This window comes from Oncorhynchus masou, chromosome 11, assembly GCF_036934945.1.
Source record: "Oncorhynchus masou masou isolate Uvic2021 chromosome 11, UVic_Omas_1.1, whole genome shotgun sequence".
Taxonomy (NCBI): Eukaryota; Metazoa; Chordata; class Actinopteri; order Salmoniformes; family Salmonidae; genus Oncorhynchus; species Oncorhynchus masou.
In genome coordinates this window covers 52,551,864-52,696,042 of record NC_088222.1, presented here as the reverse complement: position 1 = coordinate 52,696,042, position 144,179 = coordinate 52,551,864, and the positions used below count along the sequence as shown (strand labels likewise).

The window sequence follows — 144,179 nt, the reverse complement described above, 5'->3', positions numbered from 1 at the left end:
TTTTGAAGGAGTTCCCACATATGCTGAGCACTTGTTGGCTGCTTTTCCTTCACTCTGCGGTCCATCTCAACCCAAACCATCTCATATGCAGCACTCTACCATTTAGGCCTTTATAGTTGAGTTGCCACTCCTCAGTAAAAGACACATGAATGCCTCCTTGGAGTTTGCCAAAAGGCACCTAAAGGACTCTCAGACCATGAGAAAACAAGATTCTCTGGTCTGATGAAACCAAGATTGAACTCTTCGGCCTGAATGCCAAACGTCACATCTGGAGGAAACTTGGCACCATCCAGTGAAGCATGGTGATGGCAGCATCATGCTGTGGGGATATTTTTCAGTGGCAGGGACTAGGAGACAAGTTAGTATCGAGGGAAAGATGAACGGAGCAAAGTACAGAGAGATCCTTGACGAAAACCTGCTCCAAAGCGCTTAGGACCTCAGACTAGGGCGACGGTTCACCTTCCAACAAGACAACAACCCTACGCACATAGCCAAAACAACACAGGAGTGGCTTAGGGACAAGTCTCTGAATGTCCTTGAGTGGCCCAGCCAGAGCCCAGAACCTGATTGAACATCTCTGGAGAGACCTGAATGTACTGAGTAAAGTGTCTAAATACTTATGTAAATGTATATATATATAGATTTGAGGGAAAACACAAATCAATTTCAGAATAAGGCTGTAACTTAACAAAATGTGGAAAAAGTCAAGGGGTCTGAATACTTTCTGAATGCCCTGCACTACTAGAGTCTTCCTCATGCACCATTTAGTGGCCTACCTTCCCACTTGCCTCATCTCACCTGTGAGTCAGAGATACACATTTTATCTGTGATTATCAACAAATACCACCAATTTAACAGAACTGGAGTATTGTAGTACTTACAAAATCAAATGTCTGTGCTAAGATCTGAATAGCAGTTTGGAGGTTGTGTGGGTATGTGGAAGGTATGGAACATATTATCCATTGCAATTACGTTGTGAAATGAATGCAATCAAGCATTTAGTGTATGCGAGCAGCAGGACAGACTACATATTCCTTTGTTACGGTATCAATCTAGCTACTTGTACTCGGAAATGCTACTAACTTAATACTTTACTCATTGTTATTTTTTTAATTTCGTGGCATTACTACTATGCAGACAATAAAATATAAACCCTGAGATAAAAAAAGACTGATATATTTTGTGAAAATTGACCAAACCATATCCAAATGTTTGTTTCCTATATCGACACATAATATAAAAATGTAAATATTTGGCCATACATAATACATTTGTCTTGGATGTAGTGTTTTTATCATTTATCGAGGCTAAATTCCCATAGAATGCTTTAGAAATTATGTGCATTTATTTTTGTGTCATAAATTAAAGTAATCATCTTTAATAACATGCCATCATGGTTTCCGAGTATATATTTGATATATATATTTATTTGTATTCACACTACCTTTCAAAAGTTTGGGGTCACTTAGAAATGTCCTTGTTTTTGAAAGAAAAGCAATTTTATGTCTGTTAAAATAGCATCAAATTGATCAGAAATACAGTGTTGTCACGCCCTGGTCTTAGTATTTTGTGTTTTCTTTATCTATTTGGTCAGGCCAGGGTGTGAAATGGGGTTTTTGTATGTGGTGTGTTTTGTCTTGGGTTTTTTTCATAGATATTGGGATTGTAGCTTAGTGGGGTGTTCTAGCTTAGTCTATGGCTGTCTGAAGTGGTTCTCAATCAGAGGCAGGTGTTTATCGTTGTCTCTGATTGGGAACCATATTTAGGCAGCCATATTCTTTGAGTGTTTTGTGGGTGATTGTCCTTATTTCTGTCGTGTGTTAGTTTGCACCAGTATAGGCTGTTTCGGTTTTCGTGTTACGTTTGTTGTTTTTGTATTGATTGGTGTTTTTCCTTGTTTCATTAAAATATGAATCACAATAGCGACACCGCATTTTGGTCCGACTCTCTTTCACCTATAGAAAACCGTGACAAGTGTAGACATTGCTCATGCTGTAAATGACTATTGTAGCTGGAAAAGGCTGATTTTTAATGGACTATCTACATAGCTGTACAGAGGTCAATTATCAACAACCATCACTCCTGTGTTCCAATGGCACGTTGTGTTAGCTAATCCAAGTTTATCATTTTAAAAGGCTAAGTGATCATTAGAAAACCCTTTTGCAATTATGTTAGCACAGCTGATAACTGTCATCCTGATTAAAGAAGCAATAGAACTGGCCTTCTTTAGACTAGTTGAGTATCTGGAGCATCAGCATTTGTGGGTTTGATTACAGGCTCAAAATGTCCAGAAACAAATCACTTTCTTCTGAAACTCGTCAGGTTATTCTTGTTTTGAGAAATGAAGGCTATTCCATGCTAGATTGGACCTTCCACAGTCCAATATCATTAACAATGTTTCACTTCCCTCTGTTCCAGTCCGGGTTTTGCCAGTGGACTGTTGTATGTGCTGCCAAAACTGCCCCTTTTTCCAAGCTCTGCTGCCAGTTCTCCCGGTCACTTTTCATAGAGTCCCGAACCGATTTGGCACACTTTGCTTTCATGGTCTTTAAATACACACCTCAATCTTGTCAAGCATCAAATGGAATGTACGAATATAGAATTACTGATACTTGCATTTATCACAGAGGAGATGACATTCTCATGAGAGGTTGAGAATTCTGGGAAGCGATGTTCCTGTTCGTACCCTTACAAAAAAGTCCCACAGGAATCTTGCAGGATTGACAAAATCCTGCAGGAAAAGTCTCTGATGCTCCTGCAGGACTCCTGCATTAGTATGACTTGTCCTGCAGAATTTTTGAAAATCTTGTACAACCATGACAATCCCTGCTTGAATCATGCAGGACCAAAACCTGCAGGATTTTGATATTTCCTGCATGATATGCCAATTCCTGCAGGGTATGAGAATTCCTGCAGGACCTGACAATTGCTGCACAACCAAGTAAATTCCAGCACAAATCCTGCAGCATTTTGATATTACTCGGGACATATCAAGTAGTCAAACTACTGAAGGAGGAGATAAAGGTGGGTGCACATAATTTTATATATAGCTAGCTAGTTTTTTTTATGAAAAAATGTGTATTGAACTCTCCTTTGCAATTTATAACAAGAAGATGAATGATCATGTGACATATTGTTCACCATAGCAACAGTCAGCCTGGCTCAAAGCCATACAAAACATAGCATGTATGTATTTCTGAGCACCTCCAAGACGTATTATACCTACTAATAGGCTAGTCGTAAGGCCCCTCAATTTTTTTTGACACCCCTACCGGAGTCAGAACATAAAACACAATCATGACTCCTATTTATTAAATTAATGATTGTGTAAAAAATATTTTTGGGGAAAAGTGGTTAAATTGATAGACATTGTGACACACCCCATCAACTTAAAAAGTGAAGAATAATGCCTGAATGCCTGAATGTCTATGCTTCTGTTTTTCAACACCAAACCCACCAGTGGTGTGCATGGCCAAAGAGCTCTATTTTCATGTCATCTGACCATAGCTTCCAGTTCCAATCCAAGTGCTAATGCCAATTATCAAACTCCAGGTGGTGCTATGGTCAGATGACATGAAAATAGAGCTCTTGGCCACGCACACCAGTGGTAGATTTGGCGTTGATAAACAGAAGTATAAGCAGAATAGTACCTCATACTGTACCTATGGTAAAAGATGGGGGTGCATTGGCTATTTTGATTCCAATGGTCTTGTGGTCCTTGTTAAGGTCAACGGCAACATGAACTTTATCAAGTACTAGGACACTTTAGCCACAAACCTGGTTGCCTCTGCTAGGAGGCTGACACTTGGCTGCAAGTGGCTCTTCCAGCAAGGATATAACCCCAAGCACACATCAAAATCGTTAAAGAAATGGTTAATAACTGAAAAAGTCTTGCATGGAGGAATGGTCTAAGATCCCTTCCAATGTGTTCTCCAATCTCATAAACCATTTTTGTGCTCAGTGTCATTATCCTCGCAAGGGGAGGGTGCTGGAGTCCTGAAAAAAAGGGTGGCAATAATTTTGACCCCTATCTTTTATAGATTTGTTAAATAAAACATCTTTCTCTGAGCAATTTCTTTGACCATGCAATACTGTATAGCTCAGTATTTTTATAGCTCAGTGTTTATTTTATATGGTATTTTTGCTTGTGTTTGTCAAAGGTGCCAATAATTATTTGGCTATTGTAATTGGCTCTAAGGAAAACAAGTGGGCTCCGATATTATATATATAAATTACATTTTTGGGGGTCCATGGTTATGGTTGAAGGATTTTGTATCTTTAACCCCTACTCTTGCAATTAAGTCAGGGGGACAACACAGTTTGTTTTTGGGGCCACCCTAGATTTTGCCCCATATCCAATATAGAGTCCAAAATCCAATATGGTTGCCATAATACCATTTGATGGAGGTTAATTCAAGTGTAAATAGGAATTTTGTAGATGAGGCATTTTTTCAGAATTGTGTACATTGCCCTACCATAAAGACTGCTTTGGTGTAAATAAAAAAATTTCTGAATCTGATTTGACCAACATGAATACACTCAAACACCTTCGCCTAGTGAAAGTTTACACACCCCTTGCAGAATTTTCCCAGTTTGCTGCCAAAAATTTCAACATTTTTTTCCCTAATCCTCAATACAATCTACTCCACATTTTCAAAGTAAAATAAAATGTATAGAAAATATCCTAAATGAATAAAAATTAAGAAACATGATTGCATAGGTCTTCACACCCCAGAGTATATACTTGGTGGAAGCACCATTGGCATCAATTACAGCTGTGAGTGATTTTTATAAGATTCCACCAACCTTTTGGGCCACATACACTATATATACAAACATATGTGAACACCCCTTCAAATTAGTAGATTCGGCTATTTCATCCACACCCGTTGCTGACAGGTGTATAAAATCCACCACACAGTCATGCAATCTGCATAGACAAATATTGGCAGTAGAATGGCTCACTGAAAAGCTCATTGACTTTCAACGTGACTCTGTCATGGGATGCCACCAGTCCTACAAGTCAGTGTATCCAATTTCTGCCCTGCTAAAGCTGCCCTTGTCAACTGTAAGTGCTGTTATTATGAAGTGGAAACGTCTTGGAGCAACAACGGCTCAGCCGCGAAGTGATAGGCCACACAAGCTCACAGAACGGGACCGCCAAGTGCTGAAGCATGTAGTGCATAAAAATCGTCTGTCCTCAGTTGCAACACTCACTACCGAGTTCCAAACTGCCTCTGGAAGCAACGTTTGCACAAGAACTGTTCGTCGGGATCTGCATGAAATGGGTTTCCATTGCTGAGCAGCCGCACACAAGCCCAAGATCACCATGCGTAATGTCAAGCGTCGGCTGGAGTGGTGTAAAGCTAGCTGCCATTGGACTCTGGAACAGTGGAAATGCGTTCTCTGGAGTGATGAATCACACTTCACCATTTGGCAGTCCAATGGACGAATCTGGGATTGGGGGATGCCAGGAGTACGCTACCTGCTCCAATGCATAGTGCCAACTGTAAAGTTCGGTGGTGGAGGAGGAATATTGGTCTAGGGCTGTTTTTCATGGTTCATGGCTAGGCCCCTTAGTTCAAGTGAAGGGAAATATTAATGCTACAGCATACAATGACATTCTAGACAATTCTGTGCTTCCAACTTTTGGGGAAGGCCCTTTTCTGTTTCAGCCTGACAATAACCCTGTGCACAAAGTGAGATCCATACTGAAATGGTTTTTCGAGTTTGGTGTGGAAGAACTTGACTGGCCTACACAAAACCCTGAACTCAACCCCATCTAATACCTTTGGGATGAATTGGGCCAGGCCTAATTGCCCAACATCAGTGCCCAACCTCACTAATGCTCTTGTTGCTGAATGGAAGCAAGGCCCCGCAGCAATGTTCCAACATCTAGTGGAAAACCTTTCCAGAAGAGTGCAGCAAAGGGGCTGTAACTGGTCATTCTGGGCAAACTATAGAGACAAGTGCAGTATCCTTCCTGTTTGACTGAATTTTTGGGCCGTGGGGTGATCCGTTTCCAACAGCTACAGTAGGGGTTTCCAAACTTGTCCTTGGGGCCCATCCTGGGTGCACCAGGACCAAGTTTTTTTACCTTTATTTTGGGAAGTTTGGGAAGCCCAGAGCTACACTATGGGTGGTAGCGTCATGGGTATGTACATGTATGAGGGTAATGTAGGCCAGCTCTTTCCAGATGGCATTTTGGCTGTTGAATGGCCTCCTGACAAGTGGCAGTCCAGTTCCATGGTGTCTCTGTCTCTAGTAACTGCAAGAGTGGAGAACTAATGGTGGAGTGGTCCTATCGATGTCCTGGGAGATTAAGGACGGCATTAAAAGCAGAGAGGTGAAATTCCTATGACGTGAAGGTCTACTAAGGTCAAATCCACGGCAACGGAAAGCTTTACACAGAAATCTATGAGTACGGATATGAATGTCATTCGCTTCATGGTGATGTATCCTAAATAGGTACACAAAGGTAGAAATATGCAATATCCTCCTTTGGACCGGATCAAATCTGAACCAATCAAATACATATAATTTTAAGTACAGGACAGTACAGAGAGTACAGTACAATACACCACAGAAGAGTACAGGACAGTAGAGTATAGTCAAGTGGAGTTTAATTTAGGACAGTACAGTAGAGTTTAGTACAGTACAGTAAAGCATAGTGTGCCGTAATGTGTACTGAACTCTACTCCACTCCACTCTATTCTGTACTGTATAGTACAGTACAGGACACTGAGTATAGAAAACATTAAGAAGCCGGGGACTTTAATGCAGGGAAACTTAAATCGGTCTCACCAAATTTCTATCAGCATGTTCAATGTGCAACTAGAGTGAAAAAATATATATAAACCACCTTTACTCCACACACAGAGACGCAGACAAAGCTCTCCCTCGCCCTCCCTTTGGAAGTCTGACCATAATTCTATCCTCCTGAGTCCTGCTTACAAGCAAAAACTAAAGCAGGAAGCATCAGTGACTCGGTCAATAATAAAGTGGTCAGATGAAGCACATGCTAAGCTACAGGACTGTTTTGCTAGCACAGACTGGAATATGTTCCGGGATTCTTCCGATGGCATTGAGGAGTACACCACATCAGTCACTGGCTTCAATAAGTCCCCACAGTGACTGTACGTACACACACCAACCAAAAGCCATGGATTACAGGCAACACCCTCCCTGAGCTAAAGAGTAGAGCTGCTGCTTTCAAGGAGTGGGACTCTAACCCGGAAGCTCATAAGAAATTCCGCTATGCCCTGCAACGAACCATCAAACAGGCAAAGCGTTAATACAGGACTAAGATCAAATTGCACTACACCAGCTCCGATGCTCGTCGGATGTGGCAGGGCTTGCAAACTATTACAGACTACAAAGAGAAGCACAGCCACAAGCTGCCCAGTGATGCGAGCCTACCAGACAAGCTAAATAACTTCTATGCTTGCTTCAAGGCAAGTAAATCTGAAACATGCATGAGAGCATCAGCTGTTCTGGATGACTGTGTGATCATGCTCTCCGTAGCCTATGTGAGTAAGACCTTTAAACATGTCAACATTCACAAGGCTGCAGGGCCAGACGGATTACCAGGACGTGTACTCTGAGCATGCGCTGACCAACTGGCAAGTGTCTTAACTGACATGTTCATCCTCTCCTTTTCTGAGTCTGTAATACCAACATGTCTAAATGACTACCGACCCATACCCCTCACATCTGGAGCAATGAAGGGCTGGTCATGGCTCACTTCAACACCATTATCCCAGAAACCATAGACCCACTCCAATTTGCATACCGCCCCAACAAATCCACAGATGTTTAAATCTCCATTGCACTTCACAACTGCCCTTTCACACCTGGATAAAATGAACACCTGTGAGAATGCTATTCATTAACTATAGCTCAGTGTTCAACATCATAGTGCCCTCAAAGCTCACCACTAAGCTAAGAACCCTGGGACTAAACACCTCCCTCTCCAACTGGATGCTAGACTTCCTGACGGGCCACCCCAAGGTGGTAAGGGTACATAACACCACATCTGCCACGCTGATCCTCAACACTGGGCCCCCTCAGGGGTGCATGCTCAGTCCCCTCCTGTACTCCCGGTTCACTCATGACTACATGGCCAGGCACCACTTCAACACCATCATTGAGTTTGCCAATGACACAACAGCGTTAGGCCTGATCACCGACAACGACGAGACAGCCTATAGGGAGGAGGTCAGAGACCTGGCTGTGGTGCCAGGACAACAACCTCTCCCTCAACATGGTCAAGACAAAGGAGATGATTGTGGACTACGGGAAAAGGAGGACCGAGCAAGCCCCCATTCTCATCGATGGAGCTGTAGTAGAGCAGGTTGAGACCAAAGATTAGCAGTTAATGAAGATAATGACCAAGTTGGATGACAAAACAGAGGAACTCATTGAAGTCGCTGTTCAAATGAATGATGAGAGCACCCAGGTGAGGAAGGTGGAAAAATGATCTCTAAGCAAGCGGAGGAAATTTCATCACTGTATCTCTTGCTCTGCACTCAATACCTTACCATGCAAACCATGACAGATAATTATGAAGCCGAACGGAGCAAGTGCAAGGAACTCCAGAACAGTCACGCGCTACAGCGTGATTACCCAACCAAGCAACCGGTGCTCGGTACACAAAGGAGTGAAGACTACAGAATGTTTCAGACTTTACCTCTCTCAGGTGTCCCTTAGTCTTTTCCTCTTGGCCATTCGACAGAGTAATATGACGCCTCCTCACCAAAACAACCTAAGCTTGGCTTCTCCTCTTGGCCTTTCGGCCCAAAATTCCCCATAGGATGAAGCCAACCCTCTCCACGCTCTTTGCGCAGAACGCCTTGACAAAATCATTGAAAACCTCTGCACCTGTGGCCCCATTCCAGGGAAGCTAAATGACACTGAGACGTTCTTAGCAGATATAGAGGATGCCTTTGATGGCTACCCGAAAGCTACGGATACTGACATGCTTTACCTGTTGAAGCAAACGCCAAATAAATATGTGACAAGGTTCATCCGTCTACAACAGCAACACATGCAAAACATGCATCCCAACTTGGGCCCTACAGCCCATATAGGTTTGCCAATCTCAGAACTTAGAGAGCTCGGGAGCACAGCTTTTGAGGCATCAAAAGTGAGCCACGCTCAGCCCTGACATCTTGATTTTCAATGTTGAGCAGGAGCACTCACTGCAGTTAGAGGGTGCGGAATCAAGAATAGGCAGCGGTGAGTGATGACTGTCAAAAACGGTATCTACAATGAAACCACAACACCAATAACCACAGCAGTAAAATAACTATAAACGTCACCAACCAAACAGGTACCGCAACAATCGACTAGGCTGCTACGTTCTTGCACCCAACCCACACTTGTAGGTCAGGGCACAAGGGTAACAAGGGTGCCAAAGGGTTCAATGACGACCAAATCATAGACCGATGCTCTCTAGAATTTCTGCTAAGAGAAGTACAGAAGCTAAAAAAAAATTGAGAAAGAGGAAAAAGATAAGTCACCATGACTAGTCGTGGAATTGCCAGAGAGGTCCTGCAAAATTAACACCATTTGCGAGGACGTAAATTATGAAATTACCCCTGTTCTCACTCGAAAACCCTATCCAGGGCCTGGTAAATCAAGAAACAAGCCCATGTGGGCTTTAATTATAGACCCAGATACAAATATGGCGACACACAAGGTAAACAACATCGCAATAGCAGATTCCACTCAAACTCCGATAGAGGACCCACTTGGACACGAAGTATGCCAGTCTGTCTTGACAATTGACACAGATAACACACCACAACGTTGTGCACACCCACTCCACTTAGTTCATGATATTACAAGAAAAAACAACTCAAACAGGCAATACCTCAAAACAGTCTTGGAGGACGGCTTAACCTGTGATCCGCTGATTGATTCAGGCTCGACAATTTCACTCATATCTCAAATTTTGTGGATAAACTCAAAAGGATGGTGGACCCAGCAAAACATTGGTTAAAAACAGAACGATGCGACACTAAACTTTGAGGTTTCACTCAGGCGACCTCGCCTCTTACAAGGCATCTCCTACTAAAACTGAACTTCTAGAGCGTGTCACTTATCCACCCTGTGTACCAAGCAGATGCTGATTGGGGTAGATTTAATAGACCGTTTTTTACCACTAATTGATTGGAAAAACAACCAAGTATGGTCACAAATACCCATGCCACCTCCACTGACACCACCACCTTCATCGAAGGCTACCTGCAATACATTACGCAACAATGAAGGAACTGCGACAGACAAACCCCTGGTGAACTTGGTCATGAGTCTGCCGTTAGTGACAGATGACAAGTTTAACTCGAAAGTTGACCGATCATGAGGTTTTCCGATGTGACTTGGGTGAATCTCCAGCCGACCTCTACTGATAGGTGGTGTGTGCCTTAACAGCACAATGGTTGAGGATGTCATACTGGCAACCTGGTCGGAGAATTCAGCAATCAATTTGGAGATGTTCAACAACATTTCAAAAGTGGCTAACTGCCACCCCCTTCTTCCGTAAATGTTCAGATTCCCACTGGGAACACTCCCCAGATGGCACTCACTGCTTTAGGGGTGAGTGCTCTATTCAAACCGCATTGGCCCTAAGGAAGTATCTCACTACCTACTGGTTGTCGCAAACCTCCCACATACGGGAACACACGTGGGAACAGACATTGGTTGAGATTGGGTATTAAACTCGATACCATAAACCAAGTTCTGTGGCCTTTGGCGCAGCCAGCTCAACACACCTTTTCTTTCGTCCCTTTGCGGTTAGCGTCCGGGTAGACTATTCCCGAAGCTTGCAAAGTGGTATCTGAGTCTGTGGTGATACCGGCAGGAACTACAGAGGTTTCTGTAAGACTGAAGCTTGCGCCCGGCCACCCAATGGAAGGCACTGCTCCGTTCTTCCAACCGTTTCAGCAACTATTCGACATGGGGCTAACTATCAATGGTGACCTGCTGTTGGAGCTAAACGCTAGATCCACTTACCCCTTGGTGCCGAATCTGACTGTAGCTCATTTAGGAATACTGATCAATTAGTCCTTCCATGATTCCGAGCTGGTGATTCCTGTGATTGGGCTACTTCCTTCCTCCCTAGACTCATGTGGTGAGGGAGAGGCACTTTTTACTTTTCCGTCAAAGGCAATCACAATAACTACTGTATTACCAGTGGACAACACATCTACGTTCAACGACATGTTGAAATACTCCATTTTCAGGGAGGAAGATACGGCATCTTCTTCAGCATTTGAAGTACACACTGATGAGGCAACAGCTGGTGATTTCCCCACCACTGACAAGCCTTCACTAACTGATGAAGACCTGCATGATATAACTGACCTACATCCTGGTTTCCATTTACAGGTATGGCAGCTAATGATAGGAGGCAGACGCACTTGTCAATGACACTGAACGACAACAGTTGCAGTACTTGTTTAACTAACACAGGGATTTCTAGTCGACAGACTCGCTGGATAGTTGGGATATGGATATTCTTGAGGTGCATATTCCTACGCTGGCAGCTCCTATGTTTGTGAGACAATACAAAATTCCGTTTGCAGTGTATGCAGCGGTACAGAATATTATAGATTCCCTACTAGCGACACAGATAATCAGGGAATGTAACAGTACACACAGCGTTCCCGTGTAGCCTGTTTTGAAACCAACAGGAAAATGCTGACTTACTATACGCAACTCAACAACCTGGTTACACTGTCATGTTGGCCAATACCTCAGCTCGACCAAGAGTTTCCAAAGGTGGCAAATGCTAAGTACTTCTCCACCGTAGATGTGGCGAATGGTTTCTGGACTATGAAGGTCAACGCGGGTGGATGCATCCCCCTGGTGGATGACAATCTATGTTGACGATGTGCTCATGAGGAATGAGACATGGTCATACCACCTCAAGGAGATGGATCACATTCCTACCCAACTCGGTGCAGCCAGAGCTAAATTGTTAGTCATGAAAGGACAGTCGTGCAGGACCAAAGTAAACTATGTTGGACTTCTGGTGGGTGTTGAGGGCGTCCTGCCACAATCTAGCAGAACCAAGGCAGTCCGCAATATCAAAACACCAACAAACCTTCAGGTGCGCCTTGACCCGTCTTCTTCAGAAAGATACCCCGTTAGTTTGGGATGCCACTCACGACGAAGTTGTGTCTTCCTTGAAAATCTTGCATTTTGAGGCACCCTGCCTGGTTGAACACTGCCTTAATGCTGGGTTGTACCAAGAATACGACCAAGACTTACACGAGAAAAACACTAAACCCTGCTGAACATAAATGCCCACACTGTTAAAAAGCACTGTTGTCGATAGTCTGGGCAGTCAAGCACTTCACCAGTTAAGTCGGCGGACACAAATTGATCATAGAAACATGTCACCACCCGGTGAAATTTCTGACGAGCCAACAACTTCAGGAGGGAGCGGTACACAACAGCAGGATAGCGGATTTGGCTAATGACACTGCAGAAACATGATGTGATAGTAAACTACGCAAAAGAGAAAAACCTGCATTTGGGTGGGGCATTGGCGGTGTGTCAAAGCTGTGGTGACGATGACACCGACTTCAAACGGTCCACAGTTGACGTAGCTCCGGCGTTGCCTTCGAACCATCACTCCTTCGAAGAGAACGTACAGTACCAGTCAAAAGTTTGGACAACCTACTCATTCAAGGGATTTTCTTTACTTTTACTATTTTCTACATTGTAGAATAATAGTGGACATCAAAACTATGAAATAACACATATGTAATCATGCAGTAACCAAAAAAGTGTTAAACTAATCAAAGTATATTTTATATTTGAGGCTTTTTTATTTGAGATTCTTCAAAGTAGCCTTTGCTTTGATGACAGCTTTGCACACTCTTGGCATTCTCTCAACCAGCTTCATGAGGTAGTCACCTGGAATGCATTTTAATTAACAGGTGTGCCTTGTTAAAAGCTAACTAGCCAATGAACACTGGAGTGATAGATGAGCAGATGATGATGTGCAAGTAGAAATACTGGTGTGCAGGAGAGCAGAAAAGTAAATGGAGATGAGGTAGGTAGATTGGGTGGGCTCACAGTTCAAGTTACAGACACATCTCAACATCAACTGTTCAGAGGAGACTGCATGAATCAGGCATTCAAGGTTGAATTGCTGCAAAGAAACCACTTCTAAAGACACCAATAATAAGAAGAGACTGGCTTGGGAGACTTGCTCCATGCAAACCATTTCAATTTCAGCTAGGCAAAAAGACCAGCCAATATGCAGAAGTTACTGGTGTACTTATCACCCTGCAAACAGCTGTGGAACACGACTTGTCAGAACTTGCAATCTGCACTGACTCGAACTATGCCAGACACCTTATTATGCCACTTGCTGTTTTGGAAACAAAAGCACATGACTACTTGAAGTGTCAAAGGAGTAAAGAACATAGAGCTCATTCTAGCTTGTGACGACCTAATAACCAAACACGACCTACAGGTGCATTAGAAGAAAGTCAATGGAAACTCCAAATCACCTGGTTGTGACAAACTTGGCAACGACCATACCGAAATCTGGTGCAATTCACGGGACTCCTTGGGTGTTTGATGCTCAGGACACATTGATCACTGGTGCCCCCATGGTGTCAAGCGTAGCTATATACTGTAGCACTGCGGGAAACATCTTCAAACAACGCGTTGCTAAGTCATTCATTCCAGAATGGTGACCTGCTTCCCCAATGCAACCCCAAGATGAGACCCTTGCCACTTTGATGGCTTTCTTGTCTGATCCTGTCAATCACCCAGTGACCGAGCTTGCTTTGGCAGGCTCACACAACTTGCTTTGGCTGTACACCACTTAACAGCACCTCACACTTGTAGATTACCTACTGGTATATGTTTCGGGAAACCAATGCCACACAAAGGTGGGAGGTTCCCAAAACACACAGGTGGATAATGAAAGCTCATGCCCACGACAAGTCATTCAGAGGCCATAGGGAGGTCAAGGCTAAATGTGAAGCATTGCGAAAGGTGGCCCACTGGCCTCACATGGCGCAAGACATGGTTCAATGTGTGAGGGTGTCCAGTTTGCTGACAGTTTCAACCTTCCAGGCCACTTCACAGAGCACCCTTGCAGTGCAAGGGTGTGTCTTACCCTTGGAGCTTGATCCAGATCGACTGGTTCGGCCCAGTTGCCAGGTTGGCAGGAGGCAACAAGTATCTCTTCACTGGGACTTACGCATTCACAAAGTGGGAGGAGTCCCTGCCAGCAACCAATGACACAGCGTAAACCATGGCCATTCTCTTGCTGAACCACGTTTTCAGTTGTTTCATCCTGCCAGGAGAAACCGTGGACAGCGACTGAGGAAGCCATTTTTTCGGCTGCTGCAATGACTGAACTGTGGAAGCCTTCTGTCTCACCTGGTCAAATGTCTCACCTGGTCAATTGCCAGGAAATATGCAGAGCACCACATTTAAAAAAAATGTCTAACTTTCATTAAATCACACATGTACAATAGCAAATTAAAGCTACACTCGTTGTGGATCCAGCCAACATGTCAGATTTCAAAAAGGATTTTCGGCAAAAGCACAACAGTAAACAAAGAGACAATAGCATATTTCAACCCTGCAGGCACCACACAAAACGCAGAAATAAAATATAAATTACCTTTGACGAGCTTCTTTTGTTGGCACTCCAATATGTCCCATAAACATCACAAATGGTCCTTTTGTTCGATTAAGTCCGTCGATATATATCCAAAATGTCCATTTATTTGGCGCATTTGATCCAGAAAAAACAGCTTCCAATTTGCGCAACGTCACCACAAAATATCTCAAAAGTTACCTGTAAACTTTGCCAAAACATTTCAAACTACTTTTGTAATACAACTTTAGGTATTTTTAAACATTAATAATCGATCAAATTGAAGACGGGTCTATCTGTTTTCAATACAGGAGTATCACAAACCAACGCTACTTTTCAAGTCTTGCGCAACTCTCAACAGTACACATAACGTTACCCAATTCCAAGATGGCCGTACTTCTTCATTGCTCAAAGGAATAACCTCAACCAAATTCCAAAGACTGACATCCAGTGGAAGCGGTATGAACTGCAAACAAGTGCCTAAGAAATATCGTTTCCCAATGAGAATTCACTGAACAGACAGAGACCTAAACATTTTTTTTATTCTGAATGGTTAGTCCTTGGGGTTTTGCCTGCTACATAAGTTCTGTTATACTCACAGACATGATTCAAACAGTTTTACTTCAGAGTGTTTTCTATCCAAATCTACTAATACATGCTATTTATCCAAAACTGCTGCCCCCTATCCCAAAGAGGTTTTAATGTGTACTCCAACCAAAGACGTCCACTACCTTTGCCCTAGCAAACCATTCATCAGGGATAACACTGAGTGCCTTTGTGGCCTTAAGCCTATCACTAGCGAAAAAAACGCTGTAGAGCCAAACTAACAGCAAGAGATGGGGTCACCACCACACAAGTGGAGGTGGTAGGGAATCAACGGCTGGTTAATTTAGCCCCTTTAAAAAAATGTTTTGCCTAAAATGACATACCCAAATCTAACTGCCTGTAGCTCAGGCTGTGAAGCAAGGATATGCATATTATTGGTAACATTTGAAAGGAAACACTTCGAAATTTGTGGAACTGTGAAAGGAATGTAGGAGAATATAGCACAATAGATCTGGTAAAAGATAATACAAAGAAAAAACCAACCTTTCTTTTGTATTTTTTTTAACCATCATCTTTGAAATGCATGAGAAAGGTCATAATGTATTAGTCCTGCCTTGGTGCATTTCGATTTTGGCCACTAGATTGCAGCAGTGTATGTAAAAGTTTTAGACTGATCCAATGAACCATAGCATTTCTGCAAAAAATTGTTTATCAAGACTGCCCAAATGTGCCTCATTTGTTTACTAATAACTTTTCATGTTCAAAATTGTGCTCTCTCAAACAATAGCATGGTATTATTTCACTGTGAAAGCTACTGTAAATTGGACAGTGCAGTTAGATTAACAACAATTTAAGCTTTCTGCCAATATCAGAAACAGTTGAAGTCGGATGTTCAAATACACCTTAGCCAAATACATTTAAACTCAGTTTTTCACAATTCTGTCTTAGGTCAGTTAGGATCACCACTTTATTTAAAGAATGTGAAATGTGAGAATAATAGTAGAGAGCGATTTATTTCAGCTTTTATTTCTTTCATCACATTCCCAGTGGGTCAGAAGTTTACATACACTCAATTAGTATTTGCTAGCATTGCCTTTAAATTGTTTAACTTGGGTCAAACGTTTCAGGTAGCCTTCCACAAGCTTCCCACAATAAGTAGGGTGAATTTTGGCCCATTCCTTCTGACAGAGCTGATGTAACTGAGTCAGGTTCGTAGGCTGCCTTGCTCGCACACATTTTATCAGTTCTGCCCACACATTTTCCGGGCTTTGTGATGGCCACTCCAATAACTTGACTTTGTTGTCCTTAAGTCATTTTGCCACAACTTTGGAAGTATTCTTGGGGTCATTGTCCATTTGGAAGACCCATTTGTGACCAAGCTTTAACTTCCTGACTGATGTTTTGAGATGTTGCTTCAATATATCCACATAATTGTCTTGCCTCATGATGCCATCTGTTTTGTGAAGTGCACCAGTCCCTCTTGCATCAGACTAGAGGACATTTCTCCAAAAAGTACGCTCTTTGTCTCCATCTGCAGTTGCAAACCATAGTCTGGCTTTTTTATGGCAGATTTGGAGCAGTGTCTTCTTCCTTGATGAGCGGCCTTTCAGGTTATGTCGATATAGGACTCATTTTACTGTGGATATAGATATTTTTGTACCTGTTTCCTCCAGCATCTTCACAAGGTCCTTTGCTGTTCTTCTGGGATTGATTTGCACTTTTTGCACCAAAGTACGTCCATCTCTAGCAGACAGAACACGTCTCCTTCCTGAGTGGTATGACGGCTGCGTGGTTCCATAGTGTTTATATTTGCGTACTATTGTTTGTACAGAGGAACATGGTGTCTTCAGGCATTTGGAAATTACTCCCATGGATGAACCAGACTTGTGGAGATCTACAATTTTATTTCTGAGGTCTTGGCTGATTTCTTTTGATTTTCCCATGATGTCAAGCAAAAAGACACTGAGTGTGAAGGTAGGCCTTGAAATACATTCACATCAGAAGCTTCTAAAGCCATGACATCCTTTCCTGGAATTTCCAAGCTGTTTAAAGGCACAGTCAATTTAGTGTATATACACTTCTGACCGACTGGAATTGTGATACAGTGAATTATAAGTGAAATAATCTGTCCGTAAACAATTGTTGGAAGAATTACATGTGTCATGCACGAAGTAGATGTCCTAACTGACTTGCCAAGACTATAGTTTGTGAACAAGACATTTATGGAGTGGTTGAAAAATGAGTTTTAATGACTCCAACCTAAGTGTATGTAAACTTCCGACTTCAACTGTGTGTATGCGGATGACTCAACACTATACATGTCAACTACTACAGCGACTGAAATGACTGCAACACTTAACACTTAATATATTTCAACCCTTAACCTCAACTAAATCTTGTAATGAATAATGTGGATATTGAGCAAGTTGAGGTGACTAAACTGCTTGGAGTAACCCTGCATTGTGAAACTGTCATGGTCAAAACATTGGGAGGAGTCTGTCCATAGTAAAGCGCTACTCTGCCTTCTTAATTAACAACACTACCAACTGTCGCACCTGGACTTCTGTTCAATTGGCTCAGAACAGGGCAGGACGGCTGGCCCTTAAAAGTAAACGGGGAGCGAACAATAATAATATGCATGTCAATCTCCCATGGCTCAAAGTGGAGGAGGGATTGTCTTCATCACAATCTGTTTTTGTAAGAAGTGTTGACAAGCTGAATGCACCAAGCTGTCTGTTTAAACTACTCAGACACCCATGCATACCCCTCAAGACATGCCACCAGACATCTCTTCATTATTTGTCACCAAGATGGCATAGCAGTCAGACGTCTTTTGTCCTCGTCTTGTCGTGTCCCGTATATATATATATATATATTTACAACTTTCCTCGCATACCTTTTTACATATAGATTTTTTTTATTTTCCATAAACTCAACTTCAAAACACTCTCCTGCAACCTGCCTCACCAATTTATAAAAAATAAAGTATTATTTACCTCAAATCTGTAATCCTCCATAGAAGCTAACCAGAAGCTAGCCAGAAGCTAACCAGAAGCTAGCCAGAAGCTAGCCAGAAGCTAGCCTGAAGCTAACCAAAAGCTAATCAGAAGCTAGCCAGAAGCTAGTTAGCTTCTTTACTGGCTAATCGTTAGTATTCAGCTAATCACGGTTTGTGGTCATCAGCTATCCTTTAGCTGTTTTGTACGGCGCGGCTCAGACCGGAACAAACCGGACCTATTTTTCTCTCCATGTCCCCGGATTTCAACCGCAAGCTCTGGACATTTATACCTTGATCTCGCAGCTAGCTAACTGCTATCCGTGTGACTATCGGCTTACGTCGATCCCATCAGCCACTCCTGGGCTACAATCACCTATCTGGAACCGTTTTACTGTCAACGCGGAGCCCCACCGGGCCTTCACAACTGGACTACCGACGTTATCTGCCCGAGGGAGTTATCCAGCTGGCTCCTCCGTCGCGACATTACCTGAATGCCCATCTGCGGCCCGCTAATCGTTAGCTGTCTTATCAGCTGCTATCTGAATAGATCTATCGGACAATTATTATTATTCTTTTTTTTTCTTGGGCCTCTAACTATATCTATTTGTTTTGCGAATTGGATTGATCCCCTCTACCACACGGAACCCAAATAATCCTACAGACGGTAACGCACGAGGTGGCTAAAAACAGACCTCCATCCTATGCTAGCTTGCTACCGATGGCCCGGCTAGCCGTCTGAATCGCCGTGACCCCAACCAACCTCAGTACTCACTGGACCCTTTTGATCACTCGACTAAGCCTCTCCTTAATGTCAATATGCCTTGTCCATTGCTGTTCTGGTTAGTGTTTATTGGCGTATTTAACCGTAGAGCCTCTAGTCCTGCTCACTATACCTTATCCAACCTATTATTTCCACCACCCACACATGCGATGACATCTCCTGGTTTCAATGATGTTTCTAGAGACAATATCTCTCTAATCATCACTCAATACCTAGGTTTACCTCCACTGTATTCACATCCTACCATACCTTTGTCTGTACATTATACCTTGAAGCTATTTTATCGCACCCAGAAAACTTCTTTTACAATCTGTTCCAGACGTTCTAGACGACCAATTCTCATTGCTTTAAGCCATACCCTTATCCTACTCCTCCTCTTTTCCTCTGGTGATGTAGAGGTGAATCCAGGCCCTGCAGTGGCTAGCTCCACTCCTATTCCCCAGGCGCTCTCTTTTGATGACTTCTGTAGCCATAATAGCCTTGGTTTCATGCATGTTAACATTAGAAGCCTCCTCCCTAAGTTTGTTCTATTCACTGCTTTAGCACACTCTGCCAACCCGGATGTTCTAGCTGTGTCTGAATCGGTGTTGGCGGTGTTGCAATCTACTGCAAAGATAGCCTGCAGAGTTTCTGTCCTACTATCCAGGTCTGTACCCAAACAATTTGAACTTCTACTTTTAAAAATCCACCTCTCTAAAAACAAGTCTCTCACCGTTGTCGCCTGCTATAGACCACCCTCTGCCCCGTTGTGCTCTGGACACCATATGTGAACTGATTGCCACCTTCTATCTTCAGAGCTCGTGCTGCTAGGCAACCTAAACTGGAACATGCTTAACACCCCAGCCATCCTACAATCTAAACTTGATGTCCTCAATCTCACACAATTTATCAATGAACCTACCAGGTACCTCCCCAAAGCCTTAAACACGGGCACCCTCATAGATATCATCCTAACCAACTTGCCCTCAAAATACACCTCTGCTGTCTTCAACCAAGATCTCAGCGATCACTACCTCATTGCCTGCATCCGTAATGGGTCAGCGGTCAAACGACCTCCACTCATCACTGTAAAACGCTCCCTGAAACACTTCAGCGAGCAGGCCTTTCTAATCGACCTGGCCGGGGTATCCTGGAAGGATATTGATCTCATCCCATCAGTAGAGGATGCCTGGATATTTTTTTTAAATGCCTTCCTAACCATCTTAAAAAAACAAGCCCCATTCAAGAAATTTTGAACCAGGAACAGATATAGCCCTTGGTTCTCCCCAGACCTGACTACCCTTAACCAACACAAAAATATCCTATGGCATTCTGCATTAGCATCGAACAGCCCCCGTGATATGCAGCTGTTCAGGGAAGCTAGAAACCATTATACACAGGCAGTTAGAAAAGCCAAGGCTAGCTTTTTCAAGCAGAAATTTGCTTCCTGCAACACTAACTCAAAAAAGTTCTGGGACACTGTAAAGTCCATGGAGAATAAGAACACCTCCTCCCAGCTGCCCACTGCACTGAAGATAGGAAACACTGTCACCACTGATAAATCCACCATAATTGAGAATTTCAATAAGCATTTTTCTACGGCTGGCCATGCTTTCCACCAGGCTACTCCTACCCCGGTCAACAGCACTGCACCCCCCACAGCAACTCGCCCAAGCATTCCCCATTTCTCCTTCTCCCAAATCCGTTCAGCTGATGTTCTGAAAGAGCTGCAAAATCTGGACCCCTACAAATCAGCCGGGCTAGACAATCTGGACCCTTTCTTTCTAAAATTATCTGCCGAAATTGTTGCCACCCCTATTTCTAGCCCATCAACCTCTCTTTCGTGTCGTCTGAGATTCCCAAAGATTGGAAAGCAGCTGCGGTCATCCCCCTCTTCAAAGGGGGGGACACTCTTGACCCAAACTGCTACAGACCTATATCTATCCTACCATGCCTTTCTAAGGTCTTCGAAAGCCAAGTCAACAAACAGATTACCGACCATTTCAAATCTCACCATACCTTCTCTGCTATGCAATCTGGTTTCAGAGCTGGTCATGGGTGCACCTCAGCCACGCTCAAGGTCCTAAACGATATCTTAACCGCCATCGATCAGAAACATTACTGTGCAGCTGTGTTCATTGATCTGGCCAAGGCTTTCGACTCTGTCAATCACCACATCCTCATCGGCAGACTCGACAGCCTTGGTTTCTCAAATGATTGCCTCGCCTGGGTCACCAACTACTTCTCTGATAGAGTTCAGTGTGTCAAATCGGAGGGTCTGCTGTCCGGACCTCTGGCAGTCTCTATGGGGGTGCCACAGGGTTCAATTCTTGGACCGACTCTCTTCTCTGTATACATCAATGAGGTCGCTCTTGCTGCTGGTGAGTCTCTGATCCACCTCTACGCAGACAACACCATTCTGTATACTTCTGGCCCTTCTTTGGACACTGTGTTAACAACCCTCCAGGCAAGCTTCAATGCCATACAACTCTCCTTCCGTGGCCTCCAATTGCTCTTAAATACAAGTAAAACTAAATGCATGCTCTTCAACCGATCGCTACCCGCACCTGCCCGCCTGTCCAACATCACCACTCTGGACAGCTCTGACTTAGAATACTTGGACAACTACAAATACTTAGGTGTCTGGTTAGACTGTAAACTCTCCTTCCAGACCCACATCAAACATCTCCAATCCAAAAGTTAAATCTAGAATTGGCTTCCTATTTCGCAACAAAGCATCCTTCACTCATGCTGCCAAACATACCCTTGTAAAACTGACCATCCTACCAATCCTCGACTTTGGCGATGCCATTTACAAAATAACCTCCAATACCCTACTCAACAAATTGGATGCAGTCTATCACAGTGCAATCCATTTTGTCACCAAAGCCCCATATACTACCCACCATTGCGACCTGTACGCTCTCATTGGCTGGCCCTCGCTTCATACTCGTCGCCAAACCCACTGGCTCCATGTCATCTACAAGACCCTGCTAGGTAAAGTCCCCCCTTATCTCAGCTCGCTGGTCACCATAGCATCCCCCACCTGTAGCACACGCTCCAGCAGGTATATCTCTCTAGTCACCCCCAAAACCAATTCTTTCTTTGGCCACCTCTCCTTCCAGTTCTCTGCTGCCAATGACTGGAACGAACTACAAAAATCTATGAAACTGGAAACACTTATCTCCCTCACTAGCTTTAAGCACCAGCTGTCAGAGCAGCTCACAGATTACTGCAACTGTACCACCTATAATTTAGCCAAACAAACCTCTTTCCCTACTGTATTTATTTTATTTATTTTGCTCCTTTGCACCTCATTATTTTTATTTCTACTTTGCACATTATTCCACTGCAAATCTACCATTCCAGTGTTTTACTTGCTATATTGTATTTACTTTGCCACCATGGCCTTTTTTTGCCTTTACCTCCCTTATCTCACCTCATTTGCTCACATCGTATATAGACTTGTTTCTACTGTATTATTGACTGTATGTTTGTTTTAGTCCATGTGTAACTCTGTCGTTGTATGTGTCGAACTGCTTTGCTTTATCTTGGCCAGGTCGCAATTGTAAATGAAAACGTTCTCAACTTGCCTACCTGGTTAAATAAAGAAATAAAAAAAATAATCACAAAGCACAGAACAGACTATGGGAGGTGCACAGTACTACATTGATCCATTATTTTTTACCTTTACTTAGCTAGGAAAGTCAGTTAAGAAAAACATCTTATTTACAATGACAGCCTAGGAGCAGTGGGTTGACTGCCTTGTTCAGGGGCAAAATTACAGATTTTTACCTTGTCAGCTCAGGGATTCGATCTTGCAACCTTTCGGTTTCTCGTCAAATGATCCAACCACTAGGCTACCTGCCACCCCGCAACTGCCTGGACCTCTATTCCACATCATGTAACTGATAACAACCAGTAGAATCCGATTTAAAATGCAGATAAAGATATACCTTATGGAACAGCGGGGGCTGTGAAGAGACACGCACTAAGGTACAGACACACGCATACAAGCCCTGGCTGTTATGCACTTGAGTGAGGACCCAAAAGCGGTTTAACCAAAAACAGAGTTCTTTAATGAGCACACAGGAAAGACATAGATCCTCTTCAGATGTAGATCATGGGAAAAATAGACAACCCGCAGAGAGGGCGACAAATGAAACACAAAGTCCCTCTGATAATTTACAAGAGAGTCCCCTTCTTAGTAGCAGAGGAGAATAGCTGGGTTAGCGGCGACAGGCTGCAGGTCGCTCTGGGTAGGCACGGGTCGTAGAGGAACAGTGGTACCTGATCTCACGTAGCATCAGATGAACTGGACACAGTGCAGACGAAAGACAGTTAGCTGAGTACAGGATGCACCTGCCAGGCAGATTCCGACAGGATAGGACAAGGATGAAGCAAACGAGACGATAGCTTGTTTCTGGCATGAGAAACTCAAACGAGAATCTGACACCGAAAGAAGCAGGAACAGAGAGAGAAATAGAGACCTCATCAGAGGGAAAAAGGGAACAGGTGGGGAAAGGGTGAACGAGGTAGTTAGAGGAGATGAGGAACAGCTGGAGAAGGAGAGAAAGAGAAGGTAACCTAATAAGACCAGCAGAGAGAGACAGAGTGAAGAGAAAGAACAGGAACAAGACAAAATAAGACATGACACTGGCACAAAAACTCCACACTCATACGTTCTAATATTGTTGTATGGTGGTATTATACATTTTCGATTGTCGATATGTAGTGGTGTAATAATATTATATGATGTACTGTTTTGTCTTGTGTTTTATATATGTAATGTAAGTGCCTTAATGTGTTTGGACCCCTGGAAGAGTACCTGCTGCCTTGGCAAATGCTGTACATATTTTTTCTTCTTCTCGCAACTTCAAAGCACACAGTATCTCCATATGGTTATTCACGTCCACTATTCATCTGGAATGTTTGAAAGGGAACAGTTCAACTTGTAGGCCTGCATATAAATCTTGGATCCTGTTTCCACCAACACACCTGTGCCCAGGGTGAATTCATGGCCAAGCGAAAACTCCACAATGTCTCTAATCGCCAAGTGATTCTAGAGAGAAAATCAGTGCATGGTGACATGATATCCTTGTTGGTATGTTTTACAGCTGAACCACAACCATAGATAACAAGACGATGCTTCTTAGAGATGCTGGTGAGTCAGGTGACATTTGTAACAGCACACACTCTCCACTAGATGGCGATCGTGATCCAGAAGTGAGTTGGGAGGGGAGTAGTAGTCAATAGCACAAGAGCATGATGAGACAATGAGCAATGATGACAATCACAATGTAATGTAAGAATGGAATCAGATCCAACGCCTGCACACTTCTTATGTCATCCTCTGGTAACTGTTTATTTTTCTTTTGAGATCACATTTGGAATGACTTGCCAAATTACAAATAAAGATATCATTGCACCCTTACTGTGAAACGAAGCGATGTTATCTCATCAATACATCACAACGTCCTACTGGGAAAGTACTAGTTAAGCATTTAGAATGAACCAGGATGGACAAATATACTGAGTTATCAGAGGCCTTCTTAAAACCCTACAGCAGGGCTATTCATTTCAGTTCCTGGAGTGCGGAAACGTTTCTGGTTTTGGATTTTTGTATGGTTCTTCAAAGAATCTATACTAGGGCCTCCCGGGTGGCGCAGTGGTTAAGGGCGCTGTACTACAGCGCCAGCTGTGCCATCAGAAAATCTGGGTTCTCGCCCAGGCTCTGTCGTAACCGGCCACGCCCGGGAAGTCCGTGGGGCGACGCACAATTGGCCTAGCGTCGTCCGGCTAGGCCAGTAGGGATGTCCTTTTCTCATCGCCCAAGGTTGCCAGGTGCACAGTGTTTCCTCCGACACATTGGTGCGGCTGGCTTCCGGGTTGGATGCGCTGTGTTACGAAGCAGTGCGGCTTGATTGGGTTGTGTATCGGAGGTGGCATGACTTTCAACCTTCGTCTCTCCCAAGCCCGTACGGGAGTTGTAGCGATGAGACAAGATAGTAGCTACTAAAAACAGTTGGATACCACGAAATTGGGGAGAAAAAGGGGTAAAAAAAGAAAGAATCTATACTGAGACGAGAATTGTATTGGATTCACAGTTTGTCTGCTATGTCTCCTAAAGGTCTAAACCAAAGGTTTAATATCAGAGCATTTGTTACATGAATATGTAGATTTGTTCTGCAATCCTAGTATCCACTGGGTCAGTTTGTATATATTAGACTTTCTGTAAATAAATGTTAGTTGTTTTTGAAACTATAATTATATACGTGTTCTGTGCATAATGGTTATATGCGTTGGTATTCCAACAGTTTCTGAAGCATTATATTGTTTTACTGTTGCCTAGGTCTTAACTTGGACCAAATTGTATGTACAATTTGGCCAAAAGTATGTGGACGTCTGCTCGTCGAACATCTCATTCCAGAATCATGGGCATTAATATGGATTTGGTCCCCCCTTTGCTGCTGGGAAGGCTTTCCACGAGATGTTGGAGCATTGCTGTGGGGACTTAATTCCATTCAGCCACAAGTGCATTAGTGAGTGACCCCAAAGGTGTTTGATTGGGTTGAGGTCAGGTCTCTGTGCAGGCCAATCAAGTTATTCCACACCCATCTCGACAAACCCTGTATGGACCTCGCTTTGTGAACAGGGGTATTGTCATGCAGAAACAGGAAAGGGCCTTCCCCGAACTGTTGCCATAAAGTTGGAAGCACAGAATCGTCTATGCTGTAGCGTTAAGATTTCCATTCACTGGAACTAAGAGGCCTAGCCTGAACCATGAAAAACAGCCCAGACCATTATTTCTCCTCCACCAAATTTGAGTTTGCATTCTGCAAGCAGCGTTCTCCTGGCATCAGCCAAACCTTGACTTGACAAATAAAGCAGTGAATTGGGAGCATAAACAGTGTGCTGACCTTCCTGTTCTTCACAAGTCTTCAAAGAACCCATTTAGGGTTCTTCAGAGGCACTAAAATGGTTCCCATATGACACTGGTGTCAAACTCATTCCATGGGAGGGCTGAGTGTCTGCGGGTTTTTGCTCCTCCCTTGTACTTGATTGATGAATTAAGGTCACTAATTAGGTAGGAACTCCCCACACCTGGTTGTCTAGGGCTTAATTGAAAGGAAAAACCAAAAACCTGCAGACGCTAAGCCCTCCATGGGAATGAGTTTGACACCCGTGCCTTTGACATTGCAATCGAGAACCTTGTTTGGTTCCAACTTGCACCTTTATTTTGCACCTTTATTTTAAAATATATTTGGTGTAACGTTACAACATTCACATGTGTGTAGAACATGAATGTCTTATATTCCCGAGAACATGGCAACCATGTTCTGTGTATATTTGGTGTGACGTTCATGGCGAATCTCCTAACCCTCAGTAAACTGGACACATCCCATGATACATGTCTAGAACAAAAATATCTTATATTCTGAGAACATGGCAATCATGTACTGTGTATGTTTGGTGCAACGGTGATGGAATATTCTCCTAACCCTCAGAAAACTAAATGTTCAAATACATGTTCTTGCAACGTCCCCTGAAAAGTGTCTGCAACATTGATATTGTATATTCTGAGAACATGATTCCAATACCAAACATGCTAAATAGGTTCTTTGGAGGTTTTTGCTAACATAAATAGAATGTTCCCGTAACAAACGGAAAACTGGACACTCAAACATCTGGGGAACATTACTGGTAACATTACAAAAATATTCTCTCTCCCTAGAATAGTTTGCTGGGATTATGTAGGGAATAGGGTGCCATTTGGGACACAGCCTAAGACTTTGTAGGAAAGGCCTCTGACTGAATCAATGTCCAAATGGTCTTGTGGTACAATGGATATGGGGCAATAGCCAATCGGCAGAGAGCAGGAGCAACTTCGTTGATTTGCCTCTCTCCTCTGAAACCATGGAGCTGACTAGAAAACAAATCGTGCCCACATTCGCAGGCTTCTTCTCTCTGACATCAGCCTCTAAGATCTGCTGCTGTGTCAGTGTTCATGATGAAAACACCGCAGTAACTTTAAACTGTTCGTTAGAGCAAAACATTCAGATGACCAAGGACAAGTCAGGCATTAGACATGGATGGATTCCTTTTTGGCCCACAGATGGTTATGTTGAATCAGGGAACTTCAATCAACTTTGGTTCAAGTGGGCATGGAAGGGGGTGTAGATAGGGTGTGAATGTTGGTTATACACACGTTTAACAAGCAACACGAAGAAACAGTTTACACACACACAAACACACACGCTTGTTTTACAATCCTTGTTGTGACCAAACACTTAATTTCCATTCAAAATCCTATTTTCCCTAACCCTTCATCTAACCCTAACCTTAACCCTAACCCTACCCTACCGTTAACCTTAAAACCAAAACCTTAATCCTAACCCTAAATCCAACCCCTAATTCTAATTCTAACCCAGAACCTAAACCCTAAGCTTAAAATAGCCTTTTTCCTTGTGGGGACAGGTGAAATGTCAGCACTTGTCCAGATTTTCCTTAATTTACTATCCTTGTGAGGACTTCTGGTCTCGACAAGGATAGTAAAACCAAAGACACACACACACATCGCAACTGTGTTGGTGTGTGAGGACCATGGTAGATCCTTAGTGAAGTGGAAACAGAGGAACTTAAATCTCTCAAGCCGCTCCAATACAGCCCAGTCGATGTGAATGGGGACGTGCACGGCCCTCCATTTCCTGTAATCCACGATCAGCTCCTTTGTCTTGCTGACATTAATGGAGCGTTTGTTGTTCTGGCACCACACTGCCACGTCTCTGACCGTCTTCCTATAGGCTGTCTCATCTCCGTCGGTGATCAGGCCTACCACAATTGTGTCGACAGCAAACTTAATGATGGTGTTGGAGTTGTGTGTGGCCAGATGAGTAGAGAGTACAGGTGGGGACTAAGCACGCACCCCTGAGGGGCCCCCGTGTTAAAGACTAGCGTGGCGGATGTGTTGTTGCCTACCCTCAACACCTGGGGATGGTCCGTCAGGAAGTCCAGGATCCAGTTGCAGAGGGAGGTGTTCAGAGATACCTGACTTAGCACAGTGGAAGTGGGGGCTTTTCATGTGGTCCATAAAAGAACAGATAAATGTATTCTGAATTCATCTAAATTCTTGTGTATAGAGCAGGGGTGGGCAACTCCAGTTCTCGAGGGCCTGATTCGTGTCACACCTTTTCTCCATCCCTAGCAAACACAGCTGATTAATCAAATTGCATTCTAAACTGAAGATCATGATTAGGTGATTATTGGAGTCAGGTATGTTAGCTGGGGCTGGGGAAAAACTGACAGCAATCAGGCCCTTGAGGTCTGGAATTGCCCACCCCTGGTACAGAGCAAAAAATAGACCCGCCCTGTTTTTTTAATTTAGGTGAATAAGTTAAATGGTAAAATAATGTCGGCCAACACAAAAATACATTCTGTCCCCTTCTGGGAAAGAAAGCCATGGACCAAGTATTCATTTGACTCATTTGACTTTAAATAGTAGCATAGCGGAATGTCTTTACCATTGTAAGCAGCAAGGCTACACAAGCAGCACTGGGGGGATGGAGTTCGAGGGGGTAATGGTATAAGTTACATGTCTCTCCGCGATGCCCTTCCTGGGCAGGATGTTGATTCGTAGCAGATATGAACAGTGTGGCACCAGGAAATGTCGACATATTAAAGAAGTAGATCCAGGGAAATTTGAACCAGTGTGTGGAACACCTGCAGTAACAGGTGGAGCCTGGCTGGGTGCTCCTCAGGGCTCAGTACAGGGTCCCATGCCAGGAGTTTGGAGCGGTAAGTGAAAGCACCTCAAGGACATCAATCAGCAGAGCTCCTCTGAGCCCTAGCAGCATGTCTGGATCCCTGCCTTCATGCTCTGTTTCTGGTTCTATTAATCCAGCCACCTCATAATTACCCTGCAGGGTATTGCAGCATCCTCTCTACTGGCATGCCATGATTTGTGCATTCTCACAATAACGGCTCATTGTTTCAGCAAACTCTCCCTCTTCCTCTTGCTCAATGTTCACATTTTCAGCCTCCCAGGGCTGCGATTCTCATTTTGCCATTGGCTGGTAATGACTTCATGCTTTCTAACAACATAATATACTGACTCGGTTTTACTCAGGCTGTCTTTAGGAAACACATCTGCGGAGGGCTCGGCCATTACGTCATATTAACTCGTCTATAATTACACCACTCATGTCATTTCGAAGAATACCACTCTGGATGAGAAGTGTTGGGGATTTTTGTGTTATGGATGTACGTCCAAGAGTTATTCTTTTCTTTTCATTAACGTCATATCGTGGTCAGTGTTTCAGTTGCTGCAAAAGCAGGAAGAGAGTAAATAACGTAGTAGTTATACCAAGAACGAATAATGAAGCTTGCAAAATCTTATGGAAGCTGCATTACATTCCACGTAAAAAGACTATGCTCATTCTTATCAGTGGTGTGCAGCTTGGAAATCTCATGAATAAAAAGCAAGGCTAAATTAGACTAAGGCCTAGATTCAATACCTAGTGCCGAAGATCCACAGGACAGAGGGATTGAAATGTAAAGACAATGTTTCCGTATTCGCGGAGACTGCATTCATAGCAAACGCTGCAAATGTCGGCTCAATCAGAAATGACCTTCAACTGTAAATTGCCCTACTGACTGAATCGAGCCCTTACACTTCAAATACACGAAATCGGAACTTGTCCAATTGTGTCAACAGTGTCAACAGGGGCTAAATGACAAAGGCATTACATATCATTCTTTCTCTTTCTTCTGTCTTTAAGATCAAAGACACTCCCTGCTGTACTTTTATTTCTTTATTTACCTAGGCAAGTCAGTTAAGAACAAATAATTAATTACAATGACGGCCGACTCTGGCCAAACCTGGATGACGCTGGGCCAATTGTGCGCCGCCCTATGGGACTCCTATTCACAGCCGGATGTGATACAGCCTGGATTCAAACCAGGGACTGTAGTGACGCCTCTTGCACTGAGATGCAGTGCCTTAGACTGCTACGCCACTCAAAAACCCAGACATACTTAATCCAGACATGACCGCTCAGGCAATTGTATCACAGCTATCTTCTTTCATGAAGTTGATGCCAAGTTGTTGATGGAAAGGGAAGCCTTGTCTCTTTTCTCACAGTGGCAGAGAGGCCAAGGTGGCAGTCCCACGGTTGGCCTGTTAATCTCAGTGCCCGCTTGTCTTGCTCTTTTCATGGAGTTGCTATGGACACCACTAAAACACTTCACCCGCTGCTCTGAGAGAGAGAGAATGGGAGAGGAGGAGAGAGTGGAGGGGTAGCGTCAGAGTGTATGAGCGTGAAAGAAAAAACAGAAAGAGGGGGGTGCAAGCAAAGAGAGAGAGAGAGAGAGCTTGTACAAGAGATAGTCAGAGAGAGAGAGATTGAAAGAGAGGGCGAGCTGGTACAGGAAAGAGTCAGAGAGAGAAAGACATACAGAGAGAGAGAATTATAGAGAGGAGAAGCTCCTGCCAGTATTGTTCCTGAGAGGCGACCTCCGGCCGGACAGTCTTTTCTGGCCTAATGTTTGGGACAGCTAAGCTGGTCTTTCCTGTTTCCTGTCTCCATCAATCCATCCCTGACTGGCCACCCCCTCAGACAATCTGTAGGAATTTGAGGAAAATACTGACTCATACACTAACAATAATGACCAAAAAAGACAGAAGGAAAGTCTGCCCTGGTAGTTGTTTCAAAGGTTAATGAAAGTATCTATGCTCTCTAATGTGTATGTTTGACCAGGAATCAGACTGCACATTGTCACTGATAAATGTACAACTTCGATACCAAAATATTAAATTATTCTCTAATTACAGTGAATTTAAAATGAATTTTTGGGATATATTGTACTTGTTTGATAGCACTTGGATGATTGTTTACTCTATCTAAGCAGTGTTGTCATAGATTGGAAAAGGAGAAACAACAAGCGGGATGATCTATGAGGATGGGAAGTTTTGGTGAAAGGTACTCCACAGGAGAGGATGTGTTCGGTGTCATCCCATTTGACAAATTTCCTCGTATTTTAGCCAAGTTTGGTGGAGCTGACAAGTTTCTCAAACCTAAAGCCATCTGTCCAGTTTTATATACATAACCATAAGAAGGTGGATATGTACTGTATTGCATGTGTTTATAAACACATAGCTCATCTCATAGATGGATCTCAGCCACTCTCAGATCTTGGCTGCTCGCGCTGGACGTAAACAAACTCCCAAGGACAGATTCCCTCTGTGTCATATTAACTACGGGGCAACGGATGATCAACATGTCCTTAACAATGCCAAAATACTGTATGCATTCCATGCTTGTTCCACTGATGGACAGCCTTCCATTCTTTTCTTCTTCTCTGGTAATGTAGATACTTTTCCAAGCGTTAAGGGAGGTCAATATCCCCCGGCCTGTGAACGTTTTCAAACCCAGGACATTCTTTATTCTCAATCCCATTTTGATGAGTCTAAGAGCACAGCTCCCCGCCAATAAGAACTAGCCAAACATTTGGAGGTTCAAGGTTGTCCTTTATAAATCCTCATAAAGCAGTGGGTGGAATAAACATGGTTACAAATACCAAGCCAAATGCAGAAGATGGGGAATGATGCTCCTCCAGCCTTGTTATTATTGCGTTCTTGCATTGCACAATAATGCAATCTAAACCGAAGTGTTATTTGCAAGGCGTGTGTAAGTATCAAATAAGCAAGCGCTCTCTTATGTTGTGTGACAGGCGTCTTGGAATGGAATTTGGTTGCATCTCAGAAATGTCCTCTGATACTGAGAGAGAGAGAGAGAAATAGTTCATATCTACAACCTCTCTCTTCGTCAACCAAACTATGTTTCCACACCATTACATTACTGTACGTATTCACTTCAAACGTTTTGGAAATTGAACTATTTCAAAGAATGATCACAGATTAAGATGATTCCACCTCATTAGAAACTATTTCATCTTTCAAGCTGCATTGTTCTGATGGTGGATTGGGAATAACAAACATACCACTCTTTAATACCCTAGTATCTAGAGTGCTTAACCCCAGGTTTCACAGCAATGTGACCTCAGGGCAATTCGTATTATTATGTATGTAAATCTGTGACAAATATAATAGTTTACGTTAGGTTACCTTATGAAGGGAATAGCGGTCATACAAAATCATACAAATTAGAGGACGTATAGTATCATACGTCTGACCCGGTCGTAGAATATCATACGAATTGGATGATGTAATTTATCATACCTCTTGGAGGATGTATAGTAATGCATGTCTTTATCTGAGACCAGGTTGCTTGTTGCTCTTTAGCTACAAAGGATAATTACTAATGGACACATAGACACGTAACGATACGATACACAACAAAAGTTAGGTGAATTTACGCAACAGGTTAGTTGAATTGGGTTACATTTAGAATAAGGGTTCGGGGAAGGGTTAGATAAAATGCTACAGTTGAGCCAATTGCAACTCGAACATGCAACCTTTGGATTGCTCTACTGTCACAGATTACGCCCACCCATCCTCTTGAAACCAACCTCCTTATTTTTGTTTCTGTCTCAAGTGACTACACCATTCGTAGGTACAGTATCATACGTCAGAAATAGGTCAAGTATATTTTGTATGGCTCTGAGGCCAGGCTGTTCACAGGCACCCATCCAATAACTCACTACAAATCACAACTGTTAGAAAAAAACAGGTTGGTACCCAGTAGCGTGCCGTGGTTCTGGGGCCTGGGCCTTCAGTGAAGTCCTACACAGTCCCACCCGAATTAATCCACCTCTTATTACCATCATTATGATGCCATGGCTCTAGACACTATACATTTAGACAGAAATGCAGTATAACCAGGCGTTGCGTCACCTTGAAATTGAAATTTTTATTCTGAGAATTGCAGGGGAAGAGTACAAAACCTTTTCATTGTGAAGCTTCGTTGCCCTGCGTGCTTGTTCGTTGAGCTGTAGATCCACTCGGGTGTCCCCAAAAGTTTTCAAAAGCACCATTGTTTGTAAGTGCCCAGCTGTACTTTGGTGTCTCGTTGCTGCCTTGGTTAGACAACTCAGGTTTGCAAAGCCAGTGTGGCTCCAAACACCAAATCGATCACTTGCAAATAATAGGCATTCCCAGCAGTACAGTTTGCAGTGCTTCTCGGAGCCTGTCTTTGTAGCGTCGGCTTTGTAGCGTCGGCGTCTACCTCTCCTGACAATGTCTAACTTTTTGGAGTTTGTCTTGAGAATGGCGTTATAATTATATCCTCGACCAAATCGATATCTTCTCCTTCCGCCATTGTGGGTTGAAAAAACAGCTTAGTAGTACGCAAATTAATTTGTTTATCAATTTCAGTTTCCTAGTTCTGAGACCTGCCCATATAGGACCTGCCTCTCAATATTGGTAATCCAATCAAAAGACGTGCAGGCACTACGCCTGCTAGCTGGCTCCTGTGTAACACTGGAGCCAGCCAGCAGGCGTACAATAGCCAACTCTAAAGCTGATTGGTTGTCACTAAATTTTAATTTCCATTCACTTTAAGCTACAAGCGCTCGCACTGTTGATTCTGAAGGCCTGAGGGTAGATTTTAGACCCCTGGCAACACATGATGGCTGAATATGATTGGATAAAATATCTAACATAAAGACCAGCCCTCCAAAGACCAGCCCTTCAACCTGGGGCTGGAAGCAGTGCACCCAAGAGGAACGCTATGAAATGAAGAGTGTAACTCTTACTCTGGGGAAGAATTTAATACATATTTGTGGGAAAATATATGTAAAAAAAAATATATTCTGATGATGTTTAGGCCAGCAGAGAAGGCCTTGCTGGCCCTGACGGCCCACCACTGTTGGTACCATATGGAAGGGGAGGAGAGGAATGGACTGAAGACAAAGGGGAGATGCAGTGACTGAGTGAATGATTGAGGCCTGGTTTCAGTCACTAAATGGAACAAAGCCCAACAGTGGGGCTCCATAAGCACAATGGACTGAAAGGAATCCTGCACATCAAATGAAGGAGCTGCGTTCCCATTTGATCCTGTTCATCAGTTACACCAGGGGAATGTGGAGGGAGAGGACAGGGAACCACACACCTAATGCTTTCCAGATACAGCACTTTAATCTCCCTCTGAGCCTTGGAAGAATATATTTATTTGTTTAGGTGTTAGAAGTTAGAACCCTCCAGCTGAATCAATCTAAGACAATATCACTTGATTCAATGGAAGATAATTAGCTTAGATGTTGTATATGCATCAAATCAAAATGTTATTGGTCACATACACGTGTTTAGCAGATGTTATTGTGGGTGTAGTGAAATGTTTGTGTTTCCAGATCCAGCAGTGCAATAATATCTAACAAGTGATATCCAACAATACACACATCTAAAGTAAAGGAATGGAATTTAGAATATATAAATATTTGGACGAGCAATGTTGGAGCAGCAAAGACTAAGACACAGTAGAATATAATAGAATACAGTATATACAGTATATCACAAAAGTGAGTACACCCCTCAAATTTTTGTAAATATTTGAGTATATCTTTTCATGTGACAACACTGAAGAAATGACACTTTGCTACAATGTAAAGTAGTGAGTGTACAGCTTGTTTGACAGTGTAAATTTGCTGTCCCCTCAAAATAACTCAACAACACAGCCATTAAAGTCTAAACTGCTGGCAACAAAAGTGAGTACACTAAGTGAAAATGTCCAAATTGGGCCCAAAGTGTCAATATTTTGTGTGGCCACCATCATTTTCCAGCACTGCCTTAACACTCTTGGGCATGGAGTTCACCAGAGCTTCACAGGTTGCCACTGGAGTCCTCTTCCCCTCCTCCATGATGACATCACAGAGCTGGTGGATGTTAGAGACCTTGCACTCCTCCACCTTCCGTTTGAGGATGCCCTACAGATGCTCAATAGGGTTTAGGTCTGGAGACATGCTTGGCCAGTCCTTCACCATTACCCTCAACTTCTTTAGCAAGGCAGTGGTCGTCTTGGAGGTGTGTTTGGGGTTGTTATCATGTTGGAATACTGCCCTGCGGCCCAGTCTCCGAAGGGAGGGGGAACATGCTCTGCTTCAGTATGTCACAGTACATGTTGGCATTCATGGTTCCTTCAATGAACTGTAGCTCCCCAGTGCCGGCAGCACCCATGCAGCCCCAGACCATGAAACTCCCACCACCATGCTTGACTGTAGGCAAGACACACTTGTCTTTGTACTCCTCACCTGGTTGCCGCCACACACGCTTGACACCATCTGAACCAAATATGTTTATCTTGGTCTCATCAGACCACAGGACATGGTTCCAGTAATCCATGTACTTAGTCTGCTTGTCTTCAGCAAACTGTTTGCGGGCTTTCATGTGTATCATCTTTAGAAGAGGCTTCCTTCTGGGACGACAGCCATGCAGACCAATTTGATGCAGTGTACGGCGTATGGTCTGAGCACTGACAGGCTGACCCCCCACCCCTTCAACCTCTGCAGCAATGCTGGTAGCACTCATACATCTATTTCCCAAAGACAACCTCTGGATATGACGCTGAGCACGTGCACTCAACTTCTTTGGTCGACCATGGCGAGGCTTGTTCTGAGTGGAACCTGTCCAGTTAAACCGCTGTATGGTCTTGGCCACCGTGCTGCAGCTCAGTTTCAGGGTCTTGGCAATCTACTTATAGCCCAGGCCATCTTTATGTAGAGCAACAATTCTTTTTTTCAGATCCTCAGAGAGTTCTTTGCCATAAGGTGCAATGTTGAACTTCCAATGACCAGTCAGTATGAGGGAGTGTGAGAGCGATGACACCAAATTTAACACACCTGCTCCCCATTCACACCTGAGACCTTGTAACACTAACGAGTCACATGACACAGGGGAGGGAAAATGGCTAATTGGGCCCAATTTGGACATTTGGGGTGTACTCACTTTTTTTGCCAGCGGTTTAGACATGAATGCCTGTGTTTTGAGTTATTATGAGGGGACAGCAAATTTACAGTGTTATACAAGCTGTACACTCACTACTTTACATTGTAGCAAAGTGTCATTTCTTCAGTGTTGTCACATGAAAATATATACTCAAATATTTACAAAACTGTGAGGAGTGTACTCACTTTTGTGATATACTGTACATATGAGATGAGTAATGCAAAATATGTAAAACATTTTAAAGTGACTAGTGTTCCATTATTAAAGTTGCCAGTGATTTCAAGTCTATGTACGTAGGCAGCAGTGTCTAAGGTACTACCAGTGGTGGGCCGTCAGGGCCAGCAAGGCCTTCTCTGCTGGCCTAAACATCATCAGAATATATATTTTTTAAATATATTTTCCCACAAATATGTATTAAATTATTTCCCAGAGTAAGAGTTACACTCTTCATTTCATAGCGTTCCTCTTGGTTGCACTGCTTCCAGCCCCAGGTTGAGATTTGGAGGGCTGGTCTTTATGCTAGATATTTTATCCAATCATATTCAGCCATCATGTGTTGCTAGGGGTCTAAAATCTGCCCTCAGGCCTTCAGAATCAACAGTGCGGGCGCTTGTAGCTGAAAGTGAATGGCAATTAAAATTTAGTGTCAACCAATCAGCTTTAGAGTTGGCTATTGTACGCCTGCTGGCTGGCTCCAGTGTTGCACAGGAGCCAGCTAGCAGGCGTAGTGCCTGCACGTCTTTTGATTGGATTACCAACTAGGAAACGAGGAAACTGAAATTGATCAACGATTGATCAACGAATTAATTCGCGTACTACTAAGCTGTTTTTTCAACCCACAATGGTGGAAGGAGAAGATATCGATTTGGTCGATGATATAATTATAACGCCATTCTCAAGACAAACTTTTCAAGAAAAGTTAGACATTGTCAGGAGTGGTAGACGCCGATGCTACAAAGCCGACGCTATAAAGACAGGCTCCGAGAAGCACTGCAAACTGTACTGCTGGGAATGCCTATTATTTGCAAGTGATCGATTTGGTGTTTGGAGCCACTCTGGCTTTGCAAACCTGAGTTGTCTAACCAAGGCAGCAACGAGACACCAAAGTACGGCTGGGCACTTACAAACAATGGTGCTTTTGAAAACTTTTGGGGACACCCGAGTGGATCTACAGCTCAACGAACAAGCGCGCAGGGCAACGAAGCTGCACAATGAAAAGGTATTGTACTCTTCCCCTGCAATTCTCTGAACAAAAATGTCAATTTCAAGGTGACGCAATGCCTGGTTATACTGCGTTTTTGTCTAAATGTATAGTGTCTAGAGCCATGGCATCATAATGATGGTAATAAGAGGTGGATTAATTCGGGTGGGACTGTGTAGGACTTCACTGAAGGCCCAGGCCCCAGAACCACGGCACGCTACTGGGTACTACTGATGGCTATTTAACAGTCTGATGGCCTTGAGATAAAAGCTGTTTTTCAGTCTCTCGGTCCCAGCTTTGATGCACCTGTACTGACCTTCTGGATGATAGCGGGGTGAACAGGCAGTGGCTCGGGTGGTTGTTGTCCTTGATGTTCTTTTTGGCGTTCCTGTGACATCGGGTTCAGTAGGAGTCTGGAGGGCTTGCCCCCGGTGAAGTGTGGATTCTGATTGGTCAGACCAGCATTGAACCGTCCTTGTTTGAGTTTCTGCCTATAGGAAGGGAGGAGCAAAATGGAGTTGTGATCAGATTTGCAGAAGGGAGTGCAGGGGAGGACCTTGAAGGCATCCTGAAAGTTGGAGTAGCAGTGGTCGAGTGTTTTAGCAGCGCGAGTACTACAGTCAATGTGTTAGAACTTCTGTAGCATTTTATACAAACTTGCTTTGTGTAAATGACCAGCTACAATAAATGCGACCACAGGATATGTGGTTTCCAGTTTGCATAAAGTCCATTGAAGTTCTTTGAGGGCTGTCATGGTAACGGCTTGAGGGGCAATATACACGGCTGTGACTATAACGGGAGAGAATTCTCTTGGGAGATAATACGTTTGATTGTGAGGTATTCTAGGTCGGGTGAACAAAAGGACTTGAGTTCCTGTGTGTTATCACAATCACACCATGAGTAGTTAATCATGAAACACACACCCTCGCCTTTCTTCTTACCAGAGAGATATTTATTCATGCTTGTGCGATGAACTGAGAACCCACCTGGCTGTACAGATTCAGACGGTATATCCCAAAAGAGCCATGTTTCCGTGAAACAGAGTATGTTACAATCCCTGATGTCTCTCTGGAAGGAAATCGTTGCCCTGAGCTCGTCAACTTTATTATCCAAAGACTGAACATTAGCTTTCTTCTCGGCTGTATGTAATAACACAAGATTTTTGGGACAATAATGTAAGAAATAACACATAAAAAACAAAACACTGCAATGTTGCCTCGGAGCTAGACGCACGGCTGCCCTGTCTGTTGGTGCCATTTTCAGGCGTTTTGTTGGCGCCATGCGCCAAGCCGGACATTTTGTCGTTAAGTTTGAAGCTCTCAGAACACACTCCTCACATCAAGTTTATTCTGATGGACAGTCAGCTAGCTGATGCTGAAGTAGTGAAGTAGTGTATTTTGGCCACAATACACAACACAGACGGTTACTGAGAGACATGAAGTGTTTATTTTCAGCTCAGGCTCAGTGTTTAAAGTAGAACTGAGAGAGTTGAGAGTTGAGACACTGGAGCTCAGAATTATTTCCATGGAGTAAAGGTCTCTCACTCTATGTCTGTCCCTCTCTCTCTGTCATGTAAAGTAACTTCATTACTACATACAGTGCCTTCGGAAAGTATTCAGACCCCTCAACTTTTTCCACATTTTGTTACTTTACAGCCTCATTCTTAAATGGATTAAAATCCTTAGCAATCTACACACAGAACACCACAATAATAAAGCAAAAATAGGTTTAGACATTTTTGCAAATGTATTAAAAATAAAAAAACTATAAATATAAATACCTTATTTACTTAAGTATTCAGACCCTTTGCTATGAGACTCGAAATTGAGCTCAGGTGCATCCTGTTTCCATTTATCATCCTTGACATGTTTCTACAACTAGATACCTGTGGTAAATTCAATTGATTCTACATGATTTGGAAATGCACACACCTGTCCATTTCCAAGATGGCGTAGCAGTTCAGACGTCTTGTCGTGTCTCGTGTTTATATATTTTTTCCTCTGTGTATATTTCGTATATATATATTTTATATTTTTAACCCCAGTTTCAACATACTCTCCTGCAACCTGCTTCACCCAATGTGGTATGGATGTGCTACTTTCTATACTTTAGAACCGGAGCCCACAACAGCAGCTAGCCAGCTAACTAGCTACTAGCTAGTAGTCAGTTAGCCACTGCTAGCAGTCATCAGCTAACCTTAGCCAGGTCAAGTCCTGCCAGTCTGCACAGCGCGAATCAACCTAGAATCATACCGGACTGCTTTTTCTCCACATCTCCGGTTTCCTACCGCAAGCTCTGAACCTTTTCACCTGGATTATTCCATCTAGCTAGCTGCTGTCTGAGTAGCTACCCCATGGCTAACATCTCTGTCCCGAAACAAGCACCAGTGAGCCTGGAACTAGCCTTGTGCTAGATCAGCCGGGAGGCTAGCTGAAGAGGTCCATCAGCCACTCCTTGGGCTACAGTACATATTCTGCCAATTGGCCTGGACCCTTTTTACTGCCGACACGGAGCCCTGCTGATCCATCATGACTGGTCTACCGAAGTAATCCGCCTGAGAGGTTTCAACAGGCTCCTCCGTCGAGACGTCCCCTACTAAAGTCCCATCTGCTAGCCTGTTAGTCACGGCCCGCTAGAAGTCTAGATCATATCGGACAGTTAGCTGAAGAGGACCATCAGCCAATTTCTTGAGCTAAAATAACTATTTTGTCAATTGGCCTGGACCCTTGAACTACCTACACGGAGCCCTGCCGATCCAACACGACTGGTCTGCTGACGTAACCGTCCGAAGGGGCTACAACAGACTTCTTCCGTCGTGACGTCCCCCCGAGGCCCTTCTGTTAGCCTGTTAGCCCCGGCACTCTAGCTGTCTGAATCGCCGTGTCTTCAGCTCGCCTAACTACCCACTGGTCCCTATGATCACTCAGCTATGCATGCCTCTCCCTAATGTCAATATGCCTTTGTAGGGATTATTATTTTATTTCACTGTAGAGCCTCCAGCCCTGCTCAAATGCCTTAGCTAACCCTTTTGTTTCACCTCCCACACATGAGGTGACCTCAGCTGGTCTAAATGATGTCTCTAGAGACAAAACCTCTCCCATCATCACCCAATGCCTAGGTTTATCTCAACATTATTCACATCCTACCATACCCTTGTCTGTACATTGTGCCTTGAATCTATTCTTCCATGCCCAGAAACCTGCTCCTTTTACTCTCTGTTCCGAACATACTAGACGACCAGTTCTTATAGTCTTTAGCCGTACACTTATCCTACTCCTCCTTTGTTCCTCTGGTGATGTAGAGGTTAATCCAGGCCCTGCAGCGTCAAGCGTCACTCCAATTCCCCAGGCACTCTCATTTGTTGACTTCTGTAACCGTAAAAGCCTTGGTTTCATGCATGTTAACATCAGAAGCCTCCTCCCTAAGTTTGTTTTATTCACTGCTTTAGTACACTCTGCCAACCCGGATGTCATAGCCTTGTCTGAATCCTGGCTTAGGAAGGCCACCAAAAATCCTGAAATTTCCATCCCTAACAATAACACTTTACGACAAGATAGAACTGCCAAGGGGAGCAGAGTTGCAATCTACTGCAGAGAGAGAGCCTGCAGAGTACTGTCATACTATCAAGGTCTGTGCCCAAACAATGAGCTTCTACTTCTAAAAATCCACCTTTCCAAAACTAGTCTCTCACCGTTGCCGCTTGTTATAAACCATGTTCTGCCCCCAGCTGTGCCCTGGACACCATATGTGAATTGACTGCCCCCAATCTATCTTCAGAGCTCGTACTATTAGCTGACCTAAGCTGGGACATGCTTAACACCCCGGCTGTCCTACAATCTAAGCGTGATGCCCTCAATCTCACAGATATCATGGAACCTACCAGGTACAACGCCAAATCCGTAAACACGGACACCCTCATAGATATCATCCTGACCAACTTGCCCTATAAATAGACCTATGCTGTCTTCAACCAAGATCTCAGCGATCACTGCCTCATTGCCCGCATCTGTAATGGATCTGCGGTCAAACGACCACCCCTCATCACTGTCAAACGCTCCCTAAAACACTTCAGCCATCAGGCCTTTCTAATCGACCTGGCCTGGTTATCTGGAAGGATATTGACCTCATTCCGTCATTAGAGGATGCCTGGTTATTCTTTAAAAGTGCTTTCCTCACCATCTTAAATAAGCATGCCCCATTCAAAAAAAATAGAACCAGGAACAGATAAAGCTCTTGATTCACTCCGGACCTGACTGCCCTTGACCAGCACAAAAAATTCTGTGGCATACTGCATTAGCATCGAATAGCCACCGCGATATGCACATTTTCAGGGACGTTAGGAACCAATTATCACAGGCAGTTAGGAAAGCAAAGGCTGCCTTTTTCAAACAGAAATTTGTGTCTTGTAGCACAAACTCCAAAGATTTCTGGGACACTGTAAAGTCCATGGAGAATAAGAGCACCTACTCCCAGCTGCCCACTGCACTGAGGCTAGGAAACACGGTCACCACCGATAAATCCACGATAATTGAGCATTTTAATAAGCATTTCTCTACGGCTTGCCATGCTTTCCACCTGGCTACCCCTAACCTGGTTAACAGCCCTGCACCCCCCCCCCACAGCAACTCGCCCAAACCGCCCCAATTTCCTCTTCACCCAAATCCAAATAGCTGATTTTCTGAAAGAGCTGCAAAATCTCGACTCCTACAAATCAGCTGGGCAAGACAATCTGGACCCTCTCATTCTAAAATGATCCACTGCAATTGTTGCAACCTCTAATTACTAGCCTGTTCAACCTCTTTTTCATTTCGTCTGAGATCCCCAAAGATTGGAAAGCTGCCGCGGTCATCCATCTCTTCAAATGGGGAGACACTCTAGACCCAAACTGTTACAGACCTATTTCTATCCTACCCTGCCTTTCTAAGGTCTTCGAAAGCCAAGTTAACAAACAGATTTCTGACCATTTCGAATCCAACCGTACCTTCTCAACTATGCAATCTGGTTTCCAAGCTGGTCATGGGTGCACCTCAGCCACGCTCAAGGTCATAAACGATATCATAACCGCCATCAATAAAAGACAGTACTGTGCAGCCGTATTCATCGACCTGAACAAGGCTTTCGACTCTGTCAATCATCACATTCTTATCGGCAGACTCAATAGCCTTGGTTTCTCAAATGACTTCCTTGCCTGGTTCACTAACGCCTGGTTCACTGTGTCAAATAGGATAGCCTGTTGTCCGGACCTCTGGCAGTCTCTATGGGGGTGCCACAGCGTTCATTTCTCGGACCGACTCTTTTCTCTGTATATATCAATGATGTTGCTTGCTGCGGGCGATTCCCTGATCCACCTCTACGCAGACGACACCTGTCTGTATACTTCCGGCCCGTCCTTGGACATTGTGCTATCTAACCTTCAAACGAGCTTCAATGCCATACAACACTCCTTCCGTGGCCTCCAACTGCTCTTAAATGCTAGTAAAACCAAATGCATGCTTTTCAACCGTTCGCTGCCTGCACCCGCACGCCCGACTAGCATCACCACCCTGGATGGTTCCGACCTAGAATATGTGGACATCTATAAGTACCTAGGTGTCTCCTTCCAGACTCATATCAAACATCTCCAATCTAAAATCAAATCTAGAGTCGGCTTTCTATTCCGCAACAAAGCCTCCTTCACTCACGTCACCAAACTTACCCTAGTAAAACTGACTATCCTACCGATCCTCGACTTCGGCGATGTCATCTACAAAATAGCTTCCAATACTCTACTCAGCAAACTGGATGCAGTTTATCACAGTGCCATCCTTTTTGTTACTAAAGCACCTTATACCACCCACCACTGCGACCTGTATGCTCCAGTCGACTGGCCCTCGCTACATATTCGTCGCCAGACCCACTGGCTCCAGGTCATCTACAAGTCCATGCTAGGTAAAGCTCCGCCTTATCTCAGTTCACTGGTCACGATGGCAAAACCCACCCGTAGCACGCGCTCCAGCAGGTGTATCTCACTGATCATCCCAAAGCCAACACCTCACTTGACCGCCTTTCCATCCAGTTCTCTGCTGCCAATGACTGGAACTAATTGCAAAAATCACTGAAGCTGGAGAATCATATCTCCCTCACTAATATATATAAGGTTCCACAGTTGACAGTGCATGTCAGAGCAAAAACCAAGTCATGAGGTCGAAGGAATTGTCCGTTGCACTCCGAGACAGGATTATGTGGAAGCACAGTTCTGGGAAGGGTACCAAAACATTTCTGCAGATTTGAAAGTCCCCAAGAACACAGTGGCCTCCATAATTTTTAAACGGAAGAAGTTTGGAACCACCAAGACTCTTCCTAGAGCTGGCCGCCCATCCAAACTGAGCAATCGGGGTAGAAGGGCCTTGGTCGGGGAGGTGATCAAGAACCCGATGGTCACTCTGGCAGAGATCTAGAGTTCAACTATGGAGATGGGAGAAGCTTCCAAAAGGACAACCATCTCTGCGGCACTTCACCAATCAGGCCTTTATGGTATAGTGGTCAGACGGAAGCCACTCCTCAGTAAAAGGCACAATAGCCCACTTGGAGTTTGCCAAAAGGCACCTAAAGACTCTTAGACCATGAGAAACAATGGACTGAATAAACCAAGATTGAACTCTTTTGCCTGAATGCCAAGCGTCACGTCTGCAGGAAACCTGGAATCATCCCTTTGTTGAAGCATGATGGTGGCAGCATCATGTCGTGGGGATGTTTTTCAGTGGCAGAGACTGGGATACTAGTCAGGATCGAGGCAAAGATGAATGGAGCAAAGTACAAAGAGGTCCTTGATGAAAACCTGCTCCAGAGCACTCAGGACCTCAGACTGGGGCTACGGTTCACCTTCCAACAGGACAACAACCCTAAGCACATAGCCAAGACAACCCAGGAGTGGCTTTGGGAGATGTGCAGCAACAATCCCCATCCACACTGACAGAGCTTGAGAGGATCCGCAGAGAATAATGTGCGAAACTCCCCAAATACAGGTGTGCCAAGCTTGTAGCATTATACCCAAGAAGACTCAAGGCTGTAATCGCTGCCAAAGGTGCTTTAACAAAGTACTGAGTAAAGGGTCTGAATACTTATGTAAATGTGTTATGAGTTTTTTTATTTGAATATATTATTAAACATTTCTAAAAACCTGTTTTTGCTTTGTCATTATGGGGTATTGTGTGTAGTGTATATTGATGAGGGGGAAAACTATTTAATGCATTTTAGAATAATTCTGTACCTTAACAAATTGTGTAAAAAGTCAAGGGGTCTGAATAGTTTCGAAGTTAGGGTTTATGTGCCTATGGTAATTTTTAATATATGTTTTATTTAACCTGTATTTCACTAGGCAAGTCAGTTAAGAACACATTTTTATTTACAATGACCCTCTACAAAAAGACAAAAGGCCTCCTTTGGGGACATGGGCTGGGACTAAAAATAAAATATAGGACAAAACACACATCACGACAAGAGAGACACCACTACCTATTTGTACAAATGACCTTGACTAACCTGCACCCCCGCACACTGACTCTGACACTGTATACAGCCTCGTTATTGTTATTCATTTTATTGTGTTTATTTGTATTTATTTTTTTACCCTAGTTTATTTAGTAAATATTTTCTTAACTCTATTTCTTGAACTGCATTGTTGGTTAAAGGCTTGTAAGTAAGCATTTCACGGTAAGGTCTACCTGTTGTATTCGGCGCATGAAAGAAATCAAATTTGAGTTGAAAACTACATCAAGAGAGACCTAAGACAACAACATCAAATGGCGGAAACACATGACAACAAAGCATGGTAGCAACACAACATGGAGGCAGCACAACATGGCAGCAGCACAAACGATGGTACAAAGGTTATTGGGCACAAACAACAGCACAAAGGCAAGAATGTAGAGACAATAATACATCATGGGAAGCAGCCACAACTGTCAGAAAGAGTGTCCATGATTGAGTCTTTGAATGAAGAGATTGCGATTAAAACTGTCCAGTTTGAGTGATTTTTGCAGCTTGTTCCAGTTGCTAGCTGCAGTGAACTGAAAGAGGAGCGACCCAGGGATGTGTGTGCTTTAGAGGCTTTGAACAGAATGTGACTGGGAGAACGGGTGTTGTATGTGGAGGATGAGGGCTGCAGTTTGTTTCTCAGCGAGGGGGGAGGGTTTTATAAATAAGTATCAACCAGTGTGTCTTGTGATGGGTATACAGAGATGACCAGTATCTCTATCATTAAAATAGATTCCACTTCATTGTACATGCTACTGTGCATTGCAAATATATGAATGTAAAGAGTAATGCATTTGAACTGTAATGGTGAAAAATGTTAAGCTTCTGTGAAAGCTTTCTTTTATACAAAGTTGTAAGTCTTTATCATGTTCTCCATGCTTGATTGAAGTATGAGACAACTTCCGAAACGCCATGTTCCTTGCTGCAGCTGTTTGGGGATTGACTTGTGACCAGCAGCATAACATATGTGTCACCAATGTGGAAAATGTCACCCTATGCCTGTTGAGATGAGTGTTCAAAGCCTTGGATTAGTCACTCACTGTTGGCCACGTTGCTAAACCACATCACTCTCATATTTACTGAATCATTTAAATTAATGACTGGGACTCCAAAACAGACCAATTTCTCTTCCTTCTCTCTCCCTCCCCCTGTATCTCTCTTCCCCTATTTTGCTCTCTCTCCTTCTCTCCCCTCATTTTTCGCTCTCTCCTTCTCTCCCCTTTTGCTCTCTCTCCTTCTCTCCCCCTTTGCTCTCTCTCTCTCTTGCGCTCTCTCGCTCTCGCCTTTTGCTCTCTCCCCTTTTCTCCCCTTTTGCACTCCCCCCCCCCTTTTGCTCTCTCTCTCTCAAGGTGTTAAGACATACTTAATGGGGTATGAAGGGCTCCTGCCTTCTGTTTCTGATTATAGTTAACCATTGAATCTCAGCCATATATCACAACTGTATGGTAAACTTGACATTCGATCTTAAACAAACCACAAACTTCTCATATTACATCAAGTGCCACACAATATTCTCAAAAAACATTTTGTGGGGGTAAAATGGGAAGAAAATCATTATGTGTAGGTTTTGGATGACACAGTTTGAGCATAATCCAAAAAGGCAGTTTTGTGTTCAATGTCTGCTTGTAACAAATTGAAACATGGAGTACTTGTTGTCACAGGCCCTAGGAAGTGGATGTCTCTGGGTTTGGATCAGCCAATTTGTGTTCATCCAAAATGGCACCAACCCACTGGGCACACACTGTTTGAATCAACGTTGTTTTCACGTCATGTCAATGAAATTACGTTGCACCAACGTGAAAGAGAAGTTTATTCGACGTCGGTGACCAGTGGGAAAGCAGTGCACTATGTAAGAAATAGTGTGCCATTTGGAACGCAGGGCATTGACTCTGAGCTGTAGGTCTGAGTACATACTGTGGATAGAGTGCCTTGTCATAGCCAGGATATACAAATCCACTAAATGGAACCCTATATCTATGTAGTGTGTCCACAGACAAGCTAAAGTACTACTCTCCAAATATTTCACAACAAATACAGCATGCCTGTAAAAGAAATGTTCAATCATGGGTATGATTTTAATAACTTTTTTCACTTTATTATATCCTAAAAAAGAAATAGAAGAAACCAGAACAAAATGTGTCAACAAAACAATAAGTTAAAAATGAGAGGATTCTGTGACTAAACACGGTAAGCAGTTAAATGACACAGACGTGTGAAGGCAGAGTGACAAGTCATGTTTGTTAAACAGCCAAGACGAAACAAATATGTACAATTAGAACTAAAACACCAACATCATGACAACATAATTTCACATCATTTACAAAGAACTACTGTCCTAGTTGGCATTGCAGTAGCTAAACATTAGGGTCACGGTGGATATCAAAATAACAAGCACTTTGAGATTGAGTTTTTCATTCAAATTAAAAAAAGCACTTTTCATGCAACTATTTCAGTTCACTGTTTGCTGTCCCTAAGGCTGCATGACAAATGTAAGTGATCATAATTCATCCAACACTTTCAGGGGTAGAGACTTTTTGCTCCTAACACAGATATGTTTGTCACTTCCAAAAACACATACAGTACCAGTCAAAAGTTTGGACATACCTTCTTATTCAAGGGTTTTTCTTTCTTTTTTTTTTTCACATTTTTTTTTAACATTATAGAATAACTTTGTCTTGATGACAGTATTGCACACTTTTGGCATTCTCTCAACCAGCTTTACCTGGAATGCTTTTCCAACAGTCTTGAAGGAGCTCCCACATATGCTGAGCACTTGTTGATTGCTTTTCCTTCACTCTGCGGTCCAACTCATCCCAAACCATCTCAATTGGGTTGAAGTCGGGTGTTTGTAGAGGCCAGGTCATCTGATGCAGCACTCCATCACTCTCCTTGGTCAAATAGCCCTTACACAGCCTGGAGGTGTGTTTTGGGTCATTGTCCTGTTGAAAAACAAATGATAGTCCCACTACGTGCAAACCAGATGGGATGGCGTATCGCTGCAAAATGCTGTGGTAGCCACGCTGGTTAAGTGTGCCTTGAATTACAAATAGATCACAGACAGTGTTACCAGCAAAGCACCCCCACACCATCACACCTCCTCCTGCGTGTTTCACGGTGGGAACCACACAGTCCACCAGTCTAATGCCCATTGCTCGTGTTTCTTGGCCCAAGCAAGTCTCTTCTGCTCATTGGTGTCCTTTAGTAAGGGTTTCTTTGCAGCAATTCGACCATGAAGGCCTGATTCACACAGTCTCCTCTGAACAGTTGATGTTGAGATTTGTCTGTTACTTGAACTCTGTGAAGCATTTAATTTCTGAGGCAGGTCACTCTAATGAACTTGTCCTCTGCAGCATAGGTAACTCCTTTCCTGTGGCAGTCCTCATGAGAGCCAGTTTCATCATAGCGCTTGATGGTTTTTGTCACTGCACTTGAAGAAACTTTAAAAGTTCTTAAAATTAACCTCTTAAATTAATGATGGACTATTATTTCTCTTTGCTTATTGGAGCTGTTCTTGCCACAATATGGACTTGGTCTTTTACCAAATAGGGCTATCTTCTGTATACCACCCCTACCTTGTCACTACATAACTGATTGGCTCAAACACATTAAAAAGGAAAGGAATTCGACAAATTAACTTTTAACAAGGCACACCTGTTAATTGAAATGCATTCCAGGTGACTGCCTCATGAAGCTGGTTGAGAGAATGCCAAGAGTGTGCAAAGCTGTCATCAAGGCAAAGGGTGGCTACTTTGAAGAATCTATGATATAAAATATATTTTGATTTGTTTAACACTTTTTGGTTACAACATTTATTTAATCATTATTTTACCAGGTAAGTTGACTGAGAACACATTCTCATTTACAGCAACGACCTGGGGGAATAGTCACAGGGGAGAGGAGATGAATGAGCCAATTGTAAGCTGGGGATGATTAGGTGGCCATGATGGTATGAAGGCCAGATTGGGAATTTACCCAGGACACCAGAGTTAACACCCTTAATCTTACGATAAGTGCCATGGGATCTTTAGTGACCACAGAGTGTCAAGACACCTGTTTAACATCCCATCCGAAAGACGGCACCCTAGAGTACATAGAACAATGTCTCCAATCACTGCTCTGGGGCATTGGGATATTTTAGATCAAAATAATGTGTTATTTCATAGTTTTGATGTCTTCACTATTATTCTACAATGTAGAAAATAGTACAAATAAAGAAAACCCTGGAATTAGTAGGTGTGTCCAAACGTTTTACTGGTACTGTAAATCCCTCCCTCCCTCCCTCCCTCCCTCCCTCCCTCCCTCCCTCCCTCCCTCCCTCCCTCCCTCCCCTCCCTCCCTCGAAATGTGGAAGTGTGATTCATTCAGTGGACCTGGCTGTGACTAGATATATGTTAAAATCAAACAAGAAAAAAAAGAGACAAACTCTTTCAAATACGTTCCCTTAGCCAACAACAACTGTCTATTTCAACCAAATGTGTCAAAAAAACCACACTAAACAAATTAGATTCACCGGCTGGATTTCGATATTTTCCATGGCCTTGTCCTGCGTCTTTGCTCCCCACAGCTTTTTAAAAGCTGCTACAGTGGAGGGACAAAAGGCTTTCTCGCGTGGCACTGGATTGCACTTCAACAGATGTAATAAATCTGGGGTTCTTTAATTGTAGCAGTAACAGTATGAGAAGCAGGGAAAGATGAATTCCATTCTCAGTCAGGTGCTTGACCCTATTCCATTCCGCTAACTGTATTGGAGTTGGCAGAGTAAAAAAAAAAAAAATAGAAAACCATCCCAAGATGTGAGAGGTCATTCGGTTGAATATTGCTTATGTTTCAACATAATCTAAAAGTGCTGTTGACACAAAGAAAAGCCCCCAATTTTAGTTAATTGGTTGATTAAAACATTGTTTTTTTTTTACTCAGCAGGTGTAAAAATGTTAATCCGTCCGAAATAGGAAGAGTATGCTGTAAGTGTGAAATAATTAAAGAGAGACTTAAAACCTCTGGAAACTACATTTTCCCACTCTCTAGTATCCAACTCTAAACTGATACTTCCTGGCAACAGCTTGGACATGTAGTGCATTGGAAATGGAACACAACTATACGGGCTGGGAGCTGTGGATAAGACTGCAGGCACATGTCTGAGTGGGGGCTGTGTGAGAGTCAAGACAACTTCAGACCAGTTCAACCTTGGAGTTGGGGTAGACGGCGACCACGTCATATCCCTCAGGAGGCTGTACGCGGGCCATGGCGTGGGTCTCACAATACAAGTTCTCCTCGATGAAGAAGTAGCCCCTCTGCTTGAGGTTCATGCCGCAGTCATCACACATGAAGCACTCTGTGTGGTACAGTTTGTCTCTGGCCTTCACGATGGTTCCCCTATACGGACAGAACATAACCAGGTTGTTAGTGTCATGTCAAAGATAAGTGGTTTTCAAGGTTATGTAAATAAAGAGCTATTGGATTAGCAATCATTTTCTTATTTAACTATGTCACTGTGCATTCAAGTGACCAGTATTCTATTCATGGATGTGGTTATTTGCATTACCAATAAGGATTACATAGCGTCACAACAGCCAGAACTCATTGGTTGGATTTGAATATCCCCTGTATCCGGGCCTTTATCCTAACCACTACTGCCTATAACAGTAGGTAAATGCTTTAGTGCCCTGCCTAAAAAAAACCTGTGTAAACAGTCTATATAACAGATCCATGGTACTAAGCCTCCACAACGGTCTCTTGTCCAAATGACATCGCTGTTTACCCATGGTGCTTTAACGGTGTGGGGATTACCGGCATCTCTGGGTTCCTGAGGAGGAGGGCGTGGCACAGAGGTTTATTCATTCAAAGTGATATATGGAGATCATTTTCCCTCTCTGTTATTAGCTTGGGCCTGTTGGAGCAGGACTAGATAGCATCCCAAATGGCACCTGTATCACCTGTAGTCTATGGTCAAAAGTAGTGCATTATATAGGGACTGCGGTGCCATTTGTGACACACTCCTAGTGTGCAGCGTCATCTCTGTTTTTTATGACTTACACTATGCCGTTGCCACAGCGCGTGCACTGGGGGAGTTTCTGTAGGCTGGGCATGGGGCCCATGTGGCCGGGGATGGGGCTGCCCAGTTTAGGGACTGGGGATCGGTCCGGGGACCTAAGGCCTCTCACTCCAGACATGTCAGTAGGGGACACACCTGTGGACACAGACACACAAAATAACACCTCAGTTTTAAAAAAACAACACATTTTTATAATTAGCATTATTATTTATTCAACATATATAGCACAGTTAAGACACGTTTAGATACTGTAAATCAACTTAGTTCCATCGGGGAGATGTTTCCTCTGGGTACAGATCTAGGATCAGCTTCCTGTCCCCCAATCCGAATCTACGATATCAGTTGGATAAAATGCAAAACTGACCCAAGATATAGGGGCAACTTCACCCTATACCAGAATATGAAAGCTGGAAAGGCAGCAGTCAGCCATGGGTGAAAGCATGAAGAATGAATGGTGTTCACACTTGGCTCAGGGCGGCACCAAGGTCAGCTACTGTCCACAACAGAGACATCACTCCTCAGTAAGCACTCCCTTCACTGGTGTGTGTTAACCTCAGAGGGCGTGGCAGGGGTACAGGCAGTGGGCCAGGGTGGTGCTCACACGCTGTCAGCCTCTCTACCTCTTTCTCTCACTACCATACCCTCCCTTCTCTCTCTCTGTACTGTATTACCTACAGTATCGCTCCCCCTCCCCGTACCTCTATCTTCCTTTCCCTATCTCTACCTCTCACTCCCTATCTATCTCCCTCCATTCACATTTTATGCCAGGGCTGATGTGAGATCCTGGCACACAGCAGGAACACATCAATTAGGGGAGGAGGGAGAGGCAGCTGCCTGGCAGAGCAAATATTTCACATTAAAGAGCAGATCATCATCACACCAGAGTGCCACAATCACACTCTCCCTGAACCACGGAGTGATGAGGTGCCAGCAGGCTCCATTGACCCAGCACGCCACTGCCTCTGGCATGGCCTACCCGTCACACTGGTGAACTATCTGGCACAAAGTTTACATCTCTCCAACACTTAAACACTAATGCTGTGACCGTATTAACGGGGTCTATTTTTACTGTAATAATCGCTGTATTCAGCCTGGTCTCATAGCCTAAACGTAACATAGTAAATGTAAATCCGGGACACTCAAATTAGTATATGTTATATTTGGTATGGTTACATAAGACAGATGCTTACTTAAGGCAAAAATGGAAGTAGGGTGGTTGGTCAGGGGGGATGGGTAGATGTATAACGCAAATGTCTAGCAACCCAAAGGTTGCATGTTTGAATCTCATCTTTAGCATTAGCAACTTTACAACTACTTAGTACTTTTAGTAACTTTGCAACTACATTTCGTTAATAAAATAATGATAAAAAATAATTTTTCAAAATGTAGATGTTGATTTAGTTATGGATCCATAACGAATTACTATGAAAATAGAATAAAATAAATAAATATCACTTATTTACAGAAATATTGGAACAAAGTTGTCTAATGAAGGCAAACAATTTACAATCCTGTAGCCTACTCCCAACTGTCACGTTGTACAGTGCCATATTTTCTATTCCATTTTGTTTTTCCTCTGAAGAGAAATACCGTAATATTAATCAAATGAATTAAGCCATTTAAAAAAAATCAATCCCGTCTACTATGTTATTACAAAAAAAGTTTTACATTCTCTGGTAATGCCAATACGGAATACTATCAAATGCTTCTGAAAGATGCCCTCTGGTGGTCAAACTAGGATTAACTTGCAGTAACAGAAAAAAATGTCTGACAATTAAATGACGTGCCACAGAATGAGTGTGCTGCAGTGTGAAGCAACTTTTTAAAGGAGGAACCACTGTAGCCTGTTAACTAACTGATAAGAGAATTTTGTTCTCAAGGTACATAAACCCAATTTAATTGTATTACTCAGTCCGAAAACCAGAATTTGTAAGATCCTGGTCGAATGAAACAGACGGAGGCCCAGCTAAAATAGTCAAACAGGTTTATTCACGGGAACGTTCTAAAGTCAAGAATACAAAACAATTAATTTTATACTGACTTCTCACGCCCACACATTCACACAACCATACACACACATACACACAAACATACGCACACACATACACACAAACAGACGCACACAATGTCCTGCTACGCACACACTGCCTCACTACCCAGCCGACAGAGATTAGTGACCTTGTCCTTGAGACGTACTCCCCGTTCTCTCCCAAACCTCTAGTCTGGTCGGCACCAAGCTCAGACAGTCTATGTATACAATACCATAAAGACATATTGTTTTACCCTAATTCTGACTATGACTACACATTTATTGATTATGATTTTATACATTCTAATCAATTCCATACAATTGTTTCAGTATGTTTCAATATGTTTCAGGGCGGAATATTCTAATCATTCAATTAACAGATAATTCTCAACTAGCACTAACCCTTCCCCTAACCTTTTAACTCCTAGCCCTAAATTTAACCCTAACCTTAACCATTAACCCTAACCCCTAGCCTAGCTAATGTTAGCCACCTAGTAAATGTTAGCGACAAAAAAATGGAATTCATAACATATCATACTTTTTGCAAATTCGTAAACATATTGTATGATTTGAAATTCATAAAATATTGTAATAATTGCAATTCGTAACATATCATAGGTAATGGTTGATGGACAGCCACAAATGAATACATACCATACGAAACTTAGCGGATCATACTAACTGGAGTGGCCCGGATTTACATTTACTACGTTCAGGTTGAGTCCAGATTACTGTATTACTAAGTATCTAGTAATCATTGCAGTCTCTTTCAAGTTCTAGTCAGGAGTTCTCATGAGATTCTCACAAACACTGTACAAGGGAGGTTTAGTCATAAGACTTGTACAGTCTATACCAGTGGAGGGAGGACATTTAAAAAATAAATTATGAGCATCGCCTTATTTTGATTAAAGCATATTGGATGACTGTAATTAATATTCCTTTCACCCAAATCAATGTAACATCGATAGCTTTAGGCTAGCACATGATACTTTAATTTTCTCTCGATCCATGAGCTCTGTTCAAGACTATCCTACCAACTGGACATTCAAAACGGTAATATCTTACGTTTCACCGAGTCGTGGCTGAATGATGACATGGATAATATACAGTTGGCTGGGTTTTCCGTGCATCGGCAAGACATAACAGCTACATTACCTTCGGTAAGATGAGGGGAGGTGGTCTATTTGTCAATAATAACTGGTGCGCAATCTCTAATATTAAGGAAGTCTTGAGGCTTTCCTCGCCTGAGGTAAATTACTTCATGAGAAGCTGTAGACCACACTATCTACCAAGAGAGTTTTCATCTATATTTTTCGTAGCTGCCTATTTACCACCACAATCAATGCTGGCACTAATACTGTACTCATCAAGCTGTATAAGGCCATAAGCAAACAAAAAAATGCTCATCCAGAAGCGGCACTCCTAGTAGCGGGGACTTTAATGCAAGAAAACTTAAATCAGTTTTACCTCATTTCAACCAGCATGTCACATGTGCAACCAGAGTGGGAAAAAAACCTCCAGACACCTTTGCTCCGCACACAGAGATGAAGAAAGCTCTCCTTTCTCTCCATTTGGAAAATCTGATAATAATTATATCCTCTTGATTCCTGCTTACAATTAAAAACTAAAACTAAAGTACCAGTGACTCGCTCAATATGGAAGTGGTCAGATGATGTGGACGCTAAGATACAGGACGGTTTTTCTAGCACAGACTGGAATATGTTCCGGGATTCATCCCATGGCATTGAGGAGTATACCACCTAAGTCACAGGCTTCATCAATAACTGCATCGATGAAGTAATCCTCACAGTGACTGTACGTACATATCCCAACCAGAAGCCTGGATTACAGGCAACATTCGCAACATGCAGGCTAGAGCTACGCATATAAGAAATTCTTCAATGTCCTCAGACAAACAATCAAATAGGCAAAGCATCTACAGTTGAAGTGGAAGTTTACATACACCTCAGCCAAATATATTTAAACTCAGTTTTTCACAATTTCTGACATTTAATCCAAGTAAAAATTCCCTGTCTTAGTTAGGTCAGTTAGAATCACCACTATATTTAAAGAATGTGAAATGTCAGAATAATAGTAGAGAGAATGATTTATTTCAGCTTTTATTTCTTTCATCACATTCCCAGTGGGTCAGAAGTTTACATAATCACTTAGTATTTGGTAGCATTACCTTCAAATTGTTTAACTTGGGTCAAACGTTTCGGGTAGCCTTCCACAAGCTTCCCACAATAAATTGGGTGAATTTTGGCCCATTCCTCCTGACAGTGCTGGTGTAAGTGAGTCAAGTTTGTAGGCCTACTTACTCGCACACACTTTTTCAGTTCTGCCCACAAATTTTTTTATAGGATTGAGGTCAGGGCTTTGTGATGGCCACTCCAAAACCTTGACTTTGTTGTCTTTAAGCCATTTTTCTTTGGAAGTAACTTTGGAAGTATGCTTGGGGTCATTGTCCATTTGTAAGACCCATATGTGACCAAGCTTCCTGAAGACCCATTTGTGATGTCTTGAGATGTTGCTTCAATATATCCACATAATTTTCCACTCTCATGATGCCATCTATTTTGTGAAGTGCACCAGTCTCTCCTGCAGCAAAGCACCCCCAGAACATGCTGCTGCCAACCCCCGTGCTTCATGGTTGGGAAGGTGTTCTTCGGCTTGCAAGCTTTCCCCTTTTTCCTCCAAACATAACGATGGTCATTATGGCCAAACAGTTCTATTTTTGTTTCACCAGACCAGAGGACATTTCTACAAAAAGTACAATCTTTGTACCCATGTGCAGTTGCAAACCGTAGTCTGGCTTTTTTATGGTGGTTATGGAGTAGTGGCTTCTTCCTTGCTGAGAGGCCTTTCAGGTTATGTCGATATAGGACTCGTTTTACTGTGGATATAGATACTTTTGTACCCGTTTCCTCCAGCATCTTCACAAGGTCCTTTGCTGTTGTTCTGGGATTGATTTGCACTTTTCGCACCAAAGTATGTTCATCTCTAGGAGACAGAACGCATCTCCTTCCTGAGCGGTATGACGGCTGCGTGGTCCCATGGTGTTTATACTTGCGTACTATTGTTTGTACAGAGGAATGTGGTACCTTCAGGCATTTGTAAATTGCTCCCAAGGATGAACCAGACTTGTGGAGGTCTACAATTGTATTTCTGAGGTGTTGGCTGATTTCTTTTGATGTTTCTATAATGTCAAGCAAAGAGGCACTGAGTTTGAAAGTAGGCCTTGAAATACATCCACAGGTATACCTCAAATAGGCTAATTAAAATCATTTGAGTCAATCAGAAGCTTCTAAAGCCATGACATCATTTTCTGGAATTTTCCAAGCTGTTTAAAGACACAGTCAACTTAGTGTATGTAAACTTCTGACCCACTGGAATTGTGAAACAGTGAATTATAAGTGACTTAATCTGTCTGTAAACAATTGTTGGAAAAATTACTTTAAATGTCCTAACTGACTTGCCAAAACTATAGTGTGTTAACAAGAAATTTGTGGAGTGGTTGAAAAACAAATGTTAATGACTCCAACCTAAGTGTATGTAAACTTCCAACTTCAACTGTATACAAAACTAAGATTGAATCCTACTAAACTGTCTCTGACCCTCATCGGGTGTGGCAGGGCTTGCAAACTATTACAGCCTACAAAGGGAATCCCAGCTGCGAGCTGCCCAGTGACGCTAGCCTACCAGACGGGTTAATTGCTTTTTATGCTCGCTTTGAGGCAAGCAACACTGATGCATGCATGAGAGCACCATCTGTTCCAGATGACTGTGTGATCATGCTGTCCGTAGCAGATTTGAGTACGACCTTTAAACAGGTCAACATTCACAAGGCCGCGGGGCAAGACAGATTACCAGGACGCATACTCAGAGCATCCGTGGACCAACAGGCAAGTGTCTTCACTGACATTTTCAACCTCTCCCTGACTGACAATGTAATAGCTACATGTTTCAAGCAGACCACTAAGTGCCTGTGCCGAAGAACGCCAAGGTGACTTGCCTAAATGACTACCGCCACATAGTACTCACGTCTATAGCCATGAAGTGCTTTGAAAGGCTGGTCATGGCTCACATCAACACCATTATCCTGGAAACACTAGATCCAATTCACATACCGCCCCAATAGATTCACAGATGATGCCATCTCTATTGCACTCCACACTGCCCTTTCCCACCTGGACAAAAGGAATACCTATGAGAGAATGCTGTTCAGTAACTACAGGCCAGCGTTCAACACCATAGTACCTACAAAGCTCATCACTGAGCTAAAGACCCTGGTACTAAACACCTCACTCAGCAACTGTATCCTGGACTTCCTGACTGGCTGCCCCCAGGTGGTAAGGGTAGGCAACAACACATCTGCCATGCTGTTCCTCAACACGTGGGCCCCTCAGGGGTGCGTGCTTATTTCCCCCCTGTACTCCCTGTTCACCCACGACTGCGTGGCCGAGCACAACTCTAGCACCTTCCTTAAGTTTGCTGAAGACACAACAGTGGTAGGCCTGATCAACGACAACGATGAGACAGCGTATAGGGAGGAGATCACAGTGTGGTGCCAGGACAACAACCTTTCCATAAATGTGAGCAAGACAAAAGAGACGATAATGGACTACAGGAAGAGGACGGCCACCAAACACACCCCCATTCACATCAATGACGCTGTAGTGGAGTGGTCGTAACACACCAAGACAGTCATGAAGAGGGCACAACAAGGCCTATTCCCCCTCAGGAGACTGAAAAGATCTGAGGTCCCCAGATCCTCAAAAGGTTCTACAGCTGCACCATCGAGAGCATCCTAACTGGTTGCTTCACCGCCTGTTATGGCAACTGCTCAGCATCAAACTATAAGGCACTACAGAGGGTAGTGCATATGGCCCAGTACATCACTGGGGCCAAGCTTCCTGCCTTCCAGGACCTCTATACTAGGCGGTGTCAGGGGAAGGCCTAAAAGAGTGTCAATGACTCCCGCCACCCAAGTCAAAGACGGTTCTCTCTGCTACCATACGGCAAGTTGTACCGGAACACCAAGTCTTGGTCCAAAAGGCTCCTTAACAGCTTCTACTCCCAAGACGTAAGACCGGTGAACAATTAATCAAATGGCTAACCGGAATATTTGTATTGACGCCCCCCCTTTTATTTTTTACACTGCTGCTACTCACTGTTTATTATGGACGCATAGTCAGTTTACCTCTACCTACTTATACATATAACTTCAATTACCTTGACCTTCCCTATATCCCCACACACTGACTTGGTACCGGTACCCACAGTATATAGCCTTGTCATTGTTATTTTTATTGTGTACGTTTATTTAGTTTAGTTCATTTACTAAATATTTCCTTATCTCTTATTTTGTTGTTGGTTAAGGGCTTGTAAGTATGCATTTCACGCTATGATTTACACCTGTTGTATTCGGCACGTGTGACAAATACAAATTGATTTGTGCACAACACATCAGCTGTCTGTGACCAGGTGAGAAAACCTTTCCAAGCCAAACCTTCATATCGTAATTGGTAACCACTACACACAGCTTACATCGTTGTCAACATACCTATTAGAACTAATGCGTTAGTAAACACGCTGCAATCATGCTGTACAGTGTACAGTTAGCAGCAAACAATTTAGCAGTTACACCGGAGGGGCCTGGTGGCAATAAATTAATAAAACCAAAAGCTTACCTTAACGTGGAAGAGTTCCCGTGTTGGATAGCCATAGCCAGCTAGCTAAACATAGCATCCTTCTCTTTTTGAGCCGGGTATTTGAGTAGGCTAAACTAGGTTCATTCACAAAGACTACTGACAAGTCTATATGAATAAAGTTCATAGCATGCGATCCCCCTAATCTGTACTAAAAAAGGGAGTTTCCACCCATTTATCTTAGTTATTAGAGCAGCTTTTTATAAAACAGATAGCTACCCGCAATGGCTAATGGGGGTCACATTTCTGGATAAACAGACAAACAAAATAAACATGCTGTAACCTTGTCTTTATTTCTTATTTTCTTACAGGGGGTTCAACTACAGGCAGTACAATGTGCTCATCACATCTGCTCATCCTCAAAAGTAAAGCACGTTGTAAATACATGACCACTTCCCTCCGATTTCTGTCTTCGACAGTATCTTTTGACCACTATAAGTGGTGGATTCTTCAGTGATTGGTGGGGAGTTCCGTGTAGTAAAAAGCTGGGAATCTCGTCATGCAAACGTCTCCTCTCCTCTTGTTTTCACCCTCGCACTGTCTGACACCACAGATGGTCAAAGCAGTGCCTGTGGGGCTCCATCATAACAGCGCCTCATGTTTGCGCTCCAATGAAATCACAGGGATGCCGACATTTTCAAAACAAGAGCGTCTTCCTTTTCAAGGATGAGGATTGACAATATCACATGCAGTCAAATGCCTCTCTCCGTCTAAATGTCAAAGCTGAGCTGAGAAAGAGAAAAAAAACTCCTTCAGCAGAACATAATGCAAGCATTCCCACAGACGGAGAGCAACAACCAGAAACAGGCAGACAGAGCTTTAGGGCGAGTCTTGTATAAGCCCCAAGGTGTGTAAGCATCGCACTAGAAGCTTAAACCCAGTGTCCATGACGCCTTTTGCGGTCGCGAAAAAAATAACAACTGTGCAGGAGGCGAATCGGTGCCGATGAATTTAATTCTGTTAAAACCGTTATTAACTTTTTGCTCTTCCTTAATCCCTTTTCACACCTGCAAGTGACTAGCACCAAATTCAAAGAATAACAGGGTACTGGTGTTGATACAAAACCATCTCAATGATCCCCAACAGACAGCATGACTTGTTCCTGGGGAAGAGCATGTCTGTTTGGGTTCTCCTTGAAGAGGTGAGATCTGGCCACGACCCTGACGAAAACACAACGCATTACTTCTAAGGAAAACGGTGAAAAACGTTTGAAAGAAACACCAGGAAGTCATATTTCTCTGTTTTATTGTCTTTCATAAGGCTGTGTTGCGGTAAACTTTCTTCCCCCGCTTTATCATTTGACTTTCACCTCTCTCGGCCTGTAAAAGGAAAACTATGCCAACGCTCCCTGTCCTCTCAGGGACAACATGTGCAACAGCGCACACACAGTCATGTGGTTGGAAAACATCACACGCTCCACTTGCAGAAGAAAACTATTTAGCTCAAATATACAAACATATATTTAACATACATAAACAAGCATGTTGTTTAGGTAAACTGTTGGGTGAATGGAGACTCGTATAGAGCAACAAATAAGGGTACCTCCATCCTCTGCCTCCAATATGCCTTGTAGGTATTTGAAGGAGCCGGATTGTTTGGGTGCGGAGACTGGTTCCTCTGTGTCTTGTAGCATCTTGTACACATCTGACTCTGTGGTGACTTCAAAACTATGACCGTTTCCATGACGGCCCATAGGAGAACGCATCGGAGGCTCAGGGCTGAAAGAGACGAAGACAAACAAATAAAGTTGTTTTCAGTGTGACCAACAACTGCGCTGTTCATTGATTTAATTTGTGAATGCTGTGACTTGATTTGGGGGTAAAACAAATGCAGTTTAAAGAAGGGCAAGGGAAAAGGGGATGCCTCGTCAGTAGTACTGAGATCTAGAGTACAACACTTATTTCCAATGTGGTCCTCACACTGACATATTCACATTGACATGGTACATCTACCAGAATATCTTGAAATGACTGTAGTCTCAGGTCCTTTTTTTCCATTGAAGTAAACTATGCTGCAGGTTCATCCATTCCACCTTGTTATTCCTCGTCCAAACAGGAGATAGACCCCATTTGCTGTTCACAGTCTTTCCACAAAACCCACCAGAAAGAATCCCCAAGCTCCATTATGCCAATAGTGCATAACATTAAGCACTGCTCTGTGAATATCAGCACGGCTGATCTATATTTTCTGATCCTGGTCTTCCTCCACTCCGGAGGGACCCTTCAAAGTAAACTTCACTGTGAGGCCCTGTGAGGCCTTAGGAGGGGGAAACATGTGCAGTCAGCACAAACAGCAGGGCCCAGAGGACATCTCTGGGCGCTGTAGGTTGTAGCCTAGGAGAACACACACATTTATCACACATCCGAGAGACCACGCGATAACAAATGGATTTTCCACTCCACATGCCTTACCTGTGAGGAGACCCAAGGCTCAGGCCGCTCATTTGTTTTGGCAAGACCCTGTCTCTGTCTCCGTTGCTGCCGTTGTTGTGTGCGTACAGGCTGGCTGGGTTGTTGTACTGCGCATGGTTGGACTGCTTGGAGGTGCCGTTGTTGAGGTGCGGCAGCTCGGGAGTGTAGGAGGGTTTTCGGCTGTAACCGCTGCTGTTGTTCCCCCTGCTGTAGCTGCTGCTGTAACCACTGCTCATTGGTCCAGTGCTAATTGGTCGGAAATTCTAGAGAAGGACAGAGCAGAGGAGTCATTAAGAAAAGTATGGTTATTCCCAATGCACTTCTATGTCGTTGTCATAGTCTATTCATGGCAACATTAAGGTGACTGTTTGCACAGAGGCAAAAACATCTTGCATGGACCTGCGTCAGCTATCCAATGAAGTAACCAAATATTAACTGCAGATTTCCATGAACTACACTGATAATCGACCGTATATTGCGTGTGACATGCGTGGTCATCTCTCCAGCCAAGCCACAGATAAGGATGGGTTGCAACATTTTGTTTACGTCATCACTTTTCTAATGGCTGGTTTTAGTGGTATGACTGTCATCCAAAATATAGTGACTTATAGGCTGTTGTGGGCTGCACACAATCTTAGCTCCTCTGTAAATATGTAATCTAAACTGGAGTGACTTGTTTAACGGTTGTGCAATGAGAGTACTGGAGACAAAGTTGTCATCCCTCACAGCTAGCCTGTTGATTAACCTGTGTGTGCACATTGAGTGGTGGGTTAGTTTGAGTGGTTGGCCCCAGGAAGCGGAGGTTCACAGACTCTCCAGGCAGGCAGGCAGCAGATGGCCTGGTCTTTGTTCCCTGGCCCAGACCACCCATGCCTGGGCCATCGCTAATGACCACTCTGCTGAGCCCTTGATCCCACACCCCACAGCCCTACCCCAAGCTGCTTCGCCAACCCTGGGCTTGGTCCATAACTCCAAGCCGTGTCCCCTCTCGGCAACAACAGTAAAAGAGAGGCAGAGCAAACATTTGAGTGTATTGTATTACCAAGTGTTCCTGCAGCGACAGTAAACTTGGCCTTTTTACGACGTGTGGATGGATTCCAGCGCCTCCTTCAAACAGTTACAATAGAAGCCACAGAGCCCTGAGATCACCAAGGGGAAGAGTGACAGGACTACTGAAAGGCTTGGCAAACACCTTGGCTATACCCGAATGAGAGTGAGTGCAGATAACATCAGTGATGATTTGCTGTGTCAAGCACGGCAAATGAACACAAACGTTTTGATGTTGCCTATTTACAGTAGAGTGGTCGTTTTCACATAAACAGATGGAGCTAGGGAGAGGTAGAGAGAAAAGCCTGCTTCCAATCCTTGGCACAAGGGCCGGCGCCAGAACGAATCAGTTGGACGGCTATTTGATTTCCATAGGGGGCATGTTTTCTTCACTGGACTTCCCATGTGTGCATGCGCTTGCTTGTGCACACATTTTTTAAATACCATAGGCAGAGTTTCAAGTTGGGGAAAGCTTACAACTTTTACTACAATTTCTACCAATCTGCGTGCCAATTATGGTTTTCACATGTGCATTTTCGTTTCAATAACAACCTTTTCATTTTTCAAAGTCATTGTCAAGTGGTTAATTGTAAAAATTGGAATTAAAATGATACAAATCTAAAAGTAAAACTTAAACTAACGTGAGAGCACCAACCTCTGCCATATAGACACATTGATAAACCGTGATCCATTGGTGGCTAAGGAAATGGAACTGTATTCTGGGCCCTGTATTCTAGTTCTCTCAGCAGTGAGCTCTGGACAGACAGCTGTTTTTGTGCAAGGGAAACATGTTGAGGTATTTAATGACTTTTCTGCAAATGGCTGCATTTCAATCCTCCGCATCCGCCAATATTGCCTGTCCGCATCCGCGATGAAAGGTGGCAGAGCTAGAATAGTGTTTGTCAGACCATGAGACTTCCTGAAAATCTATCTTCTCACAAAAACACCCGTAGCGTTCAAACAGTCTACAAAGTTTTATGGACACTATTGAAATATGAGACTCTTATGAACACGATGGCGTTCTCCGTTTTGTTCTAGCATGCCTACAAGCCTCACAAGACTTGTAGGCTAAGGTCGGTACAGCCTCTTCTGCTAACTTCTGCCTGTCGTGTCCGAATGGTTTGGGCTACAAAGTATTATGACCATTCTATTGATAGTTGAGACTCTTACGGACACGATGTCATTCTCTGTTTTGCTCTAGGGCGCCCACAAGCCTCAGAAGCCCCCAAAATGACTGTTGTTGCACGTGTTTCTGTTGGAATGACGAAGCATGTTATAGAGCTTACTGTCTCACGTGGGGAAAGGTCACACCTCCGCATTATCATGCTGCTGTGCTGTTTGTTGTGACTTGGCTACCTGCCAAACTTAGTTTGTTACTGTTTACGGTCCAATCAAAACTCTTCATTTAACACATTTACCAACGTCTTAGTTTTTTCCATTCAACTTTTTCATCCCGGACGCTTTCGTACCTGGATACCAACAACCGAGCCAGGCTACCAAGAGCTCAACTCATACAACGGTCTCTATAGAACTACTATAGAACTAAGTCCTTACTTCCACCATGTGAGTGTGACTCCAACCGTTGGCCAGTACATACTGTAACTGTATCTTTTGTACCCCCCTAGACTACATAGACTCCCGACACAGCTCTGAGAGGCTACACCAAATGCTAACACGCAGCCGGCCGGTGTGTAGCAAGGAACAGCAAGCGACCTGTTGTCACGGGGAAAGGTCTGATGGATACCTTCATTTGTGAAAAATGTATTGATCTTGATGCAGCTAAAGAAATAATTATTACTCTTCGTGAAGAAAAAAGAAACATTTGACCAAGCACCTGGAAGGGAATAAGGATTCCATGAGAATATCGGCATCTTGTCCGCTACTGCACTCCTCCATTAGCTTGAACCAGAAAATGGCCGCTCATTGTTGGACTCCAGGTGAGCGTAAATTGATGCGTGTTGGAACCAGACAGAAGAAGAAGAATCATTCTTGGCGCGCCTGCCTTCTTCCCCCGTGTCCGGACTTAAGACTTTCAAATCGCTTTGAGCCCCTGTACCAGCTGTCTTCTGCCAGGGACTTGGGTGTTCCCTCCATGGCTGTGGATGTCCCTCCAGCTACCTCCGTGGCCACCCTCCGCTGGGCCGTGCTCTCTGGTTCAGAGCTCTGTCCCTTTGGCATCTCAGCAGCCTTCTTCTCAGGAGAGTTCTGTGGCTCTGGCCTCGTAATCAGCTTCGAGACACGGGAGAGGCCAGATCATTCTGGCTATTGTGATAGGGAGTTCGATAGTGAGGCATATACCTGTACCTTTGTGTTTTCCTGGGACAAAAGTTGATATCAACAGGTTGCTTCCCGAGGCTATGCTTCAGTCACTGGGGGCTGATACTGTCATGGTTCATGTGGGGTCGAATTACATTATGAGGAGCAGCTCATAATCATATGCCTATGAACCAGAGTTATATTGTTAGCATGGAGGTGGTGTGCCATAGCAGGAAGTCCACTGTGTGCAGCTCCCCCTGCACTAAACATAAATAACCTGTGCATGTCTACCTCTGCTAAGTCTCCCAGTAAAGCAAGAAAAGTGATTAAGAAACCCAGAAAAGTATTACAAATTGCCCATGTTAACATAAGTAGCTTAAGAAACAAGTTCATGAAATCAATCATTTGCTAGTAACAGATGACATTCATATTCTGACAATATCTGAAACTCACTTAGATAATACCTTTGATGATACAGTGGTATAACCAATACATGGTTATAACATCTACAGAAAATACAGAAATGCCAAAGGTGGAGGTGTTGCTGTTTATATTCAGAACCACATTCCTGTAAAGCTTAGAGAGGATCTAATGTTAAATACTGTTGAAGGAAAATGGCTACAGGTTCACCTGCCTCACCTAAAGCCCATTCTGGTGGGATGCTGCTATAGACCCCCAAGTGCTGACACTCAGTATCTGGATAGCATGTGTGAAAGGCTTGTATGTGATATCAATAGAGAGGTATATTTTCTGGGTGTTTTAAATATTGACTGGCTTTCATCAGGCTGCCCACTCAAGAGAAAGCTTCAAACTTTAACTAGTGCCTGCAACCTGTTTCAGGTTTTCAATCAAACTACCAGGGTAGTTACAAACAGCACCGCAAGGAAATCATCAACATGTATTGATCACATCTTTACTAATTCTGCAGAAATTTGTTTGAAAGCAGTATCCTAAATCCATTTTATATATTGATCACAATATAGTAGCTTAGGAAAACCAAAGATCCAAAGGTTGGTTATACAAGGTTATACAATAAGTTTTGTAGCAATTCCTATGTTGTTGATGTAAATACTTTTTTTTAACCTTTATTTAACTAGACAAGTCAGTTAAGAACAATCTCTTATTTACAATTGTACGTTTCCTCTGACACATTGGTGCAGCTGGCTTTCGGGTGAAGCAAGCATTGTTTCAAGAAGCAGTGCAGCTTGGGATGGTCGTGTTTTGGAGGACACACGGCTCTCGACCTTAGCCTTTCCCGAGTCCGTACGGGAGTTTCAGCGATGGGACAAGACTAACTACCAACTGGGGAGAAAAAGGGTTATAAAGTACAAAATAATAACATATATTTTTTAATACACCTCATGGAACAGCGGGGACTGTGAAGCAAGACAAAACATAGGCACAGACACACGCATACACATGGATTTTGTGTTGTGGATATGTGGTAGTAGAGTAGGGGCCTGAGGGCACACACTTAACATGTTGTGAATTTATGGTAATGTTTTAAAAATGTACAACTGCCTTAATTTTGCTGGAATCCATGAAGAGTAGCTGCTGACGTCCCCAAATGGGCACCTTCCTACATTTGTGCGCAGGGCAGGTTGGCTACTTCTATGTGTGCTCAGGCGGGCGCTCCATCAATATTATCAGGACAGAGAAACCAGAGACATGCTCATTGCTCACATGGAGCACTCCAAACAAAACACAATGAAAAAAAATGGACAAAACTCGTAAATAATGTTTATGAAATAAACCAAAACGTGTTTCTCACAAGTGTAGCAGGTTGTGAACTCTGCAAACAACGTTTCCACTCCAAGAATGAGAACGGTAATTGACTGTAGCCCTAATTAACAGAATTGGAAGCCAACAAATGACGGGATTAAGTACACTTCATAGGCCTACTAAACACTCCAAGGGCAAACCGTTCACACAACAAAACAATGAATGGGCAAGAATTGGTGGGAGACAACTGAGCGCATTCTGGAGAGCTGAGTGCATGAAATCTGGAGAGCTGCGGCATTTCTTCGCCAAAATTATACTCAAAACACATTATCTTCACACATATTTTAGATGCTGTTCACTGACAGTCGCAAATAATCAGCGAAGTCTATTGCCACGCGGGCTTCATGGGCCTATGCGTTTGTGAAACTATCCACAGCTATTTGTTTTAAAGAAGCTAATGATTCTCTGTGGCTATGTCATGCTGTCTGGTCAAGTATTTTTGATGATTTTATTTCGACAGGAGTAATTATATCATTTTGTCAAAACGTGAATTCACTGTAGGGTAAGCCATGATCTGAACAGTGCTGGGTGCACATGTCAACTTTCCTTTCCAATTCGCAAGTGGCTGCCCTGAAACCAGAGATCTATATATAATGACCAGTTTCTCATGTCTCTGCCCTAACAATGGGAGTCGTTGTCCCAAAGGCGGGAAGGCAGGCATATAAAGCCCATAGAAATGCATTGGGCTTATTCTGGATAGATTTTGGTGAGAGCGAGCCCTCCCGCTTCCTCTACTATACATGTAGCCCATGTATCTGATGCTGTCTGGCTAAAAATGACCACATGCCATACTGTTTTAGTCCAAACATCATCACATACATGGTCTGCACATACTGAGATGGGGGGGCTGTTCAATTTGCTAGGATGCTTGATCTGAGATTGATGTGTCCTTCTGTCCATATTTCTGATCCATATTTCAACATTTTATTTGGAAGGATGGGCCCCCTAAGGTTCCCCCATAAAGCCAGCCCTGCTTGGCACGCATTTGTTGCATGTTTCTGTCTCAGTTGAGTGCCAAGACTACTTAAGATGGCACACCTCTCCATAATGTACACTGTTGGCCTTGTGTCTGCAGCAAATAGATACAGTATTTGCTTTCAGTGAATGGCAGATTTACAAGGCAGTACATCTGGTGAATAGCTTTTAAAAGTGCCAGTTTGGTAACATTCAGGACCTGTAAGTGCTTTCAAGTTGCTCTTAGGTATGTATGGAGGCTACCATTATTTTCATTAAATAAATCACAGTAAAGCAGACTGTCCCATTAAACTGATTTATCGTACCTATGCCGGTCTGAAGTGGTGTTTTTAAAACAGCACACATAAAATATATTTAATAGAAACTGTAGCGACTGGTGACACTCCTTCCACAAAGAGTTCCTTCCACATAGAGTGTGTGCTTTGTTAAATCATATCTAATCACCAGATAAATCACTTAGTAACCTTATCTTGTTTTTCAAACTAACGCAATCAAACCTAATGTTGCTATATTATGACCAGTCACTCGTTGAGTCTCTCACATAGAGTTCCAAAATGGGAAAGACTGCTGAAGAAAACAACATTTGTCAGAAGATAATCTATGAAATACTCTCACATTCTTTGAGCCTTGACTACGACAAAAAAAATAAAAAATAAAGACTTGGAGAAAGCAGTATTTATGAGAAGCAGTTCTGTCTGCTCGTAAATTTAGACCGTCATTAGATTTCACTGACCTGTTTTACAATGGTGGCCAAGCATGGCCCTTGGTTCTGGGTGACTGGATGCTGAGCCTGTGTGCCTAGCCAGGGGGGAGGAGCTGTGTTGGAGTTGTGCCTTTAGACTGGGGCCCGTTTAGACAGAACCACAGGACTCCTGGGGAAATCAGCCTGACTTAAAGCTACTCGTAATAATAAGCGCTGAGAAAGGAGGGGGGAAGGAGATTTACTGCTGCTACCTCAGTCGACAGACTGCAGAATTTGGTCAGGGAGAGGTAGAGGAGAGCAGGAGGAGGAGAAGGAGGAGGGGGAGAGGTGGAGGAGAGCAGGAGCAGGAGGAGGAAAAGCAGGAGGAGGAGGAGGAAGAGGAGCCTAATTGAAACCATATGCTTGCTTCTGACTGGGCCCTAAAGCTCTCCTCTCTCTCTCCGATTCAACTTCCCCTCCCCCTCTCACAGTAATCCCCAGACCTGGGCAATTAAACTTTTCACATGGCGCTCTGCACCGCTAACCAAACAAACCAGCTCGTTATTGTCCCTGTTCCTATCCCAGAGTGCAGGGCTAAGAGAAGCCTGGGGATGGTGGGTCCAGGGCTGGCTGGAAGCAAGCAGACAGCCAAGGGGCTGCTCTCCATGGCCCCATCCCCTCCACAGCGTGCTGACAGAGGGAGAGAGAGACCTCTCTGGGCCAACCCAAATATAGATGGACATTTCTGGGGATTACCGTCTGATTAGTACTACTTCACCCAGGACTGGAAACAAACAACAAAATAAGTTGGGTCACAAGCTTATGATCCAAAGTCCTGGATGAATGTGGTGCAGTGAATGTGAACTCTCAATGGCACTGTGTTGATTGGGTATATATATATTTGTTTACAGAGAACAATGTTTTAATTGAACCGCTAAACATATTTGACAGAGGGTAGAGTATGACCTCTATGGAACGGAGCAAACAATCACTATAGAAAAATAACCTATAAGCACGTCACAATTAGACTCTATTGTCAGGGTTCTGTAATGTTATTTATTAGGCAGACGATCTTAATCTGACAGGTATACTGGAAAACCAGTGGACTTGTTCCATTCATAAAACAGATTCTGTATCAAACGGATTCTATGAAGTAAAACTAATTCCAAGAAAAAAAATGACAGTCTTAAGCCATGTGTGGACCCTCGCTGTCAGCTCTCATAAATTCCAGGAAGGATAATCCTCTCCCTCTTGCCAGCTTGGCAGTGCGGCTTGAGCATGGAACCTTAGTGACGTGAGTTCCAGCGTTTCCAGCATTAGAAAGCGCTATTACTTTCCAAGGCCCCTGCTAAAAACACAATGGTGATTTTATTTAGCCTGAGGAAATATGCAGAATAGCATACAGTGGATAGCTGTAGCCATCTGTAGACCTACTTTAACATACTATAGACCACAGGCCTATTTTCCCTTATTTATTCTAATAATAATTTCAAAATTAGTCATTATCCTCTCTGCTAATCTTACAATATTCTGGTCTGTTGATGAGTAAGATAAGTTCATGGAAACAATCAATATTTTCCTCCTGTTTTTCACCTCTTTCCAGTACGAGGACGCCACAAATAGCTTTAGTTTTGTAACTGTTCAGGTTTAGATCCAAAAATGTATCATTCAACTGTATGAGAATCTCCCACGTTCCCCTTGTTCAAGGAAACATCTCACCACTTCCTTGTGTCACTTTCTGCGAGCTAGAACTCCCATATGCTGGTCGGGAGTTCACATGTTGTGTCTAATGTGTCTGGAGCACCATCAGCATTGTTAGATGCCGGTAATCTCTTTCAAGGTAAATTACAGTAAACAAGCCTGGAGGAGGAAACAACCATGGTCATTTATTTCAAAATCAAAGTTTATTGGTTGGGTACACAGTTTAGCAAATGTTATAGTAGGTGCAGTGAAATGCTTATGTTACTAGCTCCTAAATGCGGTGAAATGTGAAACAAGTACACAAATAATCCAAATAAATAAATAGTGTCGTAACGACCCCAATTAAAACCCCAAATAGCACTGTAACAGTAATCTACGTATATACACCAGATTAATTTACACAAGAATGATATGTACAGAAGTAGATATTTAGAGCCATTTAGAGAATACAGTATATAAACACAGTGTGTGAAACAGGAAGTGTCCAGTGGTTTAATGTCTCTACAATACGGGACAGCAGCGTTGACTGTGTGAGTGATGTGTGTGAGTGTATGTGCATGTGTTTGTGAGTATGAGGTGTGTGTGCTAGTTTGTGTGTGTGTGTTTTTTGTGAATGAGTGTGCATCACCAAGTGATGTCTGTTCAACAGTTTGATGGCCTGGAGATAGAAGCTGTTTCTTAGTCTCCCTGTCTTAGCTCTGATGCACCTGTATTGTCTCCGTCTGCCAGACGGTAGCTGAGTTAACAGTTCGTGGCAGAGGTCCTTAATGATCTTCTTGCCCTTCCTTTGACACGAGTGCTGGAGGGCAGGCAGTGAGCCCCCGGAGCTGCGATGGCCGCACCATTCTCTGGATAGCCATGCAGTTGAGGTTGGTGCAGTTGCCGTACCAGGTGGTGATGCAGCCCAACTGTATGCTCTCAATTGTGCATCTGTAGAAATTTGCAAGGCTCTTTAGGGGCAATGCCGAATTTCTTCCGCCGCCTGAGGTTGTATAGGCTCTGTTGCGCCTTCGTCGTGTGATGAGACCATTTCAGGTCCTCATTTAGCCTAACTCAAGGGACCGACCAACCAACTGTTTCCCGTTCATGTTAACACGCCTCCACCAAAAGCAAATTAAGCAAATGCAGCTAATGATACTTACTCACTCTGCCGTTTCTCAACTTTAAGTCTATTAAAAAGTAGCCAGTCTTTCAGTAGAGAGCAGAGAGTGGATACAAGGTTTCCAAACCTCCCTCTGTAACTTATCCAGGAGGTAGAGCAGCATTCTCCGATTATACGCACACAGGAGGCACTGCTAGCATGCCTGTCTCCGTTTATATACAGAGTTTGAGTTGATAGTTCCCCCTTCGCTCAGACTTCAGCTTGTGTCGAGACGGTGAAATACAACGTTCCCAATCCCCAGGACCGCTCTCAGGGAATCTGCCTGTCTCACTGGATTGCCTGAAGGCTGTAATGGGTTGGTCTTTCACCTCCTTTATCACTAGGAAGATGTATATGCTATGACTACCACGCTTACAAGAGCAGTATATCAACCATGTAACCCAAGAACATTAGGAATATTTAGGATAAGGATCAGTGGCTTTGACTTAGACGTCACGCGTGTTAAAGCAATAAAATGTCTATGCGGCTTTCTGAAGACAAAAAAGACGATGTAAACTTAGGCGCAGCTACATGGAAAAACACAATCACCGTATTCACATCAGGGATAGAGTTAACTTGTTCTGTATTGAACCTTCCACCATTTGTAGAGCTCTTTCATTCAACATGTCCACCAGCCTGCCTACTGAAGCGGAACTCAATACATCTGTCTGCTGTGTATCGCGTCAACATTCAATTGATGAAGTGATGGAATAATTTCAGGCCTCTGTGTGACCAGTCAGCCCAGTTTACAGGGATCGCTACACTGAAGAGACTGGGACATGGGAAAGCGCCCCAACATGACAACCAACGGCAACAATAAGAGATGAATGGTCACTTCTCAGAAGTCCCAGCCACAATACACTCATTGTAACCAAAACAAGCAGACACTTTGCATCACCCTCTATTCAGTATCGGAAAATGCTGCAAAGTTCACCGGGCACGCCTCTGCTTCTGGATAATTTATTTTGGGAACCATCGAGGCAGCAGTATATCAGAAGATAGTCTACACTGAACAAAAATATAAACACAACATGTAAAGTGTTGGTCACATGTTTTATGAGCTGAAATATAAATTCCAGAAATGTTGCATGCGCAAAAAAACAAGTTTCATGCAAAAATGTGTTTACATACCTGTTAATGAGCATTTGTCCTTTCCCAAGATAATCCATCCACCTTAGAGGTGTGGCATATCAAGAAGCTGATTAAACAGCATCATTACACAGGTGCACCTTGTGCTAGGAAAAAGAAAAGGCCACTCTAAAATGTGCAGTTTTGTCACACACCACGCTGCCATAGATGTCTTAAGTTTTGAGGGAGCGTGCAATTGGCATGCCGACTGCAGGAATGTCCACCAGAGCTGTTGCCAGAAAATGTAATGTTCATTTATCTACCATAAGCCGTCTACATGATCATTTTAGAGAATTTAGCAGCAGGTCCAACCGGCCTCACACCGCAGACCACGTGTAACCACGCTAGCTCAGGAACTCCACATCTGGCTTCCTCACCTGCGTTGTCTGAGATCAGCCTCCCAGACAGATGATAAAACTATGGGTTAGCACAACTAAAGAATTTCTGCACAAACTGTCAGAAACCGTCTCATGGAAGCTCATCTGCGTGCTCATTGGGGTCTTGACCTGACTGCAGTACGGTGTCGTAAACAACTAAACAGGCATTCTGTGGGCAAGCGGTTTGCTGATGTCAAAGTTGTGAACAGAGTACCCCATGGTGGAGGTGGGGTTATGGTATGGACAGGCATAAATTACAGACAACGAACACAATTGCATTTTATCGATCACAATTTGAATGCAAAGATACTGTGGTGAGATCCTGAGGCCCATTGTCGTGCCATTCATCCATGCCATACCCTAATGTCTTAACCCCATGTTGCCAGGATCTGTACATAATTCCATACTCACCAGACATGTCACCCATTGAGCATGTTTGGGATGCTCTGGATCGACGTGTACGACAGCGTGTTCCAGTTTCCGCCAATATCCAGCAACTTTGCACAGCCATTGAAGAGGAGTGGGACAACATTCCACAATCAACCACTTGATCAACTCTATGCGAAGGAGATGTGTCGCGCTACATGAGGCAAATAGTGGTAACACCAGATACTGACTTGTGATCCATCCATCTACCTTTTCTTAAGGTATCTATGACCAACAGATCAATATCTGTATTCCCAGTCATGTGAAATCCATAGATTAGGGCCTAATGAATTCCCTATGTGAACTGTACTCGGTAAAATCTTTGAAATTTTTACAATTATATACACTGAACCAAAATATAAAATGTATCTATGGCTCTTATTTGCATGTAAACCAGTGCAGCTCATACCTGTGGTGACTCAGACTCCAATGTGGCCATGTATGGACTTGTCTTGCCATCTTCAATAACATTTGGAGACCAGACTTTGTCTCCTGACCTGAAAGACAATACCCAGGAAAGAGAGGCTAGGGTTAGATAAACAAGGACTCTGTATCTATAAAATACTAAGGGAATTTTAAAGCCGTCATATCTGCTCCTATCAACTTGTGTTCACAGGTTATTTGCTCACAGCAGTCACTAAGAAGATGCTATTATATTCTGTTATTACTGGATATGATTATGCTAGAGTGGAATGAAAATGGACTAAACTCATGACACATACACCATAATACAGTTAAGTAAGCGAAAAAAGATGATGACTTGAACTTTCGTATTAAATATCACTAACCACTGCTAAATATTACCGGGATATGATCTGGGGATGAAATATTTGACTGTGCTCCAAAATAAGCTTCACTTCATTTTACACAGTATCAAGGGTCAGGTTTCTTCTCAGCATGTGTTTTTGTTTAGCAGGCGTAACACTGGCAGCTGAGTGTGACCACATTCCAATACACTTTAGTGATAAAGTCATCTCTACTGCACATCAACAGGAAAACTATGGCATGAACTCACGACCCTTGGCAAAAATTTCTCATGATTCCTTTTTTATTCACTTCAGTACCACTCAATATAACAGTCTGTGATTACATCAGGGAAGATAGGAACCAATATACACAGGCAGTTAGGAAAGCAAAGGCTACCTTTTCAAACAGAAATGTGCATCCTGTAGCACGAACTCCAAAAAGTTCTGGGACACTAAAGTCCATGGAGAATAAGAACACCTCCTCCCAGCTGCCCACTGCACTGAGGCTAGGAAACACTCACCACCGATAAATCTGCGATAATTGAGATTTCGATAATTTTTCTACGTCTGGCCATGCTTTCCACCTGGCTACCCCTACCCCGGGCAACCGCCCTGCACCCCTCACTGCAACTTGGCCAAGCCTCCCCATTGCTCCTTCACCCAAATCCAGATAGCGGATGTTCTGAAAGTGCTGAAAAATCTGGACCCCTACAAAATCAGCCGGGCTAGACAATCTGGACCCTCTCTTTCTAAAATGAACCGCAGAAATTGTTGCAACCCCTATTACTAGCATGCTCAACCTCTTTAGTATTGTCTGAGATCCCCAAAGATTGGAAAGCTGCCGCGGTCATCCCCCTCTTCAAAGGGGGAGACACTCTAGACCCAAACTGCTACAGACCTATATCTATCCTACCCTGCCATTCTAAGGTCTTCGAATGCCAAGTTAACAAACAGATCACCGACCATTTCGAATCTCACCATACCTTCTCTGCTATGCAATCTGGTTTCAGAGCTGGTCATGGGTGCACCTCAGCCACGCTCAAGGTCCTAAACAACATCTTAACCACCATCGATAAGAAACATTACTGTGCAGCCGTGTTCATTGATCTGGCCAAGGCTTTCGACTCTGTCAATCACCACATCCTCATCGGCAGACTCGACAGCCTTGGTTTCTCAAATGATTGCCTCACCTGGTTCACCAACTACCTCTCTGATAGAGTTCAGTGTGTCAAATCGGAGGGTCTGCTGTCCGGACCTCTGGCAGTCTCTATGGGGGTGCCACGGGGTTCAATTCTTGGACCGACTCTCTTCTCTGTATACATCAATGAGGTCGCTCTTGCTGCTGGTGAGTCTCTGATCCACCTCTACGCAGACGACACCAGGCAAGCTTCAATGCGATACAACTCTCCTTCCGTGGCCTCCAATTGCTCTTAAATACAAGTAAAACTAAATGCATGCTCTTCAACCGATCGCTACCTGCTCCTACCCGCCTGTCCAACATCACTACTCTGGACGGCTCTGATTTAGAATACGTGGACAACTACAAATACTTAGGTGTCTGGTTAGACTGGAAACTCTCCTTCCAGACCCATATCAAATATCTCCAATCCAAAGTTAAATCTAGAATTGGCTTCCTATTTCGCAACAAAGCATCCTTCACTCGTCGCCAAACCCACTGGCTCCATGTCATCTACAAGACCCTGCTAGGTAAAGTCCCCCCTTATCTCAGCTCGCTGGTCACCATAGCATCTCCCACCTGTAGCACACTCTCCAGCAGGTATATCTCTCTAGTCACCCACAAAACCAATTCTTTCTTTGGCCGCCTCTCCTTCCAGTTCTCTGCTGCCAATGACTGGAACGAACTTCAAAAAGCACTGAAACTGGAAACACTTATCTCCCTCACTAGCTTTAAGCACCAACTGTCAGAGCAGCTCACAGATTACTGCACCTGTACATAGCCCACCTATATTTTAGCCCAAACAACTACCTCTTTCCTTACTGTATTTAATTTATTTATTTTGCTCCTTTGCACCCCATTATTTTTATTTCTACTTTGCACATTCTTCCATTGCAAATCTACCATTCCAGTGTTTTACTTGCTATATTGTATTTACTTTGCCGCCATGGCCTTTTTTTGCCTTTACCTGCCTTATCTCACCTCATTTGCTCACATCGTATATAGACTTGTTTCTACTGTATTATTGACTGTATGTTTGTTTTGCTCCATGTGTAACTCTGTGTCGTTGTGTGTCAAACTGCTTTGCTTTATCTTGGCCAGGTCGCAATTGTAAATGAGAACTTGTTCTCAACTTGCCTACCTGGTTAAATAAAGGTGAAATAAAAAATTAAAATTCATAGACGGTGATGGATGTATGCCGGTCTTTCGTCAAGCATGAAACTTGCGAGAGCTTGGGACTATAAGGTTCTATCTTGAGATAATTGTCTTTAAAGTTCCAAAACCCTCATTGGTTTGAATGGTGTCAGCTATTTCTTTTTATCTTGCATTCTTTTTAACATAAATTGGGGGATTTAGAGTACTACAGTGCCTTCAGAAAGTATTCAACATTATTCCAAATGTTGTGTTACAGCCTGATTTCAAAAGTGATTAAATATATGTTTCACATCCATCTACACACAATACCCCATAATGACAAAGTTAAAATATATTTGACATTTTTGCTAATTTATTGAAAATGAAGAATTTCATTGACATAATTATTCACACCCGAGTCATCTGTGGCAGCGATTACAGCAGTGAGTCTTTCTGGTTAAGTTTCAGAGAGTTCCACACCAGGATTGTACAATATTTATAAAAAAATTCAAGCTTTGTCAAGTTAGTTGATTATTGCTAGACAGCCATTCAAGTCTTGCCATAGATTAAGCTGATTTAAGTCAAAACTGTAAATAGGTCACTCAGGAACATTTAATGTCATCTTGGTAACCAACGCCAGTGTATATTTGGCCTTGTGTTTTAGGTTATTGTCCAGCTGAAAAGTGAATTCATCTCCCAGTGTCTGCTGGAAAACAGACAACCAGGTTTTCATCTATGATTTTGCCTGTGCTTAGCTCTATTATATTTATCCTACAAATCTCCATAGTCCTTGCTGATGGCAAGCATACCCATAACATGAAAATGTGAAGAGTGGTACTCCGTGATGTGCTGGCCCCAAATTTAACGCTTTGTATTCAGGACAGTGAATTTGCTACATTTTTTGTAGTTTTACCTCAGTGCATCGGAGGAACCAGACACATTTTTGAAAAACTGTCTACTATGACAAGGATGGTGCTGTTACCAGAGGATTCAGAAGGTCTGTGATGAAGTCAACAGCTATGTGGGACCAGGGTCTGTGAGGGATTGGCAAAGATTGAAGCTTACCGGAAGGGAGATGACGAGGGATGGTTTGAGAGCAGACTGGACAGGAGTACGTAATCCCTTACTTCAAAATGCCACTGAGGACCACCAGAAGTTACTAGCTAGAAGTTCGGTGGTTCGTGTAATGCCTGGAATTAATGACCCCAAGGACGTGTGCCACCATTGCATCAGTTGGGGGTCTAACAGCTGCTGGTACGTAGGTCTTCCTAGCTGATGTCTCAGGAGAAGCCAGGTCTGAGGTTAGGGCTTCTTGTATGGTAGAGTGAATCTCCCACTGTCCCGGTCCCATAATGCAAGAGGAAGGAAGAATGGATGTAGGGTCTGAGTTACTGGTCGGAAGGTCAAACTGGCGGGAGAGCACATCAGCTTTTACGTTTCTCTTTCCAGGGATGTCAGTAACATGAAAATGGAAGCGTGTGAAGAGTCCAGCGAGCTTGTCTGGAGTTTAAACTCTTAGCCCCTGTGATATATTCTAGAGTACAAACTGTTAGGATGAGGAAGGGATGTTGTGTGCCCTCCAGTGATGCCACTCCACAGCTTGATGGCGAGGAGTTCTGTTCCCCACATCGTAATTCCTCTCAGCAGAGGATAACTTCCTGGAGAAGAAGGCACAGGGATGTGATTTGAGGTGTTCCCACCCGCTGAGAGATTATGGCTCCTACTCCAGAGGCATCCACCTTCAGTGTGAAAGGAAGGGTTGGACCAGGTTGGCGAAGATCAAGAGCTGAGGTAAAGAGGCGTTTCAAGTTGTTGAAAGCAGTCAGGGTGGTATCAGTCCATTGAAGGGTCCGGGGTCTGCTTAGGTCAGTGAGGGGAGTGGCAGTAGAACTGCAGTTCCGAATGAACCGGCGATAGTAGTTGGATAACCCAATGAAACATTGGAGTTCCTTAATTAACCTCTCTAGGGTAGGGGGCAGCATTTGGAATTTTTGGATGAAAAACATGCCCAAATTAAATGGCCTGCTACTCAGGCCCAGAAGATATGATATGCATATAACTGGTAGATTTGGATAGAAAACACTAAAGTTTCCAAAACTGTTAAAATAGTGTCTGTGAGTATAACATAACTGATTTAGCAGGCGAAAACCTGAGAAAAATCCATTCAGGAAGTAGTTTTGTTTTTGTAGTTTTCTATTCAATGCCATTACAGTAGCCATAGACTTAGGACTCCATTTGCAGTTCCTATGCCTTCCACTAGATGTCAACAGTCTTTATAAATTGTTTCAGGCTTGTATTCTTATAAATGAGGGAGTCAGACCAGTCTGAACGAGTGGAACATAACATGACGCAGAATTGTTTTTCAGGCGCATGTGCATTTCTTGTTTACCTTTTATATTGACGACGTTATTGTCCGGTTGAAATATTACTAGGCTAAAAACACAGGATTCTTTTTTTTACCTGTGTTTAACTAGGCAAATCAGTTAAGAACAAATTCTTATTTTCAATGACGGCCTAGGAACAGTGTGTTAACTGCCTGTTCAGGGGCAGAATGACAGATTTGTACCTTGTCAGGGGGTTTGAACGCTCTAACCACTAGGCTACCCTGCCGCCCCAATTGACTATAAACATTGTTTGACATGTTTCTATGAACTTTACGGATACAATTTGGATTTGTTTTCTGATTGTTTTGACTGAGTTTGAGCCTGTGGATTACTGAAGAAAACTAGCTAACAAAACTGAGGTTTTGGATATACAGAGACTTCATCGAACAAAAGGAATATTTATTGAGTAAATTAATGTCTTTGGATTGCCACCATATGAAGATCATCAAAGGTAAGGAATTTATTTTATCTCCATTTCTGAGTTTTGTAACGCTTCTGCTTGGCTGGTTACGGTTTGTAATAATTTGTCAACTGGGCTAGGTATGCGTCGCCAAAAAGCATTTTAGAAATATGACACTGTGGTTGGTTTAACAAGAAGTTCATCTTTAAACCTATGTAAAATATGTTTTGTTTTCTGAATTTTTATAATGAGCATTTCAGTAATTGAATTTGGCGCTCTGCAACTTCACTAGGTGTTGGCCAGATGGGACGCTAGCGTCCCACATACCCTAGAGAGGTTAACGGTGGAGGGTGTCGGCCAGTTACTGATGGAGGTGACTTTTGCTCATCCATGCTGACCCCTCCAGGTGTCAGTACGAAACCGAGGAAGTTTACCGAGGTTACATGGAAGGTGCGCTTTTCAGTATTCAAAGGTTATGGTCAAGGAGCCGTTGAAGAACCTTTTGCACATGCCGTAAGTGTTCCTACAAGGAGTGGCTGATCATATCCTGGAAAACCTTGTTCATAAAGGATTGGAAGACAGTGGGGGCATTAGTAAGGCCGTAGGGCATGACCAGGTATTCGTAGTGCCCTTGTGCGGTGATGAAGGCCGTCTTCCATTTGTCGCCTTCACGTATACGGACAAGGTTATATGCCCTTCGCAGGTTGAGTTGTGTATAGATGTTGGCGCGGCCCACTTGTTCAAGGGTCGCTGGGATCAGAGGAATAGGGAATCGGTTCTTGATCATGAAGTCATTCAGGGAAAGGTAATCAATACATGGACGGAGTCCACTGACCTTTTTTCCAACGAAGAGAAGCTGGACGCAGCCGGGGAAGGAGGACGAATGAAACCGTTTGTGTGTGTCAATGTAGTTCTCCTTTGCCTCCTTTTCCAGGACAGGGGGTAAACACGGCCCTTCGGTGGGGACACTCCAGGAAGTAAGTCAATAGCACAGTCCCCCTGGGTGATGTGGTGGCAGAGTGGAGGCCTTCATTTTGCTGTACTGGGTGGATTCAGATGGTATGGAGGGTGACACACTGTCAGGTGTATAATGAAGCCCGTGCCCAATGGCTGCCTGTCCAGGGTGTTAATCCTTAAAGGAGGGGTGACAGTGTTAGATCAATGTCAAGCTCTTGTACTAGCTGGTAATCGATAAAATTACCTGCTGCTCCCGAATCTATCAAGCCATCTATGTACTTAGTAACCCCCTTCAAGGTTATCAATACTGGGGTGGAGAATTGCTTCTGGGAGATATTTGGAAGTAAGGACACGCCTACCTGCATGGCAGCAGAGGGACCCTTCTCATCTCTCTGTGGGGGGGGGGGGGGAAGAGAACAGAGCAACGGCTGAGTAGATGATCTTTCCCTCCACAGTATAGGCAGAGCCCTTCTTGGATCCGCCTTTGACATTCGATACACGGGAGAGGAGCATGGCCCAACTGCATGGGCTCTGGTAGACTCGGACAGGAGAAATCATGGAAAGAGAAGGTTTCGGGTTCCTGGGTGGCAGAGTTCGTTGGCGATGAAGTGGTCGATGGAGATGGACATAGGAATGTATTGATTTAAATCCTGAAGAACGACTCCACAGGCCAGCTCCATCTGAAGTTCCCTGTTGAGCTCTCGTCTGTAGACAGTAAGTAAAGCAGCCTCACCCCATCTACTCCCTGCAGCCATGGTGCGGAACTCGAGGGCATACTCGGCAGCTGAATTGCATCCTTGTTGAAGTTCTATGAGGAGGTCTCCTATAGGACGACCTGAGGGAGAGTGAGCGAATACTTCTTTGACGAGAGTGTGGAAATGGGTCTCGGATCCGAGTTCTGTGCTGTTGGCAGTCCGTATGGTGGTGGCCCAATCCAGGGCTTTGCCTGTGATTAGAGACAACAAAATTCAACCTGCTCTTGTCAGTGGCGAAGTTAGTGGGGTTGTGCTCAATATATTTGCTGCATTGTATCAGAAATCACTGACATTTCCCAGGTTAACAGTCATATTTTCCAGGCATTTTCCAGGCTGGGTTATGATACCTGGCATATAGGGATAGGCTGGAGAAGAAGGCAGATTTCCACCATACGCTCCTCTTGCTGGGTTATGATACCTGGCATCGGAGGAATAGGGATAGGCTGGCGGAGAAGAAGGCAGATTTCCTCCATACGCTCCTCTTGCTGGGTTATGATACCTGGCATCGGAGGAATAGGGATAGGCTGGCGGAGAAGAAGGCAGATTTCCTCCATACGCTCCTCTTGCTGGGTTATGATACCTGGCATCGGAGGAGTAGGGATAGGCTGGCGGAGAAGAAGGCAGATTTCCACCATACGCTCCTCTTGCTGGGTTATGATACCTGGCATCGGAGGAGTAGGGATAGGCTGGCGGAGAAGAAGGCAGATTTCCACCATACGCTCCTCTTGCTGGGTTATGATACCTGGCATCGGAGCAGACGCTCCTCTTGCTGGGTTATGATACCTGGCATCGGAGGATAGGGGCTGGCGGAGAAGAAGGCAGATTTCCTCCATACGCTCCTCTTGCTGGGTTATGATACCTGGCATCGGAGGAGTAGGGATAGGCTGGCGGAGAAGAAGGCAGATTTCCACCATACGCTCCTCTTGCTGGGTTAGGCGCCACTGTAGCTCCGCTGAATCCATTCCATTTTTAGGTGAGGTATTCTGTAATGAATACTCAGGGAGAAAAAATTGTAGATTCACGCACAGAGCGCGGCAGGTGCTGCCTTCGCAGGAGGCAGGAATCGTGGTCACAAGCAGGCAATGGTCATACACAGGTAGGCAAACAGGCAGGAAATCAAAACTAGGACTGAAGGCTATAACTGGTTCTCACAAAAAAAGCTAAGAAAATGCTTAGTAGAGTCAAAACAAACAATACCTCAAAGGCACAAACAGAATGAATTGAACTAAATAGCAGCTGATGAGACCAGGTGAGTAACTAACACAGGTGAAATCAATGAACACAAAGTAACAGGCTATGTTCAAGAACACAAAGAAACAGGCTATGTTCAAGAACACAAAGAAACAGGCTATGTTCAAGAACACAAAGAAACAGGCTATGTTCAAGAACACAAAGAAACAGGCTATGTTCAAGAACACAAAGAAACAGGCTATGTTCAAGAACACAAAGAAACAGGCTATGTTCAAGAACACAAAGAAACAGGCTACGTTCAAGAACACAAAGAAACAGGCTACGTTCAAGAACACAAAGTAACAGGCTACGTTCAAGAACACAAAGTAACAGGCTACGTTCAAGAACACAAAGAAACAGAACACAAGGTTGACTAAGAAAATAAATACAGAACCTTACAATAATGTGAATTGTTAAGCACATTTTTACTAGTGAACTTATTTAGACTCGCAATAACAAAGTGGTTGAACACTTACTGACTCAAGACATTTCAATTTTCATTTTTAAATAATTTTTGAACATTTCTAAAAACATAATTCCACATTCACTTTATGGGGTATTGTGTGTAGGCCAGTGACAACATCTGGAATAAGGCAAGGGGTGTGAATACTTTCTGAAGGCACTGAAGGTAGATAACATTGAACAGAACAAGACTATGACAATAACTCACTGTTGACAAAAATGCAGAGAGAATCTTAGTCCCAATCTCCTGTACTGTGTCTAACACGAATACAGGCACAGATATTTGTAGCGTAATCCCACAGTATTCCTTGTTATTAGTTTAGTTCACCATGCTGAGACAGCCATCCGAGTGAATAACAGGATGGTAAAGGGGTCAAAAATGATTGTGTGCTCTGTGTCAGGTGACTTTGTAGAATAAACCGAATTGTCTTTCATTTATCACAAAGTATTTTGCCTATCATGGCTGGGCAAATCCATGTACTGTAAATACAAAATATTTTGCTATTCTTATACTGTATTGTACGTTTTTCATGTGTTAATACAATAGACTAGTCTTAATTTATGGCCTGTGCTCCACACCCCAGACAAGGAGAGAAAATTGCTTCAGCAAGATTTAGAACTTCCCATGAAACCATAGGGGAGTAAAAACGTGCAATACAAATGAAATGGCATTTATATAGCTTGCTTAATGGCACACCGTTGGGAAGGGGGAAGTAAATGACTATCGCCTCCACATAGAAAAACAGACTTCTAAGGGAGTAGTTTGTAATGCTTTTTGGAATTCCTGAATCATGTCAGGGGGGGGGGGGGGTCTCGTTGCTAGACCATTTGCTGTTACAGTATATGGGCCAACCGCTCAGCTTTCAAAAGGGCAATGCCATGACGTCACAATGGCCCCAGCGAGGCAGCAGAGTGCAATGTGCGTGTGTAGAGGAACAAAGACGTGTTTCCCTCCAATCCTTCACCTGGTCAGTCGGTCAGTAGTCTCACCTACGTACGTGAACGCAGGCAGGCCTCTGGAGCAGGAGGCAACAATGAGGCCTCAGTTCTCCACTAGTGGAAATTTCACAACTGAAGGATGAGGTCACTCCGGATTCAGCTGGCATGGCTGTGGCGGGTGAGGCAATGCCTCAGAAATGATCACAGAGGTGTTCGTATCAAGGCCGCTTTATGGGTAAGTGTTTGATGGATGAGCTGCAGACAGAGTGGGACGATCTATGCCTAGGACATCCATCCAACCCTCCCTCTTTTCCAAGGATACAACACTTTATATCCCAGGATGTTTGTTTCCTTGGATACATAATATGAATTCATATTATAAATAATAATTATTATATTATATTATTATTATTATTAATTCATATTATAAATGCTCTATTGAGCAAGTCAATTGGTGGCACATTACATTTGCTTTAATACAAGGAACCATAGAACATGTCAAGGAGGACATACACTATATATACAAAAGTATGTGGACACCCCTTCAAATAAGTAGACCCGGCTATTTCAGCCACACCCGTTGCTGACAGGTGTATATAATTGAGCACACAGCCATGCAATCTCCATAGACAAGTACTGTTATTGTGAAGTGGAAACATCTAGGAGAAACAACGGCTCAGCTACGGAGTGGTAAGTAACACATGCTCACAGAACAGGACCACCGAGTGCTGAAGCGTGTAAAAATCATCTGTCCTCATTTGCAACACTCAGTACCGAGTTCCAAACTGCCTCTGGATGCAAGGTCAACACAATACCTGTTCTTCGGAGGAGATTCATGAAGTGGGTTTCCATGGATGAGTAGCCGCACACAAGCCTAAGATCACCATGCGCAATTCCAAGCGTCTGCTGGAGTGGTGTAAAGCTCACCACTATTGGACTCTGGAGCAGTGGAAACACGTTCTCTGGAGTGATGAATGATGAGCAGGTGTCCACATACTTTTGGTTATGTAGTGTAGATTTATGAGTGGAAACGTTTGAGAGGCAGAGAGACTGACGGAGTAGGCAGCAGACATTGTGATACGCACCAATAGGACAGGCACAATGGAGCATATTGTTTTTCGTGATCCAGTTTAGCGTGTCCCTCCAATATTGAGTCAGTGTGTGAGGGATTAGTGGAGACGGTCTGCGAGTGATCAGAGCCGTGCAGACCAACGGCCTTTTACTCTCTCCTCGCTGGCCTCCAGTGCCAAGAGACAACTGGTCAATGAGCACGCTTTTATTTTACGTCAAATTGAATATCCTTCTCCTACTCCCCTTGCTCATAAATAAGAGTGTGTGTGTATATCACTGTCGAATAAAGACGAGAGAAGTCTCTCAAATGAAATGGCCCAGTGTCAGGGTATCATTATGAGTTTCGACAAACCTTCCCTTCGGTCAGATTTTCCGCTGTCTGACTCTGCTGGTTTTTAATTTCCTGATTTGGTTGAGGCGGTGGATGTGGATGGTTTATTTTGGCTGTGCAGGGATTTCATGCTGCATTGACTAAAGGGGAGAAACTACCCTCAGACCAAGATGCTGATCAACAGCATGCCAGACCTCTTGCCAGATTGAGGCCTCCCTGTTGTTATCAAATGCATCTCAACTCCTCTTGATCCCTAACTGAAACCAGTTTTTTAATAATACACTGTTATAAATCAAAACCATCAAGCTGCTACTTCGTTATTGGTGTAATATGAGACGAGTTCAAATGTCGTCTCTGGTCTCGGAGACAAAGTGGTTTTTAAAACCACACGTATGGGGTCTTCTCACCAGACCTGGCGGTCACTTAGTAGATTGTTGGTCTGTGAGATGACAAGATCAATGACTGCAGCAGAGCTGTAGTCTCCCCTCCCGACTCCACCGGCTCCCTTGATGTGCCATTTACGACCACAACAGAAGTGGAGGACAGGGGAGGGATTTCCCTATCTTTGGCTGTTTTTTTTCTTCTCTTTCCTAGTTGGAGTACTATATTTACAATCCCTGTCCCATTCATAATTCCCCAGCTCTTACTCACTGTCCAGGCAGTCAGACCAGGGAAACAGAGGCACCTCCACCAGGCTGTCTCTCTGTCTCTCTTTGTTTCTCTCTCAAATCAAATTAAATCTTATTTGTCACATGCACTGAATACAACCTTACAGTGAAATGCTTACTTACAAGTCCTTAACTAACAATGCAGTTTAAAGACAATACCACAAAAAAAGTAAAAGATAAGAATAAACAATTAAAGAGCAGCATTACATAACAATCTCCCTACAGTCTCTCTCCTTCCTCAGGTCTCATTACTTCTCTATGTTGAACCTGCCAGCCCAGCAGGGCTCTTTCCACAGGCTCTGACCACTCGTGGAAACGAATAACCGTTGTCTGTCTCGCAGCCCTTTGCAACCACCACTGCTTTCTTCAAGGGAAAGAGGAGAAAGAGGCAAGGAGTGTGGGCGTGAGGAGGGATCAGAGAGGAAAAGGAGGCAAGGAGTGTGGGCGTGAGGAGGGATCAGAGAGGAAAAGGAGGCGAGGAGTGTGGGCGTGAGGAGGGATCAGAGAGGAAAAGGAGGCGAGGAGTGTGGGTGTGAGGAGGGATCAGAGAGGAAAAGGAGGCGAGGAGTGTGGGCGTGAGGAGAGATCAGAGAGGAAAAGGAGGCGAGGAGTGTGGGCGTGAGGAGGGATCAGAGAGGAAAAGGAGGCGGGGAGTGTGGGCGTGAGGAGGGATCAGAGAGGAAAAGGAGGCGAGGAGTGTGGGCGTGAGGAGGGATCAGAGAGGAAAAGGAGGCGGGGAGTGTGGGCGTGAGGAGGGATCAGAGAGGAAAAGGAGGCGAGGAGTGTGGGCGTGAGGAGGGATCAGAGAGGAAAAGGAGGCGAGGAGTGTGGGCGTGAGGAGGGATCAGAGAGGAAAAGGAGGCGAGGAGTGTGGGCGTGAGGAGGGATCAGAGAGGAAAAGGAGGCGAGGAGTGTGGGCGTGAGGAGGGATCAGAGAGGAAAAGGAGGCGAGGAGTGTGGGCGTGAGGAGGGATCAGAGAGGAAAAGGAGGCGAGGAGTGTGGGCGTGAGGAGGGATCAGAGAGGAAAAGGAGGCGAGGAGTGTGGGCGTGAGGAGGGATCAGAGAGGAAAAGGAGGCGAGGAGTGTGGGCGTGAGGAGGGATCAGAGAGGAAAAGGAGGCGAGGAGTGTGGGCGTGAGGAGGGATCAGAGAGGAAAAGGAGGCGAGGAGTGTGGGCGTGAGGAGGGATCAGAGAGGAAAAGGAGGCGAGGAGTGTGGGCGTGAGGAGGGATCAGAGAGGAAAAGGAGGCGAGGAGTGTGGGCGTGAGGAGGGATCAGAGAGGAAAAGGAGGCGAGGAGTGTGGGCGTGAGGAGGGATCAGAGAGGAAAAGGAGGCGAGGAGTGTGGGCGTGAGGAGGGATCAGAGAGGAAAAGGAGGCGAGGAGTGTGGGCGTGAGGAGGGATCAGAGAGGAAAAGGAGGCGAGGAGTGTGGGCGTGAGGAGGGATCAGAGAGGAAAAGGAGGCGAGGAGTGTGGGCGTGAGGAGGGAAGACTCAGGGGTTGGGAGGTGAGATTCGCCACAGCCGGTCCATGTCTTCATTGAGACTCAATAGGCCGAAGATATACAAGCCATCTAAGGGAAACGTGACATGTTTCAATAAGACCCTGGCCTGCTGGGTTTCTGTCCACCGGGCACTGACACCAAAGTGAACTTGGAGCAGGGCCTGTTTAGAAACAACCTTTTTATCAGGCTGCTAGAAATGCCGAACTTAGCAGAGCCATTTGACCTCAGCGCAGGCCCGAGGGAACCTGTCAGGGACTGGAAATGGAGCAGCAAAGTTGGATGGGTTGAAGTGGTGACTCAGTGTCAAGCTCTACTAAAGCTGGCCTGTTGCTCTCTTCCTCCTCCTCCTCTCTTCTTCCAACTGCTGTGTGACAAATGCATTAATAACACAATTTCTTGATTCAGAGGCAGTGTCATTTCAAAAAACAGATGCTCTTCCAAGCCCAGGTTTTTTGAACATTTATTTATTTGACTCTTGCTTTCATGAGGCTCTCTGGTCAGCTACCAAGGGCTCATAGTTGCTTTAAAAACGGGTTATGAAAAAAGTATTTCAAAAATAAGGTAATGAAAGTAATGAATTCAGTGGCGTAAGTAAGACATTCTTGTACATAAGTGCCTCAAGCTCCGCTGCAACCAATGTAATTTGGGTTCACAAGCAGACCTGTAGGCTTATATACAGTATTTATCCAATGGCAGCACCAGGTTAATTACAGGCATCAGCAGCCTGACAGTTTGAATCCTTCATAGCTGAGACTTTTAATGAGGGCTTGGTCTGTTCTCAAAAATATCAAGTCAACTTGGCCCCTGCCTCTTCTGGTCATTCCAAACAAAAATAGAACTTCATTTTGGTTGCACTAGTTCAATACTCTCCAGTAAACATTACCCAAGTCATTATACATATAGCACAACATTCCTGTTGTCAAGAAATCAATCAAGTCAGCTTTATCCGCATCCCTTGTGCTTACTGTAAGTGTCAATGGAATTTCCCTTCTGTCTCCCAACTGACTGAGGTTACATGCAGTTAAAATATATCTTTTTTTTTTACATGACATAAAGTCAAGGAATTGAAGTGCCCTATATCCTCTAGGCCTCGGAGAGAAATCCAAAGCTAAGCTACATGATGCATGCAATCTATGTAATTTCATTTCCATCTACACACACAGGTAAAATCTGGGCCGCAAAATAACATTCTTATGCCCAAGTGGATTCTCTTGCTCTCACTCCCTCACTCCCTTGCTCACTCCCTCATACCTCTCACTGAAACCAACTGCACATGTATGCTAGCATCTGGGGTTGGAGCAAAGGGTACATACTCATCTGCGCAACACACACTCCCTGGATTCAGCAGCCCAGGCCAACAGCAATTACCCAATGGTGTAGTGAAAAAGGTCACATACCAGTAAATACCGGGGCTGCTGCTGTGTTCACCATGCCGTCATGTGACTTGAATTTCAAATGTTCTCATTATGCCGTGGAGAATAGTAAAGAATGCGAAAAAGCATGAACTTTTTTGCTCCTGCCGGGGTGGTTGGCTGGCATTCCATCTCTAATCTCCAGTTATGGTTTCCCTAATCATTTGCTCATGACCGATTGAAAAGTGCATGAATTTCATGAGGTAGAGGCTAATAAAATAAAAGATACATTTTGATTGATGCAGGGTTACGATTCAAGATCAGTCAAGATCCGTTTAAAAGCATGAAAGTACCTTTATGTAAACTCGACATCGCTTACCTTGTGTTGTGGCTTTCTACAGCAGTGGACCTTTCGGTTCCCACTGGGGATTGCACTAAACTCAACCTCGTGTATCCTTAAATAAATGTCCTATTCCTATGTGGATATACTGTACCACTTAACGCTCATTCTGATTTACGGACCGCTTCACAGAGAGGCCGGAGCATTTAGAGGGAAAGCACATTCGGGATTCTACACAACAACGGAAAGTTTCTTCTGACAGGATAAAAGGCTGCGCTCAAACACAACTCTCCTGCTCATCTGATGGATCAGATTACCAATGGATGTGTAAATGAGGCGGATTCTCCTTTCCTTTCCACTGCATGTGCAAAGTCTGCTCCAGGCTGACGATTAGTACCATTCTGGGTCTAATGTTCACTTCACTACCCTATAAGGAAAGAGGACATTTTCATCCTGGATCTGTTGTTATCCCAAACCTATTCCAAACCGCAGTAGGCTACTCTTCTCATCTGGGAGTTTCAAACTGTCTATTGGAAAGCTGAGAAAAATACTAATCTTCCACTCTGCTTCAATTCCATTTCTGAGTTCTCCCTTCTAAATGGCAACTGGCTGTTTAGACTGACGATTTCCATTGAAGAGAATTTGCTGTGTTGCATTACATCATAATGCTCCTGTCCTCTCCAATACCAAAGACTCATCCCCAATGTTCCTGAACTAAGAATTATGCATTCCTGTAAGCAGTGGAAAAAGCCATTTTACCCATCATAAGCTGCTGAATATACAATATCAATCTAACTGTCCATGTCGGAGTCCATGCTCTGCCACAATGTGTATGCCTTACTGAATGTGATGCAAGGGTGCTCTGTTGGGGTAGAGAATTGATCACTTTGACTGGCTTTCACGAGTGATTGAAAAGAGCATTATACACAATATTTACAAAACTATGTGGACAGCCCTTCAAATGAGTGGATTTGGCTATTTCAGCCACACCCATTGCTGACAGGTGTATAAAATCGAGCACACAGCCATGCAATCTCCATAGACAAACACTGGCAGTATAATGGACTTCCTGGAGAGCTCAGCTGCAGTCCGACAGACAAATCTGAGTTTGGCGGATGCCAAAAGAACTCTGCGTGCCCGAATGCATAGGGCCAACTGTAAAGTTTGGCGGAGAAGGAATAATGATCTGGGTCTGTTTTTCATGGTTCGGGCTAGGCCCCTTTGTTCCAGTGAAGATAAATCTTAACGCTACAGCATACAATGACATTCTAGACGATTCTGTGCTTCCAACTTTGTGACAACAGTTTGGGAAAGACCTAATCCTGTTTCAGCATGACAATGCCCACGTGCACCAAGCAAGGTCCATGCAGAAATGGTTTGTTGAGATCGGTGTGGAAGAACTTGACTGGCCAGCACAGAGTCCTGACCTTAACCCTGTTGAACACCTTTGGGATTAGTTGGAAAGCCGACTGCGAGCCAGGTCAAATTATTATTATTTTTTAAATTCTATTTAACCCTTTTTTAACTAGGCTAGTCAGTGAAGATCAAATTCCTAAATACAATGATGGCCTACCCCGGCCAAACCCTAACCCGGACGATGCTGGGCCATTTGTGCGCTGCCCTATGGAACTCACAATCACGGCCGGTTGTGATACAGCCTGGAATCGAACCAGGGTCTTTAGTGACACCTCTAGCACTGTGATGCAGTGCCTTAGACCTCTAATCGCCCAACGTCAGTGCCCAACCTTAATGCTCTTGTGGCTAAATGGAAGCCCGGCAGTAATGTTCCAAATAGAGGCCGACCGATTAATCGGAATGGCCGATTAATTAGGGCCGATTTCAAGTTTTCATAACAATCGGAAATCTGTATTTTTGGGCGCCGATTTGCCTTTTTTTCTTTATTTAATCTTTATTTAACTAGGCAAGTCAGTTAAGAACACATTCTTATTTTCAATGACGGCCTAGGAACGGTGGGTTAACTGCCACGTTCAGGGGCAGAAAGACAGACTTTCACCTTGTCAACTCGGGGAATCCAATCTTGCAACCTTACAGTTAACTAGTCCAACGCAATAACGACCTGCCTCGCTGCCACAACATAGTTGAATGTACTGACAACAAAATTACACAAAAAATATCAATAGAAATCAAATTTATCAACCCATGGAGGTCTGGATTTGGAGTCACACTCAAAATTAAAGTGGAAAACCACACTACAGGCTGATCCAACTTTGATGTAATGTCCTTAAAACAAGTAAAAATTAGGCTCAGTAGTGTTTGTGGCCTCCACGTGACTGTATGGCCTCACTACAACGAATGGGCATGCTCCTGATGAGGTGGCGGATGGTCTCCTGAGGGATCTCCTCCCAGACCTGGACTAAAGCATCCGCCAACTCCTGGACAGTCTGTGGTGCAACGTGGCGTTGGTGGATGGAGCGAGACATGATGTCCCAGAGGTGCTCAATTGGATTCAGGTCTGGGGAATGGGCGGGCCAGTCCATAGCATCAATGCCTTCCTCTTGCAGGAACTGCTGACACACTCCAGCCACATGAGGTCTAGCATTGTCTTGCATTAGGAGGAACCCAGGGCCAACCGCACCAGCATATGGTCTCACAAGGGGTCTGAGGATCTCATCTCGGTGCCTACTGGCAGTCAGGCTACCTCTGGCGAGCACATGGAGGCACACTATGACTGACCCACCGCCAAACCGGTCATGCTGGAGGATGTTGCAGGCAGCAGAACGATCTCCACGGCGTCTCCAGACTCTGTCACGTCTGTCACATGTGCTCAGTGTGAACCTGCTTTCCTCTGTGAAGAGCACAGGACGCCAGTGGCGAATTTGGCAATCTTGGTGTTCTCTGGCAAATGAAAAACGTCCTGCACGTTGTTGGGCTGTAAGCAGAACCCCCACCTGTGGACGTCGGGCCCTCATACCACCCTAATGGAGTCTGTTTCTGACCGTTTGAGCAGACACATGCACATTTGTGGCCTGCTGGAGGTCATTTTGCAGGGCTCTGGCAGTGCTCCTCCTGCTCCTCCTTGCACAAAGGCGGAGATAGCGGTCCTGCTGCTGGGTTGTTGCCCTCCTACGGCCTCTTCCATGTCTCCTGATGTACTGGCCTGTCTCCTGGTAGCGCCTCCATGCTCTGGACACTAAGCTGACAGACACAGCAATTGTGTAATTGCCTATAATTTCCACCTGTTGTCTATTCCATTTCCACAACAGCATGTGAAATGTATTGTCAATCAGTGTTGCTTCCTAAGTGGACAGTTTGATTTCACAGAAGTGTGATTGACTTGGAGTTACATTGTGTTGTTTAAGTGTTCCCTTTATTTTTTTGAGTGTATGTATACACACACACACACACACACACACACACACACACACACACACACACACACACACACACACACACACACACACACACATACATAGAGAGAGAGAGAAAAAAAACACATTTTTTCACATCAAATAGATCAGAAATACAGTTTAGACTGTTAATGTTGTAAATGACTACTGTAGCTGGAAACTGCAGATTTTTTATGGAATATCTACATAGGCATACAGAGGCCCATTATCGGCAACCATCACTCCTGTGTGGCACGTTCCAATGGCACGTTGTGTTAGCTAATCCAAGTTTATCATTTTAAAAGGCTAATTGATCATTAGAAAACCCTTTTGCAAATATGCTAAACACAGCTGAAAACTTTCGTACTGATTAAAGAAGCAATAAAACTGGCCATCTTCAGACGAGTTGAGTGGCTGGAGCATCAGCATTTGTGGGTTCAATTACAGGCTCAAAATAGCCAGAAACAAAGAACTTTCTTCTGAAACTCATCAGTCTATTCTTCTTCTGAGAAATGAAGGCTATTCCATGTAAGAAATTGCCAAGAAACTGAAGATCTCGTACAGCGCTGTGTACTTCTCCCTTCACAGAACAGTGCAAACTGTCTCTAACCAGAATAGAAAGAGGAGCGGGAGGCCCCGGAGCACATCTGAGCAAGAGGACAAGTATATTAGAGTGTCTAGTTTGAGAAACAGACGCCTCACAAGTACTCAACTGGCAGCTTCATTAAATGGTACCTGCAAAACACCAGTCTCAACGTCAACAGTGAAGAGACGACTCCGGGATATCTCCGCCATATCTCAGACTGGCCAATAAAAATCAAAGATTAAGATGGGCAAAAGAACACAGACACTGGACAGAGGATTAAAATGAAGGCTCTCAATTAAGGCATTTTTTTGTCTGCCCAATGCAATCGCAAAGTAGTCAAGACTGTCGATAAAGGGTTTGGCTCCTGAGACCACTTGGAAATAAATCTTAATAACCAAAGCTTTATTAAAATATCAAGTTTGAGAGGAGTAAAACAGTGAGCTGACATTCCCTTTTTATCTATGCATTTCTCCATGGGGAGAAATGATGGTGCCTATAAGTGTGACATAGCGTATTTAAAACAAGTTGTTATTTCATTTTGAATAGAATTTGATTAGAATTCTCTTTTTAGGCCTTATCAATAGTTAACTAGGCCGTCATTGTAAATAAGAATTGGTTCTTAACTAATTTGCCTAGTTAAAAAAAAGGTATATATATTCCACCATGGAGCATGTCCTGATTGGCCAGTGAGGGGCCAAGCCTTAATTCACCCACAACTTGTTTATTCATTAAAACCCAGCCCTTTTGCGCCAACACCAGCAAGTGCACCGATTATAGTGATAATAGCAAAAATATGACTGCCCTGAACCTATAGTGCTACCGCGTACGCATAGATTTACCATGGCGTTATGTTTGTTCAAATAGAGCCCACAGTCACACTCCCATATAGACATACCTGCAGATGGCCAGTGTGAGCTCCCCAATGCAGGCCTTGATCCTGTTCTGGGCCTCCATGTGTGTCATGGTCTCTGTGTTGTCCCCATTGATGACCAGGATGGTGTCTCCAGGACACAGGTCCCCCTGTGCTGCCTTACTGCCCGGTGTCACCTTACCACCAAACAAAAGAGAAAATATTAGGGTGGAAGTGCCACACCCAGCCAAAATACAATAATACAGCCAGTCTATTCTGGCTGTAATGTGACCCACCCCAGAACTATAGGTTTACATTTTCTATTGCCAGTTGCAGTGAGTGACACAGCAAAATTAGAAAGCAGACACTTAAAGCGTTATTGGTAAGCCTGGCAGTTCGAAAACATTGAAGTGAGTGTTAATACAGTGATAGCAGGGCGGCAGGTAGCCTTGTGGTTAGAGCGTTGGGCCAGTAACCAAAAGGTTGCTGGACCGAATCCCCGAGCTGACAAGGTAAAAAATAATCTGTTGTTCTTCCCCTGAAGAAGGCCCACTGTTCCTCAGTAGGCAGTCATTGTAAATAAGAATGTATTTTTAACTGACTTGCCTAGTTAAATATAGGGTACTACTATGACCCATAGGGCTCTGGTCAAAAGTAATGCAATGTATACAAAATAGGGTGCCATTTGAGATGCACTAAGCCCATGAGTGCTGTCCATCAGAACACACACATAGCCTCTGTCTAATACTAGGAGATACATTGCAGGTTTCTTTCCGTCATCTCTCACTCCAGATATATACAAAGCCCCTGTGGATGTCTTTCTGGGCCCCATAAGAGGGGCGGGGGAGAAAGAGAGAGGGCAGGGGGAAGAGAGAGAGCGAGAGAGAGCGAGAGAGATTTCTCTTCCTTCCTCTGGGTACATTTTACCTTTACAGAAACAATTGTTTACACATGACAGCAATTTTCCATAACGATCCCCCTCCCTCCCGCCATCCTCCCATCTCTTTCTGTGCCTGCATCACCGGACATCTGGATTTGGCAGTAAAACAAAACCACCAAGAGCATCACAGTGTTCCGTCCCCTCATACAACCAGGCCAGTCTTACTCTATGACCTGCCCATATGAATGGATTCTTTTACCTCCCCTGCAACATGTAAACCTTCTGTTGGACCGAACCCAAACCAATCTATCTACATCAGGCCGAAGGAAGAGGTTTAAGAACCGGTCATACAACTAATGGAGCTCCAGTTTGTTAAAATGTCAGACGCACTATTCTGTAGTCAATGTCTTCAAGTGTCTCACAGCCATTCATCTTTATAGAAGAGCAATCACAACGCGATCTCATAACAAATATGGCCTATGACCCTGATGCTGTCTGCAAGTGACATTAGGATGTATTATCATTGGAACCAATGGTTGAAACACAACATTTTGACAAAATAAATCAAACAAATTGGCAGCCAACTGTTTAACGATTTGAGTACATGAACTGTGAAAACAATGTTAATGTCTCACATTATGCAAATTACATTTGCTGAATGACCTGAAGATTATCGACATCACCTCGTATTATCTACAGAGAAAAAGTGCTTCTGCAACAGGGGAGCAGGCTGGCACACTGAGCAGTGCTTTGCTTTAATATGAAGAAATGCACGTAAATTCATTGTCCATGAAAAACTCATCGCTGAGATGTGCTTCAGTGTTAAATGCAAAATGTACAGTCTCTGACTCCCTTCTCAGTCGCAGCAGTCCCAGTTTCGGTAAACTGAGGGGTCACTGGCGTGGGATCTGACTAGGTCTGAGTAAACAGAGCTAAAGTTCATTTGGAAAGCATTCAGACCTGTTGACTTCTTCTAATTTTTAAAAAAAATTTTTTTACATCAAAGCCTTATTCTAAAATGTATTGAAAATGTTTTTTTTCCTCATCAATCTACACACAATACCCAATAATGACGAAGCAAAAACACATTCTTAGACATTTTTGCAAATAAAAAATAAAAAAGACATTTACATAAGTATTCAGACCATTTACTCAATATTTCGTTGAAGCACTTTTGGCAGCGATTACAGCCTCGAGTCTTCTTGGGTACGACGCTACAAGTTTCTCTCATTCTTCTCTGCAGATCCTCTCAAGCTCTGTCAGATTGTATGGGGAGCGTTGCTGCACAGGTATTTTCAGGTCTCTCCAGAGTTGTCCGATCGGGTTCAGGCTCTGGCTGGGCCACTCAAGGACATTCAGAGACTTGTCCCGAAGCCAAATCTGCATTGTCTTGACTGTGTGCTTAGGGTCGTTGTCCTGTTGGAAGGTGAACCCTCACCCAAGTCCGTGGTCCTGAGCGCTCTGAAGCAGGTTTTCATCAAGGATCTCTCTATACATTGCTCTGTTAATCTTTCCCTCGATCCTGACTAGTCCCCCAGTCCCTGCTGCTGGAAAACACCCCCACAGCATGATGCTGCCACCACCATGCTTCACCGTAGTGTGCCAGGTTTCCTCCAGACGTGATGCTTGACATGCAGGCCAAAGAGTTCAATCTTGGTTTCATCATACCAGAGAATCTTGTTTCTCATGGTCTGAGTCCTTTAAGTGTCTTTTGGCAAACTCCAAGTGGGCTGTCATGTGCCTTTTACTGAAATAGTGGCTTCTGTCTGGTCACTCTACCATAAAGGCCTGATTGGTGGAGTGCTGCAGAGATGGTTGTCCTTCTGGAAGGTTCTCCCATCTCCACAGAGGAACTCTGGAGCTCGGTCAGAGTGACCATCGGGTTCTTTGTCACCTCCCAGACCAAGGCCCTTCTCCCATGCACTGATAACTGTGGGACCTTATATAGACAGGTGTTTACCTTTCCGAGTCATGTCAAATCAATTGAATTTAACAAAGGTGGACTCCAATAAAGTTGTAGAAACATCTCAAGGATGATCAATGGAAACAGAATGCACCGGAGCTCAATTTCGAGTCTCATAGCAAAGGGTCTGAATGCTTATGTAAATAAGGTATTTCTGTTTTTAATTATTTTTACATTTGCAATCATTTCTAAAAAACAGGTTTCACTTTGTCGCTATGGGGTAATATGTGTCGATTGATGGGGACTTTACTTATTTAATCCATTTTAGAATAAGGCTGTAACGTAACAAAATGTGGAAAAAGTAAAGTGGTCTGAATACTTTCCGAATGCACTGTATGTTGTAGATGATGTGGCTTTGCTGCTGTGTCACAGTGTAGGAGGTTGTGTTGTTATTGCAGAGAGACAAAGACCACCTAAGGGTCAGGCCATGAATGGCCATCCAGACGTGACTCACTCACGTTCCCTCACTAAATCTCCACAACAGGCCTTTAATTATCGGCAATACAAAACATTTCAGAGTCCAGACCCCTTCTTAGACATTTAACTGACTTTGATTGCATCATGATCCAGTGTGTTGCTGGAGCAATCTAAACAATCTGAGTCACTCTATGAGGTGGTCCCTTTACAGAATGACACAGTTAATCAGTAACACATTCTGTCGGTGGTTAGCATATGACATTATAATGTCACACAGATAAGCCAAAGACTGAGCTCCGCCCCAAAATACAGTATGTTTTTTTTAGGAGACTGCAAGATTAACAGTTTTGGTGGGATGTGAAAAGGGTCAGGGTCATAGTATTGTGTCATGTCATCATCGTGTGCCAAAATACAGGCGAAACTCATCTGAACCGTTAACTCTGTGGTCCCGATTGGCTGTTAGGCTACATACTTTGCTGTATACAGGCTCACATGGTGCAATAGAGGAATAATGTTGGCAACCGGACAAACAACCACTTTTGTTTGCTTGCTTGTTGGATGATGGAAACTAAGGTTATTGCCTTGGCCTTGAGGACATTTGGGGAAAATCATTACTTTTTAGGTTACAAAATTCCCAACGCCGTTTGATTGTTGCACTCTAACAAAGAGGTTCAAATGTGCCAGTGCCATAAACAATGGAGCAGCTGTCGAGTAAATGCATTGGCTCTTTCTTTAATGAGAAGGCAAGGCCAGGGAGAGCCTGCTTGATCTTCAATGCAGCCGAGGAAGAATGCCGCCGCCCATTATGCCGCGTGTATAACCGCGGCGTTAGTCATTGAGTGTAATGTTCTGAATCTAATTTGTGTAGCTGAATGTCTGTTCCTTCCTCTGCAAGTGAAAGTCCGCTCCATTGACCAATATCCATCTCCTTTCTTTGTGACACTTCACTGAGTAATACGGTAGTATGTGCCTGAATTGTATACATTCATTTGCCATTTGTTTGAAGGTAATTGAAACCATTTTGAACGTGTTAAGTGCTGATAGAAGTGGCAGCTATTTGTGCCTCATTCTAGAGGTTCTCATGTCACGTCTTTCAAACCTGGAGGAAGTGGCGGCAGGAACGCCTTGGCCGACAACAAGTAAATCTCATTTGGCTGTATGTCACATGGCTCTTGTTAGATATGCGGCACAGTGACAGACAGAAAACTTTGGGGCACAGGGACAATGTGTTCAGCACTATGGTATTAGGGAAGCACAGATCATAAAACAGCAAGGGAACGAGAAAGGCCTGTAAATCAAATTTTAGGAGGAACTAGGAGGAAAAGGGAATAATCTACTGTACAGTGGGGTCCGGAATTATTGACACCCTTAATAAAGATGAGCAAAAATGACTGTATAAAATATATATTTCAAATACTGAATTACTGTATACTGAACACAAATATAAACACAACATGTAAAGTTTTGGTCCATGAGCTGAAATAAAAGATTCCATACATTTTCCATTGGCATAAAACGCTTATTTCTTTCAAATGACATGCAAAAATGTGTTTACATCTCTGTTCATGAGCATTTCTCCTTTGCCAAGATAATCCATCTACCTGATAGGTGTGGCATATCAAGAACCTGATTAAACAGCATGATCATTACACAGGTGCAACTTGTGCTGGGGAGAATAAAAGTAGACTCTAAAATGTGCAGCTTTTTAACCCAACACAATACGTCTCAAGTTTTGAGGGAGCATATGCAACTGGCATACTGACATCGTTTTAGAGAATTTGGCCGTGCGTCCAACCGGCCTCACAACCACAGACCACTTTGAAGTGTTAATTGGGTTATTGTCTTGCTGGGAAATCCACTTGTGGCCAGGTTTCAGCCTCCTGACAGAGGTAACCATGTTTTTGGCCAAAATGTCCTGGTACTGGGTAAAGTTCATGATGCCGTTGACATTAAAAAGGGCACCAGGACCAGTGGAAGCAAAATAGCCCTAAAACATGAAATATCCACCACAATTTTTTACAGTAGTGAAGGAGTTATTTTCTGCTCATGCATTCTCACTTCGACGCCAAACTCACAACTGGTGTGCGAGGTCAAAGAGCTAGATTTTCATGTCATGTGACCAAAGCACTGGTTCCAATCCAAGTGCCAATGCCATTTAGCAAACTCCAGGCATTTACATTTGTTGGATGACATGAAAATAGAGCTCTTTGGCCATGCACACAAGTACCAGGTCTTGTTTTGAGGTGTTTTGACTGATGTAATGTCTATGCTAATATGGCTCAAATTAGCTAGCTAGCGAACCAACAACTGAAACTTTGTATCTGAGAGACAATTGCTGATTGTGCAAATTGATTTATGTTTTCAATAAACATTTAGAGACTAAATATAGTTTACATGTTGTCAACAGTCTATGCCAACCCTGTCTGTTTTGCCCCATAGTTGCACCCACGTTGGTTTTGTTGCTAAACAACCAACCCATCTATTAAAACGGGAGTTTATTTCACATAACAGGGTTGACCTTAAAATGAGAGACAGGGTTGTTGTTTTTTAACCTTAAAATGAATCACTAATCACATGAAATAAACAATAATTGTCAGAAATGACTGTCAACACAACAAAATAAGTAGAGAGTTACAATGATGGTGAAAACTCTGAGAAATGTTGTGTTGAAGTGGTAAAATCTTCCTAGAAGTCACAGAGTCAAAAGGGAGAATTTTGGCACTTCAGCAAGTCTTTGATTATTTTTTTTTTTACAGATTTATAGAATTTTCCATGTGGTCTATTTTAAAGGGCACTTAATTTAACACAGTCCTCAGGGGCTGAAGTGGTGTCACTTTTCCCCATCCCTAGCAAACAAAGCTGATTAAACTAATTGCGTCCTAAACTGAAGATCATGATTTGTTGGTTATTGGAGTCAGGTGTGTTAGCAGGTGTGTGAGCTGGACTGAAGTTGCCCATTCCTGATTTAATACAACATATTTGTGCACAAATTCTACCAAAAGGCACTCATTTCATAGAAGGACCCAGAAACATTCCTTTCTCTGATAAAAGATAACTTCAGAGGAAAGGAAAATATAACAGAGTCCAAATGTCGGTGAAGTAAATCTCTCCTTGCATTTGAAAGAAGGAAACTCAGACATTGGGAGTCAAATACAAAAGACTCCAAATACAGAAGACCCCCACCTTAACTGCTCAGATAATATTTATCTGATAAAGTAAACCTCAGTGACCCCATTCGGCAGAGAAAGTACATAAGAACATCGATTGAAATGTCAAATATATAGGTTGATAAACCGTATGCACAGGATCTGACCTTGGCATAAGAGTATACACCTACTACTGTATAGCCTTCCTAGCTAATGTTGGTATGCAGAACACTTTGGGAAACTTATTTGTCAAATGTCCAAAGGAGAATCTTTAGGGAAATCATCCATTTTCAGTCCAAGGACATACAGCTTGGACTGGAGTTTTAAAGGAAACTCGTCAAAAAATCCATAACGACAAACACATTTTAGTTTTTTATTTGACATGACATGGCGTTGCGAACTACTTGTCCAAGAGGAATTCTGTTTATAAATTAGCACCATTAGCTGGTCTTGACTTATGTCACCTCTTGCATGGGAGTTGAATTGACATTGATTTAACAAGGTTTTATCCCCTAACTGATATTTTCTGCACATCCCTTCAAAATGCTTTGACAATTACATCAGAGATCTGGCTGGCTCCCGTGGTTGGCAATTTAGATGCATGAGTCCTACGGACTTCCCACTCACATCTCAAGCCTAATTAGCACCTACAAACCAGCTATTGTAATCAGGATGGTGTACTGGGACCCAGAATTTCATTGTTTAAGAATGCAGGTGTTCTAGATCATTAACTCAGAGATACGCGAAGGCATATCTGCAGTCTGTGTAAAAAAAATATTTTTATTGTAAATAAGAACAGAATATGTTTCTAAACACTGTGAATGCTACCATGATTACGGACAATCCAGAATAAATTGTGAATAATGTTGAGTGAGAAAGTTACAGAGGGTCAAAGATCATACCCCCAAGACCTGCTAACCTCCCCTGTTATTGTATTGTTTAGAGGTCAGCATGTCTTGGGGGATATGATCTTTGACCCCCTGCAACTACTATGGTTTATTCAGTGCCTTCTGAATTTATTCAGACCGTTTGACTTTTCCACATATTGATACTTACAGCCTTATTCTAAAATTGATTAAAACATGTTTCCCCATCAATCTACACACAATACTCCACAATGACAAAGAAAAAAACAGTTGTTTTCTTTATTCAAATGTATTAAAAATAAAAACTGACACATCACATTTACATAAATATTCATACCCTTTACTCAATACTTTGTTGAAGCACTTTTGGCAGCGATTACAGCATTGAGTCTTCTTGGGTATGACGCTACAAGCTTGGCACAGGTGTATTTGGGGAGTTTCTCCAATTCTTTTCTGCAGGTCGTCTCAAGCTCTGTCAGGTTGGATGGGGAGCATTGCTACAAAGCAATTTTCACATCTCTCCAGAGCTGTTCAATTGGGTTCATGTCCGGGCTCTGGCTGGGCCACTCAAGGACATTCAGAGACTTGTCCCGAAGCCACTCCTGCGTTGTCTTGGCTGTGTGCTTAGGGTCGTTGTCCTGTTGGAAGGTGAGCCTTCACCCAAGTCCGTGGTCCTGAGCGCTCTGGAGCAAGTCTTCATCAAGGATCTCTCTGTACTTTGCTCTGTTCATCTTTCCCTCGATCCTGACTTGTCTCCCAGTCCCTGCCGCTGAAAAACATCCTCAAAGCATGATGCTGCCACCACCATCCTCCAGACGTTATACTTGGCATTCAGGCCAAAGAGTTCAATCTTGGTTTCATCAGACCAGAGAGTCTTGTTTCTCATGGTCTAAGAGTATTTAGGTGCCTTTTGGCAAACTCCAAGTGGGCCTTTTACTGGGGAGTGACTACCGTTTGGTCACTCTACAAAAAGGCCTGATTGTTGGAGTGCTGCAGAGAAGGTTGTCCTTCTGGAAGGTTCTCCCATCTCCACAGAAGAACTCTAGAGCTTTGTCAGAGTGATCATCGGGTTCTTGGTCACCTCCCTGACCAAGGCCCTTCTCCCCCGGTTGCCCAGTTTTGTTAACTGCCTGTTCAGGGGCAGAACGACAGATTTGTACCTTGTTAGCTTGGGGATTCGAACTTGCAACCTTTCGGTTACTAGTCCAACGCTCTAACCACTAGGCTACCCTGCCGCCCCAGAATGATGGAGGCCACTGTGTTCTTGGGGACCTTCAATGCTGCAGACATTTTTTGGTACCATTCCCCCAAACTGTGCCTCGATCCAAGCTGGATTCCAAGCTGGATTCCTTACCTCTATCATGGGTTGTTTTTTACATTGGAGATGACTACATTAGACACTTTCATTGTGTGTTATGGTAAGCATTTCACTGCAAGGTCTACACCTGTTGTATTCAGAGCAAGTGACGAATAAACTTTGATTTGATTTGATATGGAGTGGATCTGATGTTATTTTAAGCACTGTAGATAAGATGTTAGGTGCTTACATTTGTCATATTTCACACATGTACAAGTGAGATTTGGAAATGTGTTTTTTGCATATCCCACTCTTTAAACTTTATTGCTTGACAAGAGTCACTAGAGACTCAATGCAACAAGAGGATAGAACACATTTAAAACTTTTCTTGTTATGGTGAGGTTGCGGAAACAATGGAATGGAGAGAGGGGTCAGAGATCAGCCATTATTGTGCCTTGCTCAAGTGCACATCGACAGATTTTTCACCTAGGGGAATTGAACCAGCAAACCTTTTGGTTACAGGCCCAACGCTCCTAATCGCTAGGCTACCTGCCACCCTGTGATTCGTCAGTGGGTACGTCCCAAATCACACCCTATTCCCATAGTGCACTAGTTTTGACCAGATCCCTATGGGCCCTGATCAAATGTAGTGCACCACATAAGGAATAGGGTGTCATTTGGGATGCCACCAGTGACTTTTTATAGTGCCAGCGATGCAGTTTGGGTATGGGTCTAACTGGACTAAGGAAGTTTTTCTGAGAAAGCCTTGTCTAATAATGTCTTGGTACAATAAAATCCACAAGCATGATATCAGATGATCAGCATTTGCACTGGACAAAGTCATGGTACTGTAAACCCTTGAAAGCAATTTTTATGTACGCTAAGCAAGGATGTCAATGGCCTAGATCAGTAGTCCCCAAATTTGTATAGTCCCGTACCCCTTCAAACATTCAACCTCGAGCTGCGTACCCCCTCTAGCAACAGGGTCAGCGCACTCTCAAATGTTGTTTTGTTGCCATCATTGTAAGCCTGCCACACACACACTTTACGATACATTTATTAAACATAAGAATGAGTGTGAGTTTTTTGTCACAACCCAGCTCGTGGGAAGTGACAAAGAGCTCTTATAGAACCAGGGCACAAATAAATAATAATCAATAATTTTACTCTTTATTGGACCATCTTACATATAAAACTTTATTTGTTCATCGATAATAGTGAATAACTCACCACGGTTTAATGGGAAGGGTGTGCTTGAAAGGATGCACATAACTCTGCAATGTTGGGTTGTATTGGAGAGAGTCTCAGTCTTAAATCATTTTCCACACAGTCTGTGCCTGTATTTAGTTTTCATGCTAGTGAGGGCAGATAGGTACAGTGCGTGGTTGCAAAGGGCATCAGTGTCTTAACAGAGCAATTTGCCAAGGCAGGATACTCTGAGAGCAGCCCAATCCAGAAATATGGCAGTGGACATTAAATTTTCACAGAACCGCTTGTTGCAATATCGATGAGGCTCTCTTGTTCAGATATCGGTAAGTGGACTGGAGGCAGGACATGAAAGGGATAACGAATCCAGTTGTTTGTGTCATCCGTTTCGGGAAAGTACCTGCGTAATTGCACACCAAACTATATCACATTTGACATTGTCCGTCATCCAGCTATAACGCATAGAATTCACTAAAATAGAATTCACTAAAATATAAAAAACTATCGGCCTATATCGAATCTTCCATTCCTCTCAAAAATCTTAGAAAAGGCTGTTGCTCAGCAACTCACTGCCTTCCTGAAGACAAACAATGTATACGAAATGCTTCAGTCTGGTTTTAGACCCCATCATAGCACTGAGACGGCACTTGTGAAGGTGGTAAATGACATTTTAATGGCATCGGACCGAGGCTCTGCATCTGTCCTCGTGCTCCTAGACCTTAGTGCTGCTTTTGATACCATCGATCACCACATTCTTTTGGAGAGATTGGAAACCCAAATTGGTCTACACGGACAAGTTCTGGCCTGGTTTAGATCTTATCTGTCGGAAAGATATCAGTTTGTCTCTGTGAATGGTTTGTCCTCTGACAAATCAACTGTAAATTTCGGTGTTCCTCAAGGTTCCGTTTTAGGACCGCTGTTGTTTTCACTATATATTTTACCTCTTGGGGATGTTATTCGAAAACATAATGTTAACTTTCACTGCTATGCGGATGACACACAGCTGTACATTTCAATGAAACATGGTGAAGCCCCAAAATTGCCCTCGCTAGAAGCATGTGTTTCAGACATAAGGAAGTGGATGGCAGCAAACTTTCTACTTTTAAACTCAGACAAAACAGAGATGCTTGTTCTAGGTCCCAAGAAACAAAGAGATCTTCTGTTGAATCTGACAATTAATCTTAATGGTTGTACAGTCATTTCAAATAAAACTGTGAAGGACCTCGGCGTTACTCTGGACCCTGATCTCTCTTTTGAAGAACATATCAAGACCATTTCAAGGACAGCTTTTTTCCATCTACGTAACATTGCAAAAATCAGAAACTTTCTGTCCAAAAATTATGCAGAAAAATTAATCCATGCTTTTGTCACTTCTAGGTTAGACTACTGCAATGCTCTACTTTCCGGCTACCCGGATAAAGCACTAAATAAACTTCAGTTAGAGCTAAATACGGCTGCTAGAATCCTAACTAGAACCAAAAAATTTGATCATATTACTCCAGTGCTAGCCTCCCTACACTGGCTTCCTGTCAAAGCAAGGGCTGATTTCAAGGTTTTACTGCTAACCTACAAAGCATTACATGGGCTTGCTCCTACCTATCTCTCTGATTTGGTCCTGCCGTACATACCTACACGTACGCTACGGTCACAAGACGCAGGCCTCCTAATTGTCCCTAGAATTTCTAAGCAAACAGCTGGAGGCAGGGCTTTCTCCTATAGAGCTCCATTTTTATGGAACGGTCTGCCTACCCATGTCAGAGACGCAAACTCGGTCTCAACCTTTAAGTCTTTACTGAAGACTCATCTCTTCAGTGGGTCATATGATTGAGTGTAGTCTGGCCCAGGAGTGGGAAGGTGAACGGAAAGGCTCTGGAGCAACGAACCACCCTTGCTGTCTCTGCCTGGCCGGTTCCCCTCTTTCCACTGGGATTCTCTGCCTCTAACCCTGTTACAGGGGCTGAGTCACTGGCTTACTGGGGCTCTCTCATGCCGTCCCTGGAGGGGGTGCGTCACCTGAGTGGGTTGATTCACTGATGTGGTCATCCTGTCTGGGTTGGCGCCCCCCCCTTGGGTTGTGCCATGGCGGAGATCTTTGCGGGCTATACTCAGCTTTGTCTCAGGATGGTAAGTTGGTGGTTGAAGATATCCCTCTAGTGGTGTGGGGGCTGTGCTTTGGCAAAGTGGGTGGGGTTATATCCTTCCTGTTTGGCCCTGTCCGGGGGTGTCCTCGGGTGGGACCACAGTGTCTCCTGGTCCCTCCTGTCTCAGCCTCCAGTATTTATGCTGCAGTAGTTTATGTGTTGGGGGGCAAGGGTCAGTTTGTTATATCTGGAGTACTGTTATAATCTCTACCCGGCACAGCCAGAAGTGGACTGGCCACCCCACATAGCCTGGTTCCTCTCTAGGTTTCTTCCTAGGTTTTGGCCTTTCTAGGGAGTTTTTCCTAACCACCGTGCATCTACACCTGCATTGCTTGCTGTTTGGGGTTTTAGGCTGGGTTTCTGTACAGCACTTTGAGATATCAGCTGATGTACAAAGGGCTATATAAATAAATTTGATTTGATTTGATTTGACTGGCTTGCATTGAAGCAGTAATTGTTTCAAAATCTCCTGGCATGTCACTGATACGTCATGAAACAGTGTTGTTTGACGAAGGCATTGTCTGTATAGTTTTTTGGCCTTTTCCCCCAGGATTGTCCCAGCCATATCCGCGGCAGCAGGAAGAATTAAGTCCTCCTTATATGGTGGTTCACCCTGTAAAACACTTCTAGCCCCTTCTTATCTGGTATCTGTTGCTTTTATACATGTCTTACTACTCAAAAATCGTCTTAATTCTCACTCAAAAAACTCCCGTGGATAATTTTTCAAATTGGCATGTTTTCTTTCTAAATGTCTGCACACGAGTGAAGGTTTCATCCAGTTGGGAGATAGTACTTGAACTTGAACATATAACACACTGTGGCTGAGGAAAGGCACAACTCTTAACATAAGTGAACCCAAATCAATGTAGTTCTCATCCTCTTCATTGGTCCAACATCCCTGTCTGTTGTTCTGTGCTTTCCCGGGTAAGTGGGCAGTAGCTCTTCGGCTGCATCAGATTCACAACTGTCAGTGTCCATACTAGCTGGGCTAAAAACAAACGTAGAATTACTGATGCTAGTATTGGACGTGCTCGTGGAAGCAGAACAACTTGTGTCATCGACAGGTGCAGGTGTAGTACCGCTGGTAGTAGCAGTAATACCAGTAGAGCTGGTATGTGTCTCTATGGGCGCGGACCTTACTTTTTTTTGTTTTACCATTTATCCATTATCGAGCAAACGGAATGAGCAGCAGCTACGTTTGGCTACATACGGACCGTTAGTGGAATTCCAGTGAGCGAGTAACGGTTAATGCGATTGGATGTTAATTATTCTTCCTCTATTTGACATTGTGTTGTTATTTTTCTGAACACTAGATAGTTTCATTTGTTTTTTTTTCCAGTGAAACGAGGCTACACGGGGAGAAAAAAACCTCCCCCAAATGTTTAGCCCCGTCGGAAAATATAAATGGATGGTTTGAAAATGTGAAGATATTCCCAGTTTGGGAATATCTGGCCTAGAACATGAAAGATGCTATTTCAAGTGAACTTGAGTCAGTCTCCCCTTGTGAATCTAACAATTACACCCATGGTTGCAGTGGTAGTTAAAGAGTCTGGAGGCTTGCAGCTGAGACAACACCTGGAATCCCTCAGTAGCACCACAATCTCTGATGAAAAACAAATGTCAACGCCCGGCACACTCCAGGACGCCACAACTGTTTACCCTGACTGACTATTGGCTAATGCCAAGTCCCCTGCTGGCCCCCTGACTTTCAGAACCTTAGAAATTGACCCATATGACTCATATTTTGAGGTAAAGTAAGGTTGTTGATGAGCTTTTAGTGAGTTATGAAAATGTATAAATATATATATTATATAGTATTATAAATTGATATTATACTGTATTAAAGCATATGATATTGATATAATTTGACCCCCACAGTAAGCTATTGTCTTGTTAGTAGCCTCATCATAATGTGGGTGTTGAAAAAAGTACAACAGATATGCCAACATAGACAGTCGGTCCTGTGTCATGTAGCAAAAATGTAGCAGGTTTGTTTGGGACTTCTTGACAGAGCAGAATTATGTGGTAATGGTCACAATTCACAATGAAAGCATGGCAGCACGCTACACTTCATTCAACACTAGGCTACTTTCCCATGCGAGAGGGCCTCACCACTTCAAATTGTATAATAAATGGAAAGTGAACAGAACACCTAATAGATTCAGACTTTGTGGGTGTTTGGGCTAACAAACAGCAGCCATAACGACACAAAGTGGTGAGTATGGCACACTTCAATACATTTTGAAGCATGAGCTGGTGGACAGTTGCAACACAATCTCACACTCAATTCATGCAAATATGTACAAAAAGTATTTCAACAGATTTGGTGCATTTTTGTGTGGCTTAATTGGTGTGAAAAGACACATTTTTGTGCGACTGAATTTGTCGAAAAATACACCAATTTTCGTGCTACTTCATTCATAGGAAAATGATTTTGGGGGTGAAAAACTTCGGAACAATCTTTTGAAAGTTATTAGAGCAATGCACAATGTGCAATGGTCTTCTACACTGCCTTTTTTGTCTCCCACATGTATTTATATAAAGAAACAAATGGGTTAACAGCCCAATATTGTTAATCAACCAGGTTGTCACCAAAATAGTTATAATATTATAGCATTTCATTTTTCGTGGAGCCTACATTACACCATTTTCTTCTAAATGCTTTTAATATAAGGTCCTCACTTTTTAGTGTACATTCCACCATTTGTTTCGTAAGGCATTTTATACAAGGCTATGTCGAGTTTTATGAGGGTTGCCAGATTGGAGAGAAAAAAACAGATACACTAAGGTCAAATGTTTTAGAACACCTACTTATTCAAGGGTTTTTCTTTATTTGTACTATTTTCTACATTGTAGTATAATAGTGAAGACATCAAAACTATGAAAACCCACATAGAATCATGTAGTGACCAAAAACGTGTTTAATATTTGAGATTGTTCAAAGAAGCCACCCTTTGCCTTGATGACATCTTCGCATGCTCTTGGCATTATATCAACCAGCATCATGAGGTAGACACCTGGAATGATTTCAATTAACAGGTGTGCCTTGTTAAAAGTTCATTTTTGAGCCAAGGTAGGGGTGGTATACAGAAGGGAAGTTAGGAACCAATATGCACAGGCAGTTATGAAAGCAAAGGCTAGCTTTTTCAAACAGAAATTGGTATCCTGTAGCACAAACTACAAAAAGCTCTGGGACACTGTAAAGTCCATGGAAAATAAGAGCACCTCCTCCCATCAGCCCACTGCACTGAGGCTAGGAAACACTGTCATCACCGATAAATCCACGATAATTGAGAATATCAATAAGCATTTTTCTACGGCTGGCCATGCTTTCCACCTGGCTACCCCTACCCCAGTCAACAGCCCTGCACCCCCAACGGCAACTAGCCCAAACCTCCCCCATTTCTCCTTCACCCAAATCCAGATAGCTGCTGTTCTGAAAGAGCTGCAAAATCTGGACCCCTACAGATCAGCTGTGCTAGACAATCTGGACCCTCTCTTTCTAAAATGATCTGCCGAAATTGTTGCAACCCCTATTACAAGACTGTTCAACCTCTCTTTCATATCGTCTGAGATCCCCAAAGATTGGAAAGCTGCCGCGGTCATCCCCCTCTTCAAAGGGGAGACAGTCTAGGCTCAAACGGCTACAGACTTATATCTATCCTACCTTGCCTTTCTAAGGTCTTCGAAAGCCAAGTTAACGGATCACTAACCATTTCGAATTCCACCGTACCTTCTCCGCTATGCAATCTGGTTTCCGAGCTGGTCATGGGTGCACCTCAGCCACGCTCAAGGTCCTAAATGATATCATAACCACCATCGATAAGAGACAATACTGTGCAGCTGTATTCATCGACCTGGCCAAGGCTTTCGACTCTGTCAACCACCACACTCAAATGACTGCCTTGCCTGGTTTACCAACTGCTTCTCAGACAGAGTTCAATGTATCAAATCGAAGGGACTGTTGTCCGGACCTCTGGCAGTCTCTATGGGGATGCCACAGGGTTAAATTCTCGGGCCGACTATTTTGTCTGTACACATCAATGATGTCGCTCTTGCTGCTGGTGATTCTCTGATCCACCTCTACGCAGACAACACCATTCTGTAAACTTCTGGCTTTTCTTGGGACACTGTGTTAACAAACCTCCAAATGAGCTTCAATGCCATACAACTCTCCTTCTGTGGCCTCCAACTGCTTTTAAATGCAAGTAAAACTAAATGCATGCTCTTCAACGATCGCTGCCTGCACCTGCCCGCCCGCCTAGCATCGCTCCACTGGATGGTTCTGACTTAGAAAATGTGGACAACTATAAATATCTAGGTGTCTGGTTAGACTGTAAACTCCTTCCAGACTCACATTAAGCATCTCCAATCCAAACTTAAATCTAGAATAAGCTTCCTATTTTGCAACAATGCATCCTTCACACATGCTGCCAAACATACCCTCATAAAACTGTCTATCCTACCGATCCTTGACTTCAGTGATGTCATTTACAAAATAGCCTCCAACACTCTACTCAGCAAATTAGATGCAGTCCATCACAGTGCCATCCGTTTTGTCACCAAAGCCCCATACTACCCACCACTGCGACCTGTATGGTCTCGTTGTCTGGCCCTCGCTTCATATTCGTCGCCAAACCCACTAGCTCCAGGTCATCTATAAGTCTTTGCTTGGTAAAGCCCCACCTTATCTCAGCTCACTGGTCAACATAGCAGCACCCACCTGTAGAACGCTCTCCAGCAGGTATATGTCACTGGTCACCCTCAAAGCCAATTCTTCCTTTGGCCACTTTTCCTTCCAGTTCTCTGCTGCCAATGACTGGAACGAATTGCAAAAATCACTGAAGCGGGAGACTCATATCTCCCTCAATAAATTTAAGCATCAGCTGTCAGACCAGGTCACAGATCACCGCAGTTCTCTGCTACCAATGACTGGAACTAACTGCAAAAACTCTTACCTCCCTCACTAGCTTTTAGCACCAGCTGTCAGAGCAGCTCACAGATCACTGCACCTGTACATAGCTCATCTGTAAATAGCCCAACCAACTACCTCATCCCCATACTGTTAATTATTTATTTATTTATTTTTGCTCCCCAGTATCTCTACTTGCACATTCACCTTCTGCACATCTATCACTCCAGTGTTTAATTGCTAAATTGTAATTATTTTGCCACTATGGCCTATTTATTGCCTTACCTCCCTTATTTTACCTGATTTGCACACCCTGTATACAGACTTTCTCTATTGTTTAATTGAGTGTATGTTTTTTTTATTCCATGTGTAACTCTGTGTTGTTGTTTGTGTCGCACTGCTTTGCTTTATCTTGGCCAGGACGCAGTTGTAAATGAGAACTTGTTCTCAACTGGCCTACATGGTTAAATAAAGGTGAAATAAAGAAAGAAAAAATAGCCCTGTTTGGTAAAATACCAAGTCCATATTATGGCAAGAACAGCTCAAATAAGCAAAGAGAAATAACAGTCCATCATTATGTTAAAGTCTGAAGGTCAGTCAATCTGGAAAATTTCAAGAACTTTATAACTGGGAAAGTCCTCGATTCAAGGCCATAGAAAATCCTACATCCATCTCATTAGATCAGAACAGGATGGATCAACTGTGATTCATATTACTGGTTTGCATTCTACAAAAAGGATTTTTTGCTGCACTTACATTATTTGTCTGATATGATGTGGATCATTGTCAGATTATTAGATGTATAAGCTTCAGTAACAAAAGAACACCATGGTTGTAATAACACTTGAAATAGGTTGTTTGTAAATGTGTAGAATGTGTTTGTTTTGGGTCCACACTGGTTAGTGTACTTATTTAAATAAGACATTCACAGAGGATTTTCTTCTGAATAACTGGTCAGGGCATAGCACTTTCTATTCAGCTTCAGGAAACTTTGATGTAAGGCTTGATCACACCTGTAGTGACTGCTTCAATCCGTAACGCCCATTGTTGCTTATCCATTTCTCACTAGATATATCAATGCAATAACACCCAACACAATGTTGAAAAACAGAATGCTTCCCACAACTAGATCACATAACTAGACGTGAGCTGGACGTGATCCCAACCCTGCCATCAGTGTGGAAGAAGAAAGTGAAAGCTGCAAAAGGGACGCGAACCAGGGCTCATGCGTGGCAAAGTGAGCTCTAATGGCCGTTGTCGTGAAAGCCTAGTAGGCCTCTGGGCGGAGGCAGTGGGCCTCTGGGCGGAGGCAGTAGGCCTCTGGGCAGAGGCAGTAGGCCAACAATGCTGGCATATACCTTGTTACAACAGCTTAAGTATATAACATGATTGACACAACCGTAATAATCATCATGACACGGCCTTGGAAGTGTCGTAAGTGCAAGCCAACATAATATATTATTTTACATTAACCTGTTTAACTGCAATGATATTGATAGTTGATCATAGTACCAACTTGTTATAGTTGCAAATACCATGCAGGTACACCAGGGGAATTAAAACCAAGCAGATTTCTTTTGTAAGTCTTCTGTTTCCCCACATTTATTGATGAATTAATTTCGCAACATGAAAATGCATCCCCATTCCCCAATCAAATATCTTCATCGTAACAAAAAAATCCAATCTGGCAACCCTCATAAAATTCGACATAGCACCAGTATCCCAAAGTATTAAGCAAAAACAAGAATGAAAAAGAGCATTGGCATTAATAATCAAAAATAGAAATGTAAAGCTACTATATGTATTTCAGTGACAACCTGGTTGATTAACAATATTGGGTTGTAAACACGCTTGTTTCTTAATATAAATAAGTGTGGGACACAAACAAAGAACACCATTGCCCAAAATGCGTTGCTCCAAAAACTTTCAAAAGATTATTCTGAAGTTTGCCCCCTTAATGCACAAAATCTGCTGAAATACTTCGTACATATTTGCAAGAATTGAGTGCGAGATTGTGTTGCAACAACAGGTGTCCCTGTGCACACACACACCAAGTTTCCCCCTGGCAACTTCAGACTGCAGGCGTACACACAAAATGGACATTATACACGATGAGCACATCCAAATGAAGATATTCTCTTGGCACTGTCACTGACCGTGAAGAGACCTGGGACTGAGCCCCTGTCAGTCTGCCCTCCATATTCGCTGCATAGTTCTGCTGCGTAGCCTCGACAAATACCTTGCATAGACTACAGTAGCTTAAAAAGTCTAACAGCTTGGTCTCTATGACGAGAGGGAAGTTCAGAATAGGGGGGAACAAAACATCTGTATGCAAAAGAAACTAAGGACCTTATCCATGGTGCTTTATTAACAGTATCCCCCTGGCAAATATCCTTCTAACGACTGTAGGTTAATTTTCTTGTGATCCTGGAGACCAGGAGCTATGAGTGTGTATATGTCCGATGTCGAGCTGCCCTCCAAATTTTCTACAACACCGCTATTTTGCAGCCCATTATAATCCAAGATTAAACCTATAGCCGTCCACTAGATTGAGTACCCATAACCCGTAGACTAACAGTAGGTTAAAGTGGGCAAGTGAAAGTAAATTAGACTATAGCATATCGGCATTATAGGCCTGTCTCCCTATCCAACAGCTGCGAGAGAAGAGAAGCAGGGATTTTAAGTGTCTGTGGAAGGAGAGGCAACTCATGGATCACTCCTACAAAGCAGCATATAGGCGCCGTTTAAATATATTCATGGGTGGATTCTCCCATTCTTGAAATAATCATTGATCTAAATATACAGTATATATTAGATCAATGATGAGCAATGATCATAGTCTAATCACTGGTCCGACATGACTTGGTTGGTAGCCTAGCGTAATATCTCCTTTCACACATCTATCGGTGATGTCTTCAAGGATGGGACGAATGAAGGATGCACAGGTTATCTCAAAACAGGGGCATAGTCTCCATTATAGGCTTGCATTTGTCTCAGCTATACCGCAAACTTAGGCTACTTGATCATTGTATAGAGGCTAGTGTCAACTCTAGACCTATAACAGGCTATGATAATGGACCGTAAAATTGCTGTCTCAGATGTGGCTATGCAGGCTGCAAGGTGTCTTCCATCACAATGGTTCGGGGGTAGCCCGAGAGCCAGACAGGGACTCACAATTCTTCTCGATGCAATCTGTGCATTCGGCTACATTAACAAGATAATAAACCTAGACCTATGAGGCTACTTCCCTGGAAATGTACATAAAAGACCATGCCATTTTGCACTGGTTTGTAAATTAACCTTTCGTTTCAACACAATAGGCTAGGCCTAGCTGTTAGACTCTCTATGCAAAGTGTTGGTATAGGCACAGGGGATTAAGGATAACATGGTAGCGAATTTGAAGGGCAGCCTGCAAGGACCGATGCACACAACTCCATGTGTTCCCAGTCAGTGACAGTAAGAAGAGAGTAAACTCCATTTGGTGGCCTGACCATGGCCATTAGAATGGCATAGCATTACTTTGGGGATATCTGGTGTGTGTAACTTCGCCTCCAAGGACCACATTAATTTACCACTTTATTGTATAGTGTAGGCAAGGCTAATCTCCCCCAAACTGAAGTGGTAGTGTCCAAATGAACCACATACTTAGAAAGCATACGTTTCCCCAGCCACACCAATAAAAATATATATATTTTACAAACGATAAAATAAAATTGAAAACGATTAAAATCTCAATTTTACAGTGTAGAATTTTTTAAATTTTAAAACAGTTTTCCATTATTAAATTTAAACAAGTGGATCAGAAAATGGAGAACTTGAGAAATGTAAACTAATATTCTATTATTCAATTTGAAGGAGTGCATTAGATCATTAGACTGGTAAGCATTACATGGATCCCCATCTGTATACATTTTGGTATTATTCCATGGCAAATAGCCATCTGAATTCACAATTAGGGTAGTAGACGGTAACTAGCCCCCTGGGGTAACTGCCCCCCTGTAATTCATATAAAGACCATAGGATGTTCCAAAATTACTGGTCTTGCTTAACAGAAAATGTCCTCTGTGTCATCACAACTTTTGGAGATATTTCAACAAAACAATTTTGCGATAAGCTGATCAATTTTTTTGCAGATATATTCCAATGAGGTTAGATTTATAACTTGTTTTTAATGTACAAGAAGCAAAGCTTTAAGACACACACACACCCCAACTAGCCCTGTTTATAACTGTCATTTAGAAAATGACTAGCCCAGTTAGCACTAGTTTATGCTAACTTGCTAGCTAGCAACTTCACTAGCAGTAAATGCTAGCCAGCTAGCTAGTTAGCATAATATGCTAGGAGTACTAGCTAGCAATCTTATTTCCAGATCGTCTGAGGTAAACTACATTAAAAAAGATAACACAACTTAATTTCAGTTGTAAATGTTTCCATTGGTGACGGATAGCTTTACAGTTAATGCAACTTTATAGCCTTTTGGCTATTTTACAAAGTATTTTATGTCATATAGCTAGATAGCTACCTACATTTTTAAGAGAGAGCTTTTCTATTGGCATCTCTCCCCCTGTTTTCAGTCACAAGTGGGGACTGGATAAGGTGTGAGCAGTGCAGGATGTGGGCTCATGAGTTGTGCTCCAATTTTACTAGGGATAGCTTTACTTGTGACCTACAGGTACAAATTACAATCGTGCAATAGCAGAGCATAAGAGAGTTGCCACATCAATGTTACACTGAGTTAAGTTATTGTTATTAAATGTCATTTAATGGTATTATTTATATTCCATTCCAATGATTTACCCCGGTAGAAGATTATGGCATAGGGTTTCACACAAGTGTGTTAAAATCCATTTAATCAGTTTTACTTAGAAATTATTTTTTTAAATGCCCCTTTTCTAAAACAACATTTCATGAAAAAACAAAGAAAGTGTAAACTGTAGCTATTTATTTCCCTTTATAGTTTATTTGCCTAACCACATACCAATTTTTTTCCAAACGTTGCTTTTTTTGTGTCAGCAATTAGACATTGTTCTTAGGTGGGGCTAGTTACCCCCTAGTACCCTATGCGGTGGTGCCAAATTAGGCTAGATGAAAGACATTAGCCCAAACGCATTATGAGGGTAAAGCAATCCTATTTCGACATGAGAATAAATACATGGGAATACATTTACATACCCTCGAAATAGTTAACGGTGTACTGAAGTCCCTTCCACCGACCAGTCGAAAACCCCAAGGTGAGGGTCCATTCAATGTCACGGTGTGGGGCATTGCTGATCTATAAAAATAGTATCCGTAAGAACTGGGCGATAAACTGGGCGAAATAACCAGGTCCACTACCTCGGAGCTGCTTGGCAACACTGTCTGTCGCAAAACTTTCTTCCCTACTTGATTCAACCTTAAATAATGATGTCGTCTCTGACGTGTGATGGGGATTTGCGCTATGAAGACGCTTGACTGCCCGCCTCGTACAGAGTTGACTGAATGGGAGGGACGTGAGTGCAACGAAACGCTTGCCTGACGACTCACCCTGAATTTAATTTCGCTGCTCCATCGATCGTTACAAAGAAACGTCAGTTGACCGGAGTGATGTGGATGTGTAGCCAGGCAAACGCGGCTCTATGGAAGCAAGTCCACTCTTTATGGGTTGAGGATGACAGACACTCTAGTCTAGATGTACCTACTGTATTTTTTTAACTAAAGAAAAGTAAAGGATTGGGATGGCTACTATAAAACAGTTCCCAGGGTCCAGTTAGGGGTGTGTGTGTGTGTGTGTGTGTGTGTGTGTGTGTGTGTGTGTGTGTGTGTGTGTGTGTGTGGGACAACATTATTTGTTCAAAACACCACCATCACCATTACTCAGACTAAGGAGAGAAAATCCATTGTGGACTATAACCTATCCAGATAAAGCAACTGAACAATAGATAGAACTGAAAAATTATCATGTCAGCAGCTGAGATTGATTGAAAAAAAAAATGAGAATGTGGATACATTCAAAAACACACCATGTCAATTTATTATGGGATCCTCTGGTCTCTTCCCTCATTTCCCCAGGCAATTATACAGTGACTCACAGAGTATGATTTCTGTGTGTGAGTCTATGACCTCATAGACATTCCAGCATGGCTAGGCTAGCCCTGTCTCCGAACAAAACAGACATAGGAAGTGAAGATGTATCTCAGTGTATACTGGTGAATACTATTGAGTCAGAGTGAGTCTTAGGGAAACATATCTATACCTGCCTCAGAATAGCCTGACTGATGTAACTGATGTCTAATGGTAACATTTTGAATGGTATCGGACAGTGTGTGTGTGCCTGAGTGTGTACGTACGTGTGTGCATGCTTATGTGCGTGAGTTTGTCTGTGATCACAACCATTGGCAGCATTGTGCTGTTCTGTCTCTTTTCTCAATCAAATATGATTCAATGGGTTTGAAAGGTATACACACTGATTAAAAGGAATGCGATTGTCAATGACAGCCTATCAAACCAGTGATATTTGAAGTGTCCTACATACTAAGGAGCCATAGTACACTTGTAAGAGAGTGAGATGAGTCATTTGTGTTGCAACCTGGAGCTGTTCAGCTCTATCGCAATGCCAGTGTCTGGAGAATCTGTGTCAATGCAAGTGTTGCACAAACTATTGGTCAACAGCCTTTCTGTTTCTAAACAATATATGTAAATTATGCCCATTCTTCCTTTTAAACACAGTTGAAATGTCTCAACACCCCCAGTTTAAGGACTTGTCTATCTATGGCCTGCAGATGTACAATAGGTAACATTTTCGGTAAAGTAAAAAATTGAAGGTTTGTGTTTGTGTCTCAGCTTATTTGAGAGATGTATGTCGCCAGCGTTGCGGATGCTTCGTGGTACAGTGTGAGACAGTACTACAGACAGTGAGAACAATGGTGGCACTGCAAATTCACTGTCTAAAGGTCCAATAGGGAAATTAAAACATTTATGGAAATGATGCAGTTTAATTCATGTGGTTAGAAAATGCTGAGTGGAACATTAGAAGCAGATGTAATGGTTAGACAACCACAGAGCCAAATTATGTCTAGTTAACCTCAGTTTATAGTGTAGGCCTATACAATGTGCCCATCAGCCACAACTCATCAGGACAGTGAGTTATGGTGATAGTGACAATGAATAGGAATGTTATGATGGTAAAGATGAAAAGGAACTATTTGCAGCTTTTCCCTGCCTGCTGATGGTCAATTTACTTTGCAATACATCGCTATATATCAGTTTTCAGAAATATTGGTAAATTAGCTTTTATTGTTTAAAGACATTATGAAAGATGTGTGTTTTTTCACTATCTAATCATGGCATGGGGTTGATCAATGACAGACATGTATTTGCTTCAAACCTATCACTTCCCACTGGGAACACACTGGTTAAATCAATGTTGTTTACATTGATATTTCAACGAAATAATACAGGACATGATTTAGGACATCAATATTATATAATTTTTTTTACAATAATATGAAATCTGTTTGTAAAACATTTACATTTTACATCTGAGTCATTTAGCAGATGTTCTTATCCAGAGTGACTTACAGTAAGTGCATTTATCTTAAGATTGCTAGGTGAGACAGTGCATTCGGGAAGTATTCAGACCCCTTAACTTTTCCACATTTTGTTATGTTACAGCCTTTTTCTAAAAAGTATTAAATCATTTTTATCCCTCATCAATCTAAACACAATACCCCATAATGACAAAGCCAAACAGGTTTTTAGAAAATGTCGCTAATTCATAAATAGAAATACTTCATTTATATAAGTGTTCATGAGATTTAAAATTGAGCTCAGGTGCATTCTGTTTTCATTGATCATCCTTGAGATGTTTCTACAACTTGATTGGAGTCCACCTGTGGTAAATTTAATTGATTAGACATGATTTGGCAAGGCACATACCTGTCTATATAAGGTCCCTCAGTTGACAGTGCATGTCAGAGCAAAAACCAAGCCATGAGGTCGAAGGAATTGTCGTAGAGTTCCGAGATAGGATTGTGGTGAGGCCTAGATGTGGGGAATGGTACCAAAACATTTCTACTGTAATGTTCGTCGTCTTCCTCTGATGAGGAGTAAGATAGATCGGACCAATTTGCAGCGTGGTAAGGGGCCATACTTTAATAAGAAAAACTGAACACTACAAAATACAAAACAAACAACATGAAACAAACAAACCAGCCCTGTGTGGCACAAACACGGAAAATAAACACCCACAACTCAAAAGTGAAACCCAGGCTACCGAAGTATGATTCTCAATCAGGGACAACGATTGACAGCTACCTCTGATTGAGAACCATACTCGGCCGAACTCAGAAATCTCAAATTATAGAAAAACGAACATAGACAACCCACCCAACTCACGCCCTGACCATACTAAAACAAAGATATAATAACAGAACTAAGGTCAAAACGTGACATCTACAACATTGAAGGTCTCCAAAAACACATTGGCCTCCATCATTCTTATTTGGAAAATGTCTGGTACCACCAAGACTCTTCCTAGAGCTGGCTGCCCAGCCAAACTGAGCAATCAGGGGAGAAGAGCCTTGGTCAGGAAGGTGACCAAGAACCTGATGGTCACTCTGACAGAGCTTTAGAGTTCCTCTGTGGAGATGGGAGAACATTCCAGAAGTACAAACAACTCTGCAGCACTCTACCAATCAGGCATCTATTGTAGAGTGGCCAGACGGAAGCCACTCCTCAGTAAAAGGCACATGACAGCCCACTTGGAGTTTGCCAAAAGGCACCTAAAGACTCTCAGGCCATGAGAAACAAGATTCTCTGGAGTGATGAAACCAAGAATGAACTCTTCAGCCTGAATGCCAAGCGTCACGTCTGCAGGAAACATGGTACCATCCCTACGATGAAGCATGGTGGTGGCAGCATCATGTGGTGGCGATGTTTTTCAGCAGCAATGACTGAGAGACTAGTCAAAATCGAGGGAAAGCTGAACGGAGCAAAGTACATAGAGATCCTTGATGAAAACCTGCTCCAGAGCGCTCAGGACCTCAGACTGGGGCGAAGGTTCACCTTCCAACAGAACAATGACCCTAAGCACACAGCCAAGATAAGACAGGAGTGGTTTTGGGAAAAGTCTCTGAATGTCCTTTAGTGGACCAACTAGAGTTTGGACTAGATCCCGATTTAACATCTCTGGAGATACCTGAAAATAGCTGTGCAGCGACACTTCCCATCCAACCTGACAGAGCTTGAGAGGATCTGCAGAGAAGAATGGGAGAAACTCCCCAAATACAGGTGTGCCAAGCTTGTAGCGTCCTATCTAAGAAGACTCTGCCATAGGTGCTTCAGCAAAGTACTGAGTAAAGGGTCTGAATACTCATGTAAATGTAGTATTTCTGTTTTTTTATTTAAATACATTTGCAAAGAAATTCTAAAAAACAGTTTTTACTTTGTCATTATGGGCAATTATGTGTAGATTGATGAGGGAAAAAAATATTTCAATCAATTTTAGAATAAAGTTATAACGTTACAAAATTTGGAAAAGGTCAAGGGGTCTGAATACTGCACTGTACCTGTCAAATATACAGCATAACATTCCATTCCAACTAAATAATGTATATATATATCCATACATTTTGTTTTTTTACACACACACGTGAAGGTACCCATAAGCAATCATTTTTGAGAAAAAACACAAATGTGAAACATTATGGATATAGCATTTTGGAAATAAACTCTTCATATGTAATCAAACAGTTGTGTTTTTCAGTCACCCATACACACACCAGGTGTTCCAGTTGAATGTTTAACGTGGCGCTTAGTTAAGGTTCCCGGAACAATAAACAGGTGTGAGTGGATCTGAGCATGCACATTAATGCTTTATTGAATCAAATGGACGTTAGAGCAAGGTCATGCGTCAATGTGTTTGTTTTAACCCCAGGATCAGGCATCACTGTAAACACTACACACGCACACACACACACTAGTTATACACAAACTAGTTATACATGCATAGTAAGATACACTACTTGAATAGTATACTAAAGAGTTCATTTGAACCCTGTGCTCTGATACCCTCTGTCTTGGCTTCAGCTGCATTACTCCCGGGTCACCATATAAATGTTTAATGACACCAAGCCTTCTCATTACCTCCCGCTTGTGGATGCTTCAAATAAACCCTTGTTAGTGATGGAGGGAGAACCATATAGACTAGAATAGACTTGGCTATGATGCAGGTTCTGGCTAACACACGCACACATGCACGCACGCATACATATACCACCCCCGGTGTTGGATTCTCACTGCTTTGTTTTTCCCTCAAAACCATACAACTGAGTGCCACTGATGCCAGCTCTCTCCCTCGCTCGTCAAGGGTGGCCATCTTGGATGACTAATCCAAACAGATTGTGTAGCAGTTGGTGGTCAAAGAGCTGTGGTTAATCACTTGATTAACAAACACCACATTCATTGGATTGGGACTTTTATAATGTCCACTGACATCTCAGATAGAGGGGGTGAGGACAGGAGAGGAAATTATGTCATTATTATCTTTGCTAATCAGGTCAATTTTAGAGGTAGGTCAAACAGTAGTTTTCATAAACAAACAGACACAGTATGTATGCTGATTTAGCTTTTCCATTACGTGTACACAAAGCTTGTTAGGTAACACTTGTTTAATCCAGTGAACTTGACATTACAAATACATGATACACTGCACCAAATGGAAAATTAGGATTAGGCCTAAGTAACATTACTGTAAACCAACAATGCATTTTACAATTACACCAATTAGCAGGCAGTGGGATTAAGTACAGTAAACTTTCTAAATCTCATAATTAGCATTAACAACCAGTGGTTAAAAATTAATAAGGCATAGCTTAAAGGCCCAATGCAGATGTTTTTATATCAATATCAAACCATTTCTGGGTAACAGTTAAGTACCTTACTGGGATTGTTTTAAATTAAAATTAACTAAAATAATTTGTTAGCCAAAAGCAATTTCTCAAGCAATAACTTTTCTAGGACTGTTTGGGAGTGGTCTGTGTGGGGAGGTGAAAACAGGAAACTTGCTGTTATACAGTGCCTTGCGAAAGTATTCGGCCCCCTTGAACTTTGCGACCTTTTGCCACATTTCAGGCTTCAAACATAAAGATATAAAACTGTATTTTTTTGTGAAGAATCAACAACAAGTGGAACACAATCATGAAGTGGAACGACATTTATTGGATATTTCAAACTTTTTTAACAAATCAAAAACTGAAAAATTGGGCGTGCAAAATTATTCAGCCCCCTTAAGTTAATACTTTGTAGCGCCACCTTTTGCAGTGATTACAGCTGTAAGTCGCTTGGGGTATGTCTCTATCAGTTTTGCACATCGAGAGACTGAAATTTTTTCCCATTCCTCCTTGCAAAACAGCTCTAGCTCAGTGAGGTTGGATGGAGAGCATTTGTGAACAGCAGTTTTCAGTTCTTTCCACAGATTCTCGATTGGATTCAGGTCTGGACTTTGACTTGGCCATTCTAACACCTGGATATGTTTATTTTTGAACCATTCCATTGTAGATTTTGCTTTATGTTTTGGATCATTGTCTTGTTGGAAGACAAATCTCCATCCCAGTCTCAGGTATTTTGCAGACTCCATCAGGTTTTCTTCCAGAATGGTCCTGTATTTGGCTCCATCCATCTTCCCATCAATTTTAACCATCTTCCCTGTCCCTGCTGAAGAAAAGCAGGCCCAAACCATGATGCTGCCACCACCATGTTTGACAGTGGGTATGGTGGTTTTTCAGGGTGATGAGCTGTGTTGCTTTTATGCCAAACATAACGTTTTGCATTGTTCAATTTTGGTTTCATCTGACCAGAGCACCTTCTTCCACATGTTTGGTGTGTCTCCCAGGTGGCTTGTGGCAAACTTTAAACAACACTTTTTATGGATATCTTTAAGAAATGGTTTTCTTCTTGCCACTCTTCCATAAAGGTCAGATTTGTGCAATATACGACTGATTGTTGTCCTATGGACAGAGTCTCCCACCTCAGCTGTAGATCTCTGCAGTTCATCCAGAGTGATCATGGGCCTTTTTGCTGCATCTCTGATCAGTCTTCTCCTTGTATGAGCTGAAAGTTTAGAGGGACGGCCAGGTCTTGGTAGATTTGCAGTGGTCTGATACTCCTTCCATTTCAATATTATCGCTTGCACAGTGCTCCTTGGGATGTTTAAAGCTTGGGAAATCTTTTTGTATCCAAATCCGGCTTTAAACTTCTTCACAACAGTATCTCGGACCTGCCTGGTGTGTTCCTTGTTCTTCATGATGCTCTCTGCGCTTTTAACTATCACAGTGCAGGTGCATTTATACAGAGACTTGATTACACACAGGTTGATTGTATTTATCATCCTTAGTCATTTAGGTCAACAAAGGATCATTCAGAGATCCTCACTGAACTTCTGGAGAGAGTTTGCTGCACTGAAAGTAAAGGGGCTGAATAATTTTGCACGCCCAATTTTTCAGTTTGTGATTTGTTAAAAAAGTTTGAAATATCCAATAAATGTCGTTCCACTTCATGATTGTGTCCCACTTGTTGTTGATTCTTCACAAAAAAAATACAGTTTTATATCTTTATGTTTGAAGCCTGAAATGTGGCAAAAGGTCGCAAAGTTCAAGGGGGCCGAATACTTTCGCAAGGCACTGTATGCAGAGAAGTTTGGAACTCTCTTTCTTATTGGTCTATTAACTAATTTACCGCTTGGTGATGTCACCAGGCAGGCTAAAATTCCATCCCACCAAAACATGGTGAAATTTCAGGCGGTCTATTCAAACAGCTCTTATACTAAATCAAATTGTATTAGTCACATGCGCCAAATCCAACACGTGTAGACCTTACAGTGAAATTCTTACTTATGAGCCCCTAACCAACAGTGCAGTTAAAAAAAACTATGGATAAGAATAAGAGATAAAAGTAACCAGTAATTAAAGAGCAGCAGTAAATAAATAAAAAACATTATCACAATTTTACAGTATTATTCCAACCTCATAATGTGGAAATACACAGATTATTAGGTGCACCTCCCCCCGTTCACGAAAATGTTTCGCTCCTACAGAGAGTGAGTCACGTGGCCATGGCTTGCTATGTAAAGTAGACAGACAGGCATCGAGGCATTCAGTTACTGTTTGATTGGACGTTAGAATGGACAAAACGAGTGTGATATGATCATTAGTGCCAGGTGCGCTGGTTCCAGTATCTCAGAACCTGGGCTTTTCACACACAACAGTGTCTAGGGTTTACCGAGAATGGTGCATCAAACAAAAAACAACCAGTCAGCGGCAGTCCTGTGGGCAAAAACAGCTTGTTGATGAGAGGTCAAAGGAGAATGTCAAGAATCGTGCAAGCGGGCCACAAACACACAAATAATGGTGCAGTACAACAGTGGTGGGCAGAAAGGCATCTCGGAATGTACAACTCGTTGGTACTTGTCACCGAAGAAGAAGCAGCTCCAGTGGGCACATAATCACCAACACTGGACAATCGAGGAGTGGGAAAACATTGCCTGGTCCGATGAATGTTGGTTCCTGTTGCGTTAGGCTGATGGCAGAGTCAGAATTTGGTGTAAGTAGTCCATGGCCCCATCCTGCCTTGTGTCAATGGTACAGTCCGGTGGCCATGATGCAATGCTGTGGGGAATGTTTTCCTGGCACACGTTAGGTCCCTTGATACCAATTGAGCAACGTTTCCATGCCCTGACAAATTCAGGCTGTTCTAGAGGCAAAGGGGGTCTGACCAAGTACTAGTTGGGTGTACCTAATAAACTGGGTGTACCTAATAAACTATAAAACACAGGAAAATCACATTTTTGACTGCAGTGGGTCTTTAAAATATGGTGTGAATTTTTCTCAAGTATTGTATGTAAAGCAACAAACAAATGACATACATATTTTAGTTTGACTGTGACAGTGTAGGGGAAAGCTCTAAAGGAAGGACAGTAACCAGACAATTTATCTCGAAAAAGTCCTTTCAAACTGCCAGACACAAAATGGACTCCTAAAGACCAAACAACATTATCTTTGACAAGTCACAGTACAGAAACAGGTGTTCAGGAGCACTATAGATTATACATTATGCAGGCTACAAACCAAAAGGAAGTGCGTGATGCGAATATTTTACAGGGAATTTAAGGTTAAAGTACTATAGAGGTTATTCTCTGATAAATTTAAGGAAAGTAGCTGATTTCAGGAAATCGTAGCGCTAAAGTTAAAAGTGACTCTAGTGATGCACGGGTCAACTGTTTGTTCCAACTAGCTCTTACTCTCATATCATAATTAGAAGTTGAACATCAAATTTCAAAGTGTGTAAGGTTAAGTTTAGTCATGAACTCAAAATGTTTAAGGTTAGACTTCAGGCAATGGTGAAGCTCTAACAAGACGCATCTGCGTAGCGTCCTCAAACCTTCAAACAATTTGAAGACATTTTGACACAGTTTACTTGTTTGTTAATAGTGAATTGGAAGTTAAAACATCTATTGTATTGCCGAAGCAAAAGATTCCCAAGGCATGGAAAAATGCCCCTCTCTGACAGCCCTTCTTTGGCCTTGGCAGATGCTAGCTCGGAAGAAGCACCAGCATGGTTCAGAATGGAGATGTAAAAGGGTATAACAAAAATCCAAGAGACACTTTCTGAATACCTAAGCAAAATTGATGTACTAGTCGATAAATTCCACCAAGACCAGAAAGTCACAAATGGACTGTAACGGTTCTCTATATGCGAAGGAGAGTCGGACCAAAATGTGGCATGGCTATTGTGATTCATCTTTAATGAAACCAATGGAAACACAAATCAAATACAAAAAAACATAATGTGAAAACCAAAAACAGCCTATACTGGTGTAAACTAACACAGAACAGGAACAAGGACAATCACCCACAAAACACTCAAAGAATATGGCTGCCTAAATATGGTTCCCAATCAGAGACAACGATAAACACCTGCCTCTGATTGAGAACCACTTCAGACAGCCATAGACTAACCTAGAAAACACCACTAAGCTACAATCCCAATACCCATGAAAAAACCCCAAGACAAAACACACCACATATAAAAACCCATGTCACACCCTGGCCTGACCAAATAGATAAAGAAAACACAAAATACTAAGACCAGAGCGTGACATGGACGAGTGACAAAGTTAGAAAAAGACCATGCTGACCACCAGGCTGCCATCCTGGACGTCCGCGAGGAAGTGGACCAAAAATACAAGAAGTTGGAAGACGCCATCTCTAACTCGAGGAGAAATTAGATTACGAACATTTTCAAAGATGCTCGAATTTGAGACTTCAAGGTTTCCCGGTCATTATTGTTGCAATCAAATTGTATTTTGTTACTTGACTAATAATATTTTCATGCTACAAGGAACAGTCAATGTACTTCTAATTCCATATACATATCATTTAGAATTAACCTAATTCGAGCGATGCTATGCATAGCAGGTACATCTAACTTAAAGACTAGCATCTAAGGGTTCTTTAACTCCCTGTCACACCCTGACCATAGTTTGCTTTGTATGTTTTGTTTGGTCAGGGTGTGATCTGAGTGGGCATTCTATGTTGTGTGTCTCGTTTGTCTGTTTCTGTGTTTGGCCTGATATGGTTCTCAATCAGAGGCAGGTGTTAGTCATTGTCTCTGATTGGGAACCATATTTAGGTAGCCTGTTTGGCGTTGGGTTTTGTGGGTGATTGTCCTTATGTCCTTTTTCTGTCGTGTGTTACTTAGCACCAGTGTTAGGCTGTTTTTGTATTTGATAACTGTACATTATGACAATTAACATGAGGGGTACTAAATGCCCAGTCAAGCGCATTCTGAATTATCTAAAGCAGCATAAGGTTGATATGGCTCTTCTTCAGGAGACACACCTTCAGGAGACACACCACAGCATGAAAAACTGAAGTGAGAGTGGATGGGTCAACTGTACTATTCATCTTTCACCTCTCGGGCAAAAGTGTGGCCATACCCATTAATAAGCATTACCCCTTTCAGATACAATCTCAGATTAAAGACAAAGGGGGTAGGTTTGTGATCATTCAAGGTTTCATTAACACTGAGCCCATTACCATTGTGAATGTGTATGGGCCTAACCATGATGATTCTAAATTTTACCAAGACATCTTTTTGAAGCTAACATGTCCATCATCAGAGATAATAATGACAGGGGATTTTAACTTGGTACTGGACCCATCCAGTGATAGATCTACCTCTAATAGTATCAACCTCACACAGGCAGCTAAAATGTTAAAAGCAGAAATGAAACATTTTGGACTTGTGGACTTATGGAGATTTCACAACCAAAAGGTTAAAGAATACTAATTGTACACCCCTGTCCAAAGCAGTTACTCTAGAGTTGACTTATTTCTTATTCATGCAGCCAAGGGAAGTTGAACTACTGGGTGTAAGTACTTACCAAGATGTATATCAGATCATTCTGCCCTGCTGGCTTCAGTACCAGTCAGTAAAACACAACCACCCTCAAGAAGATGGAGGTTTGGCACATACTTACTAAATAATCCCACATTTGTAACATTTCTGAACACTCCTATAAACATATTTTGTAGCACCAATAACATCTCTGCCTCCCCCCTAATTTTATGGGAAGCTCTCCTTGGGGGGGCAAATCATATCCTTTAATTCGAGTGCTCGTAAGATGTATAATGCTCAAGTAGATTTGTTGGAGAATGAAATCAGAGATCTGGAAAATGAACATAGTGTAACATTTGACAACTCAACTACAAAAATTAGACTCAAAGCGATTGGAATACAACAGCCTCTGACGACCCATAAAGCGGAAAATGCTCTTAGGAGAACAAAACAAAACTACTATGGACATGGAGATAAAGCAGTAAAGTTGCTTGCTTGCCCAATAACACAGGTCTTCACAGTCCTGAGGAAATTAATCAAGTCTTTAGGGAGTTTAATGAAACATTATATATAAGTCTGAAGGGGATGCCACAGCCACAATGCATGAGTGTTCGTATTGGTGGTAGTGAACATATGGTCTCGCTATCCGATGACGTTTTGCTTTACCTCACTAAACCAGAATTGTCACTACGTGCATTAGTTGACATCCTGAAAGAATGAGACCTTTTCAGGATATAAAATAAACCCATCAAAGAGTATAATTATGCCTTTTAACAGGGCAGCTATGCAGAACCTGATCTTAGACCAGCCGTTTTCTTGGAAACCACAGAAAATGACATATCTTGGATTGCAAATTCCTTCTGAAATTATTAAGAAATATCAACCTGAACTATACTCCACTTCTCAAAAAGGTTGGGGAAGAATTGGATAGATGGCAGGATTGACCAATTTCTCTTATTGGGCGGGTCAATTGTGTAAAGATTTATATATCATCAAAATTCTTGTACCTTTTTCAAACCTTGCCCTTTTCTATTCCCAAAGTATTTATCAAACAACTTAATAGAAAGGTTTCTTCATTTCTGTGGAAAGGGAAACCCCCCAGAGTGAAACTCACAACTTTATGCAAACCATACTTAGAAGGAGGACTTACTCTACCTGACTTCCAGTTGTAAAACTGGGCATCTTAGTTTAAGGCTGTGTGGGTTATGGCAAGATACAACAACAAGTTCACCCTCTTGGAGACAGATAGAGGAGGAGTATCTGAGCCCTGCTACATTTGACCTTTATTTAACTAGGCCAGTCAGTTAAGAAAAAAATCTTATTTTCAATGACGGCCGAGGAACAGTGGGTTAACTGCCACGTTCAGGGGCAGAAGGACAGATTTTGACCTTGTCAGCTCGGGGATTCAATCTTGCAACCTTTTGGTTACTAGCCCAACACTCTAACCACTAAGCTACATGCCTATACCTTATATTAGCCCACCTAAAGCTTTGCTCTCATAAACAACCCTTTCATTAAAATCACTTTAAATATATGGATTGAAGTCTGTAAACAAACAGAAGGGCTTAGATCTTTATATGAACAAACACCTTTCTATAATAACCCAATCTTACCCAAAGCACTGAGAGATGGTTTTACATTTTCTTGGTTCAACAAAGGAAGTAAAACATTTGGTAATCTCTATAGAGAAGTTGAACTACTATCCTTTCAACAACTGGCATCTCATTTTCAGTTACCTCAAACTCATTTCTTCAAGTACGTACAGGTTAGGCATTATATTGCCACTCAGCAGGGAGGTAGGATTCAGCCCATGAGTAAACCTATAACTGATCAACTGTGGCTGGAAAGGAAAGGGGTGAAAGGTTTCATTTCTTGCATGTACTCTAGGCTTCAAACTCTGTTGGGGAACGATGAACCTCTGAAATCATGCATGAAGTGGCATGATGACCTTGGTCTCATTGTTAAGGATGAGAAATGGGGAAAGCTATTTTTAGATGCTCAGCGAACCCAGATTCATTAAATTGGCAGGCATTGCAGCCAATAAATGCACAGCTATTATATGGAAGAGTGACACTCCGCCAAGCAAGCAGATGTGGCTAAAAGAACTATCTTCCTATATTCCATCTGAAAAAATAACATACAATTTACGTAATAAACCCTTTGAATTTACTGGTGTCTGGGGGGACTTTCAGCAGTTTCTAGAGACGTCACCAACTGCCTCATTACTACTTTCCTCATTAATGTGTTATTATTATTTGTTTTTGTGTTGAATAATTTATTTTCTAGCATGGAATGTGAAGGTTATTCTGTTTTTTGTTTTTTTTGTTAGTCAGGGAAGCTAATACCGGTAGAGGGGAGGGAGGGGTGTGTTCCTGTGTTGGGGGAGGGAAGTGTTTTGCACAATGTGTCCCCATGTAGCATTGTGTTTTCTGTAGGTGGAAGGAATAACGGGGCATTATCTGTGTCATGTTTTGCTGATTGTTAAATTGTAAAAAAATAAATAAAATGCCAATACATATATTGTACAAAAAAGAACAGTGAGATGTGTTTCACACATTATTGCCCAGGAGGAAGGCAGGTCAGGACTTTGCTCGCTGAATGATACACCCTATGACGTCTTTGGTGTGTAGATGGGAGGTCTGAGATAAAAAAAAAAAATGTAGTCCTGCTTTGTGGCATTTTGCGAAGGCTCCATGTTATACTGATCGCACTACACATTTTTGTGGGTGTAGATATGGTTGTCCTTGCTCGATAGAGCCATTGGACGTCTTTCAACGATGTTCCTATCGGCGGATTGATTGCTAAATATACAAGCAGACACATTTTTTCCATTCTCTGAAATACAACCAATTGTGATGTTCGGTGTTACCTGCTCTGGCCCCCGCCCCTCCCCCAATGTGTGCTTTTTTGAAAAGAAGGTAGATACTAACAACAATCCCTTGGGCAAAACTAAACAAAACTGACCAGATGCAATGGCTTCAAGTGATTCCTCTCATCAACACAAATTAAACAATGGAGCATCTATTAGCTAAACTCAGCAAAAAAAGAAACAACCCTTTTTCAGGACCCTGTCTTTCAAAGATAATTCGTAAAATCCAAATAACTTCACAGATCTTCATTGTAAAGGGTTTAAACACTGTTTCCCATGCTTGTTAAATAAACAATAAACAATTATTGAACGTGCACCTGTGGAACGGTCGTTAAGACACAAACAGTTTACAGACGGGTAGGCAATTAAGGTTACAGTTATGAAATCTTAGGACACTAAAGAAGCCTTTCTACTGACTCTGAAAAACACCAAAAGAAAGATACCCAGGGTCCCTGGTCATCTGCGTGAATGTGCCTTAGGCATGAGGCATGAGGACTGAAATAAATAAATTGCAATGTCTGTACTGATCGTTCTCACAGTGGCAGACCATGTGTAACAACACCTGTACAGGATCGGTACATCCGAACATCACACATGTGGGACAGGCACAACATGGCAACGACAACTACCCGAGTTACACTAGGATTGCACAATCCCTCCATCAGTGGTCAGACTGTCCGCAATAGGCTGAGAGAGGCTGGACTGAGGGCTTGTAGGCCTGTTGTAAGACAGGTCCTCACCAGACATCACCGGCAACAACGTTGCATATGGGCACAAACCCACAATCGCTGGACCAGACAGGACTGGCAAAAAGTGCTCTTCACTGACGAGTCGTGGTTTTGTCTCACCAGGGTTAATGGTCGGATTCGCATTTATCGTTGAAGGAATGAGCAAACCTGGTGCAGTCCATGAGGAGGAGATGCACTGCAGTACTTAATGCAGCTTGTGGCCACACCAGATACTGACTGTTACTTTTGATTTTGAACCCCCCCCCCTTTGTTCAGGGACACATTATTACATTTCTGTTAGTCACATGTCTGTGGAACTTGTTCAGTTTATGTCTCAGTTGTTGAATCTTGTCATGTTCATAGAAATATTTACACATGTTAAGTTTGCTGAAAATAAACACAGTTGACAGTGAGAGGACATTTCTTTTTATGCTGAATTTACTTGGACACATTCAACCATACATGTTTCAACTGGAATATAGCGAAGAGGATTTTAAACAAGTTGGATTTAGCCAACATTAGAAGCTCAGCTACAGCCGATGCCAGCACCAAAAGGGCAGATGACAAATAGGGTGCCAAGCTAAGTAAGTTATTTTTCCTGCAAACCACCTAGCTAGCTTTAGTTTATCTACTGAAACTCATATTGTGTATTACTGGCTAAAATGTTACTGTGTTGCAGTGGGGGAAAATCTAATGATTTTTCTGTTTTGCTAACTTAGCTAGCTAGGTAACTAGCTCAGTAGCTAACTAAATTAGCTATCTAATCAACTACCGATAGCCATATCTATGCCAAAAAATAAAACCTCTTTTGTTTTTAGTCATTGATATGGTTAGCTATTAAACAGCAAGCTACAACATTACAACCAGCCACCTAAAGTTAGGTTAACCAGCAAACGTTAGCAACTGACTGGAGTTAGCTAACTAGTTAACCTGGCGCCTGCTAACTTGTTATAGGCCACCACTTGCAATTGTAACTTGTTAGAAAACATGTACTGTGCCTACCTACCTAGGCTCATTTGTACGGTCTGGTCACTGTGCAAAAGTTGAGGATAATGCCACATTTATATATATTAGGCTAGATATTGTTGTAAATGTAATCTCTGTGCCTGTGCACATGTATGCAGGTTCAACTAGTCTACTCTAATGTTGATGTTAGGCTGGCAAGGTTCAACTGTTGACCAAATTGTACAATATAGTATACTTTTGTTTGACAATACCGTATGTTGCCTGGGCTTCTTCCTGGAGTGGATTCTATTCCTGCATGTGTCATTGTAGCAGAACTGTATCCCGTGAACTGTATCCATCTCGAGGGATTAGAAATTATGCTGGATTTCAAGCAGAAGACTCGGGAGTAGCTGAATGGCAGTTTGAGCATGACAACACTCCTCCCACAGCTTTACAAGTTTTCCCTGAACTGACTGTATGTTTCTTTGGAATGGCAATTTCATTATGACCACCTCTTCAATCATCTGCTGACCACCTGTCCTATTAGCTACAGATTGTTACACCAGATCATTTGAGTTAATCTAAGAGTTTTGGTATACATTACTGGGAGTTACAAGACAGGTACTGTTTGGTGTAACACCAGATCATTTTCGACCTACCTTAGTGATGCCGTCTTAGTCATCGATTTGAGGAAACAGGAGTCTCATTAAATGTCAGTGTCCAGTTGCAGGTGGTCAATTTTAATTTAGAAAAGGCTCCATTATTAAAATACATTATTTTTTTGCTCCATAACGTAATCCAACAATATGTGCGTCACCATCGTGTCTATTTCAAGTCTTCGGGCTCAATGACTGAGACAGGTCTCTGTCATCATTACATGCAGTACTTTGGGGGTGGACACCCACCTGTCTTGATCAATGAGAGAAGACTTGAAATAGACAGGGTGTCAGCAAATATCTTTGTGTAAATCACATTATCTGGTGTAACAATCTGTAGCTACAGTTCTCTGTACTTGTGTGTCTTGACACCAGAGACACACTCAGACACACTGAACTGTACTATACTGTTCATCAAAACATTTTGCATGTTACTTTTACCATATAATAATCTCAACCACACTGCACACTGCCCTAACCCATCTGGACAAGAGGAATACCTATGTGAGAATGCTGTTCATCGACTACAGCTCGGCATTCAACACCATAGTACCCTCCAAGCTCGTCATCAAGCTCGAGACCCTGGGTCTCGACCCCGCCCTGTGCAACTGGGTACTGGACTTCCTGACGGGCCGCCCCCAGGTGGTGAGGGTAGGTAACAACATCTCCTCCCCGCTGATCCTCAACACTGGGGCCCCACAAGGGTGCGTTCTGAGCCCTCTCCTGTACTCCCTGTTCTCCCACGACTGCGTGGCCACGCATGCCTCCAACTCAATCATCAGGTTTGCGGACGACACAACAGTGGTAGGCTTGATTACCAACAACGACAAGACGGCCTACAGGGAGGAGGTGAGGGCCCTCGGAGTGTGGTGTCAGGAAAATAACCTCACACTCAACGTCAACAAAACTAAGGAGATGATTGTGGACTTCAGGAAACAGCAGAGAGAACACCCCCCTATCCACATCGATGGAACAGTAGTGGAGAGAGTAGCAAGTTTTAAGTTCCTCGGCATATACATCACAGACAAACTGAATTGGTCCACTCACACAGACAGCATCGTGAAGAAGGCGCAGCAGCGCCTCTTCAACCTCTGGAGGCTGAAGAAATTCGGCTTGTCACCAAAAGCACTCACAAACTTCTACAGATGCACAATCGAGAGCATCCTGGCGGGCTGTATCACCGCCTGGTACGGCAACTGCTCCGCCCTCAACCGCAAGGCTCTCCAGAGGGTAGTGAGGTCTGCACAACGCATCACCGGGGCAAACTACCTGCCCTCCAGGACACCTACACCACCCGATGTTACAGGAAGGCCATAAAGATCATCAAGTACATCAACCACCCGAGCCACTGCCTGTTCACCCCGCTATCATCCAGAAGGCGAGGTCAGTACAGGTGCATCAAAGCTGGGACCGAGAGACTGAAAAACAGCTTCTATCTCAAGGCCATCAGACTGTTAAACAGCCACCACTAACATTGAGTGGCTGCTGCCAACACACTGACACTGACTCAACTCCAGCCACTTTAATAATGGGAATTGATGGGAAATGATGTAAATATATCACTAGCCACTTTAAACAATGCTACCTTATATAATGTTACTTACCCTACATTATTCATCTCATATGCATGCGTATATACTGTACTCTATATCATCGACTGCATCCTTATGTATTATATGTATCACTAGCCACTTTAACTATGCCACTTTGTTTACATACTCATCTCATATGTATATACTGTACTCGATACCATCTACTGTATCTTGCCTATGCTGCTCTGTACCATCACTCATTCATATATCCTTATGTACGTATTCTTTATCCCCTTACACTGTGTATAAGACAGTAGTTTAGGAATTGTTAGTTAGATTACTTGTTGGTTATTACTGCATTGTCGGAACTAGAAGCACAAGCATTTCGCTACACTCGCATTAACATCTGCTAACCATGTATTTGATTTGATTTGATATATAACATTCTTGTTGAATATCCAGTTCTCTTGAGTTAGCATTAAATATTGTACACTCCCCTGTATTTTAGATTTTGACAAATAAACAAACATTCTTTGGATATCTGAATGTCTAGCGTCTGTGTGATGCTACAGAGCCCTGTGCAGCTTATATAAATATATTCTGTGAATCAATAAGGGCAGACAAATTTGGAGATCGATAGAAAATATCCATATATATTTTATGGTGGTTCTACATCAGGGCTCTCTAACCCTGTTCCTGGAGAGCTACTGTCCTGTATGTTTTCACCCTATTCTAGCACACCTGATCCTAATAATTAGCTGGTTGATAAACTGAACCAGGTTAGTAACAATGGGGAACGGAGTGAAAACCTACAGGACTGTAGCTCTCCAGGGACAGGGTTGGAGAGCCCTGATGTAGAACCACCATAAAATAAATATGGCTATTTTGTATCGATCTCCTAACTTTGTCTGCCCTTATGTTTTACATGGTCTTATGCTGAGCCACACTGGCTGCGTTTACACAGGCAGCCCAATTCTGATTTATTTTCCACTAAAAGATCCGAATTGAGCTGCCTGTGTAAACGCAGCCATTGTCCTTTATCCAACTTTGGTACACTGGCAATGGTGTTTGGCATGGTGGGCTGGGGAAGCTGAGACTCTTTGTGCTTATGGCGACGGCTTGTCCTCCCTGCGATGAACGGTGAGCTGGATAAGTCTCTGCAGAAAGTGGTGTAGGATTTCTGAAGTTTGGTCCTCTTGCAGAAGATTTGCTGGTACTGCGTGTCTCCTGGAAAGACACGGTTGTGGTGTTAGCGTTTTACAATTTTTGTGGAAGGGACGTAGGTCAACCCACCTTTATTGGTAAAGGTATCAACTGATTAAGACCATATTATTTAGGGACATTGAGGGCACACAGCTGCTTTTGAGGAGAAAGATTAGTCAACAAAGTGAATAGGCTAGGGGGCCTAAAGAAGGTATGAAAAGTCTTATGAAGGCAATTTTTACACAGTATGAATTGTTGCATATGGGAGATTGAGGAGAAATGGCACCTCAATCACTCTCATACACAACAATACATTTACTGCCTAAGCACAACCAGAAACCCCTTCCTCATCTCAAAGTATATATTATATATATATTATTTTTTTTCAGTGCAAAATTTCCAAATGGTATCAGTTTGAAGGGTTTTAATGAAACTAAAAGCTGTTAAAACGACCCAACATGTTTATGGTAAGATTTGAGTTTGGCTTGGATGCATATTTTATATGGTTGAAATACTATCAGCTTTAATGACACTGATAAAGATATCACCACCACCTTTACAGGCTGCCACCTAACTGCTCATTCATTCTCTCGATATGCTGAAATAAATAAATAATATTTCTCCACTCCTGTTCCTGAGTCAAAATGTACATTTGGGATATAAGTTTACTGCAAGAAATGCTTAATTCTGCAGTAGTTGATATTATATCAGTGAGAGTCAGTGTCCAGTCAGTGTCCAGATTTTAGTTAGGCAACTATTTCATTTAAAGGCCCACCTCGGAGGACGTTCAAGTAATTGGCCCTCGCTACATATTCGTTGCCAGACCCACTGGCTCCAGGTCATCTACAAGTCCATGCTAGGTAAAGCTCCGCCTTATCTCAGTTCACTGGTCACAATGGCAACACCCACCCGTAGCACGCACTCCAGCAGGTGTATCTCACTGATCATCCCTAAAGCCAACTCCTCATTTGGCCGCCTTTCGTTCCAGTTCTCTGCTGCCTGTGACTGGAACGAATTGCAAAAATCGCTGAAGTTGGAGACTTTTATCTCCCTCACCAATTTCAAACATCTGCTATCTGAGCAGCTAACTGATCGCTGCAGCTGTACATAGTCTATCGGTAAATAGCCCACCCAATTTTACCTACCTCATCCCCATACTGTTTATATTTATTTACTTTTCTGCTCTTTTACACACCAATATCTCTAACAGTACATGACCATCTGATCATTTATCACGCCAGTGTTAATCTGCAAAATTGTAATTATTCGCCTACCTCCTCATACCTTTTGCACACAAGGTATATAGACTCTCTTTTTTTCTACTGTGTTATTGACTTGTTAATTGTTTACTCCATGTGTAACTCTGTTGTCTGTTCACACTGCTATGCTTTATCTTGGCCAGGTCGCAGTTGCAAATGAGAACTTGTTCTCAACTAGCCTACCTGGTTAAATAAAGGTGAAATAAAATAAAAATAAATAAAAATTCCTATTTCAAGTCAAATCCTTGTCCTAGAGCGGAAATCCTTGTTTAGGTTCCACCTCAAAGACTGACGCAGGCTGCAAATACATATTCAGGAATTGGGGGTGGGAATGTTGGGATGAATTCCACATGTAGCAGAGAAATAACAACAAATAGGGCACAGACTGACAGCTGTAGTGTAACTAGCTAGCATGCTAACCTTAGCCAGCTAATGAAAGTTATGTGAGTACCATTTGAGTTAATGGGTAAGCTCTGGCCATCGTCTTTCAGCTCGAAAAGGTGGATTTCTTCTGGTGTGGACGTTTAACCCATTTGAACAGTACAGTTCCCTTAAAGTGACCATTTGAAGTCCCCATCTTGCGACTGTCTATTTTTTATGCCCCTCATAATCATCATACATAACATATCCGGCACTGATATCATTCTCTTTTACCACTTCACCAAATATTTCCCAAACATTAGACTACTGTACTGGCCTTCCCTTCTATTTATTTTCAATTGAATTACAAATACTTTGTCGACTGCAAATTCACCGCAATTTAATTACAATAATAAAATGTATTTTTTGCTCAGAAAACATGGGGGGCCAAATAAAATATGCGACAGTTGGCGAACCCTGCCCTAAAGTTTAGGTTTAGGCTATGCACTAATGGCAGATACTGTACACATTATGAAAGAAAAACCTCAATGCATAGGTATGAATTGCATAACATTATTGCATAACATTATACATTTATGGGTTTTTAATGCCCGCCACCCACCTGCCCTTCATCCACACAATATTTCATGACCCTAAACCCGCCCAACCCATGCATCATTAGTCCCCTCCCCTTTAAGTCACCCCAACAATCCACAACTGACAAAGCAGAGTTAGAATGGAAGTGGGATAACAGTTGTCACAGTAGTCAGCCAGACTCAGCTCCATCTTAATCAATCTAAAGTGAAGTGCCCACCCACCCACACAGGACACAGGACAGGACAGCAGGGTGTTTGACACAAGTCTAGTCCTGCATTTGAGATAGGCAATTATATGGTAGACTTAGCAGGAAGGCCAGGCAGAATCACTGTCTTTCATTGAGAGTGAGAGCTCTTCACCTATGAGAGGAGAGCAGGACAATGTCCGCAAACAGGAGTCATGTTACCTCCAAGGCCCAGCCATAACAGAGGTTGTTAGCTGGTAGTGATTTCCCCTCAGGTCATGTCTTTTCCACCGGAGGTGTGTGTGTACGAATGGCTGGTACAGTAGCTTTAGCTTTGTCCATAATGTGAGAGCATACCTTTGATGGGCAGTCAACAGACACCTGGTCTACAACACTGGATGAAATACTGCCGGACTTCAACAGCTGCCACTTTTAAAAGAGCAGATGAAGGAGAGAGAACAGAACAACAGGGAAAGGACTAGTTAAATCTGCGAGGGGTCCCTGTTCAGACAAGGAGTTTGGTGTTAGCCAATCACGGTTAACAAGGTTTGTTTTTCTCCCAGATATATTTTAAAAACCATCTGTGAAATCACCAGCCTACTTTCAAAGACAAAGCAGTTGAGAAGGTTTGAAACAAGAAGAAAAAACCAACAACTGTGAGGCTGAAAAAAGCACTGTCTCTCTGTTTATCCTCGTGTCCCTCTCTATCCTCCGATAACACAGGGCAGGCTCCAGCCGAGGAGCCACGGTCAACAATAGCTATCTCAAGGAGGAAGCATTCATCCTCTCCATGCCCAAGCCTTTGGTCTTGTCTTCCTCAGAAAGGCCAAACAGCACTTGTGAGAAAGGAACAAAAGGTCTGCCAAAGTTACACACATACAGGAAATGGCTGGTGTCTGGTTTTTATTTCCACAATCCAGTTTTTGGGATGCCGTACCTGCCTCACCGACGAGCCTGGTCTCATAAACTACACGTAACATAGTATATGTACATCTGGGACACTCAAATTAGTATGATATGTTATGTTTGATGTGAAGACAGAAGGTTACTTCTCCACAAAAATAAAAGTAGGGTGGTTGGTCGAGGTGGATGGGTAGGCGTATAATGCGAATGTCTAGTAATCCATGGTTCCTGATTCAAATCTCATCACGGATACCTTCTACAACATGGATACCTTCTACAACATGCTCCTTTGCAACTACTTAGCACGTTTTAATTTGATTTAAAAACACATATTTAGGGATAGAATAGCTTTAATATTGCAGATAGATTGTGGCTTTACAAATGTATTTGTCTTTCAAATCAAATCAAATCAAATCAAATTTTATTTGTCACATACACATGGTTAGCAGATGTTAATGCGAGTGTAGCGAAAAGCTTGTGCTTCTAGTTACGACAATGCAGTAATAACCAACAAGTAATCTAACTAACAATTCCTAAACTACTGTCTTATACACAGTGCAAGGGGATAAAGAATATGTACAAAAGGATATATGAATGAGTGATGGTACAGAGCAGCATAGGCAAGATACAGTAGATTGTATCGAGTACAGTATGTACATATAAGATGAGTATGTAAGCAAAGTGGCATAGTTAAAGTGACTAGTGATACATGTATTACATAAGGATGCAGTCGATGATATAGAGTACACTATATACGTATGCATATGAGATGAATAATGTAGGGTAAGTAACATTATATAAGGTAGCATTGTTTAAAGTGGCTAGTGATATATTTACATCATTTCCCATTATTAAAGTGGCTGGAGTTGAGTCAGTGTCAGTGTGTTGGCAGCAGCGTCACCAGCAAAACAACCCCACACCATCACACTCATCCACACCATCCCAACTCCTCCATGCTTCACGGAGAGAAACACATGTAGAGATCATCCATTCAACTACTCTGCGTCTCACAAAGACACCGGTTGGAACCAAAAATATCAAATTCGGACTCATCAGACCAAAGGACAGATTTCCATCGGTCTAATGTCCATTGATCCTGTTTCTTGGCCCAAGCAAGTCTCTTCTTATTATTGATGTCCTTAAGTAGTGGTTTCTTTGCAGCAATTCGACCATAAAGGCCTGACTCACGCAGTCACCTCTGAACACTTGATGTTGAGATGTATCTGTCTGGTAACTCTAATGAATTTGTCTTCTGCAGCAGAGGTAACTCTGGGCCTTCCTTTCCTGTGGCGATCCTCATGAGAGCCAGTTTCATCATAGCGCTTGATAGTTTTTGCGAATGCACTTGAAGAAACTTTCAAAGTTCTTGAAATGTGGAACATTTCCAGACTCACAAAAAGCTTATTTCTCTCAAATTTTGTGCACAAATCTGTTTACATCCCTGTCAGTGAGCATTTCACCTTTGCCAAGATAATCTTTCCACCTGACAGGTGTGGCATATCAAGAAGCTGAGTAAACAGCATTATCATTACACAGGTGCACCATGTGCCACAGTCAATAAAAGGCCACTCTAAAATGTGCAGAAACTGGAATGTTAATTTCTATACCAGTATGTCCACACGGCCTCACAAATGCAGACCACGTATAACCACGCCAGCCCAGGACCTCGACGTCCAGCTTCTTCACCTGCGGGATTGTCTGAGACCAGCCAACCGGACAGCTGATGAAACTGTGGGTTTGTACAACCGATTAATTTCTCCACAAACTGTCAAAAACCGTCTCAGGGAATGTCATGTGCATGATCATCGTCCTCACCCGGGTCTTGACCTGACTGCAGTTCGGCGTCGTAACCGACTTCAGTAAGCAAATGCTTACCTTCGGTGGCTGCTGGCTCTTTGAAGAAGTGTGGTCTTCACAGATGAATCCCAGTTTCAACTGTACTGGGCAGTTTGCAGACAGCGTGTATGGCGTTGAGTGGGCGAGAGGTTAGCTGATGTTGTGAACAGAGTGCCCCATGGTGTTAGTGGGGTTATGGTATGGGCAGGCATAAACTATGGACAACTAACACAATTGCATTTTATCTATTGCAATTTGAATGCACAGATATGCCGTAAAGAGATCCTGAGTCCCATTGTCGTGCCATTCATCCTCTGCCATCACCTCATGTTTCAGCATGATAATGCACGGCCCCATTTTGCCAGGATCTGTACACAGTTCATAGAAGCTGAAAATGACCCTAATTTATTTATTTCTATTGACGGATTTCTTTATATAACCGTATCATATACATTTTACAGACACAGTATATTTAACTACTTAGCATGTTAGCTAGCTCTTCCCCTAACCCTTTAACCTAACTTCTAACTCTAAATGTAACCCTAACCTTAACCCCTAGCCTAGCTAATGTTAGCCATTTAGCTAACATTAGCATTAGCCAACTGACCAAATACATGTTGGAATTTGTAACATATCATACGTTTTTGAATATTTGCAATATATTGCATGAATTGTCATTTGTAAAATATTGTACAAATTGTCATTTGTAACATATCTTACGAAGTGGATGATGGACATCTGCAAATTAATACAAACCATATGAAATGTAACATACCATACTAATTGTGTCCCGGAGTTACATTTACTATGTTACGAGTACCAACTGTGCTTCGGAGGAATTAACTGTTCTAATTTTGTTCTGTTGGCTACCACAAGTACGTTCACTTCTAAATAGAGAGAACAGAGGACAGAGAAAGAAAGGATACACTGTTTGTTATTAATGTGGTTTGGGCAATCAATCTCCCTCATTGAGACATCTTCCCCCCCACACGTTGTCCATTGTGAGCCGCTAGCCTTTCACTGATGCTCTCCAGACTCAATGGGTTTGTTTGTTTGCTGGTGCTCAGCTTGTCTCCAGTTTGTTGTTGGTTCCTTCTGCCATGTGTTTGGGTATGAGTGGTAGAACTACTCAAAGGCCTGCACCCCAAATGGCATCCTATTCCCTATGTTGTGCAGTACAAAAGTAGAGCTCTGCACACAAATATTTCACTATAATTATATGGAATAGGGTGCCATTCAGGACACAGGCCAAAGGTATCTTTGACTGATGGAAGGGTATGCAGCTGTGTACCTTATTTGGGGCCTCAGGCTCCAGTTATGGAAGGACTTTTGTTGCTTTAGGGGAAGTTTGCAGGACAATGCCTTCACCTTCTTTGCATAATTACTTCCAGACTATCGGCTGTTTTTCCATCTCGTTAAGCTGCATTCCTCTGTCAAGGAATATCAGTGAGTCGATCTTCAGTGAGAGACGTCCTCAACAACCTTTTATGGCCAACTTCAGAGATTCGAACAGATGAGCTTCAAAAATCTGTCCACTGTACCGTCCTCGTCTAACCCTTTGGTGAAATGATATATTCAATATCTGTGGAAATCTAATATCCGCTACTGCATACAAAGGAAATGTAATTATAGGTGCACAAATGTTTGCCATTACGTTCTGCTTATGCTCTCAGGTACAGTACTTTACATATTTTATTCATGTAGGTATGACATAACCTGTCTTGGTATGTTTCACATTAGGCAGCCAATGAAACAAAAGCCCAAAACAATATCTCTGAAATGTTTATTTCCCTTCAATTTGCGGTGTGCTGGCTTGGGTATCGTAGAATTGGCTAGTCATTTAACGTATTACAATAGCATGTTTGTTTTGAGTGGCGGGCCTTAAGGGTTTTGTGCCGAGTGGTAGAATCTTTCACTCAGGAAGGAACTACATTGGCTTTTTATATCAGGTTGTGGTTACACATGGTTTCTGGCCTTAAGTGGTCAAATACGATTTAGAGTGAAATGCACAGAAGACCTGGGGGTCTGGAGTCCCTCTCTAAGCTCCTCTTTGAAAGGCTGCCCATGCCTTCTCTTGGCTGCTGATTACTACAGCACATGTCTCAGGAAGTATATTTTTCTATTACTCCCTGAGTGTTGCTAGTCAAGCACTCGTTCCAAGAGAGAATAGCCACATACCGTAGACGTAATTTGAAGGTAAAAGTGCCTGCACCAAACCTAAGGTCAAGATTTTTGCCATTATCCATACGCTAGCCAGAAAGAAAAGCAGTTGTTCAGCAGTGCCTGTCAATCTGTCTTTCTCATTCATTGTTTATATTGCTGTGGGGACTTCTGGGGATGCCAGAAGGGTGGTTTCCAATCCTTGTGTGGTACTAGCGTTTAGTGAGCGCACCCCGGCTGGACTTGAGTGGCCCTCCAGAGTCTCTTTAGATTGTCTTATTCCAAGCACATGTTCTTATTCTTGGGTCTTCTGCCTTAGGTGTTCTTACCACTATAAACCACTTCGGGAGCATTTTCATTAGAGGCTTTTGAATTAGAGGCTTGGTTCTGAGAGCTGCTCTCTACTGGGAGCTTCTTCTCTGACTTGGGTCAGTGCACAGTGGTTATTCTGCTATAAGGACAAGCCGTTCCCCTTGTTTTCACCCGTATCTCACCACGCCAATGGGTGGCAACCTGCTTCCACATCTGGTTTAGCTACATGTCCTTTCAGGAAAGAACTGAGTCAATATTAGTGAAGCCGTAACTCAGTGATACGTTGAACAGTAAGGGATGCTTGTGTGACAGGGCCGTTACTCAAGTGACACACACACACACATTGATTTGCAGTGAGGCGTACTCAAGTGACACACACACACACACACACACACACACACACACACACACACACACACACACACACACACACACACACACACACACACACACACACACACACACACACACACACACACACACACACACACACACACACGCAAACACTCCAGATATAAGTACTCCAGGTAAAAGTACTAGCATCAGGACCAGAAAAGTCTGCTCACCATATGAACACATTCACAGAGATCTTACTTTATTTATCTGCCAATGAGTGATTTCACCAATTGATTGAAGGAATCGACCAGCTCAACGTTGACAACAAAACTATTAGCCCTATTGCCGGAGAGAGAGTGTGAACACCACTGTCAGTTCTTTCCACAGGGAGCTCATTTTGGCTGTGATGACTTGCGCAGCTTGTAACCCGATCCTCCTCTTTGAGGGATCGCCCTTGAGTCATTCCATGGCTGGGCACCTGGACACACTAATTCCCCAGCCTAAATCTCTATGTTCCCTGCCTTTTGTTTTTCTGTTTTGTTCCGTGTTCTGGAGGCCAAGGCAGAACAATCAGCTCTGGAGAAATGGTGCTGGAGTAGTAGAGGATACCTTCAAGTACCTTCAGTTCAACTGATGAAAGTTGATTACAGTGGCTGAAACCTGATGCTGTCTGTGTGTCCCGCTTCAATCATCCTTCCTGACTCTGTAGCAGAGTGCGTCTTTGACCTTTTGGCCTTGCTTGTGCATGACTAACCAGGCAAACCCAAGAAAAAACAGCGTCTGGAACCATTTGCACATCTGGAAAAACTTAACTTAAGTATAAATGAATGGGTGGAAGGGATGCCACTTTTCGAGCAAATTCTGTCACCATATGCACAGTACTCTGCTACCAGATGCCAAAGTAGACAAAGGCATCATCATCATCAGATGATGGAACATACTATATCAATCAGCATCGGCACATTCCACAGTGTCGATTCTCTACATTCACGTCCCTATGGTAATTGGTTTCTGTATGTCACTATGCGTGACACACCATACATTCACCACATCTCAGAGCTTTCAGTGCCTCTGCTCAGGTGTAAAAATAAATGCCCAATGGCATGTTCAAATCCAACAGAGGTGACTGAACACCTTTGTGTTTAGCTAGAATAAATTAGACAACTGTTTCAACGAGCTGTGATTCATGGTACAACGGCACATTGAGAAAGCCCGGAAGGCGAGGCGTTATGTAAATAAATTATTACAAATATGTTACTTGTTAACAGCTCAATACAATCACACTGACACAGATTACAACTCATACTATATAGCCTACGTTACGCATAAAAAACAACTTAAAGTAAATAACTAATACCATGATGGAAAGCTTTACTCCCACTACAGTTGGGAAAGAACATGGTCCTTAACTTGAGAGAAGACTGACCATTTCAGGTATAAGTCTTCTCTCATACAAAGAACATTGCTGACACCTAATGGACATAAATTAATAATGGCCTGATTCTGTGTGGGGAGATACTGCTATAAAGCTGTACTTTATTCTGCCCCTCAGTTATTACTGTTGGACAGGAAGAGATTGTGGTACTTTGATTGACTTTGGTGAAAGGTAAGGTAAGTCTTACAGTACTATCTAGCAAAGCATCCACTGTGGTCAACTGGTTTCAATTGACAGTTTTGGTGCCAGCAGTTCTGGGTGTTGCTTTGGGGATCTTTGCCCCTGCCTGGAAAATAATCTGGGGTAAACACTGAATTACATCTATCAAATCATGGAAACACTAAGGAAAGGTTTTAAAACATCTACTGTCATAAAACATTGACTGACTGATATCGTCCTGAGCTAGCAGTGAGAACAATATGCCCTCTGCTGGAGTACAAGGCTGCTGTCTTTTTACGCCTACTAAATGAGGTTACAGCTATGGAGGATGCACTCAGAGGAACCAAAGTGACGCCTACTGGACACAGAACATCGCAAAGATAATGTATTTCTCTCAAAAACGGAACATGACCCCTTAAGTCAATGGTGAACTATTGAAGAGAGGAATAAAATAAATAATTGTGAATATATCAGTTTGACATGTCCATAGATAAGGATAGTAAACTCAGCAAAAAAAGAAACGTTCTCTCACTGTCAACTGCGTTTATTATCAGAAAACTTAATTAACATGTGTAAATATTTGTATGAACATAACATTCAACAACTGAGACATAAACTGAACAAGTTCCACAGACACGTGACTAACAGAAATGGAATAATGTGTCCCTGATCAAAGGGGTTGGGGGGTCAAAATCAAAAGTAACAGTCAGTATCTGGTGTGGCCACCAGCTGCATTAAGTACTGCAGAGCATCTCCTCCTCATGGACTGCACCAGATTTGCCAGTTCTTGCTGTGAGATGTTACCCCACGGTTACCCCCCCAATTCTGGGGGGAATGGCCCTAGACCTCACCTTCCGATCCAACAGGTCCCAGAGGTGCTCAATGGGATTGAGATTGGGGCTCTTCGCTGGCCATGGCAGAACACTGACATTCCTGTCTTGCAGGAAATCACACATAGATCGAGCAGCACGGCTGGTGGCATTGTCATGCTAGAGGGTCATGT

The 144,179-nt window shown here is 42.9% G+C and overlaps 1 protein-coding gene across 1 annotated transcript; it reads right to left on the bottom strand.

Moving 5' to 3' along the window:
• Positions 1–48,891: 48,891 nt before the first annotated feature.
• On the bottom strand, positions 48,892–114,791 carry LOC135548824 (PDZ and LIM domain protein 4-like). Its single transcript, XM_064978783.1, has 7 exons — positions 114,504–114,791; positions 92,549–92,700; positions 72,680–72,767; positions 60,756–61,018; positions 59,887–60,062; positions 50,586–50,739; positions 48,892–49,925 (listed from the first exon to the last, which is right to left on the bottom strand). The coding sequence occupies exons 1-7, from the start codon at positions 114,594–114,596 to the stop codon at positions 49,721–49,723; spliced, it is 1,131 nt and encodes a 376-aa protein (XP_064834855.1). The 5' UTR covers positions 114,597–114,791; the 3' UTR covers positions 48,892–49,720.
• Positions 114,792–144,179: the final 29,388 nt, after the last annotated feature.

Coding starts and splice junctions, on each gene's coding strand:
- LOC135548824 (XM_064978783.1), bottom strand. CDS start 114,596: ATGCCCCACACCGTGACATTGAATGGACCCTCACCTTGGGGTTTTCGA. Junction 61,019..72,679: donor TGGAGTCTGAGTCACCACAG/GTATGAGCTGCA, acceptor GTCCTTCTCTAG/AATTTCCGACCAATTAGCAC. Junction 60,063..60,755: donor AGCCTTGGGTCTCCTCACAG/GTAAGGCATGTG, acceptor CGTCTCTTTCAG/CCCTGAGCCTCCGATGCGTT.